This window comes from Nesoenas mayeri, assembly GCF_963082525.1.
Source record: "Nesoenas mayeri genome assembly, chromosome: 11".
NCBI classification, from domain to species: domain Eukaryota; kingdom Metazoa; phylum Chordata; class Aves; order Columbiformes; family Columbidae; genus Nesoenas; species Nesoenas mayeri.
In genome coordinates, this window is record NC_137563.1 from 4,979,201 (window position 1) to 5,120,782 (window position 141,582).

The 141,582-nt window shown below is 50.7% G+C and overlaps 7 protein-coding genes across 7 annotated transcripts; 4 read left to right on the forward strand and 3 right to left on the reverse strand.

The window, feature by feature from the left end:
• Positions 1-21,281: 21,281 nt before the first annotated feature.
• WDR93 (WD repeat domain 93) lies at positions 21,282-33,749 on the reverse strand (the record flags this gene model as incomplete). Its single annotated transcript, XM_080351205.1, has 17 exons — positions 21,282-21,493; positions 22,670-22,850; positions 22,980-23,136; positions 23,881-23,941; positions 24,646-24,862; positions 26,123-26,254; positions 27,097-27,137; positions 27,392-27,575; positions 28,187-28,274; positions 29,186-29,224; positions 29,722-29,845; positions 30,581-30,663; positions 30,905-30,969; positions 31,627-31,822; positions 32,628-32,907; positions 33,154-33,164; positions 33,531-33,749. The coding sequence occupies 17 exons, from the start codon at positions 33,747-33,749 to the stop codon at positions 21,376-21,378; spliced, it is 2,196 nt and encodes a 731-aa protein (XP_080207331.1). The 3' UTR covers positions 21,282-21,375.
• On the forward strand, positions 33,609-36,380 carry PEX11A (peroxisomal biogenesis factor 11 alpha; the record flags this gene model as incomplete). Its single annotated transcript, XM_080351117.1, has 3 exons — positions 33,609-33,803; positions 34,142-34,257; positions 35,815-36,380. The coding sequence occupies exons 1-3, from the start codon at positions 33,748-33,750 to the stop codon at positions 36,378-36,380; spliced, it is 738 nt and encodes a 245-aa protein (XP_080207243.1). The 5' UTR covers positions 33,609-33,747.
• Positions 36,381-42,742: 6,362 nt separating this feature from the next.
• On the forward strand, positions 42,743-47,065 carry PLIN1 (perilipin 1; the record flags this gene model as incomplete). Its single annotated transcript, XM_080351134.1, has 8 exons — positions 42,743-42,787; positions 43,317-43,515; positions 43,612-43,694; positions 44,024-44,276; positions 44,467-44,657; positions 45,203-45,355; positions 46,001-46,234; positions 46,697-47,065. The coding sequence occupies 8 exons, from the start codon at positions 42,743-42,745 to the stop codon at positions 47,063-47,065; spliced, it is 1,527 nt and encodes a 508-aa protein (XP_080207260.1).
• Positions 47,066-48,909: 1,844 nt separating this feature from the next.
• Positions 48,910-50,753, reverse strand: LOC308044443 (ras-related and estrogen-regulated growth inhibitor-like protein; the record flags this gene model as incomplete). The annotated part of the gene is made up of 4 exons (XM_080351171.1): positions 48,910-49,335; positions 49,648-49,724; positions 50,149-50,202; positions 50,600-50,753. 4 exons carry the CDS (start codon positions 50,751-50,753, stop codon positions 48,910-48,912), a joined length of 711 nt encoding a protein of 236 aa, XP_080207297.1.
• A 1,090-nt stretch (positions 50,754-51,843) lies between these two features.
• On the forward strand, positions 51,844-62,088 carry KIF7 (kinesin family member 7; the record flags this gene model as incomplete). The annotated part of the gene is made up of 18 exons (XM_080351240.1): positions 51,844-52,144; positions 53,388-53,588; positions 53,823-54,234; positions 54,822-55,353; positions 55,658-55,795; positions 55,932-56,159; positions 56,570-56,769; positions 57,021-57,127; positions 57,442-57,576; positions 57,906-58,108; positions 58,215-58,412; positions 58,631-58,756; positions 59,222-59,398; positions 59,519-59,734; positions 60,271-60,477; positions 60,868-61,066; positions 61,158-61,307; positions 61,712-62,088. 18 exons carry the CDS (start codon positions 51,844-51,846, stop codon positions 62,086-62,088), a joined length of 4,107 nt encoding a protein of 1,368 aa, XP_080207366.1.
• A 2,376-nt stretch (positions 62,089-64,464) lies between these two features.
• On the reverse strand, positions 64,465-81,894 carry TICRR (TOPBP1 interacting checkpoint and replication regulator; the record flags this gene model as incomplete). Its single annotated transcript, XM_080351266.1, has 22 exons — positions 64,465-64,852; positions 65,191-65,304; positions 66,640-68,917; positions 69,114-69,271; positions 69,991-70,146; positions 70,965-71,026; positions 71,540-71,630; positions 72,127-72,267; positions 72,955-73,027; positions 73,283-73,379; positions 73,914-74,156; positions 74,465-74,544; positions 74,717-74,810; positions 75,165-75,259; positions 76,019-76,167; positions 76,748-76,960; positions 77,590-77,732; positions 78,472-78,607; positions 79,140-79,377; positions 79,627-79,868; positions 80,443-80,728; positions 81,238-81,894. 22 exons carry the CDS (start codon positions 81,892-81,894, stop codon positions 64,734-64,736), a joined length of 5,865 nt encoding a protein of 1,954 aa, XP_080207392.1. The 3' UTR covers positions 64,465-64,733.
• Positions 81,895-88,073: 6,179 nt separating this feature from the next.
• RHCG (Rh family C glycoprotein) lies at positions 88,074-95,851 on the forward strand (the record flags this gene model as incomplete). Its single annotated transcript, XM_080351380.1, has 10 exons — positions 88,074-88,284; positions 91,592-91,778; positions 92,251-92,401; positions 92,560-92,707; positions 93,100-93,266; positions 93,940-94,077; positions 94,428-94,564; positions 95,106-95,230; positions 95,596-95,669; positions 95,786-95,851. The coding sequence occupies 10 exons, from the start codon at positions 88,074-88,076 to the stop codon at positions 95,849-95,851; spliced, it is 1,404 nt and encodes a 467-aa protein (XP_080207506.1).
• Positions 95,852-141,582: the final 45,731 nt, after the last annotated feature.

The window sequence follows — 141,582 nt, forward strand, 5'->3', positions numbered from 1 at the left end:
AGGGTGAGGCAATTTCCACAGAATAGGGCTTTAACAAATTCTACATAGCCAGCTGGAAAATTAAGAACTGTCTCTTTCTGATTTATTAAGATTGAAGTGGGCTTTATAAGTGTCTTCTCAACATGCCAGTGCTATCTAATCAATTTAAGATAAATTAAGGGTTTGATCAGCTTTTGTTCCACAAAAAATTGACTTGATGATTAGAGACAATACCCTGTGCATTATTTCATCCAGTGCAAGACAAAACCAACTGTAGCTTGCTATGAGTGGCCAATTTAGGGTGCTTGAGGCAACCTGACCCATTAAGCATCACTCCATACTAGTGCTAAGAATGACTGTAAAACATACTTGCTTTTCATTTGACTTTATGGGAGAACTGTAACAACCAGTGTTTAAATAGCTTTACACTGCAACATCTTGAAGTGTGGAGGGGCAGAATGGATCAGGCAAGCTCCAGCAACTCCATGCAGCTCTCCAAGGTCACAACAATGCCTCCTCCAAAGCCTTCCTGACCAGAGACAGAAATGCTTTCTGATTTTTCCTCTCAAAAAAAGACAACAGCACAGCCTTCAAGCAGTCAAGGGTAGTTAACAGTAGCAAAGCCCAGATCCACAAATTCCTGTGTCAGGTAAGCAACCATTTCCTAAATCAGGTAGATAAGAGGCTGGGAAGCCCACACCATCCTTCCCTCCAAACCTCTGCAGGGTCTGTAGAAATACCCCCACAAGGAGAGAAAAAGCATCACCATAGAAGCATCTTCCCAGCATCTACAGCATAATCAATCCTTCAATCTCTTACAACATAGGGCAGCCAGACACTAACTTTAACACAGCTGCTTTGACTTGCTATTGAGACATCAGAATTGCTGGACAGTATTGATAAATTTGGCCCAACATCCTTCACCCTCTCAGTTGCAAGAGGTGTTTCCCAAACACACATTACTGATGGCTGCAAGTCTCCTACCTGCCTGCAGAGATCCTGAAACAACTGTGTATTCATTTCAGGGAAATTATTGAAACAGGGACAGGAAAATATATAACCCACAGGAAAAAATAGTTTCTCTTTGAGTGTAACAGATTGCCACCGGGAAGATGACAACCTTTGTGTATTTGCTAATGGAACAAGCCAATGATATGACTGGGCCACAAGGACGGCTAATGAGTTTTTGCAATTATTACAGAAGGTCTGCTCAGGAGAAGCTGGAGAATTGTGTCATTGCTCAGGCAGTAGGGGATCTGAAAAACAGGACAAGCCCAGGCATCCCAAGTCAAGAAAGATCTAATTCAGACTGGAACAGGTACAAAGAACCGTAGATATTTAGTTAATCTCACAGAAGGAGATTTAAAATAGCTGATTTGGGTTTGCAAATGAAAGGCCAAGGGTATAATTACAGTCTTTGAATAGATCAGGGAGATGACTAGCATCAGACCCTGCCTATTTGTACACTGAGAACCCCCAAGAGCTGGAGTGATCCCTGTCTCCACCAACAAAATGTAAGACAAAAAGCAGTTTTGGCACATTTGGGGTTTTGCATGTAATTTCCAGCACAAACTCATTGGTTAGTTAAGTGTCTAAGCATCAGATGAGACAAGCCTAGAAGAGCTTTCTCATGGGGGAAAGGGAAAAATAGGCATCCCTAGTTAAAAGGCATCTCCTCATGTAGAGAGGGTGACACCGTGGCACAGCCAGCAGCAGCCTGGTCTGGACTTCATTTGCTTGTAGCTTTGACAACAATATCCACATAAGCATCATTTCACCTTTTCATTGGCAACCATCTTTCTCCTGGGAGGCCGTCTGAGCACATCTCAGCAGCAGCACTGGGATCCTTCCCTGAGCCAAGACACCCAGTTAAACTTTCAGCTACTTTCCTTTTTTCCTGACAGCAAGTTGTATAAAAGAACCAAAAGCCCCAATAGCATCTGCAAAACTGTTCAGATTTTTCAGTCGCCTCATCATTTAATATTTCCATAAAGCAATTACAAGTTTTTCAGAAGAGGAAGGGGGAGAAAGCAAGCTTAACATATTGAAAAATTAAAAATTTAGGGGCAGGATAAAGCTAATTGAATCTTATGTTGAATTATACAACTGCAGGAATGCCAGTGCAATTTTATTATTCATACATAGTCTAATAAAACCCTCAGGCCTTTAATTTGTCTCCACTCCAGTGCCATCCTGCATCGAGACAGGGTTTGGCCGTGGAGCAGAGGTCACACTCGCTAGAGAACACCACAAGCTGTAAACACAGCCAACTGGTTCCCCTATGGGACTGTCATCAGGATGCTCTTTTCTAAGGATAAGTCAGAGAAGCACAGCACCCGAGAGCTCATTTGCTTTCATGCTCTGTACAAGTGCTTTGCCGTTGAAAGTTGGCACAAAACCACACAAAGCACCACCACCCCCACCTCAAACGAGCTCACAGACATAATTCAGCAACTCCATCACCACCTGCTGCACTCAGAGGGATCCCAACAGCATGAACTCCGTCACTATTTTACAGGATATCCACCTGTTTTTTTAAAACACTCTGATTACATCACATCTCAGCTTCTCCAGACCTCCCATCTAGATTTTTGGGGGGAAGCAGGAGGTGGCATCACAGCACAAAGGAAAGCAGGCAGCACAATACAGGAAGGAAGTTTTTGGCCATAAAATGCTTCAGCTATCATTATTCTCAAAGGCTAAATCTTTATAAGGCCCTAGAGACACATAATTTCAATTTCCCATGCACTAGTGGGCAATGCAGAGGGGAAAAGGAGTACCCAGATGGAGTACTGATCCCTGCCAGTCACTTGCCCCTCTCAAACCATCAGACATGCCTAACTGGGCAGGGTATAACTTCCACAATGCATTTTAAGAAAATTTCAACTATAAAAAGGCAACAAGAAAATGAACGGCTGACTAAACTGTGGCAAAACTGACATGTTGCATGATTTTGAGGAATTATTTAATTTCCCTTATTGATACAAGCTATGCATTTGTAAGCAGCTCAGTGCCTCACCAGCCTCCTGCCAGACTCTGTCATCTTAGCTGGAAGATGAGAAACCACAAAGTTCAAGGTTACCACACCAGCAATCAGGCTTTAGGTCTGGAAATAATATAGACAAGTAAGCAAAATATCTCTCAGCCTCAGGGCATTCAAGATTCAGTTTCATCTAATAACGCCAGCCACGTGCTATACACCACAGTGCTCAGCAGCATCATGGGCAGAGCGAGGCACACGCTGATGCCTGTGACCACCCAGTACCAAAAGGTACCCTGGAGGGATCCATCCTGTCTTTGAAGGTAAGAACTGCATAAAGGGCATCTTTACAGCAAAGTTTTAACCTCCTCCAGGATGAAAAGGACCATCAGAGCTTCTCCTTCAGACTGCAGAAGGCAACGTGACTATACTATCCTGCTGCCTCTGCAGGGACATCCAGGGCAGCAACCTGTAGAGCTGCACTAAGTAGGTACATATGGTCAGGGACCACCTTCAAAACACAGCAATTTTAATTATTTTTGTTCCTGTGCTGGACACATGGCATTTCACCTTCTATTCCCACACTGTTCCTACCTAAAACTTGCTCTTTCTCCTCCTCACTTTAATATTTTAAGCTGCAATGGAGCTAGATTTTTTCTCTAAGTAAAAGTTCATAGCTAAACAAATATGTCCATGTAATAAAATGAAGGATTAAACAGCTAAAGCAGTGATGTTTTCAGGATTAATCTTACCTAAATAGTTTATTTCTTCATTTTGAATTATGAACCTCTTTTTACATAAATACTGATAGAGTTTATAGATCATTCCTGAAAGCAACGTTTGATTAAAAAACTCAGAAAAAAAAAACCACTCAGGGAAGAGAACTTGAGTCTTATTTAAAAGGCAGTTTTTGCTATCTACCAAAGAATCCACAGCAAGATGACAGATAGGTCACTTTTTTTGATAGTCCTCTTAGTCAAAATAAAACACTATCATAAGTGTTGTGCTACTTTCACTATTGTTGGATTAATATAAAATGAAACACTGTCAATACACATTTCCTTCAGAATATCAGAAGGCATAAGAAACCCCATGGCAGACAAGATGCAAGACTGATGAGCTGCAATCAGTATAAATTAGCACCTGCAAAGGATAAATCCAATACTCAAGAAAAAAAATATCTATTATGACTATCAGAAAATTCAGGTGCAACACGAACTTGAGGAAGTCACAAGATTGTTATTTACAGAAAGGCCTATTCAGCAACTGGAGCTTCACAAAAATCCAAGAAGCTGCCAATATCCACTGAGACACCATGGAGATGGGTGTAGACCAGCACAGCTGGGCAAACCCAGCTCCACCAAGCAAACTTGAACCTACATTTACAGACTCTTTTCTTAGCAGTGCTGTCTGCTGGCCCCTGGCACCCCAGATACCTTCCATCTGTAGTCTGACATGCAGACTTGCTCTGACCACCAGGCAGGACTGCCCATGCCCTGATTTCTCACAGCTATTTCCCATCTGCTTTGAAGACCACCTTGTCAGACCCTGCAATAGCCTTGGATAGCTTTAGTGTCTTTCTTTAACAATACAGCTAATGTGGAAAAGCCGGAAAGCTGGAAATGCTCTAACAGACCATGTAGATGAGAAAAGGGTCAAGGACAAGCACAGCCTAGTGTCACCAGGCACCCCAGCAGGTGACATAAGCTGAAGTTATTAATTTCATTTAGATCTCCAAGTTCTTACTACATCTGCACAATCTAGGTAGCAATCTTATCCAACAGCTCTTCCTTAACTAGGAGATTAGTACCATTAATTAGCAGCAGGCCTGAAGATCTCTCCTTTCCCTACTACCCCAGTTTCTCAGGCACATTGATAAATACTGAGTTTCCTCTTGCAGGGGGAGGGATCATATCTGCAAAGTGTTAATAGTCTAAAGCCACTTTCAAAATAGCTTGTACCAACTGATAAGTTTATCTCAGCATTTTAAAGACAGCAGCTCCAAACACATTTTCCCCCCAACCAAGTTATCAAGATTTATATCAGACTTGGGTTTTCTATTTCAGCTGCACTTGCCTGATTTTTCGGCATTCTGTAATCAAACCCCAAGAGGCCCACGACTCCTGTGCATGACATCATCTGCTTTCAAGATGTTCCTGTGTTATGAAATAAAGTAGTAACTGTGTCAGGCAATAAACAAGAAGAGAATATTTCATTAATACAAACGAAATTATTAAAACTTGGCAATTTATTTGGGAACATATAAGTGCTTTTGTTGGTAGGAGAATGCCATCCCCAGGTTTTTTTTAATCTTGGGATGCGCTGATGGATGGTGATACTTTGTGCTTTGCAGTGCTGTGCATTTACATCCACTTTGTTCCCTCAAGTGGGGCAGGCTTTCCAATGGATTGTCACCATTTAGTAATTACAAATATAAATGTCACTGCTGTCAAATAATATAATGCACCTCACACATCAGGACACAAGCTGTTTAAAAATCAAACTATTATAGTAAAGCCACCGCTGTGTGAATACGCCTTGATTAAATTCATACGCATTAATCATTTTTAATAAAAACTGAATTTTGTCAAGGCAGCAATGAACTTTCCAGAAGATGTAGGAGCGAAATGATGTTTCCAGAAAGCACTGTTCCTCCAGGCATTGCTTTAGCACTGGAGAACAGTTTGAGCATATAGCGTACAGCTGAAAAAAGCATTTTATAAAAGTGGCTTCCATATAGCAGTTCAATTCTGCAAAAGCCCTGAAAGCTGCAACTCTCAACATATGGCAACTGCTCACCTGAGCACAAGTGGAGCCCTCGCAATCAGTAGCGTTGCCTGCGTAAGCACAGTCCCTGCAAGCCAAGGCCAGGGTCCACGGTAATTGGTTTTACCACACTGTCAATCCCACCCCCAGGAAGAGGTTTCCCTGCCAGCCTGCTCAATGCCAAGACAGTTTCTATTTTCCACACTGTCAGTCTCAAATCCTATCAGATTTCAGGCTGTAGAAGATGGATTATCTCAGCAGCATTATGACGGATGCACTGCTGAGGATGTCCAGTTACTCAAAGAGAAAAGGGTAAATCTTTTCCCCTATGCCTTTCTATCCATGTCAGACCCATCTGCCATCCATTGCTGCCTTCATGTCTGTCACGCCTGGGAACTGCGACTCTACTGAAGGGTCTGCTGTATGCATTAATTAAACAGAAACACAGTTTGATGGAAGGATTCAGCTTCTTTATATTTTTAGAAGAGGGATACCCTGTGCAAACAAGCTATGATTATTTTCCCTATATATTACAGAAGTTATTCTGCATTGGGATCAAATTGTAGTCACAGAGCAGAGCAGCCACTCGGCAACATGATAGATTGCTGTATCAGTCACACCTGTGAACCTTATTTACAGAAGCACCACAAAAAAATATTTGAGCTGGCAGCTGTTCCATTTTGAGAGCAAATACAGCTAAAAATGTTTTCTATTCTGCAGAATTTATGACTTAAAAAAAAAAAGTGTGTGCAAAACACGTGCTTCTCCTCACAGTCCTTCAGCTCCTGCTCGCCTTTTTCAATAAAGAGCCTTAAAAGCATGAAGTATTTGCTAAAATACAGACAATGATGTTGATGGCATTGTTCAGTCTATTTATGAGAGTTCAACTCTGAGATTGAGAGCAGATAAAAGAGGAGAGAAATCTTGTTCAGCCCCAGATGCTGCTCAGCCTGCTACACATCCAGCCAAGCCAGAGGCTCTATTCTGAGTTTACACCACTGGAGCTGGGTTCCACCAGCATGGAGTTTGCCTGCACTTCAAACACTGGTTTCCCAGGTGAGAGAGAGCCTTGCCCAGTTTGAGGTGAGTGGAGACACTGGTGCCAGCCCAAACAACAGTGGCACAGGGGACAGCAGAAATCACCTTGGGACACAGCACAGCAGCTGCCCACTCCCTGGGTCAGACCAGTCCCAGATCCTAAATGTCTTACCTTCCTCACCACACTTCAAAATCCCAGGAGAGCTCAGACTCCCCACATAAATTGGGCATAGCCAGAGGTACAGTCCTGCTGATCCCCCCGGCTCTGAGCCCCATGCTGCTCCCTCCATCACCCCGGTACAGCTGCACATGCAGCTGCACAGCACAGCACACTGAGGAACTGATTTGGGCTAAAAATAGGGGCAACTCTTTTCAAAAAGTCTCTTAAATTTAGCTTCGGAAGATGCAGCAAAACTCTGCTTGAACTGAGGCTAGTCCGCTGGGATTGAGATGCCCCCTGGCAGGGAGCACCCATGGTAGCACCCTATGCTCCTGTCCAGAGATATGAGGTTTCTCTGTGCTGCCCTCATGCACATCACCATTGCACACCGCAGAATCCATGGTCCCCAGCAACACTGCAGTCCTCCCAGGGGCAGCCCCACACCAGATAACATTGCAATGCAGCTCTTCTGACCTGCCCCAAGGGTACCAAGTGGCCTCATCACATCATCTTAGCCAGCAGCAAAAGCCCCTAGATTTGGGGGTTTACTATTTTCAGCATGTGTTCCTGATCAGCTGAAACATGCATCCAGGCATTCCACAAAAGCCATCTCTCTGCAACCCACAAAGACAACCAGGCACATAAAATGCAAAGAAGGCACAATTTGTTATAAATGCAACAGCCGGAGTTCACAGCCCTTCCCCTTCCAGCTCACACCGTCCTCTCAGTTAAGCACATTAACCAGCTCTGCAGCCCAACCTCCTCTTCCTGATGTAGATGCATGTCAGAAGAGAAGTTGTGCCAGGACACAGACCACATTGCCACCTACCCACAGAGTCAGCACTGCACTTTATACCCACAAATCTTTCCCAGATGCTCATTACAAACTCTGGTCAACATTTGAGTTCCCTGGCACCAGCCAGAGCAGCTCTATTGAAAGCTGCTTGAACTGCAAGAGCTTGCACTGGCACAGCCCCCTCTACCCAAATGTGCTCCCTGAAAGACCAGGGAACTTCACCATGTTTAAGTAGATTTGCTTTCTCACTTGGTTTACCCAAGCAGAAGCCTTCTCCTGCTCCTCAGCATGCCACAACAAGAGATTGAGCCCCAAAGTAAAGCAGCCATTTCAAGCACAAGCAAAACAGGCTCTCCCCTGACCTTCATCCAGGCTCTTGAGAGCTCCTCTTCCCACAGCCATCATCTCATCTGCAAAAGCTCTTCACCTCATAATACTCCAACCTGAACTCCTCACCCACCACCAACCCTCTGAGGTGGGGAAGAGCCTTTTATAAATTCATGGCCCTTAACGTTTTTCAGGTGGTCTGCATTCAATGCACCAAAAAAAGAGAACTCGTCTTCTCCACCTGAAAGCTCCTACCCCAACCTCCTGGGTTGCCCAGGGAGGAAACGTGTGACTCTCATAATAAATCATTTGCGTTGCTTCATGGGAGAGAAAGAAGAGGCCAACCTAAAGGAAAAGGCTGACAGTGTCCAAATGTAAATATATATCATGGTTTGTTGTTATTCTTTTCTTTCTGGATGAAGAAACAAACTTTGTATGTGGTAGAAATATAAAGATGTTAGGGGATGTAGTCAGCAGCAAAGCACACATCTTCTAAAAAAATGCCCACATGCATACAAATATAATAAAATAATCCATGTCTCACCGTATTTCAGCATCAGTATGTCAGTGAGGTGTACATGCCACTGATGAAAAACCAGCGCTGGTGCTCCATTTGCAGAGCCAGGTCAGAGATGGAAGAACAACCTGGAGTTCACTTGCCCTCATAAATCACCAGCAAAATTGTCCTGTGTGGAGAATCCCCTCTGCAGCCAGGTGGGGGAGGCAGAATGAGCAAAGCTGGTGATCACCAGCCAGGCTGCAGTGGCCAGCAGGGCTGGTTGGCAGCCACGACCTGTCAGAATGTCATCTCCAACCATGGTGTCCTGGCTTGCCCTGTGCCTGTTTTCAACGTGCAGGGTTAAAGTACTTTGCATTAGTTTCAGACAAGACACCAGCTCCTCAGCAGTCTCTAACACTTCAGACCTGTCAGCAATTGCTGCTGGGGTGCGATGAGGCACCCCCTACTCTTGTCCTTGCATTATGAATAAAAGTCAGTCAAAGGGGACCTTATTGTGGACCATTGCAGAAACGATGCTCTGCAAAACATAGTTTTGCTCTGCACGTGCAAAACGTGAGCTCACTGAGATCTCACAGGTGTCACTTGCAGGTTTGGAGCCCCGAAATCCAGTGTGTCCCCAGCTCGGGGCAGCAGCAGGGGCTGAGAGCAGCATCCCTGCTGCAGCACCCCCGAGGCTGCTCTAACTTACACTGAGGTGGATGTGAATCCCAATTCTCACTCAATAGCAATCCAGAGAGCACAGCATCCTCCTCATCATCGTAACCCCTGTGCAAGAGCAGAAGGGGTGAGCACTGGAGCCTGTTTCTTTGCAGCTAGGAAAGGCACTTGCCCTGCTGGGAGGACTCTGGAAGGTAAAAAAGTCATTTTGCTGAAGTCATGGCCATATACAATACTTCAGTGATAACATAGCCCTGGAACCCATCTCCATAAACACCGGTGTTCTGATCTGAATCTGAAAATCTTTTAAAAACCTGTTCATACACCTTAATTATTTTAACCACTTAGCCATCATGTTCCAGTATTGATTTGAACACACACCAATTATTTAAGTCAATTGCCTATTAAAATTCATTTTTGGTGAAAGGTCAAACTTGCAAATTGAAACCAGATGCAGTAAATTATGCCTATCAGTACTGCGATTTGCACACAAGTTCATTGTTATGTTTCTCCAAAAGTGATTTCTCTTGTCGAATTTTGCTTTGTATGCCCATGTCACTATTACAAATCCTACTAATTAAGAGAGCTTTTTATTATTATTAACAGGTTTTAAATACTGCAATTTCAAATAGAGATATGTAAAAAGGCATTGGGGCTTAGCTACCTATAGCGTGCTGCTCCTGATGTTCAGAGAGAAAGGAAAAGGAACTAAGTTTGCAGCTGGATGTGCATTTTATTCAGTTACAGAGATCTAAGGAGCTTTAAGACTCCCTATTGAGTACAACAGCGATAAGTGGTACCCTCCTCCAAAGCTGCCAGCAACATCCTGGCTGCACACGCAGGACCGCATCACTCACACACTGCGGTGACTTCTGGGCAGCTGTTAATCCACTTGACGCCCATCAAGAGGAAAAGGCCACGGGAATGGCCTCTCCGTGTCACCTTGAAACTTCTGTCGGCTTCTGATGAAAGGCAGCAGAAGCACAGCAAACATCAAAGCAGCTTCAAAGTGGTTACGCTGCGCTCTCCCTTCACACCCAGAGCTGGGAAATCCCACCCTGGTTTGCGTCGGGTTGCCCTGGGGTAGCATCTGATTTTAAGGTCCTAGAAAAATAAAGGCCAGTTACTCATGGGTCGCTCTGCCACTGTTTGCACATCTTCCTTCAACACACCTGCTGCCCTTTGCATGTTTCTTTTATGAAAAGGATAAAAGTGGTTTGCACAGTAAAAAGGCACTGGCACAAGGTGGGAAACATGGTGTTTTTTCCCCAGGGTCTCAGAAGTGTTTTGTTTCCTTTGAGATTGACCCTGTAATCCTTCCCGAGGGAAAGATTAATTTTCTTCCCAACTGAAAATCATTTGAAAGGAAGAAGGCAGTTCCAGCAGGAATATGCTGGCATTCCCCCTGGGAAAACTGGAAACAAGCCAAAAAGGAAATCTTCATTTTAAAATGCCAACTTCAAATAGGACATCTGCATTTTTGCCCTCCAATAGCAGGCACAGTTTTTTTATTAAGATGTTTTGAAATAAGGTTGTGTTTTGGTGGAAGGAGGGGGTGGTTGATACTTCTGATTCATAGGAAAATCTGATCTCTGGCCATCTCTGAACATCTGAAAATGTTTTGAGCTCTCTGCAACACAGCCTACATTCTCGTTTCAGGGTGCTACAAGTTGCACAGTTCGAGTCAACAAATTTTAAGCATCTTATGTTCAGTTCATTATGTGTCTCCCAGCCCAGGGAATCGCTTCACTTGCACATTGCACCAATGCACACCAAGGCTGTACTTTAATTACAGCTACTTCCATAGTTCTTCCAAGTTTTTCTAATAGCTCTTCAAGACAATCGCCAGGGAAAAGTGGAACAGAAAAGCCAAGAGAAAGGAGCTGCTGTGGGTGCCAAGCACAGTCAGCGGTTCAGCAAGTACCCACAGACAAATGATCTTTTCTTCCAAAAAGTTAAACATTTCCTTTCTAAGGTTCTCATTACTTTCTAAAAAAAAATAAAAAATAAAATACATATATATATGTATTTCTTTTCAGTGGAGCTCCAGAGAATCTTTCCAATTTCCATATACTGTATTTGCTGAAGAAAGGAGCAGCCAGTCCCCAATGGGTCATGCCAGAAGCAAATGGGAGCATGTGGGTGTTTTATGTCGTGGGGAAGATGCATGGGTGAGTGTGACCCTCAGAGCTCTGTCCCAAAGTGAGTCCTTTGTCCTCTTATCTGTCACAATCGATTCATTTTTGTCTGCTGTTGAGCATGGCTGGGGTTTCTTGAGGCATTTGCAACAAGAGCAGGGGACACGTTGCCCAGGACACCACCTCCCCAGCTGTGGTCTCTGGAGGCCATGGCAAGAGGTGTGCAGGACCACAGCTTTTGGAGGTCCCCACTGGGGTTTGAAACCACTCCATTTGGCCAAATGAAACCATAGGAAGAATTAGTGCCTTGGAGTTACATAACCCAGGGTTTAAATCCCAAATTCCTATATCCTCTCTCCCTTCCTTCTTTAAAACAAGGGTGAGATAAATAACAGCCTAGACTCAGGCAGGATTCCACAGTCCATGTCAGAAAAGTGCCGCCTGTCTGAATGCGAATCGCAAAGGAGAGACATCTCAGAGCAACTTCCAAATGACCAACATTGAGGAGTTACAACAATTTGGCTGAGCTCATCCCATCGCCATTGTGAGATGGTCCCCAGGTAGGGAACACAGTTGATGTGAAACTGATGCTACACTTGATCTTAGCTGAAAGCCCATTAAAAAGAAATCAGAAGAGACTGGCTAAAAGCAATTTATGGGGTTACAAAATGATGTATTACATGCACCATGGCTCTAGGTTTGCAGTAATTTAGGCTGGTATTGATTGAGCAGAGACTGGGGCATATTCCACCACCTTTTTAATTTCAGTCTGATTTGCCCACTGCTTGCAGGTCAGCAGGCAATTTGATGAGACAAAAACAAACCAAGCATTAGAGCAGCCTAAATCACCCACTTTTAGAAGTACCTTGTAAATAACTTTTAAGGCTGAACAAGGAGAACAAAATGAAAGAGCTGGCTATTAAGGAAATCGAGACTGAAGTTTCAGGCTGAGAAAAAACGGTTTCACGGCATAGCTAAGAAGGAATATCACTTACACATACCATTGTTGCCTGCCTTTATTTTCCCAAACAAATAGGCTGTATTTTTCCTCATATTACAGTGCTAATTCTGATTCAATGTGAACTGATTAGATAGCAAAATAAAGCGAAAGTACACGAGGTTTCTTACAAAGGCCTCTAATCGTATCATTGCAGCAAGGGGATGGGTGATTTGGTGCTATTCCAGATTATTCAAACCATGTAATTGTGTAGGATTGTCTCTATGTTTCAACGAAAGGGACAGGATGTAAATCTGAGTGTAAATCTCCTATAAGGGTAAATCTGGGATGATTTTTCTCTTGGAGATAGCAATTACAGCACTAAGTGTACTAGCACATGGGAGGTGTTAGTTAATAGTCAAAACCCATCAGTACCTGAGGTGGGGAAATTGCCAATTGACTGACAATATGAAAGAAAATACAGGAGACGAAGCGCAGGCAGAGAAACTAGGAGGAAAAGGTCATTTAATTCTTTGTTATGCCCCTTTGAATCTGGGGTTGGAGTGGTACCCTCCTCGCAAAGCCGCATTAATGTGCGTGAAATCCCAGTTCTTTTCCCCTCTCCTACTTTCTACTTCTAGAAATCTGCCCCGGGTAACTTCTCAAACACATCCACAGTCTCACAGGGCGAGAGGGTGGAAGAGGGATGTGGTAAAAGGGGGAATTGCTTCAAACCAACGAGTATATCTGACTGCAAACCGCCTTCAGTGTCAGCTATGGCCCCGAGCTCACCTCTGCTGCCTTCGGGTATTGATCACCTGTAGGTCATAGGCAAAGGTCTATGTAAAGAAGATAAATTATGTAGCTTATACAAGCCGTCAAGTGTTGGATAGAAATGGATTTTCCAAGTTTACTGTGACTATCAAAAGCCTGAACTCTGATGTGCACAGGGAAAGAGAAACACACAAATCTCTGATTGGACTAATTAGCACTTTCCTCCAAGAAGACTTCTCTGATCTCCAATTGCATGTTCATTTCAGTCTTTTATTGTAGCACTTGTGAGGCTCTTTTCTACTTTCTGCAGGTAAAGGGAGGCATGACCTTATATTCTGTCACATGCAGATATGATGTCTAGATTTGCTGAAGCTTAGGAGGGAGCAGGAAAACTCTCTGTATTTACTCCAGACCAAGGAGTCACTGAGGACCCAGTTCTTCATTTCAGGTTACCAGGGTGTTTGATCGAATAGCATCCCAGGCAAGATGAATTCCCACAGTTTTGGCTCATAATAAAAATCAAGATGAATGGAGTGGGAGAGGATAACATCTGTTTCCATGGATGGGCCTGTGTAAGTGGTAACCTGCTCCCAGATACACATGTGTTGGGAAGGCCAGCCTAGCCAGGCTCTGATGGGCTCTCACAGCATGGAAACTGCAGGGCTCAGCTGCCAGACAACCCAATTACACCCTTCTAATAATCAGTTCTACAATAAAACGAAACGACCTGAGCATCTTGTTCCTTTGCTTCAACTCCAGCAGTCAAAGAACTCAAAAGTTATTGGCAGTTTTAATTAAAACTAGCTTTGAGATACAGAGCAACCTGTAATGGTTATGGCTCATCCTAGATAATATTGCAATAACCCTCTCTCATATTAAATATAGCAGTAATATTGTTCACCAGAGATGAGGACATTAGCACAAATAATCAGCCTCACTGTCATGGGGAGGGCACTGAAGCCAAGAGGGGGCCTAAAATGATCGCATAAAAGGCATTTGCTCCTGAAAAAGAGAATAACCTGGAGCTCCCTGCCCTCATCAGCATCCTTCCCAGAAGGCCCCTGAGTCTCCAGCAGATTTAGTGCAAAATTCCCTTCCTCTCTCAGCAACATGCTGTTGGTAGGAGGCAATTTCCAGGTTGCTGCCCCTGCCTGGGCACTGCCTGCATCAGACGCAGTCTCACTCACATCAGCCATTTGTCACCAGCACAGAGCTTCTGCGGGCACAACAACTGCAGATGTGTCCACAGTTTCAGCCCTGCTCAGCTTTTCTGACTCCAGACCCTTGCCTTGGCCCAAGGGGCTGCAGCAAACGCAGGGCTCAGCTCACGGTTTACCTAGAACTTAATGGTCAAGATTTCTTCTTCCTTCTTCACCTTGTGCCTCTAATTTGATAATAAAGACAGGTGAAAAAATGCTGGGTTTGTACTCAAGATCTGTAAACACCTTCACAGGATTGTTTTCAAACTTCATGGGGAAGCACTTAGGTTTCCGACAGATGATACATGCCTTATAGAATGATTAGATCCTGCTAACTTGAAATCCCTCACAAAATCAAATGCACTTCAGTGGCCATTCTGTTCAGGAACAGTTCATCCTTGAGAAAATATTATTGCTGAAATGCTATGTGGGTCTACAACTTAGAGCTGGAAGATACACTTAAATTCTCTAAAGAGGCTTTAGGAATTCATAACAGTGCTTGATCTACCTTTTGGGGAGGGAATATGTCTTTTTTGCACTGCAACAGCTGAAAGCATTAATTGGTTGACATTTTCACCAACAATTCATTATATTTTATTATGTGCCTTTTATGTGTCTGTTCTGTTGCCCCAGTGCCTTGCTAAATATTTCCTAGCTGCAGGATGGCATCTTGAAAAGGGGGAGAGTTGCTCTGTTCCCAAAGAATAAAAGCAAGTCAAAATTAAATGGGGAAACAACTATCACCACAATGATAATCAAACTGCAAACTGTTTTTCCTCTGGAAGCTCTGGAATGTGGCAACAAGACGCATGTTTTTCAGCAAAATAATTATGATATAATGAGGCTGCCCTAATGTGTTCAGTGAGAGACACTGTTTTTAAGACTCACTTAAATGGAAGTACAGAAGCAGAAGAGGTAGCCTAAATGATAGTTAGGCTCTGTATATTCTTCCCCAATCTGGAAGATTAGGATCAGTATGGTCAGAGAGAGACACAAGTGTAAAATCCAGATCTGGATGTCAGGCTTTCCCTCAAGAGGTAGAGAATGTACAGAGGGAAGTTTTTGATTAAGATTCATTTTGTAAAGGAAATGTGTAAGTCTTTATCTTTATCTGTTCACTCTAGTGCCAACAAGTAAATAACCTCAGCCTTTCTGATCCCTGAGGAATGATGATTTACAACACTGGTAATGTGCACTGGAAAAAAATACAACTTGTTCCTGAAAACCACTGATTAAAGTGATCATAGCAAGGCAAAATAACTCAGGGCTTCCTCCTTTTATCACTCATACCTGCTTTACCTCTTGTTACTCTTCTCAGCAGCACCTGCTTGGATTTAATCTGCAGGAAGGGTGCTTGTCCACAATACTGATCAACATAATTCAGCCTTTCCAAACATTTACCAGTGCCAAGGGACCTTCTGGTAATTATTTTGGCAGAAGTATTTTTAAGAAAATGAATTGCTAAAATATAGCATCCACAGAGACAGCGCCAGGAGAAAAGAGATGACAAAACTGTAGTATCCACTGCTGTGAAGGGCCGTTGAAAGAGAGGGAAGCACAACCTGGGAGATGTTCAGTCTTGTCTCATCCGCCATCACCACCTGGTCTCCACCAGGACTCTGTCATGGGGGGAATCCATAAAGAGCAAAAGCTACCAGTAATGGAACTGAATATTCAATTCCCATTTGGGCAATTACAAATCTTTTTCCTGGTCTGTCCCCCCTCTCCTGCTGCCTCTCTGCACTGCCCCAAGAATTGGGTGATACGCTTTTCTCATTTTCCTCTGCCACATTAGAACTATGTTGTAGCCTTCATGGAAAGAAAGGACCTGAGTGCAGAATGTATGGGGAAGGCTTCAGGAATGCAGACCATTTCACTTCTAGAAACTGAGAATCACAGGAAACTGGGCTTAGAAAGAACTTAAGAGTTTTCCCTACAGGAGTGAATCTCCCTGGTCAGGGCAAGGTCTATATGATGTCATTCCTGGCATATGTTTGAGGAGGTTTCCATCAATGGACACTGCATGACTCTCCAGAAAATCTACCCTAATGCTGCCTCCATGGCCAGCACAAATTTCTCCTCACACCTAACCAGAACGCACTGCTTTGCTCCACCATGGACACTGAGAACTGTTTAGTTTCCCTACATCTGCTTTGTACACATACATGGCTTGTAAGTCCTTCCACGCAAACCTTTTGCTGGTGAGCTCTTCCATCTCCCAAAGATCCAGCAAGGTCCAGTGACTGGATAATGGAATGTGGCCTATTCAGATTAGCAACAGGGTGTAAATTCAAACAACACAGGTATTTTAACAACTGGGACAATTTACCACAGGCTGTGCTGGCATGTATGACTGGCAGTTTAAAATTAGGATACCCGATATTTTTAAATTATCACTGTGTTTCAAAAAGGGATTAATTCAGAAGCATCCTCCAAGTGTTTACCCCGCATTACTGCACTATATTATCCTATAATTGGTTGTTAGGTCAGGATTGCAACCTGGCAGGTTCCTCTTCCTTGCCTAATTAGTATTTCTTCCTCATAGCTCAGTGCAGGACTTGTTTTCTCCCCACAGCTCTCCACCTCCCATGCACACCCACTCACAACACGCTCCTCTTCCCTCTCCCCCCGACAATGATCCAGCAGAACTGCCATTTGCTCAAGTGGTCTGACTCAAAGTTTCTAACAGAACGAGGTGTTCAGCCTGGCGAGCTCAAAGCAGTCAAAGTGTTTCACACTGGGCAGCCCAGGCCAATTTGCCATTCAGATCCTGTATGTTTTCCCTCCCGCCTCATCTGCAGCCCTGCAGTGACATGAGTCACTCACCTTTCCATCCTCTTTAAGCACAGACTTTCCTGGGGCTGAGCCAGCACATGGCACAGCACAGAGGTGTGACACGGGAAGACCTGGCCCTTATGGTGACAAATCCTCCTCTAGTGCACAACTAGCCTTCCCTAACCCCAGCAGTTGGCTTACACAGGGTGTAAGTTCTTCGTAGCATGAGCCCTGTCTGTCTTCAGCTGCATAAAGTGCCTGTGAATAGCTGAAACACAGCATCACCCCAGTCATCATGCAAATCTCTTTCTAGCACCCTCAGCCAACTTCCCCCTTTATTTTGGTCTCAAAAACACAGCCCTTTTCTCATCCCAGCCGATGGTTCTGCTCTCACAGAACCAGGTATGAGGGCCAGCTGAACCAGCCACTGTGAACGACCATATATCAGTATTGTATAACACCAGATCCTAGGCAGAGCAGTGCCAGAAAAACTGGACAACCGCAAACTGGAACAGAAAAAGAGACAAACTGGAAGGGGTTTGCAGAAATCTCAAATTAAACCAGACTGAGATGTCTGGCACAATGCATTAGGGAAGATTAAAAGAGTTAATCTGCATAGCTTGGCTGAACAGCGCAACTCGACAGCAATAGCCTGGATTCAAAGGAAGGCGAGAAACTGTTCCCTGGTACAGGGAACTGGCATAAGAGGTAATGAGGCGACACCAGTTTGGACAACAAGAGCAATTTGAGCAATTAGGAGCGGTTCACCTATGTCTAGATACAAATTTGTAAAGCAGGGAGGATGCTTGAGTTTCTGCAGCCCCTACACCCAAGTGTTTCCCTTCTTCCACAGCAAACAGACAAAGCACTTGCTGGAACTGCCCTGCTGCAGGCACCTCTGCATGCCCCACAGTGTCTTGCAGGGACATTATTTGCCCCAGACAGGACACAGATGTCTTTGCAGATTCCTCCTTAGGATGGCTTCAGGTTGTACATGGTGAGGCACCATTGGATGTATGGGTTGTTACATGAAAGCTGGCAGTATGGGTACAAGGAGTGCAGCTCCTGGAGCACACAATGCTCCAGCTCTTCTGAGGACTACAGTCCTTTAAACAGCGCAGACGTGGCTTACCCAAACAGCCCAAACCTTTGCTGGCCCTTGGGAGTGGGGGAATCTTATCAGATCAGCCTCTGATTTCCTCTCCTTCCACAGCACAAGCAAGTATGCAAAGAAGTAAGATGACATTTGGCGTCTTGCAGAGAACAGCAGATAATTTAGTGAGATTAAAGAACAGCCTCATCTCCCACAGAGAGCATCTCGGCAGGGCTGGGCAGAAACTGGCTCCGCTGGAAAAACGCTGCTCCAGCGCCTCTCTGTGGATCTGAGCTCCTCTTCTTCCCTCACAGTCCTCAATCCACCAAACAATTTTCTTCTTATTATTTATTTCATTTTATTTTTAATACAGAGCCAAATTGCTCCTGTTATAACCAGGCAGCACCTCTGAGTTCACTGAACTTGGCACTGAGCTAGGAGTTGGCCCAGCCAAAACTCTAACAGTTTCATCTTTTTGATGGTGATATTTATGATACCTCTTAAAGGCATTTCTATGGTTTCCAGCAGCAGAATAGCTCATATTGGCTCAGACCTTCAGCTGCCATGGGCTCAGAGTGACCAGGAGTGGAATAACAGCTGGCAAGGGCATTGTCTTTGGAACAAGCAAGCAGGTGTCCCTGGTCCTCTCTAGAACATGCTGTGGAGCTCAGCACACAGCTCCATCACCACCACACGTGTCAACACACTGAGCATACCAATTTTTCTGTATCCCTTCAAAGAAGCAGGAAACAAATGGTCCCCTGCTGAAGTCATGAGTAAAAACAAAGGCTCTTCATCAGCCTCCTGCAGATGCTTGTTGTTTTCCTTTCTCAGTGGAGCCTGCCAGCTCCTGGTTATCTTGGCCAAGCACATGATTAGGGTTTTAGAGCAAATTCAAGCTGCAAACAAACAAGCACATCTTGAGATGAATGCACACAAACTGGTGGCTGCAGAGTACTTCTGTTTAGCGCATCCTGTACTGCCTCTTCTTCTGATGCTAGGCAAGCCCTGCTCCTCTTCTGGATGGAAAGCAGATGGGGCAGGATTTAGGGAACAGATCCACAAGCCCTTTACATTTCCAAAAATAGCAAGAATTAGAGCCAGTGCTATTCGATGGGTCACACATAAATTGTGCTGGCTCTTTGCAGCATGGGAAGCAATTCAGGAATAGGAATTGCTGCCCTGAGTAATACCCTGGGCCCAGTTATGGCAGAAGGTCCATTGTTTCTTAAAGTACCATAGAAACAAAATAATTAAGTTGTCTCTGCTACCATAGCAAGAACAGAAGAATCAAGGATTGTTCCTTGTTCACCTCAGTGCTGAATCAGGTGGCTCAGCTTAAACAGGCATTGAAGGTGGTTTGAGCAAACCCACTTGACTTTGCACCGAAGCAGATGGCAAGTGCTCACACAACCCAGTAGCAATATCTGTGACAATCAGATGAGCTGCGAAGCTGTAGATGGTGGCAGATGGAAAATGACAGCACAAAAGGCTTTCCTATGGCCCTCAAAGCCCTTCACAAAGGTAACAAATAGGAAGGTTTAATTCAAATAGCTGTCCTTCTCCAACCAGGCATCTGAGACTGGAACAAGTGGAATGTTTTTCCCCTTTCCTACCTCCACAAAAGACTGGCTGACTTTATTTTCAGGGGATGAGCTGAGACCTCTCATCAAAACTCAGTCCCATGCAAAACAACTTGCTATGAGAAACTGAGTGTCTACATAGCTCTGTCTGTGCTGAATCCCTGGCACTCTGCATTGATGCTTTGTGGAATCTTTGAGGGAATCATGAGAGGGAGATTTGGAAAAAATACCACTCACCCATGCACACAGATCGGGTTGCTTGCTGGCAGATTTGTCACATTCTTTGTGGATTAGGCAGTCATCCTGGAAGCACAATCAGTTGTCAAAAGACTGTGGCTTTCCCATGGTTTTTATGCTTGAGAAAGCATGTATTTGCTATGCTTGAAAATGGGTGTTTTGTGTCACCTCCCCTAAAGCCCATCAAGTTCCAGCAGACCCCTGACTGCTTGAAGAGCAGCAAAGGTGCCCCATGCAAAATGCTGCTATGCTGTCAGCCCCTGACAGAGCAATCAAACCCTGCAGCTCATGTCTAGGTGCTGCTGGTCTGCCACAAGACTGTGGACCTGAAAATACTGACCGGTGAAAGACTGACCAGAGAGCCTGCATCACTTTTTGCCCCATCTCTTGAAGTATACAGGGCAAGCTACTAACTTAATACACTTCTGGAGTAAGAAACAAATATGTGGATGCTTGGCCTCGCATTGCCACTGCTAGTTCTGTGTCCTGTGCTGCCTGTAGGAGGGATGCTTGTTTTTGACAATGTGCTGGCCATGCTCCTGGCCTGTTTTTGGCTAAGCATAGCTCTGACTTCTCCAAAACCCCAGTTTCTGTCCTGCTCCTCAGTGACATTAATTCTTGGCTCTAACACCAGTTCTAGCCTGACCTTAACCCAGCGAGCTTGCCTGCACATTTGCAGACTTCAGTTTCTAAGCAATCTTATCCCAAAGCTGCCTGCTTTGAATTCAAAAGAAACAACTGGACTGTGGAACAGCCTAGGTCAGGCCCGATAACACTTTGCAGTGTCACTGCTGCTTGGCGCTGCTGTGCTCTGGAGGATGCCACCTTCATGGCTGATTTGCTGCCTGGTTTGAAAAGACCAGCTCTCTTGCTAAGCACAAGGATGCTGCTCTCTGCCCAGCTGGGTCAGAGAAGAGGAGGAAACACATGGGTGAGCCCCAGCAACACAAGGACAGAACATCAGAATCATAAAATGCCAGTCCTGTGAAGAGCAAGAGACATTTACTTGAGAAAACGCTTTATTAATGAGGGGCATTGTAACATACCACATTGCTCTGATGCTCCAGGTCTATGGAAGGACTCAGAGATCCAGCACAAATCCTTCGCTGAACCACACAGGCTTGCCACCTCGATGGGAAGCCTTTCCCACCCCAAGACTCCTCCATCAGCAATGTTTGTCTCTGAGGAGGAGAGGCTGAACCCTGCTGGAACAGGCTGAGGGAGAGGAGAAAGGCATGGCACAGAGCCTTGTGGCTCAGCAGTGGCAGACAGGCAGCTATTTCAGATAACAAACTGCCCCAGGCTGGCAAGCAGCAGGACAGATTTGAATAGACTCGCTGTCAAAATATCAGTGCTGGATCCTGGGTCTGCAGGATGGTGATAGTGCAGAGCCTGGTCCTCAGGATGCAAGGCTGACTACAGCTTCTTCTGTCCCTTTACCTTCTGTCTCTCTTTGTCCATGGCAGCTGCTTGTGCCTGCAGCCGACTCCAGTATTCAGGCAACAGTCCCCTGAGTCCTGGCAGGCTCTGCTGTCTAATGAGGGAAGAAAAGGTGGTTAAAACAATCCCAGCCATTCCCCTGATGCTCAGACAACCCTCCATAGCACCCTGGAGCTCACTACAAATTAAGCAGTTCAGACTTCGTGTCCAAAATCCTCAGTGATTCCCTCCTGTCACTCAGCACACTCCAGTTTACTGCTCTTGACAGCAACAACCTCTGTATTTCTCTTTGCCTTTTAGCTTCTGTTGACACAAGTCTCGCTGCAATTGTGTCTATTCCATTCTGGCTTGAGCTCTCAGTAACCAGGGAGTAAGATACCCCTGGAGGTGATGTCTCCCTGATTTTTCTGCTGTAAGGCAGACAAGAGTCTCCTCTCCTGCTTTATGAGAAGGAGGGACAGAACTGGTGGCTGATAACATACAATGAAACTTTTCTCCACTTAAATAGCTGCACAGCACCACAGGACTCACTCTGGAGACGAGACACGAGGGAAGGCTACCAGCAAATGTGTGCTGTAAGGTCAGACCAGCACCCACCTGTTCAACTCCAAACTGGAGAATTAAGGCATAGGGAAGAAAGAACAACAACAACAACAATATTGACATGGATCTGGCTCCAGGTTCCCAAAACAATTCGAGGAAAAGGTCACCCAATAAGAGATGTCACATTGCCATCTAGTGACGGCATGAACTCAATGCATCAGCTAAGCTCTGCAACAGGCCTGTGTGCTGGGAACCTTCTCAAACCCAGAAACATTCAACACTAATCTTTTTAAACATCAAATGAACCCCGGAATGGAGGGGAGGAGCAAGGTACAGAGAGATCCCAGCTCTGCCTGGCTATGGGGCCAGAAGGCAGAGGCAAGTACTTAAGTGAGGATTGTATTCCCTGACAAACTTGCACAATCTGTGTTGTACAAAGGCACATCAGAACCAGCAAGACCTCTCTACCTGGAATGACAAGCTTGCCCCAGGCATCCTGACTTACAGCTCTTAAGTTGTTCCAGGAAGGACAAGGGAGAGGAGGAAGGGTTCTGGGTCGCTCTCAGGAAACCAGCTCCTTCAACATCAACCTTACCCAGATGTAAATCTGTCACAGTACACAGAAGAACCCAGAAACTCCAGGGTGAAACCTTGCATGGACCTGAGAAACACCATAGCTGACAATAACAAAGGTGCACTTACCTATGGGGCAGAAGGAGAACCTTACCTCTCACGTAAGAAAATGTTACATCTCTCAACCCATGGCAGGTTCTGCATTGATCTGAGTGGCAAACTGGGTTCCTTTGGGAAAGCCTCCTTCAATGAGTAGGAGTTGAAATCAAAAATAAAGATTGTGCTGTGACTGGCTGTGCTCTCTGCCAATACACCTCTCTGCTGCTGCTTATGTCCTAGACAGAAAGGAGAACCATGGGCTAGTGCATCAGGAGTCATCCAATAAAAAGAACTATCAAGGATCAGCGCACAGCTGAATGCACCCAATGACCATGTACCTATGACCACTCCAAGGTGTTACCCACCTTGAAGCAGCAGGCACCAATTCATACTATTCACTGCGAACACTGGCTGCCAGGGAGATGCTACAGCATGAGAAGGTGGAGTACTGAAGCAGTAAACAATCTGTGATGTGGCAGTGTTCATCAGGGACACTGTGCCATTCCAGGAGAAGACCAGGGCCTGAAACAGCAAATTGACACTTAGAAATGGACATAAGAAAGGTGAAAGTATTTCCTGAAAGGACATGGAATGACATTGAGGACTTCACCTCTCCAACAATGGTGCTGTTTTCTTTGCCTGTTCAGTAGTCATAGGGCCACAGAAGATGAAGAATAGGCTGTGCAGGGAACTTGGACTGGAATTTCTGCAGGCTGGGATTGGGAAGGGCCAACAGTGCAGGTCAGAACTGAATTAGATCCAGAATTCTGCTCTAGAAAGCAGCTTTTACTCTTTTTTCTCACCATGCCTGAAAACTTTCTGAGGCCACCTGAAAGGTCTGGCTGGATTTGTGCTTGCAACTTCTCCTCACCATGATGCCCTCTCATATTTGACCCTGATGCCTGAAGCTTTGAGCCTGGACCTTCTCACCTTTGCAGATGGACCTGTCCATATGCAGAGGGCCTCCAGTGCCTCCCAACTCAGTGGTCAATTAGGGGACATGGATACAAGGGGATTCTGAGTAATATCATAGAAGAGAAATCCTTTGAGAGTTACCAGCTACATACAGGTCTGTAACTGGTGCAGGGAGTCCCCACGCTAAAAACAGTTGGAGGCTGGGAAAGGATGTGAAGGCAGCACCATATCTGATCACCCTGTTCTTTATCTTCCAGGCAGTGAGTTACAGTCATTACTGGAAACAGGATCCTAGGCCAGATGGACCTGTGTTCTCACCCAGTTCTTAAGAGAGCCGGCAGCAATACTCACTGCACTGGGAAACGCCAGGACAGGCACCACAGCACTGACAGCAAGATTCGGATCTTCAGGCCTGTAAAACAGATTCAGGCTTATGCCACTGTTTTACGTACCTGTCACGTACTGAGAGGCTGTAATAGTGACAATGGTCATTTGTGGCATGCAGGCTGGTGTCAAGTTCCAGCCAAGTACCTTCCCTATGGAGACTAAGCCTCTCTTCTCCTGAGATGGAATCCCCAAGGCCAGCCCCAGTGCATACCTGCCTAGGAACTATGTTGGACGTACAAACCCCCTGCCTGCCATGGAGAAATGAAACCACAGCCTTCAGAGCAGCAGCTTCCCCAAAGCTGACCCTTCTCCTCAAACCAAGGTGGCAAATGAACATAAAACTGATAGAAAGATGGCAAGAAATGCTTGTTCTGACTTCTATGGGGAAGTTATTCTGGCAAGGGCAGAAGAGAAGAAAGTTCCCCTGGGAACCTGGCAGTAACCAGGCTAGCTGAACATCAGCCCTGGGTCAGTGCTACAAGCACTTGTTCTCTAGTGCATAGAAGAACCCAGAAACACTCCTAATTCTGATATAACCATCGGATTTTAGCACTGGAACTAGCTCCTAGCAAAACCAGACTTGCTGCTGACAGCAGCAAAGCAGAGCTATCTGAGTAAAAGGAGCAGAAAGTTCTCTGCCCCACAGAAATCCGTGGCTCCCTGCTGGACCTGACCACTGTGCCACACAGTTGCTTTGGCTGGAGGAAGGTCTGTCAGAGTCTGGCTCACCTGTCCGCCAAGAGCGTGATGCTGGACTTCCCAGCCACGGGTGTTTTCACCAAGTAGAAAGAGCTGTCTGTACACAGCACTAGGAGCTGCACAATGGGACAGGCAGGGTCTGTACCAGGGCAAGGTGTCTCCTCACTGGCAGCTGCAGAACTCTGCAAGAAGTGGATGCTACGGATGAGACGTTCCTCTAGAATGGCAGTCACAGACAGTGGGTATCCTGGGGAGGCAGGAAAAAAAAATCCAACACAATAACCTAACGAAATTTAACAAGGGAAAGTGTAGAGTCCTGCATCCAAGCAGGAACAACCCCAGGTTCCAGTATAGGTTGGGAAATTACATAATAGAGAGCAGTGTAGGGGAAAGGGACCTGGGGGTCCTGGTGGACAGCAGGATGACCATGAGCCAGCACTGGGCCCTTGTGGCCAGGAAGGCCAATGGCATCCTGGGGTGTATTAGAAGGGGGGTGGTTAGTAGATCGAGAGAGGTTCTCCTTCCCTTCTACTCTGCCCTGGTGAGACCACATCTGGAATATTGCGTCCAGTTCTGGGCCCTTCAGTTCAAGAAGGACAGGGAACTGCTGGAGAGGGTCCAGCGTAGGGCAACAAAGATGATGAAGGGAGTGGAGCATCTACCTTATGAGGAAAGGCTGAGGGAGCTGAGTCTCTTTAGTTTGGAGAAGAGGAGACTGAGGGGTGACCTTATTAATGTTTATAAATATATAAAGGGTGAGTGCCACGAGGATGGAGCCAGGCTCTTCTTGGTGGCAAACAATGATAGGACAAGGGGTAATGGGATCAAGCTGGAACACAAGAGGTTCCACTTAAATTTGAGAAAAAACTTCTTCTCAGTGAGGGTGGCAGAGCCTGGCCCAGGCTGCCCAGGGGGGTTGTGGAGTCTCCTTCTCTGGAGATATTCAAAACCCGCCTGGACATGTTCCTGTGCGACCTCACCTGGGCGTTCCTGCTCCAGCAGGGGGATTGGACTAGATGATCTTTTGAGGTCCCTTCCAATCCCAAACATATTGTGATACTGTGAACAGTTGGGGAAGAAAAAGGAACAGGCAGTTTATCCAAGAAAAGCTTAGCTTGGACTGTGGGCTGCTCAGTAATCCTGATGTCAGTGATGGCAGCCTGGACTGTGATGCCACAGCAGCCTCAAAGATGACCCGAGTGTGCAGCAGCCAAGCAGTGACCGTCTCACAGCCTCAGGGCAGGACAAGCACCAGTACTCGCTGCAGTGGCTCACAGCCCCTGCATTGCTGTGCATGGGAAGGGTGCTGCCACGGCTAAGGCGGTCATGCTGCCTTGGCAACTTCTGGCCAAGCATCCCATGAAGAAGTGAGTCCTAACGATTTTCAGATTTGCTTGTAAACTCACTGCCGGTCCCTGTTCACACCAAGGCAGAATCTCAGACTCCTAGGGAAGGGAGCAATTTATTCACTGTGATCCCAATACACAGTCCCAAAGGGCAAACTCACCTAGGTGCGTATCCCAAATAGTTATTGTTGCATCTTCACATGCCAGTGCCAGGTACCCGGAGCAGGAGCTGACAGCTGAGCACACAATTGGAGCTGCACGTGGCCACACAACTTCAGGGTTTGGATCATAATCTAAACAGAAGGACACAGAGATAACTGTAAGAAGGTGCAGAGCATTCTCTTTCATGGTACCAGCTTCTAGTTTCCCAACAAAACATGCACCGTTCTCGGGCCTCCTGCCAGAGTGGCTTCACTAAAAATACTGCCAACCTGTGCAACATGGAGCCCTACAATCCAGCCTAACCCACAAGATACAGAGCCACTCTCCGTCCCATTCCTTATTTCCCTGAATCATGAAGATCTGGCTCAATGACAGCCACTGAACACTCCCACTCCCTACAGAGTACTCTGCTAGAGAAAACAAGACTTTCCTACCCACTTTATCCTTGAGTGGATGGTTAAGTAAGTAGAAACAGAGATTGTGGCTCCCATCCCAGTGCACACTGATGCCAGCTGGAACATCTGGTACAGAAAAGGCGACAACAAAAGAGAGAAGACTGAGGACAAAGAAAGGAACAATCCAGGACACCAAAACACCATTAGAAAACTCTCATTAGTACTCCTTCAGTCTCCCTGATGAGACTTATAGAAGCTCTGCTCACACAGAAATAAACTACAACAAACTCTCCCCTTGTCTGTTATTTTTACCTTACCTATGTGCCCCCTCATCTTTATTGATGTTGGGGGGCTCTGTGTTTTTGTTCGTTTGTTGGGTTTTTTTTAACTATGGAGCTAAGTTTGACTCCACGATGGTGACTGACAAGTCTCAGGGCTGACATTTTTATCCAGGCTTATATCCTTGGAGATGCAATTTATATAGTGAACCCAAGCCAGAGCCATTGGCTCTATCTGCAATACAATGTAATACAACAACATGCTTCATAGGTTAATGGCTTTTTGCCTGTTTGGATTACCTGGCTGTACTTTCATTTCTGGTTGCACTTGTAGGATCTGGCTAGGGAGAAGAAAATGAAAAGTAGCATGTCTGAAGAAAAAAAAATAAATAAAAAGGAAGTAAGAAATGTATATAAAATAAATGCCTTGATAAGTACACAGCACTGCAACAAGACTTGGAATGGTTCTATCCCCCTGCCCTGAAGCCTTGGGATGAAGGAAGCAAAGCTAAGACAGGCGCTTCCACCTACACTTGAAAAAGTACCCTGTGTTGAAGTCTCATGGGCTGAAATCCTGCTTGGTTCTCCCTCTCACCTGGGCATCTCCTCCTTGTTCTTTCTCTCACCCTCAGCCTCCAGACACTCTGGATAAGTGCTGCAGAAGATTCCTTCCCGCTGCTGCCACTGGGAGTCCTTGATTAGGTGGTTGTAGCCCAAGCCAAGCATGACACCATCATCCACTTTCTTCAAGGCATCCAAGGGGCTTTTAAAACTACTGCCTGGATTGGGAACACAAAGAGAAAAGGCACAGCCCTGGAGGAGCAAACACCTTGGAGTGCTCAGTGGCACTTTGACCATCCCTCCTTCACAGTGACATTGTCTTGCAGAGGGACAGACTGCATCTTCCTGGTAGAAGTATTTAAACACCAAGAATATATTCTGTGTGACTTCCCATATCACTAGCCCATCTTCCGGTATTTGAAGGTAGGGACTAGGAGCCAGCTCGCTTTGCCTTTCTGTGGCATTCTCCCTCACAGTGTGCCAGCATGAGGTCTCCTCCCTCCTCATCCTCAGCATTTTCTTATGAATCCGGGCCTCAGAGAGGTGAACTAGGGGTTCAACCTCTACCCTCTCTAGCGACAATGAAGCCAAGGGTGTACAACACCCACTTCAAGACACTCTGAAGTATTTTGTGCTAACAAAGGTGACATGCAAGCTGGTCAGCTAAGAAGCAACTTCCACTGCAGGATGACATAACTACAAAGACAGGTCAGGAAGGGACCAGGGAACACATATGGAAACTGCCTGACCTGTTCTGCAACCATAAAGGCCACAATTCCTTTGCTACATGAAGGGGGATGCAGGTTGCAAGCACAGAATCAGTCCTGACCTGTAACAGGTTTGGGTGGCTTCACTTTCAGCAGCAGCACTGGGAGACTCAGCTTTGCATCAGCTTTAGTTGCAGACACAGGAGACTCCTGCAACAGAAAAACATCACTCCAAGAACTATATTGTGCTGCTATGTTTTCACCTGTTCATGGGTATCAAACGCTTCCTAAAGTAAGTGTATGCAAAGCTTGGCTGCTGGTTGACGCTGCCTAGGAGATACTAGTTTTAGGCTCATTCTTTAGGCCAAAGCAAAGAAGCTTCAGGGACATCACTACTTTCTCAACAATATTACAAAGGATAACATGCCCAGACACCTCCTGTCTTTGTGCTCTAAATAACCTCTGCTTCTGATTCTGCTAATCTCTCTGAATTATTCTTGTTGCAGCACAGGCCTGGGTGGGGCACAGCAGGAAAAGAAATAAAAATTAAAAAAAAAGAAGAAAAGAAGAAACGGGACTAAAGGTTGCAGAGTGCTGCTCAATACAAGAACCAGATTTTACTTCAGAGAGCCAGGACAGAAGGAGGTCACGTAGATGCTTGGCTAGGAATGGAAAATCCTAACAGGGGACTAGCACCAGTGTGGCCCCACAGCCACCATCCCACCCACACATGTTGACACTTGGCTAAATAGAAAAGATCTGGCTAAATAATCAAGCATGTCCAAGAAGGAAGAGGCAAGAACTCGGGTAGTTTACATGGAATCAACAAAGAGCGAATGCCTGGGTGTTTGGTTTTGGCTTGGCCAAGTTAAGGGGCATGTTTGCCCTGAAGACAGGGCTGAGAAGCAGCTCCTGCTTAAATGGCCAGAAAAGTCTCTGCTGAGGGAGAAGGGTTATGAGACAGGTATCACAGAGAGCTGGCTGGAGGTGCTGGGCAGAGGGTGCCTGTATCTTGAGAGGTAAAATCTAGCAGGGGGAAAGCAATGTAGGAGAGGGCTAAGCACTGACTCAGCACTTAAAATTCCCCCTAACAGCTCAGGGCGTTCATTGAAGCCAGTTACCATCTCTGCAGAACCACCTCCACGCAGCTCCAGACTTTTCTGCCAAAAGAAGCAGAGATGGCAGTGGTTAGCGCCCTGCTCAGGGGGGTTCAGCCATGACCCCACCAGGCTCCTCTTTTAGACAATCTAACACACAAACCCTGGTTCAGGGCTCCCACTTCCTTCACCTTCCCCCAGTGACATCAGGGAGAAGCCCTGTGGGAATACCCTTGCATTGGGCCTCCTCAGATGGGGCAACACTGCTGGGAAAGGGGGTGCCAGTTTCAGGGAGCGGCAGGGGGAATGTTAGCCCTGGGGCCCAGGGAACCTCTCTGGAAAGTCTGTCTTGAGAGGGTAAACATGTCACAATAACAAAGAGGCCTTATGAAATGTGGGATGGGCAGCTGTAGAGACATATATTCCAGCCCCCTGGGCCAAGAGGCTTGTTCAGCCTGTATCTTGCTGTCGCTGTCTGCAGGAGCAAGGCGTGGGGAAAGACTTGTAGGCAAAAGGGTGTAAGAGAAAATAGCACAGTGGGAGATGGAACTAGTTTGTACCATAGATATGGTAGTTGACCTCCTCCTCCAGTGAGCCAGCCCCGCTGCAGCTCCTGAGCTCTTTTCCATCTCCTTCAGCCAGGAATCCTTAGGCAATCGGTAGATCTCCAGCCAAGCTTTTGTGCTGTCTGCATTGGGAAACCGCGTTGAGCAATTGGAGATGAGGAGAAAAGGTCTTTCAAGCAAGCAGCCTCTGTTATCTTATATCCTTAAAACAAGATCTGGATATTTTTTGGAATATAAAATCCTTGTGAACTCAATGCAGCCCACCTCTCCTCCCACTTTAGGCTTAATATGCTTGACTGACACTGACATCTCAGCCTCCAGCTGAAGTCCTTGAGGTCCCACATCCACCAAAGAAATGTCATAAAATGACTCAGTTAAAGAATTTGAGCTGTAGCCTCCGAGGTAAAGTAGAAAGTGACATAGTCTCTATGCTACATATCTCATTCTCAGCATATTTCCATGCAGGTTCCACCAAACATGGGTGCAGAAAACCTGCCAGCATCAAATGGGTTGACAAAGGCAGCTGCCATGAAACAGAAGAACATTGCAGCAAGGAGTTTGTTGTAGTGTTTTTAAAGACAGTCTCTATGCTGCTTGGCTTACACCTGCACAACAAATTAATCAGGTCTACATTTTTGCAGTGTAAAAGAGAGCTATAGCAAACCAGAGGAAGAATTGAGTTTGGTACTTCTGGAGAGAGAAAGCTGCATTTACTGAGCCTTCTGGGAGCTGGGAACAGCACTGACCAGTTCCAGACAGCTCATCCAGAACACATGGAGCATTTTAAAAGCATTGCTGCTGGCCCTTCTGCTGGAACACAACAGCCATCACCCAACACACCGTGTTCCCACACTTGCCTTGCAGCAGGAATCCTGCGTAATCACCTCCTGGGGACAGCACTACCTCCACACAAGTACTTCGCTTGCTGATATCCTCCTGAAAAGAACAACAGGCTGGTATCACAGCAAGATCACAAATTCAGAGAGCTCCATGGCCTTATATAGCTCACAACAGGGTGAAGCCCAGACAGATTATTGGGAGAACAATAATAAATATTGGGCAGCACTTCTGGAGTGCTGCTGCCCATGACAGAAATTCCTGAGGCTTATTAGTACACCTCATGATTGATTACTTACCACCTTGTGCCCAGCATCTTCAGAATTAGCTCTGTACTTACCACTTCATTTAGGATTTTAATGAGTCGGAAGCTTTCCTTGTGAAAGCAGAAGAGCCAGACAAGCCCTGGAATAGAAATACAAAAGTAACAGCAGTAGGAGAAAAGTTAACAGATAGTAGTGGTGCTTTTGGGAAATGGCTGTTACAACACGAGCAGGAGAGTGAACAGGACTACATTTTTTTCCTGGACTCAAGCAGGAATATCCCACTGCTTCCAGCACTAAACTTTTGCTGGCATCCTTATGCCAGCACCAGCATATGCTCAGTTTTACACAGAGATGGATAAACCAGTTTGAAAAGTATCTCCAGCAGAATTGAAAGGTTTCAGGTGAATCAACAAACTAACCTGTTTACCACAGGGCTGTGCGATGTTTCAGGTGCTGAAACAAAGCATGGGCAGGAGTTCATACCTAGCCATGGTACTTTCTGCCTGGTCCAAGGTGTTCTCAAAATTACTGCACTTCACTCTCAGCTCTGCACCTGCCTCTGCTGCTCTGGAGGGAACACCAAACCCACACCTGCTACTCATCACAAGGCCCTAAGACCATTCTTTCACCCTACAACCTGTAATTTAATGTCCTTTTATCAGGGCTTTCTAGGACACCTGTCAGCCATTCTAACGTTCCTCCTGATTTGCCACTCTTCCATAACGCAGCTGCCAACTCTGCATCTCCAGAGCACAGCCATTCCCTGCTAGGTCAAGGAAATCCACGTCACACTAACCCATTTCATCCACAGCAAGCAGGATGTGGTGCTCATTCTCCAAATCCAAGGCATGGATGGCACAAATCTCTGTCTTGGCTGTATCCCAAGCACAGACCTCCTCCCAGCTGAACACTGTGAAGGCAGCCAGACCCTCGGACAGACCAACAAAGATGTATTTTCCAGACACTGTCAGGCAATTGGCTCTTCCAGTTACCTACCAAGAAAGGGAAAACATGAGTGTATCCAGCTGCTTCCCCAGCACAGGACACATCAGCTATACTAGCAATATCCACCAACAGAAAAGGCTGATTTATTCTACAAGGGAAAAAAATTTTGCATGAGCTTTCATCACAAGAGCAGGGGAGGGGATCTCATCTCTGCCACAGAGATTGTTCTATGTTGGGAATGAGAAAGTCTGCTTCCACCTTCCCCTTCTGATAAACAGAAAGTGCTTTAAAGGCCAAGAACTCAGGAGCACTCGGTCCTCCCATGGCTAATGCAGAGCTGTGATGGGATGCTGAGCAGCTCCAGGCAACTGCAGAACCCCAGCAGACACCAGTGTACCCTCCTGGGTACCTCCATGTAACGCTGGGGAAGGCAGCACTGCCCTTCTGCTCACACTGCTCCCGTTAGGGTGTTCACATAACCCAGAGCTGGGTTTGCCCATCTATATGCTCCTGACTAATTAACTTCTCCTTGACAGACATGGGTGGAACAGCCTGAGAGGAAGGAGGTGAGTTCAGTACTGTTTAAATTCTGCTTCTGTCTTTTCAGAGAGGTGTCATAGATGGATGGGAAGCAGAACCTGTCAGACAAGCTTTGAAGCTGCAGCTTTTTCAAGTGAATCAGTGCGATGGTGGTGGATTCTGAAGAAGGGGATGTACAGAATAATGTAAAATCAATCGAGTGGATATTCTCTAGAAAAACTGCTGTGCTGCTTATATAATCATAGAATCATTTTGGTTGGAAGAGACCCACAGGATCATCAAACGCTATCTCTGCTGTGAGGAGCTCTGTACCTGGAATTCAGCTGTGGGAAAGCATTTTGTGGGCTGGACCTTTAGTTTCTCCGCTTCTCGGAGCATCTCCCTTTTCTCAATGATTTCCATAGCATTCTCAAAAACAAGCGTGACCAGTTTGTTGACCATCCTGAAGGGCTGAGGCAACGCATCACGCTGTCGATCGGGATCCTGCAGGAAGAAATCTTCCTCGTCATCCTTTAGCCAGTCCTTTTCAGATGGTGGAGGAATCTCCAGGGGATGCTTTGGGATTCGCGCAGCCATGGTCCTGCCCTTCCAGCTGCAGAACACACCCCAGATGCAGGAATCACGGTAGATGCAGAAGAACGAAGAATCGTGAGATATCTGCTTTCATGAGGTAACAAGTGAAAAGAAAAAGGTTAACGATTTCTAAAAGGGAGGGGTGGTACCTTTCAGAATAAATAGCCAGAGCAATTCTATTCTATATAGCTCATTCCTACTTGCTGCATTGCTTCTGTTACTCAGGGGTTTTGTCCTGCTCTGGGAATATCAGCCACAGAGATACCTATAGGCTGCCTACAGAAAAAGGGAGTGTAAAAACTTTGGCGTGAGTTTGTATAAGCACTTTAAAAATACTAGCTTGTTCTTCATTAAAAATGAATAAATAAATAAATAAATAAATGAATGAAAAAACAACACCTTACTCGACCTGGCTAAAATCCCAACAAATAATTTGCAAAGCAGGTGATTTCACTGGGAGTTACAAACTTCATTTCCAAGCCACCGGGTCGCTTTCTCAGCCTTCCCCACTGCGGCGGGGCCGGGGCAGCTCCCGGCGGACCCACCTCCGAGCAGAGCCGTGGGGTGGGATGAGATGGGACCGGGACCGGGACCAACCCGCTCCCCTCCGGCCTCCCCGGGCCGAACCGCCGCAGCCGCTACCTGCGGGTCCCAGGCGCCGCGGCCGGGGGAGCCTTTAGCGGGGACACCCGCCCGGTTGTTGACGGTCGCCGTGGCAACGGCGCGGGGCGGCGCGGCCCGGCCGGAACCGCGCACCGGAGCGGAGGGTTCCGCCGGCGGGGCGGGGCCTGGGCGGAGCGGGGCGGAGCGGCCGCGGTCCCCCCACACCTCCCGCCGCTGTCGCCCTTCCACCGCCGCCATGGAGGGCTTCGTGGACTTTACCAACCGCAGCCAGGGCCGCGATCAGCTGTTCCGGTGAGTGCGGGGGCCAAGCAGCCTCCCCGTGCTGGGCAGCGGCCCCTGAGTGCCGGCTCTTGGGGGTCCCCCGTGGGGCAATGAGTCCCTCTCGCAGCCCCCAGTCGCTTTAGGAACGCTGCCCGGGACCCCCGCGGGCACCAGCCGCACTCCGCTCGCTGCTCCCCGCGTCGCACGGCCTCGGCCGCCCCGGCTGCGCTTGTGCCCCTTCCACGGGTGTCACCGGCCCAGGCGCTGCCGGGGTGAACTTAAGGACACGCTGTCCCGCTGCTGCCGTTCCTGTGGACTGCCCATGTTTCACCCGTGTACCGTTTTCCTCTTCTGTTTTTGCATTGCAGAGCCACTCAGTGCACATGTATGTTGCTTAGCTATTTAATAGAGCATAAGGCTGATAAAGAGAAGCTGGTAATGAAACTCAAGAAGTTGGAATCTAGTGTGAGTTCTGGCCGGAAAAGTAAGTACCTGGTGTCTAGAGCGATGAGTCCTTCTTCACTTGCTCCTTGCAGCAGAACAGTTCCTGGCCTCACGTTTTCTGTGGTTAACTTACCTGAGCCACAAAACTTCTTTTAGTATATTCACAAAATTGTCAATGGACCTTGGCTTGCCAGGCTAGATAGGGACAAATAGACATTTATGGCTTCCTCAGCCTTCTCTCCTATCAGGCAATCTGAATTATTGCTGGGAAAATGAGAGAAATAAGTTAAGAGTCAGCTGTTGCTGCAGAGATCAAGTTGTCATCTCCACTGGGGGACAGACCACAAAGTCAGGACGCCAGGCTGGCTTGCTGTGCTCTCGTTAGTCTTTCCAGCTAATTGGTTGAGAGGGCCTAACGTTAAAGATCTTCATCCCAATAAAATCACCTCTGAAGGACCGTCCTTCAATATGGCTTTTTATATCCTACTTTGCATATTCATTTTCTTTAGCATTTATACTCTACTAAGTCATATACCCTTCCATACCCTTCTCCCAGTCTAACCATATGCATCACTTCATTCTGTGTCACAGCTGTGTCCATTGTGGCTACGCTGTTGCTGTGGTTGTATTGCTTACTTTCGGGTTGATCTTACACCTACTTATCAATTGCTCAATCCTGGAACAACTTCAATATATGAGGCAAAGATTCTAATTTAATGTGTTACCATGGGTTTGTTTTATTTTTCCAGTTAGCTCCTGAGCATGGTAATTTCTAGCACAGTGGCCAACTGGTTTATCAGCATAGACATAATTCTCTTGCTTCTGCTAAACGAATCTCTAATAGACATCAGGCCTAAATTCAGGACTCCTACAGTTCCACTAAGCTTGGCTGCTGCCAACATCTGTCACCGTGACAGTGCAGCAGGTTCTGGAAAGTATTTTGCATAATATTGTGTTAACATTCACAGGATGAAACCTAAACAGTGCAGCAGATTAAATCAGGCTTGCCATATATTATAGCTTGAAACAGAATATCCTGTTCCTTTTTGCAGGGGGCTACATGTACCTCTGACAGACTGATGGCTGAGGAGGGACTTGGGTCTCAGTGTGCTGGGCATGTGAATCACCAGCTCTCACAGAAGCTTAGCACAAATGTAACTCCTGGTTGCAGTGGGGTTAATGCAGTAACATCTGCTCTCCACAGAGTTAAGTGAAACCCAGTGTAGCGTAAAGCTGAAATTGGAGGCTCTGTTTGTGTCACTTTTTTGCTGACACGGACTCATTCAGGGCCATGGGTGACACTGGTCCAGAGGGCACCCACGTGCTGAGAGGAGAACAGCAGGAGAAGGCTCCACATCCTCGCTATTGACAAAATTCATGTGTAGGTCCTGGGCTGCTGCAGGACAGATCTTTACACCTTTCCTTGCTAATACAAGCTTCTCACACTGTGAGAAGAAAATGCTTGAACATACAAATGCCCAAAGCCTGCTAAGGTTTTGAAAAGTACATGTGGACAGTGACATGCCAAGTTGTCCTGCGTAGGGCTGTCTCTGTAGTAAACACCAAGCCACACTAACTTTTGTGGGGTTTCTTGCAGTGTTCAGACTGGGCAACATGGTACATGCCTTGGTAGCAGCCAGGAGAACTACACAGCTGCCAGATGTGTTTCCTCGCTTCTGCCTTACAGCCTCCAACCTGACCCGTGCCCTCTACTTCACCTGCGATGCGGTCCTGTGGCTGAAGAGCACCGGGCTCCAGCCTGACATCGATCAGCCAAAGTGGCAGAATTGGGCTACCAAGTGTTACTACTTTTCTGTCCTGTTGAATCTAGCCAGGGATGGGTATGAGATCTTCTGGAGGCTGGAAGAAGCTGCGCAAGAAGAAAAGATGAAGGAGAATTTCTTCTGCGACGAACAGGATCGGGAACTAAACTGTGTGAAATGTGATGGTTTGCACGGTTTTCTCCTCCTCCTCTTTCAGATACTGAGAAGGCATCCTCCTTTGCTGCTGGACTTGGTGAAGAACGTCTGTGATCTCTCAGGTCCTTTGGACACGCTAGGGATCTACAAGACCAACCCAGGAGTGATTGGTTTCTGTGGTGTCCTCTCCTCGCTGGTGGGGATCCTCACATTAGCAAGACCACACCTGAAGCTGAAACAGTGACATAAAAAGAGCTGCATAGTGTGCAGTGAGCCAGCAGCTTTGATCCTCTGATAGGTTTTTATCCTCCATACAGCACTTTCAAAATGAACATGTCTGACAGTAATCTCAAGGTTAATTTTGTGAATTCTACCCTTCCCTGTGTTTTTGCAGATGAGTTTGGTGCCATGACACACTCCTTAATGGAGCAGAGATGGAACAAGGCACAATAATATTTCACAAACAGAAACGAGACTTGGAACTTGCAAGATAAGGAAATATTGATGTTCCTATGTTTTAATACAGGGTTGTGAAATAGCTGCATAAGCAACTGTAATAGGTATATGACTCATAACTAATTGTATTTACACTGGAAAGCTGAAATTCACTAATCAAAGGTTCCTACAGTCAGATTTTCTATAGTGGGATCAGGCAGGTCAGGAGCTGTGGTTAAACTGGACTCAACAAGTATGAGTGTTTGATGGGTTTGGGTCGCTGGATCCTGTTATCTGTAGGCAGTGGCTTGAATGCAGTGTGATGATAAGTGGAGAGTGGTGTGACCTGACCTTCCAATGATCTCTGTAACCAGCACTGGTGACGCTGCACCTGTAGTCTAGTGAGTGCCAACTTGTGTCCCAGCAAATCAGCACTTTCCTCTTTTCCTTCAATAATGTGAGCCAAGGACTGTTTGCCACTCACTCTGACTTCTCCAGCAGGCCACGGCTGAGGGTTTTGGTGAAGGACAGAGTGTGGGAGAAGCTTGTCTGGGTGCTGATGATGCTGTGATTTGTAGGGAACTGGGTTTCCAAAGCTGTGAATCTGAAATCACTCGCAAGCACTACATTTCCCATCTCACACGCACCTTAACTCCCAAACCCCTGTGATGCCAAGTGCAACAATTTTCCCCTAATTGTATTGTGACAAGGAGCGTATTTTACTGTTATAATTTTATGTGAAATATTCCAGTGTAATAAGGAGCTTTGGAACCTGCAGTTAAAGAGAGAAGCCTGGCTCAGAGCTCACCAAGTCAGAAAAGCTGCAAGAGTGTGTTTCTAGTTGTGTAAGCTCTGGAGAGAAGGGAATGGAGTTGATCGTGATAATATCAGAATCCCCTGTGAGAAGAAAATAATTACTGGACTTGGGCATTCATGGTTTAGATTTTCTTATCTGGTCCTGCCTATCCTTCCCTCCCATGACCACAAGATTTCTTGTGTGTTCCCTCGCTGGCTGAATGGGTTCTACCATTTGAAAATGCCTTGTGTTTGCCCTGCAACTGCATTATTGCTCATCACTTACCTCGCTGGGAATGGTTGCCTGGCAGTGTAATCTAGCTTGAAGGAGAAATGCTGTGTCCAGCTGTTGAACAGTTACATGGCATGCAGTCTTTCTTGCTCCTGGACTTTGCAGAGTACCAGTTCTGACACTATCTGAGAAAAATTTGCACGTTATATGGGAGTTAAAATTGTCATTTTTCTTCATCACAGTTAGGGCTGTGTGTTCTGCTGCTTTCTGGTGCAAGGGCTCCATGTTTAATTTGTCAGGAGGTATGAGCAGAGACTACTCTAACCTTGACCAAGGTACTCTCTTATCATTTCTGATAGTGTCTGAAAACAAAAATAAGATAAAAGGTGCTGCTCTCCATTATTAAAAGGAGAAGGCTGTGGAACTGAGTAGGCACGGTAAGGCAGTGCCCCAGTTTACCTTCAGTCTTTGTGGTCAGGCTTGGAATTATTTCCAGTTTGAATCTGAACTGTTCGCCTGCCAGTGGAGTGTTTGAAAACAAGATGTTGCGGGGCAGGCTGATGAAGTGTGCTTGAAACCAGCAGCTCTTCTTTTTAATGCAGAAGTGAATACCATTAAAAGTAGAGCATGCTGGCAGTTCAGACTGTGGTGGAGCATCACATATGGGGTGTGTTGTCTTCAGGAACTTCATCTCCTCTTTAACAATGGAGTTGTTTTATTTCTTTACTCCATTTGCCTTCAAGCTCCTGGCAATGTGGGGCCCATCCCTCTCTTGGTCAGATTTGGTCATTATCCCTGTGTACACCTGTAAGGAAGGAACAGGAGTCTTGATGATGTGGCAGCAGAGGTTTGGCCACCATTTGTCTACAGAATTTCATCTAACGAAATGCATTTTTAATTCCTCTCAGGGATGCTCTCAGGTAAAAAATACTTCTTTCACTGTTTTGTGAGCTGATTTATCTTTTTCCCTTGTAGTTTGTAGGGAAAGGGAAATGCATTAACACACCGATGTGGCCTCTCGCCAGATACACCTCCCTATGCACTGCGGAGGGAGAAGGGTGTTTTTTACCCTTGTGCCAGGCAAACACTGTGCAAAGCCATGAGCCGGGCTTTGGTGTTTCTCCTGGTGTGGATTAACAAGTACAGACTTAACCTGGGAGATGGGGCAGTGAATTTTCACCCTGTCTCAGCCTTACCTGTCCCTTTCTACATGACTTGGGTTGGAGCATACAGGAGTAACCCTCTTTACTGGATGTTAAGCACTAATATTTGCCTTTGCTCCCCAGCTGGGGGCTAGCAATTTAACGTTCTGTAACGTAATGACTGAAGCCATAGAATCGTGATCAAATGGAGAAAATCCTTTTAGTGCCTTATTTGTTTTTTGTATCTGTTTCTAATACAGCGGTTGGAATACAGTTGTTTGAACAGAAGAAATAAACTGAGATGAGCGTGACACTGTGTCTGTCTGTGTAACTTAGAAGGTGGGAAAAAGAGATGCAGAAGGAGGAATCCTACCTCCCATCTCTGGCTTTTCTGAAGGGAGGAATGGAGTCAGGATAACCATTAAAACCAAGCTTACTGTTAGCTCTTATCCACTGCGGTAAGAGCCTTGCAAACTTGGAAGCTCCAAAATGTCAGTTCCTGAACAATACATAAAGCATTGCATTCAGCAATGATTTAGCAAGGGTTCCCTTCTGAATTGCTGGTCTCATGCACATTTTGTAATGGAAACAATTAACAGGAGAGCAGTCTGTGTGAGATATGCAAAGTAATCTTCTACTCTGCTTACAGCCAAGGCCTTCCTATGTTAATACCGTGCTTGGCATGATATTTGAAGAAGTGCATGAACCACTTGGGATTCCCAGGTGAGTGGCAAGAACAATCAAAGCTCTAAAAACCAACATCTCCAGGGAGGGACTGAATGAACCGGTTCTGCAGAGGAAAGGTGCCTGGGGGAGGGTGAGACGTCTCCCAGTGTCTAAAAGGTTGACTGCTGAGAGGAAGGCAATAAATTGGTTTCTAAATCCATCTGAGAGGTAATACTCTTATATTGCAGCAAAGGAGAATCAAGTTACACAAGCGACCTTTTTCAAACTGTAAGTAAAATAAAAGACTGAGTGGATTGCCGAGGAAGGCAGTCCTTAAAAAGAAACTGGACAGACATCTGCCAGCGGTGGTTTAGGGAGTGCTGATCCTGCCATAGGCCACAGAAATGAATTAGTTATCTCTTCAGCTCCCGCGCAGACCTGAGTGTGAAGGTACCTTGCAGGGCTTTGGAGATCTGGCTCATCCCCTCAGCGTGGTATATTAATAGCTATGGAGCAGAGTGCAGAGACAAGGGTGTAAAAGTGCTTCCCTGCACCCAGCTGACCCAGTGAGCTCTAGGTGTTGCCTGCAGAGACACAGAAAGTGTTTCTGGTGTGGGGTGGAGGCGGTGGTACCTTTGCACTGCAGAGCTGGGGGCTGGCACGGTCTTTGCCCCAGGGGAAAGCGGGGGGATGAGCAGAGGCGTCAGTAGGGCAAAGGCTCCCAGCTCCTGCCAAGGCAGAGGGAAGGTTGGCATGCCTCCTGCGTTTCAGCACAGCCAGCAGGGCTGTAAATAGTCTGAGTGCCAAGAGAGCAAAATTTAGAGCAGGCTGCTGCCCTTTGTCCTACTTTCTGGAGAGCAGTGACCCAGCCCAGGACATCCACATGCTGCTGTACCCAGCTAGCGAGGTGGGTCTGTGAGCTTTGCAGAGCTGGGGGCTGGAAGTGAACTCCAGGATTTGGGGGAGAAAAGGGGGTATTTTCCTCCTGTGTGCACCTTTCCCACATCCCTGGGATGTCTCCCACCTCCACATATGAGCAGCACAGCCAGGAGCGGGAGCCATGCAGACACATTGGGTGCACACCTCCACGTCCTGCATGGGGACATCAGGCAGTTGTGGGTGTTCAAGGACTCGGCTCTGCTGCTTGAGCCTCCCTGATGCTGACCTGCAGCCGAGGGTCTCCCTGCCTCATGCCGGGGGGTCCATGACACCAGCAGCCCTGTGCCAGCAGGCTGACTGCGTCCCTCCTCTGCCCCGATCCCCTCAGTCCTTTATCCTCTGACATTTGTCCTCTTGTCACTATGTTGTCCTCATCTCATCAGTGTGGCTCTTCCTTGTTCACTTGTGAGGCGACGTTTGGGGACCTGTGTCCTGTTTTGGCACCACCAGCAGAGGTGAGATCTTGACTAGAGTCCAGCAGAGGATTGTTAAGAGAGTAAGATGTTTAGCGGCACGGACCAGCACAGACTGGGGCACGAACTCTGCTCAGAAGTACACAGAGCAAGGCTAAGAGATGGTGAGCACAAATTGCAACAGAGGAAATTCCAGTCGGATGTAAGGAAAAGGTGGTTTACCTTGAGCATGGTTAGTGCTGGAGATGCACCCCAGAGAGGTAGGAATCTTTTCCTTGGAGATTTTTCAAGACTGGACAAGACCTTGAGCAGCCTGATCTGGCTTTGAGGGTAGCCCTGCTTTGAGCAAGAGTTGGATGTGGTGACATCCAGGTCACTTCCAGCCTGACTTTTTCCTCCATTTCTGTCTCCTCCAAATGCCTGGAGTTTTCCTAATACAGTGTGTATTCTGGCCCTCAGCTAAAAGGCTCCTCGCCAAAATCCTCAGTGAATTCTCATAGAAACTGCAGACCTGGCCAACCTCGATTATTGTATGCAGGATGTCTGCTCCTTGTGTTTAGCAAACTCTCCTGGGGAGAAACTCTGTTCCTGGTGTTGTGTTTCCCAATAGGATGGGATCCTGGTCTAGCACAGGGGATCACAGGAGCTACAGAAATGCAGGAAGGTTTTAATCTCTCAGGAAACCCTGCCTGACTCTTCACCTTCTCCCTGGCTGCCTGTGATCTGTTGCTTTCGAGGTGGTGATGTCCAAGGGCAGCTTCTTTTCATCTTCTCCTTGTGCAGAAGATTAAACCCTGGTGCATCCCAGCTCTGCCACAGCTTCTGGGCTCAGCAGGGCAAGACAATGAAGGGGAATTTCTGCCATCATCTGTTCCAAATTATGGTGGCTTCTTGGCCAGTTTCCACCACAACCCGCCAGCTCCCAAACCTGCGCAACTGGGAGGTGGGGCCTCGTGGTGGTAGTGGCCGAGGCACCAGGCATCGCTCACAGAGGACCTGGGCAAAGGGACAGTGCAGCCACCACCCTCTGCTCCTGCTCTGCTGGGGACAAGCTGCCCCTCGGTGAGTAGCCTGTCCCTACTGGGGCTCCGAGGACCAGAGGGATGTGACAGGCATCACCTGCTTTCTCTAAATCTCCCAAATTCCATCTGTGGCTAAGAAAAGGGTGTGTGTGCCAGGGCTGGGAGCTGGAGCTGTGCTTTCAGGTGTCACCCACCTGGGACTGCTGGAGACAGGTGTTCTGCGGCGCTCACATCCAGCTGGGACTGCACCGGGATGGGCAGGGGTGTTGTGAGCAGCAAAGTTGTGGGGAGGGGATGCACAGCACGGCTGGGCAGCTCACCCACAGCTCCTCTCTCAGCTCCTGTCCTGCCTTTGTAGCCTTTCTCATCCTGCGCCTCTCATCCTGCACCTCTCATCCTGCGCCTCTCATCCTGCGCCTCTCATCCTGCGCCTCTCATCCTGCGCCTCTCATCCTGCACTTGTCATCCTGCACCTCTCATCCTGCACCTCTCATCCTGCACCTCTCATCCTGCACTTGTCATCCTGCACCTCTCATCCTGCACTTTTCATCCTGCACCTCTCATCCTGCATCTCTTAGCCTGGCTCCCATGCACATCTATAGTATCCCGGTTACTCTGAGTTTGCTGTACAGCTCTGCCAGAGCTCTTTATCTTGCCTTGCACTGTAGCTCCTCCAAACTGTTAATAGATGCCTTTCAACTAATTCTTTGCATTTTTGGGTGTTAAGACACACTAGCAGGGGAGGGCTGTGTGGAGTCATTGGTTTTACAGCTTATCTGGTAAAAAGTCAAGCGTTAGGCAATGCCACATCCATTGCGCCCACAGGAGGTGTGTGTCTCAGCACAGCTCCCGGCCCCGACACGCTCAGGGGGGACAGGAGTGAGGGGGAAGGCTGAGCCCAGTGTTGCCTTTGCAGTGGAGGCTGCAGCTCCCAACTTTTCTTTGCAGGAGGACGTGTCACCATGACAGCAAAGCAGACTCAGTCTCTGCAGAATGGAAGTGCCAAGGTGGGTGTGGGGAGAGGGAGAGAGGGGAAGGCAGAGGTGTGCACAGGGGGCCAGGTAGCCTGTACAGGCTGTGGCTAGGGAATCCTTTTTGAGGTCTGTGTCCCTTTCTTGTCACAGTGGTGACAGGACAGAGTGCCACATAGGGAAAATGGACTTTGCTGGTCCCAGGCCAGGAGCAAGGACTGGGACAGATGGAAGAGGCAGCAAAGCAGGGTGGAAAGCCAGAGGGAGAAACTGGATGGTAGGGCTTGCAGGTTGGGAGTATTGAGGACCATCATTTCTCCAACACTGCCTGTGGTGTCCCTGCTTCTGCAAGTGGCAGCAGCCAGCCTGGTTGTCCATGGCTGTGCCATATGCAATGTAGCTGAGAGACCCTCAGTGAGGTTTGAGAAATGCCTTCCTCCTCCTCCAGCATGAGCTGAGGTCCTCTGTGGTCGCTGCAACACACCAAATGCCACCAGTGTGTGGGTGATGGAGTGTTCCTTGGGGAAGGGCTGTTGGCTGATCAATATCCATCTGCCATGTGCAGGAGAACGTGCTGCAGAGGGTCCTGCAGCTCCCGGTGGTGAGCTCGACCTGCGAAAGCCTCCAGCGGACCTACACCAGCACCAAGGAAGCCCACCCGCTCATGGCCTCAGTGTGCGAGGTCTATGAGCGGGGGGTGCAGGGTGCTGGTGCCTTGGCCATGTGGAGCGTGGAGCCCGTGGTGCGGAGGCTGGAGCCCCAGTGTAAGTCCACCCACCAAAGCCTCCCTTGGTGGGAGCCCCTGGCACAGCCCAGGAGCTCTTCTCACCAACCCACCTCCATGCTTTTGCCCAAGGCAGTTGCCGTGGCTAACAACCTGGCATGCCGGGGCTTAGACCACCTGGAGGAGAAGATCCCTGCCCTCCAGTACCCTGTCGACAAGGTAAATCACAGGTGGGACAGTCTGGGACACCCTGGCCCCTCTGCAGAGCCCACAGCACGTCTTCTCTGGGCTTGTTTCTGATGGTGATGGGCTGCTCAGGGAGAACAGTGTAGCACCTCCAAGCAGGAGCTCCTGCAATCCAGGGGATGGTTGGGGTGCTCCCAAATATAGGTCAGCAGCATCCTAGGACCATGCCTGCCAGCTAACTCCAGCCCCCTCTTGTGGCTGTCCGCTAGCATGGCCATGGCCGGTGTCCCCGTGGTCCCTCCAGTTGTCCCATTCTGTCCCAAGCACAGTGGCAGCCTTATTCTCCATCTCTTCACCCACAGCTCGCGTCCGAACTGAAGGACACCATCTCCTCCCCCCTCCAAAGTGCCAAAAGCACCATTGGCAACTCCGTGGATAAGATCAAGGAGCTGGCGGCGGAAGGCTACGAAGCCACCAAGAGCACCGTGGAAACAACAGCAAAGTACACGAGGAGGAACTCGGTGAGCCAGATGGCAGCTGCGGGGGTCGACACGGCGCTGGGAGGGCTGGAGAAGCTGGTGGAGTACCTGCTGCCAGAGGAGGATGAAGAAGCAGGTAGTCCTGACACCCAAATCCCATCTGAAGGTGTCTGGGGAGGGCTGGCCACATGTGGGGTGGCACCTCGCTCATGGGGTGTACATGGCAGGAGGAAGCCCCTGGATTTTGGCACAGGGCTGCTTAGGAGCGTCGTCCCACTGGGACATAATCCCCCACTGCTCTTCTGTCTGTGCTCTTCTGCCTTTAGATCAGAAGCCCAAAGAGAAGCGTGGGTCAGCGGCCAAGGTCTCCCAGCAGCAGCCCAGTGCTCCCAGCACCCTGGACCGCATAAGTACCCTGGTTAGCACCGCTTCCCATCGCGCTTACCAGCAAACCACCCACGGCCTCCAGCGAGCCAAAGCCAAAGGGCAGGAGCTGGCCATCTTGATCCCCATCGTGGTGAGTGATAAAACCTGCTCCCCCCAGGTCCCTGCTCCCTCCCTCTTTTGGGCCATTTTTGCTTTTGGATGAGATATTTCAGGGTCCTTGGAGCACACCTGAGAGCAGAGTGGTGGGCAATGCTGGTGTACCCGCTCAGCAGGACAAGCCGGGGCTGGCAGTTCCCGTGGCACATTCACACACAGCCTTGTACTGTGTTAGAAGGATGAGTTATTTTTAGCCATCTCCTGATATATATTGTTGATTTATGGCCTTACCATAACATCCTCCCTGAAGCAGAAAGCCACTCCGGGGGCCCAGAGCGAACGGGGAGAAGGAGCCACCTCTCCTCTCCCACCCAGCACTGTGGTGGGAACCCCGTCCCTGACCTGTGTCAAAATCCCAGAGCTCCCAGCTACCCTCAGGATTTCTTCCCACGTACAAAGAAGCTAACCCCTCTGCTCCCCGGGCACCCCAGGGCCCCTGTGAAACATCCAGGATGAGCAGGATGGGGCAGATGGGACATGCCAGCTCCCCCCAGCAGTGGCTTTTTGTTCCCCTCCCAGGGCAGCCTGGCCAAGCCGAGCATGCCCGAGGCGCCGCGGGGCCACGGTGATGGGGAGAGCACCAGGGCCGGCTGGATGAGCCGGCGGCAGAGCAAGGTGCAAGAGCAGAAGCAGGAGAAGGTGGGGAAGAAAGATGACAACCACTCGAAGGAGGTATGGAGAAAAAGGGGGGCAGTGAGCCAGGGGTGCCCCAAAGCATACTCCTGCCCACGCACCATGTTGGCATAGGGGATGTTCCACCACACCCTTGGGGACCGGGCTCCCATCCCTTCTGAATCTTGGAGGAGGTGAGGGGGGGTGGCAGGGGGAGTGTGCACAGCCCCATTCCCCGATCCCCCAAAACTGGGGGCTGTTGGCAGCCTCTGTGCCTGGCACGGTCACCCTGGCTTGTATATTCCAGACTCCTTTGCTGCTATGAGGTCTCAGCACTGCACACCCGGTGTAGCCCCTGAACACCCCTGAAAAATCCTCCCTCCATGGTCCCAGCAGCAAAAGGCGGTGGGAGCTGGCAGAGCTGGGAACTGTCCCCAGCAGCAGCTCCGTTGGGACATGGGGACAGGAAGCAGCAGGTCGGGGTTGCTGCCCTTCGCCTCTGTGTGCAGCGGAAGCGCAGCTGGGGATGGGGGTTCCCCTGGGGCCTGGGAGTGGGGCGGGATGGAAAAGGGGGACAGGGAGTGAGCCTGCTGCAAAGGGCCATGGTGGCTTTTGCAAGCAGCAAGCTGAAAGTGTTCAGGCTTTGGGTTGCAGAAGGGATGGGGAGCCCAGTGCCAGCCCTGTCCTGCTGGTGTCTCTCGGCAGGCAGAGGACAGCCCCGGGCTGGTGGGCAGCGTGGCTCATAACCTGCAAAGCGCCTGTGCCTCCGGCATCTCCAGTGTGAAGAAGGTCCCGGCTGTGGCCTGGGATGCAGCAGAGGGGTTGATCCTCTTCACCCCCCGCAGACTGTCCAAGGCCATGGAGACAGTGGATGCCCTTGGGGGCACCCTTGTCAGTGCCCCCAAGCATCTCCTGGGCACCCTGTACAGCTACGTGCCGGTGAGTTTGTCCCCAGCCAGGTCCCATCCATCTCCAACAAACCCCACTTTACCCAGCCTTCTCCCACAAGCCAGGTGGTGCCAGGAGGTACTAGAGCACAGAGATGTGGTGCTCGTGGGACACCTTAGTCCCATCCTCCTCCTGAGCATCCCCCAAGCCGTGACAAGTCCTCCCCATAGAGCTGGCAGGTCAGCCAGTGGTGGCACCTCCATAAGGTTCATGCCTAAGCTGAGATGCAACAACAAATTCCTGGGAGAGCAAAAGTTCAGGATGAGACCTTCCTTCCACACACTTTCCTTCCCCTCACCCCACTGCTTCCCCAGGACCATTTCTCCACTGCAGCTGCTCCAGAGTCCCTCCACTGGGGACCAGACTGGCTTGTCCTGCAGTCCCTGCAGTTTTAGGGGGGCTGTGCAGCAGAGGGAGAGCAGAGCCCAGCCGGGCACTCACCCCAGCCCTCAGCTCCGCAGGCAGTCGGTGAAGGAAGAGGAGGCAGCCGGTAGCAGCAAACCCAACCCGGAGACGGAGCAGAAGGAGGAGGACAGCAAGCCTGACAGCCCCTCCACCGAGGACAAATCCCAGATGAGGGGTGACTGGCGGATGTACCGTGGCCACCATCCCCTCTCCTTCCTGGGGCTCGAGGACCCCCTTTTCCTGCGGCACAACCTCTACCGCAGCTCAGCCTTCGAGCCCGAGTGCCCCCCGCGGAAATCCGCCTTCACCCCCTACAACAGGCGGGTGAGTGAGGGCTCCTACCGCTTCAGCCCGGAGGCCATGTACAGCCGGGCTTACTACACCAACCTCTACAGCCCGGCCTTCAAGAAGGACTGAGCCACGGGGAGGATGAGCACATCCCAGCTCCCCTCTAAGCCCCCCAGCACGCTTCGCTCGGGCCCCCACCAGCCGCCCACACGCACCCCTGTACCAGGACAGGAGCTCAAAGTGGTAGACGTGCCATGGGATGTCTTCTTCTGAAGCGCGTCGGGGCCAGGATGGGGGAATAAAGGCAGCCAAAAACCCTGTTGGTGGAAGGAGAAGGTAGAGGGTGGTGGGACCAGAAGTAACCAGAGAGGCAAAGGAGATGTGGAAAGAATGGTGAGACCAGAAAAAAGAAAAAGGGACCAACCAGGCCTGGTACTAGGCTATACTGGTCCCTCTTTAACAGATAGCCTGGACTTAGATGGGCTTCATGCTGAGAACAGTGCTGAGACAGAGAAGGGAGGACAGCAAAGCCACCAGACATCACCACAGCAAGCCTGGTTCCCTACCCTTCCTCCTTCCGTCCCTCCTCGCAAGGCCCATCCCTGGCCACAGATTGATCCCCCGCGGACGAGCTGAAGGTCCCCATCGAGCAGCAGGACTCACAAGTTGGAAAGCCCCGGGCACCCACCTCCAGCTCATGGTGGGATGGGTGGTGGGGTCAAGAAGAAGACCGGTGAGAACAAGTGGAGCTCCTGGAGCCCCTCTCTCCCACAGGACAGCCTGGCTTCCTGCAGCACCTTGTTGTAACTGCTGCAATAATAAATAAACTTTCCCAACCTGCCACTCACCTGGTCTGCTCGGCTGCTTTAAGACCAAAAGGATGGAGCAGGGCAAGACACCCAAACCAGGGCCAAGGGAGCGGGTATGGGAAACATATCCTCAGGTCGCTGCTGCTGCAGGGATGGTGGGGGCTTGTGCCAGCACAATACGTGTCTTTTCCCATGTTCTGAGTACAAATTCACAGCTGAAAGGAGCTGGGGACCTCCTGCCAAAGCTGATTTATTGCTTTTCCAGAACAGAGCAGAGAAATCACTGTCTGTACTGCACACACATGCCCAACATGCTGCTTTCCCAGGCAAATTAGGGGAAAGGTTTGGGAATAGGCAGCGAAAATCCTCCCAGCAGCACAAGGGTTCAGCGTTGAGCCTGGCGACCCCTTCCCCACCTCATCTCCTCCCTGGGGACGGGCAGCCCTGCAGAAGGAGCAGCTTGGGAAGGCGGACGGTGCAATCCCCATCCTGGGAACCAGCCACGCGCCTGGATTTTCCCAGGCAGGGCCCGTATGACACTTGCACAAAGGAAACTGCTGCAATCACTGAAAGGCTGTAGGCGAAAGAACCACCAGCAGGGCAGTTCAAAAGCAAAGTGGGTGGGATGGGAGGCGTCAGCCCTCACTGAGGTCCTCTAGGGTCAGCTGGTGCGGCTCCCTGGTGGAGAAACCCCCACCTTGCCAGCTCATGGGTGCTCCAGGGTTACCAGTGAGAAGACAGGAATAAGGATCCCAGGGTAGGAGCAGGGGGACAGGGAGCCAGGTGGCTGTGCAGAAGCAGCATGTCCTCCCTGCTCATTGACAACCCGGGCAGCTCCCACCAAAGGAGCTGGGGATGATGCTGCCTGGAGTAGTGGCAAAAATCACCTGGTGGTTTCCAGTGCTGGAGGATGGAAGGAAAACTCAGGAGGCAACTAAAAATCTGGTACAGCAAAGAGACTCTGTCCTATCGTGGAGCCAAGAGGAAGGCACTACAGTCCTCAGCTGCACTGGCTGTGTATGGCAGAAGACCAAGATCCTGATGTTAGGAGGACAACAAGGAACCCATTGTACTTATGGAAATGCACACCATCTCCATGGGCATCCAGGGAGCAGGCTTGGTCCAGCTGGTCACTGCAGAGAGAAGCAACACCCATGCCATAGCTCAGAGTGAATCCGTTCGCTTACGGGCAAACACAGCTGACATGGTCTTGACGATGCCACGAATCCCCGTCCCCTTTTTCAGTGCCAGTTTGGTGTCAGGGATGCGCTCAGCCAGTCCGTGGAAGACCATGAGGGCCCCATGATAAGCTTCAGCTGCAGAGACCTCGTAGAAACCACAGTCTAAAGAGAGGGCCAGGAGCCGACCCTCCTCGCTGGACACCACCCGTTGGTGGTGCAGGTCCCGTTTGTTGCCCACAATGACGATGGGCACCTTCTCCTGGCTCTGCCCCTCCTTGGCTGCCTTGATGAACTGGATTTTGAGGGGCAGGATGTTGAAGCTGGCGCGGTCGCAGATGCTGTAGACCAGGACAAAGCAGTCTGCCCACTGGATTCGCTTCTCCTCCGAGGAACCCTCCTCTGCCTGCTCCTGGGGATGGAGAAAAGGAAGGTCTTTTATCCAGCTCCCTCCTTTCACACCTGCCTGCTAGCACAGGACGCTGTGATCCTCAATCCAGGTTGACAACATTCCTGCTTCAGCCTTAACATCCTCAGTCAGAGGACCATGGGCTATGGTGGTTCTTGCTACCCTGTCAGCAAGGCTGCTGCAGGCAAGGATTTAGTTGTCTACAGATCACCTGAGAGTTTTGCCTGTGCCTATGGTTCCCCCATCATGCAACTTTTAGTAACCTCTTTTTTCTCCCCAGAGTGAAAACAAGGGATGGAAGAGGAGCCCTCTCACCTGGGAACTGGGGACATCCCAGATGTGAAAGAGAATCTCTCGGCCATCCACAGTCAGGTTGTGGCTGTAAATGAATTCTGCCAAGAAAATGAGAAAAACCATCATCTTCATGAATCCAGAAGAGAGCCCATTCAACCCAGGTCTTCTCATGGGGACAAACCTGTCATGTCCACCCTGGTAGACCATGCTCTACAAGGCAAGGTCTGCAGACTCTTTTCACACAGCAACACCCATGCAGCACATGGTGGCCTCCAGGGCTGTCACCACCACAGCGTGCAGTCTCCAGGCAGACTGGTGACACCAGCTGCGACCCAGGACCTTTTGCACCCCAAAGGGATGAGTCACTGAACAAATACAAACATTGAGCATCCCAGGAGCAAGCAAAGGCTCTGGAAAAAGGCAGGAAAGGATGGAAAGCAATGAAATCCTGCAGGCAGGAGCTGGCTGGCCTCCTGACCCCCGTCCCTAATGGGAACCACCTGGCCCTGGCCTGGCACTCACCCATGTCTCCGTACTCCCCGATAAAGCGCCGGGTGAGGAAACGCACAGTCAGAGCTGCAGAGAGGAGAATAAGCACCATCAGAATAACCCTAAACCTGAAAGATTTACATTTTTTAATCCAGAGCAGAGTCAGGCGCCATCCCCCTATTTAGTCCCTGTCTGCGAGCAGAGCAGAGGCGCAGCACCAACCAGAGCATCAGCAAACCACAGCTCAGCAGAAAATACCTTCCCCAGCCACTCGCCTGCTGCCTGCGAGGTTGTGCTGAGCTTCCCCACCTCGAATCACCATCCTACCCGAAAGCTCAGCCTCACCTCACCAGCTTGCTCCATGGGGCTGTTCTCTGCAGTTTGTTCTCCAAACACTGCTGCAGTTTTCAGCCTTTTTTGGGGGGGAAAAAACAGGTCTCCCTGCCTGGGAACCCCCTGCTCCTAGCCCACGGTCAGTTCTTACCTGATTTCCCTACATTGTCCGCTCCCATAACAAGGACATTTGCTTCCATCTTCAGGGTGGTGGGACCAGGCATCTCCATGAGGGCAGGGTGGTCAGGGGTGAAGCTGGCGCTGCGGCGCAGCGGGAGCCGCAGCCCCATGCCAAGCGCAGCCATGACTTGCCAGTGGTCCCAGCGGCGTGTGCGACTCCCTCCGCGCAGCCGAGGAGCCAGCACTTCCCACGGCACCCAGGGGACCCGCGAGGGCCATCCCCCTCCCCGCGGCTGCAGGGGCGGTGCAGAGGGAGCTGCAGGCAGCCGGATGAAAAACTCTGTTATCACTCAGATCATCCCAAATACACGGCAGTGCCCGGAGCAGGCCCCATCATCCCCCAGCGTGGTAGGCAGCCGGGAAGCACCAGTTGTCTGCACCAGCTGCTCTGCAAACCATATCCCAGGAGGCTGGCCACATCTTCACATCAGGAGCATTGTCCCTTGGCAGGGACACGCAGCCCCTTGTCCCTTCCCTGTGGCGACTGCAGGGCTGTCTGCGAGGGGTGGTGGAGCATCTCACGAGTGATGCAGTGTCATCTCACAAGGGATGGAGTGTCTCACAAGTGGTGGAGCGTTGTCTCACGAGTGATGTAGCATCGTGCAAGTGATGGAGTGTTGTCAAACAAGCGATGGAGCATCTCAAGAGAGACGGAGTGTGTCATTAGCAATGGAGCATTGTCTCACAAGTGATGGAGCATCTCAAGAGCAACGGAGCATTGTCTGACAAGCGATGGAGCATTCCACGAGTGATGGAGCGTTGTCACGAAAGTGAGGGAGAACCTCACAAGTGATGGAGTATCTCAAAAGCAACAGAGCGTTGTCTCGCAAGCGATGGAGCATCTCATGAGTGACGGAGTGTGCCATTAGTGACCAAGCGTTGCCTCACAAGTGATGGAGCAACAGAGCGTTGTCTGACAAGTGACGGAGAACCTCAAAAACGATGGAGCATGTCACTAGTGCCCGAGCGTTGTCTCACAAATGATGGAGCACCCCGGAGCAGCCCACCTCGTAACCCTCGCAGCCCACCCGTGCCCGCAGCCGCCACCTCACCCCCCCCGCTCACTCCCCCCGCTCCCTCCCGGGCTGTTTCCTTTCCGCTCCTCTCCCCTCCTCCTCTCCCCTCCTCTCCCCCTGCGCGGCGCCGTGCGGAGCCGCCTGACGCCATCGCTGCGCGCCGGGCCGGGCCCATCCCGCTGCCCGGGGCCGCCCCGCCATGGCGGCGGAGGGCGCGGCGGTGCGGGTGGCGGTGCGGGTGCGGCCGCTGCTGCCCCGGGAGGCGCTGCGGGGACACCGGCCCTGCCTGCGGGGCGACGCTGCCACCGGCGAGGTGGCGCTGGGCCGCCGCCGCTTCCGCTTCGCCGCCGTGCTGCCCGAGGCGGCGGGGCAGGCGGCCGTGTACCGGGCCTGCGTGCAGCCGCTGCTGCGGGCCTTCTTCCGCGGCATCAACGCCACCGTCTTCGCCTACGGGCAGACCGGCTCCGGCAAGACCTACACCATCGGGGAGGCCAGCGTCGGTGAGTCGCGGCACCGTGCCCGCCGGCGTCCCGGTCCCACCAGCATCCCGGTCCCACCAGCATCTCCACCCTCCCCTGCTCTCCTCAGCAACCCACCGCTGCCACATCACCACATCCCTTCGTTTTAAGACACCACCGTCCCAGCCATCGCTCCCAACTCAGCAGCCTCACCATTGCCACCATCCCCACCCATCTCACCAGCTTTGCTCTCTTCATCCAAACCAACAGCATCTCCATCACTTCCAGCATCACCATCCCAAATGCTCCTTCTACCCTGCCTTCCCTCTTGACCCTCCCAGCCCCCCCAGCCGAACCCCACCAACCCAACCACCACCCATCTCCATCCTGCCCACCCCAACAGCTTCTCCTCCCACCGCCCATACTGCTGTAACCACCCCCGCCCCGGACAACACCTTCTTTGAGATCACAGCAAGTAGGTTTTCTTTTCTGCCGCTGCAGAGAAGAGGTTCTGGAGGTGGTGGTGATCTTCCTAGGGCACCACTGCTGTCACCTGGCTGGCGTCTATCAGCTTTGTCCTGAAATAAGCCCTAAGGAGAGGGAGAACTGTGGGGTGGTATTCATGTTAGTTTATGTGAAGGAGAGAAGGAAAGAGGAAATGGTATTGTTGGTATCTTACCAGGATGTACTGTAAATGTTTTCGTCAGCCTTAGTTAACTGCACAATTTGTAAACATTAAATTGTTTCCGTACTTTCAGTTTACCTCTGTTTTCAGTTTCCCAGTTCAGGCTGTCATTGCATCACATTTGGGGATGGCCTTTTTATGTGGCTGTTGGACACAAAAGCAAAACCATTTACAATTCAGAAATTCAGACAGCAGAGTGCTGTGGCCAGATACAAGCAGGCTGCAAGCTCAAAACAAACAAACACAAACAAACAAAAACCCCACAACTTCTCAGAGCTGGGAGAGGTTGTGGAGTTGTGCTGGCTTCAAAGGACAGCGTGGTGTAGCTGCAGGTGTGCTGTTTGCTACCTGCTGAAATGCTAACATGCTTTTTCCTTCTTGAGGAAGGACTGGAAACAAGCAGCATTGCTGGAATCCAGCACAGCAGTGGGATAGGATTTGCTTAGAAACACTCAGGGGGATGTTTAATCCAGGCTGTGAGGCTGCTTCTGTCCAGCTGATGTGCACTCAAGCAGCCTCTTGCCCATGGCTCTGGCCCCAGCCAGCAAGGGCACCCCAGACATTCGCTGCCCCCCATGACCGCATGCATCTCTTTGGCAGCTTCCATCAATGAAGATGAGCAGGGCATCATCCCGCGAGCCATGGCCGAGACCTTCAGGCTCATTGATGAGAATGACCTGATCGACTACATGGTCCGAGTGTCCTATCTGGAAGTGTACAAGGAGGAGTTTCGGGACCTACTGCAGGTGGATACAGCTAGCAAAGACATCCAGATCCGTGAGGATGACAAGGGGAACATTGGTATGTGTGGCTTCTCACGAGACCCCTTTTCTCCCCACGCTAAGACCAGTGTTGGGCTGTTTGTTCCTGATGGCAGAGCCAGGTCTTCTCCCTCCATCCCTCCTCTGCAGCAGGTTGCTGTGCTTAGTCCTGTTCGGTGCTGAAAAGCTGGTCTGTGCGGGCAGGGTGATGGCACCAGGCTGTGCAGAGTATCTGCATCCTTGGGCACAGCCACAGCTCTGTTTGCTGTTGCAGTGCTCTGCGGTGTGAAGGAGGCAGAAGTAGAAGGTCTGGATGAGGTGCTGAGCCTGCTGGAGATGGGGAACACGGCCAAGCACACAGGAGCGACACACATCAACAGGCAGTCGAGCCGCTCGCACACCATCTTCACAGTGACTATGGAACAGCGGCGCGGGGCCGGCCGCCTGCTCCTCCACCACCCCCCTGCCTCCATCCCCGCCTCGGGCCAGGTCCTGGTTTCCAAGTTTCACTTTGTGGATCTGGCAGGCTCGGAGCGAATTGTGAAGACAGGAAACACAGGGGAGAGGCTGAAGGAGAGTATTCAGATCAACAGTGGTCTCCTGGCATTGGGCAACGTCATCAGTGCTTTGGGAGACCCTCGCAGGAAGAGCAGCCACATTCCCTACAGGGACTCCAAAATCACCAGGTACAGCTGGAACCGGGTCCCCCATGCTCTGTACATTTCACAGGCTCTTGGCCTAGCAGGAGGGAGGTGACAGGTGCTTCTCCCTGCTTTTCTCATGTCCAGCCTGCAAGGTTGGGTGGTGGCAAAGTCCTCAGGGTAGCTAAGAGGAGCTTGCAGGGCCGCTTGTCCCTTCTGCTTTCACAGAGCCGCTCTGTACACTTCCAGATAGGACACTCGGACCATGTCCTGACCCTTCCTGCCTGGCAGTGAATAAGAAAGGCTCCTAGTAGGCTTGTTTGATGGTCTGCAGTTAGTTTTTGGCTTGAGCAAGTGGCCTTTGCAATCTCCAACAGGTTCCCATGTAGCATGTGCCTAGCAGCGATCACAGAGCTAGCGCACTTCCAGCCTCAGGAGTTATGCAGATGACTTGCCATGGTCCAAACTATTACTCCTCTGCATAATCATTCTGCTCACTTTATTGGTGCTGAGCCATCCGCAGAGTGACAATATGCTTTTCCTTGGGTTTAACTTCTGAAAGAGGTTGGAAACCTTCTGGTTCCTGTATTGTATTATATTTTATCTATTTGAATTGCTGTGCTCTTCCCTAGGATCCTGAAAGACTCGCTGGGGGGGAATGCCCAGACCGTGATGATAGCCTGCGTTAGCCCATCCTCTGCTGACTTCGATGAAAGCCTCAATACTCTGAACTACGCCAGCCGGGCTCAAAACATCCAGAACAAAGCCGTGGTGAACTGCCGCAAGGAGACGGAGCACATCGAAGATCTTCACCGTCAGATAAAGAACCTGCAGAAGGCGCTGGAACAGCGGCACCGCTCCGAGACCCGTATCATCAACCGCGCGGCCACCGCCAAACACTGCGCACCCGACCCCACGGCTCGGCTGCTGGCCGAGTGTGCGCATTACCGGACCTGCACCGATGCCGCGTACCGACTGCTGATGGAGCTGCAGGAGGACAGTAACCTGACGGTGGAGCAGATCCTGCGGGTTAAGGAGTGGTTGTGCGCGGTGGAGAGCGAGAGGAGCGAGCTGACCTCGGCTGGGCTGGATAGCGGCATCGAGAGCACCTCAGCAGAAGACCAGAGCCCTGAGGCACAAGGCTCCAAGCTAGCAAAAGCCCAGGTAAGGGTTGGGGTGGTTTAGCTCCAAGGTGGGGTTCATCTGGTGGTCACTGAATGCAGCAGCCTCAGTACAGCCCAGTGGAAGGGTCAGGAGAGGAGAAGAAACCTGGCCAAGAGGCAGTGGGAGGCAGAATGTCATGATCCTCAGAGCAGGCAGGGAGAGCTGGATTCAGCTGTGGCAGAGAGATTTAATTCACAGGAAAAGTTTGGGTCTGCAGAGCTGCTGTGCCCTTGCGGAATCCAGCACGGGAAGAGAAAAAACAAGGTGAATGCTGATGCTGCCTCTCTTGTATTTTGGGGTGCAGGGGAACAGCGAGAAGGGGTGTGAGTCCATCAAAGACGAGCAGGTGGCCAAACTGCAGAGGCAAGTGGAGCGCCTGGAGGAGGAGAACCGGGATTTCCTGGCTGCCCTGGAAGATGCCATGGAGCAGTACAAGCTGCAGGTATTTCTGGGCTCTGCTCTCTTTGTAGGGACCTGTCCCACTCCTCCCCAGGAAAGCACAGCCCAGCTTTCAGGTTCCTCTGCAGCAAGTCCAGGATCCACATGTACAAAACCACATTTTTCTCGTTGCCTCCTAGAGTGACAAGCTACAGGAACAGCAGGATCAGATCTCAGAGCTGCACGTGCGCTTGGAGATGGCAATGCCCAACCTGTGTGTGCCAGAACTGCTGGAAAACCTTCACCTGGTGACTGCTGGCCAGAGACCTCACACGGCCCCACTGGATGCCACCCCATCCCACGGCCTCAGCGGAGTTCCCTCAGGGCTCCTTCCCACAGAGCAGGGTGGAAAAGCTCTTTGCAGGAAGGTGAGGGTGCAGGTCTGTGCCATTGAGGAGCTGCTGCCTTTTCAGATGCTCTCCACCACAGGAACTGCTTTTTTCCCCTGACTCTGAATGTGAAGCTTGCCAGGGGCATAGTTTAGAGGACTGTGCTCAGTGTTCACATCCAAAGAGATTCACAACTCCGGCAAAAACAGCCCAGCTTCAAAACTGAAGCTTTTACTTGGTTGTTACAGGCAGGTCTCAGATTTGATCAGCTTCTGAGCAGTAGAAGGCGAGAGGGCAGGCAGCTGGGTCTAGCAACACACCATTCCTCCTGAAAACATGTTCAACTCCATTGTGTTGCTTTTCTTTGTGTCTAGCAGTGGTAGCCACCTGCTTTTCCTAGCACCCGCTCTCATGCAGTGTGTTCCCTCTCTTTTGATCCTCTGCCCCAGCAGCTCGACAGCATCCCCTCCTTCCAGGAGGAGGACCCAGCCGGCTGGCACCCGAACCACACGCAGTGCCCAACCGGCAATCCAGAGATGAAAGACGCTGAGCTGAGGAGGGAGCTCAGCCAGGACCCGGAGAAGCCGGCAGAGCTGTCCTCGGGAGAGGAGGAGGAGTGGGAACAGAAACGGTCCCTGTCCCAGCGCCGGTGAGTTGAGACTGTCCCAGCACTGTGCAGTGCCCTGGCATTCGTGTGACCCAGCCCTCACATAGGATGTAGAAGCAAATGCTGTTTCTGGGGTTAGTAATTCTACCAAGACAGCCGCCTGCTTGCTGGGGAGCTAATTGCAATCTTTCCTGACCACAGTGACTGTTTCTATCTCCTGAAGCTTGTGGATGTCGCTGGAAACAGCTCTGGCAGTACCCAGACACTACTAATTAATTTGCTGCTTCTTCTAGAAACGGGATCCAAAGCTGGAGCAAGAAGGAGATCTGCAAGTTGAGCGAGGAGCTAAGTGGAGGCAATGTCCACTTGGTTCAGGAGGAGCAGCTGGAGCTGTCAAAAGGCAAGTGCCAGCTGTAGGTTATTGGACAGTCTTCCTAGGGCTGGTGGTGCTTTGTTGGGTACTGTTGATAGGAAGGCAGCGTGTCTCACCTGGATGAGCCCAGAGGACAAAAATGGAGCAGATGACAGTCTAGCAGCTGCTTTTCTTAAGGAGAAACTTGAGCCGCTGGGGCTCTGGCGAGAGCTGCGTGTTTTGGCGGAAGCTGCAGGTGACCCTCAGCAATGCTGTGCCAGACCTTGGCTACAGATCAGATTGTTCTTCTGTCACCTGGCTGCTAAGACAGGACCTTCCTCACCTGGGAATCTGTGTTGCAGAGGTCTGCAGGAGGCGGGAGCACCTGCCAGGGAAAGGTTCTGAGTGGAGGCTGGTGCAAGCACAGCAGAAGATCCGAGAGCTGGCGATCAACATCCGCATGAAGGAGGAGCTGATCACGGAGCTCATTAAGACAGGTGCAGAGCTGCTGGCAGAAACGTGCACCCATTCCCCATGAAATCTTCTAATTGGGGTGCTTTGTCTCTACTCCCATCCTCACCTTCCGTCCCTGCATTGCTTATGCTCAGTCCCTTCTCCTGTAGGCAGCAGAGCCCTGTTTCTCCATCCCTCCAGCTAAGACCCTTCCCATTGGTTTCTCCCTTCCCTGGAGCAGCTGAAGGAAGGGGAGCATTCAGTAGCGAAAAATAGTTGGGGAGAGAGAGAGAAGAAAGATCCGTCGCTTGGCAGGATCCTGCCTGCGAGGAAAGGGGCCTGGAGGTCACGGCACAGGGGGGATGTGTTGCAGGCAAGGATGCGCAGGCTTTGAACAGGCAATACTGCCAGAAGATCAGTGAGCTGGAGCAGGAGGCAGAACAGGTGCGGGCAGAGCTGAGCGACAGCCAGAAGCAGCTCCAGGAGCTGGAGAGCAAAGAGCTGTGCGACCCCGGGGAGAAGCGCAAGCTGCAGGAGTACCGCACGCGTGTGGCCGCCGCACAGAGCAAGGCACGGGTGAGTGGGAAGGGCTCTGTCTGCCGGGGGAGGTGGGCAGGGGCAGAGCTGGGAAACATCTCTGCAAAAGGCACCGAGCCCAAGGGCAGCTTTTGCCCTCCGGCAGGTTCTGTGCAAGAAGAAGCAGGCGACGGAGAGGCTGGTGTCACTCTCAGCCCAGAGCGAGAAGCGAGTGCAGGAGCTGGAGAGGAACATTCAGCTGATGCGGCGGCAGCAGGGCCAGCTGCAGCGCCGGCTGCGGGAGGAGAGCGAGCAGAAACGGCGGCTGGAGACGGAGGTGAATAAGAGGCAGCACCAAGTCAAGGTAGGAACAGGCAGGAGCAGTTGTGCTACCACCGTGTTTGTGAAGACAATGATGGGTGGGCTCTGCAAGCTGCTGGGCAGATGAGTAGCTCTGATGGGGTCTGTGATTGTCTTGGAGAGCATGGGGATGGAGAGAGGATTTTTTTGTAGGAGTATCCAAAGAACTAGCAGAGAACAGAAACTTCCTCTTGAGGCTCACAGCTACTCCTTCCCCTACAGGAACTGGAACTGAAGCACGAGCAGCACCAGAAAATCCTGCGCATCAAAACAGAGGAAATAGCAGCTTTCCAGAGGAAGCGGCGGAGCGGCAGCAACGGCTCCATGATCAGCCTGGAGCAGCAGCAGGTACAGGCAGAGCGAACCTGCCACTTCCTTCCAGTTCCAAGGGGATGGCTGTGTCAGAGTGCTGGTTGATGGGGAGGAAGCAGGAGCTTCAAGTTGAGATGGGACGTAGCCCATCCTGCCCTTGAGGAGGACAGTCCAGAATGTCACTTGTGTCTAGTAGCAGAGGACTTAGATCTTACATTACCCCAAGGACCAGGATTCTCTTCTAAATCCTATCATTGGTAGAGAAACTGTGAAATCTTGTCTATTACCAAAAGGGCAGTGAGAGATGCAGCCCCTACGGGCTCCTTGGTAGCTGTAGTTGTAGCTCAGCTCTGCCTCTCAGAGCAGCTGGAAGGATAAAACCAGTGTTAGCAGAGATGGACTCAAGACTTTCAACCCTCTTAGCTCCTTAGCCTAGCAGTCTTGGGCATTGTTGCTGCTGTCTGCATGCAAGCACATGACTTTTTCCTCTCCTTCCATCAGAAAATCGAGGAACAGAAGAAGTGGCTGGATACAGAGATGGATAAAGTTCTGGAGCAGCGCCGGGCCCTGGATGAGCTGGAAGATGAGCTGCGGAAGCGGGAAGCTATTGTGGCCAAAAAGGAAGCCCTGCTGCAGGAGAAGAATGGCCTGGAGAGCAAACGGCTGCGTTCCAGCCAGGTAGGACAAGAGGGTGACACCTCAACCCCTTGCTTGGTTTCCAGCAGAGGTGGGAGTAGAAAGGGACTGGGAGTCTGACTTGCCTTTGGAGCAGATCCCTTTGAGCATCTTCTGCTTCAGGCCCTGACAGATGACATAGTACGTGTGTCCAGCCGCCTGGAGCACCTGGAGAAGGAGCTGACCGAGAAGAACGGGCAGCTGCGTCACAGCAGCGCCCACGACCAGCAGCAGATCCGCCAGGAGATCAACAGCCTGCGCCAGGAGAAGGACCAGCTGCTCAAACAGAGGTTGGAACTCGACAACAAGCTGCGTCAGGGCACCCTGCTGTCCCCAGAGGTACCTTTCCTTGGGCTGGGCTCCTCTGTTTACAAGAGCAGAAAGTAGTAAGAAAGAAATACCTGAAAGGAGGTTGTAGGGAGATGGGTGTCTGTCTCATCTCCCAACAAGCGATAGGAGAGAGGAAATAGCCTCAAGTTGCATCAGGGGAGGTTTAGATTGGATGTTAGGAAAAATTTCCTCACCAAAAAGGTTGTCAGGCATTGGAACACCTGCCCAGGGAAGCGGTGGAATCACCATCCCTGAAGTCACTTAAAAGACATGTAGTAGTGGTGCTTAGGGACATGGCTTAGTGGTGGACTTGGCAGTGCTAGCTTAACGGTGGGACTTGATCTTAAAAGTCTTTTCCAACCTAAATGATTCTGTGATTCTAAGTAAAGACCTGAGCATGGGGTTGTTAGCAGATATTCCCCAACATCCCCAAACTGTGCATACCCACCTTCTTGCCAGTACTACTGAGGTGACAAGGGAGGTCAGGGCAAAGTGAGACAGAGCAAACCCTTTGCTCTCTAGTAACTGCAGCTCTGCCCTGGCAGGAAGAACGGATCTTGTTCCAGTTGGATGAGGCAATCGAGGCTCTGGATGCAGCCATCGAGTACAAGAACGAGTCCATCACATGCAGGCAACGAGTCCTGCGGGCCTCAGCCAGCCTGCTGTCCCAGTGTGAGATGAACCTCATGGCCAAGCTCAGCTACCTGTCCTCCTCCGAGACCCGAGCTCTGCTCTGCAAGTACTTTGACAAGGTGGGAGACAACTGCCTTCTGGGCTGGTGGGAGCTCTAGTATCTGGCCAAACTCTCATTTTCCTCAGTTTCAAGCTTTCTGCCTGCATCCTACTGTACTTTTACCCTGTAAAGTCAGGTCACAAAGCCACAGCACCATGATCCCTGCCTGTCCCCAACATCTGGGAGAGAAGCCTAACTAGTGAATAGGATGCATGGATCCCTGCAGTAGCTCTGCCACAGCAGTGCAGCCACATGTTGCTTTCCCTCTGCAAGGCACCTGTGACATCCCAGAACTACTAACCTTTGTACGCTGTACCCAAGAAAAGTAACTTGATCAGGCTCAGTGGTGTGCGAAAGCTTCCAGGCTCTGAAGGAGCTGAGATGTTTCTTGCTCTTGGGCCCTGGCCAGGTGGTGACGCTGCGAGAGGATCAGCACAGGCAGCACATTGCCTTCTCGGAGCTGGAGATGCAGCTGGAGGAGCAGCAGCAGCTGGTGTACTGGCTGGAGGCAGCTGTGGAACGCCAGCGCCTGGAGATGGACCGGCAGCTCACCCTGCAGCAGAAGGAGCACGAGCAGAACATACAGTTACTGCTTCAGCAGAGCCGTGGTAACCGCCCAGCTCCAAAACGGGCAGCAGTGGCACAGCTTTTGTCTTTCACAGGGCTCGCAGCTTGAAATGGCCTCGTTTTTCTTTGTAGAGCACATGGATGAGGGGCTAGCCAGCAGCAAGCTGCAGTACGAGGCGAGGATTCAGGTGCTGGAGAAGGAGCTGAGCCGTTACATGTGGGCAAACCAGGAGCTGAACCAGAGGCTGAGTAACATGAACCTCCATCCCGGACAGACCAAAGGTGAGAGGAAAAGCAGGCTGGGGCTTTGCTGATCCTACTGAATTAAAAGGAGTTTAAATTCCTTTCCCTGGCAGCAAGAGCCTGGAGCAGAGTAAGGAGTGGTGTTGGACTTTGTTGGCCTTGAACAAGTGCTCCACAGGCACTGATTTTGATGAGAAGATTAGATATCTTGATGCTCATAGAATAGTTTGGAAGGGACCTTCAAAGCTTATCTAGTCCAACCCCCTATAATGAACAGGGACATCTTCACCCAGATCATGTTGCTCAGAGCCCCGTCCAGCCTGGCCTTAAATGTTCCCAGGGATGGGGCATGCAGCACCACTTTGGGTAACCTGTGCCAGTGTTCTACCACTCTCATTGTGAAATATTCTTCCTCATCTCACTGTACCCCAAATCTTTCCCAGTAGGCATGGAAAGAAGCATTCATGGGGCTGGGGACAGAGCTCCCCCCGCGCTCAGGACCTGCGAGGAGCCCAGCCTTGGGGAACAGCCTGTGCCCATGGAAGAAAGCCCTCGGGTGAGGGACGAGAGCAGGGACCTGGTGCACGCGCCTTTACCATCGACGTGGCGGCGTTCGTCCCTGCCCAACGACAGCCCCGCGGACCTTCGGCAGAGGGATGCCGAGCACTTGCCGAGAGCGGGGCAGCCCCTGGAGGTGCACCCACCGCGGAGCCTGGCTCCTGCCACCAAGCCCCGGCGAGAGCTGCGCAGAGCCAGCCTGAGCGTCACCCCAGTGCCTTACCACCCAGCAATGATCGACGTGAGGAAAAACCCAGTCTAATCGCAGGCTTAGCGCTTACCTGGCACAGGGCAGGGAGTAGCAGATAGTAATTACATGAGTTTAAGAGCCTTTGTGCCCCATAAGCCAGCCTGGCTACAAACTTGATACGTTTCAGAGGCCTGAGGAAGAAAATTACATTAATTTTCATCATAAGAGAAATAACTATCAGGGTACAGTGCCCACGTTGCTGCCAGTCTACACAGTTGCTGACTGGACACCTTTGCTCCTGCACCCTCAGCAGCATCAACACTGGGTAGTGGGAGATACCTCCCACCCTGGCCTCTAGACACTAAAAACCTGTTTACAGTTTGGAAACCCCTTGCCACAGGGCTTGCTCAGCCCTAGCAGCCTTGGAGACAGATGCTCTGCAGTCCTGCAGAACTTGTACATAGATTTTTGTAGTAACTTTGTGGGTTTTTTACATTTTTACTGTAACTTTTCTAATAAAGCAGAGTTTTTTTATGAAGCAGTCACTTATCAGAGGCTGTAGTCATTTACTCTTGGTATGTAGAAAGGGGTTATATTTAAACCTCACTGCATAGGAACTTGGCTACTGTCACAGTGTTGCCTTAATGTTTAAGTAACTGCTTTTTAAGTATTTACAGAGCTGGTAGGCTTCCTACATTGAAGTTTTCTTATTCTTGGGAAAACTTCTGGTCTGGATATAGGGGAGGTTAAATAAAATCCTGCAGCTTAACACTGACACCATCCACCTTGGGATGTGGGACATAAGTTTATTTCTAGCAGAGCTAAAAACAAAAGCCCAGCTCCCTGCTTTAAGAACAAGGGGAGAAAGCAGCTTGGCTACCTGACCCCCAAAAACAAGCCACTGCTTCAGTCTGAAATCACAAGGAGCACAGCTACCACAAGTACCATTTGAGGAATAACATACACCAAATTGAAAGCTGCCACTGATGTAGGAACTACCTGATCATCCTCTTACACACTTGATGTTGCCTGTAGGTGTGTAGCTTTGAGGGAGGACATTGCTGAGGGCTCTGGGTGTGGCTGAGCTGAACAAGATTTAAGTTCAGAGCCTTTATTTTCTGCTGCTAAAAAAAGTTCTTCAGCAAAAACAAGAATAATCCATGCTACTTGGAAAGTAAGTAGTAGTGTTGGAGCTCCACGCTTGTGTATCAATCCACATTTGTGAAGCAGGTGTCACCTCTCCCACGAGCAAAACAGGTTTGGGGTGGAAGGGACCTTAACAATCATCTAGTCCAACCCGCCATGCCATGGGCAGGGACACCTTCCACTAGAACAGGTTACTCAAAGCCCCATCCAGCCTGGCCTTGAACACTCCCAGGGATGGGGCAGCCACAGCTGCTCTGGGGAGCCTGTTCCAGGGCCTCACCACCCTCATGGAGAAGAATTTCTTCCTAATATCTAATGTAAACCTCCCCTCTTTTCAGTTTAAAGCCATTACCCCTTGTTGTGTCACTATGTACTGCTATAGACACTACTCCTCCTCTCTTGGCAGAGGGAGAGTCAGCCTTCCTACAATAAATAGCATTGCCAGGAAATAAATTTCATTCAATACCATGTAACAAATTTGTGCATTGCTGTGCCTGTTTTCAGGATGACCTCACACCATCCTCACAGCTCTGCTTCCTGTGCATTTGCTGGGCACAGCGGGGTGACATCCCTCATACCCTGCTGCGCACAGATTGCTGTCCTAAAGGAAAAACCCAGCCCTTCCAAGATAACACACAATTTTAGCCCCTTGGAGGCTGCATCCCAGGCACTGAGTCACAGCTCCTGCTGCCTTCATGAGGTTAGAATGCAAGCACATTTCCCAGGCTACTAAGTCACTGTTCAAGCAGTGACTCAGTTTGGTAATCTTTGAACTGTCATCTCCAGTTATTCCATCAAGTTTCACCTCTTGAGGAAGTTTACCCAGCTTGTCCTCTCTGGCTCATTGCAAGTTTGCAAGAAAGCACAAAGTTAATCCATCAGCTTCTGCTTACCCATAAGTGGCCAAGAACAGATACATCAAACCATTCATGACCTACAGCAGAAGACTCAAACTCCTCTCCTTCAACTAAGTTGTCTTTCCCACCTCTGTAGTCTTTTGGCATTTAAGTATTTTTGAGTAATTTACTCATCCAGAATTTATCTGCTAGTTGTTTTCCCACTAAGCTGCAGCAAATTGCATGCAACTGAGCAAGGGATCCAGTTAGTATCAGGATGAGATGCACAGCAGGAACACTCAGCTTGTTTTGTACATCCTTGTTCTAATCCTTCTTCCTGCATCCCAAAGCCCTCACCCATGATTTGGGTTCAAGACAGATTTCTCATTAAGTGACACAATGAAAATTCAGTTTATTTTATACAAAAACTGTGGAAAAGTGACAATTGTCCCTCTTTACCTAGCAGAATTGAACCTTCACTGCAGAACTCTGCTATCATATGCAGGAGAAGTACCAGAAAGACTGAGATAGGCTTTGAACATATGGAGAGGTGCTGCAATTGAGGTTAAAAACAAACCCTTTTAGAGTTGTCCTTATTTCCACTGTCAGAGGCTTGCATCCAGTCTCCTACCAACACAAGACAGCTCCAGTCCAGCAAACATAAGGTCCTGGTTAAAAAGAATGTTGTACAGCTGAGATAATGCAAAGTTTTCCATGTTGTTCTGTCTCCAAACTTCAGCTGAGCAGCTTTTTCCGTGAGTAAGTCCTGCTAAGGGGATGCTTCCTGGAAGCCATGATGTGGAATGGAGACAGCTCCCGGTCAGCAGTACTTTGGAAGGCATCGGTTTCCTCTTCTACAAAACAGAAAGAATAAATTAAGCCACAGTTTGCTAAAGTTTACTGGTGACTCCAATAAGCAAGATACCAACTGGAAACAACAAGAACAATAACTTCCTACTCAGCTGTTTTCTTCATTGCTACCTCCCCACCCTTCCAAACTTCCCAATTCACAGCAAGTTTCTTGGAAGCGTGTGAGATGGGGACACTGCACATAGAAGTGGCAGATACAGCCACGGGCTCTCTACACAAAGACCAATCCCTAGCACACTATGCCTTTGTTCTCATTTAGCGGGAGGCAAGTGGAGTGGAAAACTGGTCTGTTCGAGCCTTTTCTTCCAGCACAGGTGGTTACCTTGAAGACGCTTTCTCCGAGATGGTGGTGTCTGTCCCTGGCACAGCAACGGGGACTGGGTCAGCGCTAGAAGGCTGTTAGCAGAGAGCGTGCTCTTCAGTGGTGGAGTCGAGCCTGGAAAAGCACAGTGAGATGCTGCAGCAAACTGACAATACACAGCCTTTATTCTAGTTTGAAACTTCCATCAGTACAAGTGATACTTTGAGTTTATCTGAATCAAAATCTAGGCTGGCATAGTGGGTTTCTGGCATCAGGAAAGGCAAACGACACTCTGGATTTAGCTCTTAGAGCTAGTCTTTTAGGTGGTTTTGTAGAAAAACACTTCACTCGTTAAACTTACTCTTCAGTTACCTTATGCGTCCTGGAAGGAAACTGTTGTTACAACTGTGATTGTCTCTTACACAAAAAGAAGCTCTGTGGGTACAGAAATCTCTTACAGGTCCAGCTTAAGGCTAAATACTGCTATTATTCCATGTCCCGAATGCAGATTAATGGTGCTTTAAAGTTTGTCCATTTTTCTCAGTGATACCTGTTGGATGAGTAAGACATTGCCTCTATATACAAACCTTTCCTTTCGAGAGGAAACAGACACTGAGGCTTAGCTTCAGGGCACGCAATGACTATAGAACAACATCTGCCATAGTCCCCCATAACTTCCATTATTTCTGGAACAATTCTAGATTAAATATTTGCAATTCACAAGGCCTTGATTACAGAGCTGAGAGAGCCTGTTTCACCAAGGTCAGCTGAATCATCTGTTCCCACAGCAAAAGCAAATAGGTAGTTTAAAGTTAAATACCTACTGCCACAACATCACTGCTAGCAAGGCAAAAATTTCTGATACCTGCTTTCAATGGCCCCACCCCCACAAGCAGATGGGGCACCAATAAATACCAACATCCCCAGGACTAACCCCCCCAAAGGCTCCAGCCTATATTGCAGCAGGTTTACACTGAAGAGAGTTAACTTCAGTGCTGCATGCTGGGCAGAAATAGCTGGCAGCATCACCAAAAACCCAAATAAATCACCTGGTCTGATTTCAACATGTATTGCAATAGAAGAGCTATCACTTCCCTAAGTCACAGTTCACATTCAGTACACTGTAGTGACCTTACACCACCTTTATTCAACTTGAGTCATCACCATTTACAAGACAGCAGGTAGATGTAATTGTGACCCTCCCTCCTCAAGTTCTGCAAATTTTGCTTTTGCTTCCTCCAGCCTCCTACTTTTTCATATTTCTCTGATCTCTCTCACATCATTAATACTCCATTGATGAACTCCTCATATCTAATCTGCCTCTCCACATAATTAACTTCTACGTCAATTAAAACCTACTCACCTCCTCCATCTCATTCTCCTTCAGAAAAGTTTTTTCTTGTTTTTGTCTACCACACATTTTTAACCTCTTCTGATTTCAATGGTGTGTCATTCATGACACTTAATTACCTGACAAAAGGAAGACATCGTCATCCCCTCCACAACTGTGCTGCTCAGGAGTTATAAGCGCACATGCTCCTGGTTTCTCAGGAGGTACAGAGTCCATTCTTGATTTGCTTCTGCTGCTTTCATCCGTGGAAAAGCCAGTGAGATCCAAGTTGCACCTATCAGTGCAAGATCTCTTGGGATCACGGTTCTCCTCCTTCTCTGGTGACAGGTAAGTCAAGACTCTCTTCCGAGATTTCAAGCCAAAAGCTCCCATGGCAAAATCCTCAACAGCCCTCAAATCAGAGTCACTAGGAGATGCCTGATCCTGGAGCCTGTAAATCCCTTCCAGTCCAAATTCCCCAAGAGTATTTGTCACTTTGCTGCTGCAGTGCTCCAAGATCTTCACTTCTTCTCTGCCTGTGGACATTCTCTTCTGTTCATCAGCATTCTTCTCGGTTTGACCACAGCTAGCGTTAGCAGTCCTGCTTGCTGCTCTCTTTCTCCGAGGCCAATCATTGATGGCATCAGGAGTAGTCTTTCCCTTCTGCTTGGGAGAAGGTGTCCAGGGAACTCCTGCTTCCAAGGGGGACGGGGAGGTGGTGTTAGAAGCGCAGCTTGTTGGGGTATACGACTGGCATATGTAGGTCTGTCCTCCGCCTTTCCCAGGTGTACTGTGGAAAGAGCGAAAGCAGGACGGTGAAACACAGGCAGCTGCTGGTTTTCCTGGGTGCTTGCTACACCAGGTCATAGCAAGATCACCAAAGGGGCTTTCTCCTCCCTTGGGTTTGCTGGCACTTGTTTCAGGTTGAACTTCCAACGATGAGCAAGAGCCAATTTTCTTAATGCGAAGCTTGGGCAGGCCTGAAGCTTGCATTTCAAGTTCGACTTCGTAAGTGGGTGGACTAACCAAAGGTGGTTTGCAACGACTTTTAGGAGCAGAGAACTTGTCTATAAGTTGAGGATTTCCCATCCGTGCTGCAGCCTCCCTCTGTCTCCTGTCTGCAGTACAGCGTAAAGAATAGGCAGAAGCAGGTTTTGGCACAGGGGGTGAAGTATTCAGGGCAAATCTGGAGTGCCTCTTAAGACTTGGAGCCTTCAGCCCCACATATTCTTCTCTCAGCAGGGTTCCTGGTTCCAAGTCATCACTAACTGTTTGAGAACCCCTTTGGAAGGACGCACAGGTGCTTGCACTGGAGTTCCCCTCTGTAATCAATTGCTCACACTCTATCTCAGCATTCTGTGCATGGACTTGCCCTCCAGCAGGCTTGGGAGACAACTGCTTTTCCAAGTTTTCCAAGTCCTCTCTTGGAGAAGACTTTTGAGATGCCATATCCATCTGTTTATTCTTCTCCAATACAGCAGCATTTTCAGTGACTTGGGACTGACAAAGCTGGAGGCTTTCTACGCAAGAGTTACCAACACTATAACAATGATTCTCCTTATTCTTTGAAGGTGTTACACATGCAAGTGTGAGGTTCTCTCCTCCAGAATTTGGTTCACATTTGGCCTCCTTGGATGCGTGAAGCAGGGATCTCCGTGAAGTGCCAGTAATAACTGGAGATTTTTGAAGAGATGGTTCCCAATCAGACTCCATAGCCTGCACATGGGAAGGAGAGCAGATTGCCACAGCATTTGTGGGACTTTGACAGAGAGGAGGACTGAAGAAAGGCTCCAGCCTCACAGCAAGCGGCGACACTTCCACACTCGGTGGGCTGGTATATAATTTTGAACCTGGATCTTCAGGTTTCCTGAGAGTACTTTTAGTTGCTCGAGGTAATGAATCTGACTGCACTTGAGTTTCCTTTGGGAGGATTTGCCTCCGAGTACCAACTGGAGATGCTAATTTTGAGAAGTATCTCAAGGAACGCCTTGGGGTTTGCTGCTCTGCAAAACATCTTTCCTGGACAGCAGAGGAGGGAGAGGCAGCTGGATTTGAATCTGTCAGAGGTAACAATGAGGCCCTGAGCACTGTGAGCCCTTCAAGTTCTGGTACTTGTAAACCAGTCTCTTTGCAAGGAGGGGAAAGTCTTCCTGCTGGAGAACAATCCTTAGAAGTTCCTTGCAGCAAGTGAACCCTCTTATTTTCACTTAACACAGATGGTGACTTGACCCTTTGTACAGGGTGAGAGAAGTACTTTCCCAAACACTTCACTGCAGTCTGCTTAGCAGCTGGGCTTCTGCGAGGAGTCTTCTCCAGCTTCTGTGGGGTCCTGTGGAGAATGCGAGGTGACCTCCTCGGTAGCTTACTGGCAGAATTTGGTAGCTTTTGGGCAAATTTATGAGGAGTTTTTCTAGGAGTCTGAAGAGGGAGAGAAATAAATTAAAGAACCGTGCTTGTTCTTTCCAGAGGTATTACATACCCTTCTTGCAATTTACTTCTCAATATTCAAAACACAGAAACCATTTGATTGGACTTAACAGAAATGCTAAATTTAAGATGCATAGAATTCACTAAACTTGAACAGAAAAAGAAGATGGGAAGAGAGTGTTTCTACCTGACATGCGGTCAGCTCCTCTAAGTGTAAGGAATCTCTTCTTGTTCTCCTCCTTCCAGGTGAAGGCTTCGCTGCAGGACTACACATGTCAATGACTGCACCAAAGAAAAACCTCTTGGGAGTCTGGACAGTGGGGCGCTCTGAATGCTGTTTAATGCCTGTAAAGTAGAACAGTATTATTCAACTAACAGTAAGTAACCTGCCATGAACAATTGTTTCAATCACTTCAGATGTATGGACAAGTAGTGTACAAAGCCTATAGCCCTAGCATGTTCTTTTCTAGCCAAATGTTAAAGCTTCACCAGAATTACTGTTATTTCCCCAATATGAAACTAATATCCATCTGTAGAAAGAGTGCTCTAGTAGGACAAAAAGTACAAAATAGCTCAGCCTCTTATTCTTTTTATAGCTTGTAGCTTAAAGTTCTGGTTCATGACTAAGGATTCTAGTAAGTACAATATAAAGAACTAAATGTCACCATTTCTAGCTGATAATTCTACTGAGACAGCCAACAAAGAAGATCTCATCAGTCACTGCTTTATACTGCCACAGAGTAGACTGAAAGTAAGCTTTGGGGTTTCTGTCCCATATTTTACAAGGATTTCACTGCATTTAAGGAATGCAGACTGACAATCAGTGGTATTCCATTAGATGGGCCCGACTCCGTTAAGTTGGCAGTGTATCATCATAGAAATTAGCCTTACCTTACCATCCTCCAAATTCAGATTCCCAATTCAAAAAATAATTACTGGCGATGAATTTTTGTCTACAGAAGATATTGCATGATAGCTCTTGGCCTCTTACAGTCTCTTGTAGAGACTAATCAAATCAGCTTTTCAGATCAGCAATATCAGCCTGCTCAGATCCCATTCAGTACCTTTGACATCCTGCAGCATACAGCTCTCCCCTTCTTGTCCCTGATGGACTCGCTGTGAATTTCGTGAGCTGGGCTGTGTAGTGGAATTGAGAACACCAGAACAGGTCCTATTCAAAGACAGCTGTTTGATGCGTGGGCTTCTTCTCAAACCTACTTCTGAAAAGGTAAAGACATTTGAAACTGAGCCTTCTTTCTCCCTCAGCAACGGGGAGATCTTCAGGAACAGCTCCTAACTGAAAAGAACACACTCTACTGAACTTCCAGATGCCTAACTGTCTTGTGAAGGGAGGCAAGTGTGTGAAGAAGAAAGCTTCAGCTTTCTTGGGGTTTGGAGTATTAATGGATACAAATCTTCCAACTCATTATGCCCCCTCCTCTAAGTCATGATTACTCTCACCTCTCTCTGGCAATTACATAGAAAGGAATGCTAGAAAAGCCATGTTCAACTCAAATTACATCCAGGTTAAATGATCAATTCCTTCTCCTGTCTCTTTTTACTAGCGATTTTATCTGTTTGCCAAACCATGCTTTTTTCTACTTCCTTCCTGGGGAAAAGAGACAGCAGTAGTCAATATAACATGGAGACACTCCACAGAGCCCAGCAGCTGTCTGTTACAGTCAAAACTAGAGCAGTGTTAGGGTCACAGCACAGCATGTTGAAGTTACATTTAAAAAATCACCTTGCACCCACTGGTTTGACAGTAATGATAGGAGCTCAGAATCTTGTTCACCTTTAAAGTTCTTCATGCATTTTCATTTAAGAGTTAAATCTACCTTTCTTAACTTAACAACTGTACAAGGTTGTCAAAGCCACAAGCAGCAAGTGGTTCTGTCAGAGGAGGCTTTGCCCCACCAACAGAATAGTGCAATACTTTTGTACTGACCATTCACAAATTGCCTAAATTGAAGCACGGTCATCTTACAAGCTACAACACAGCAAAACCACCTTTAATCAGAAGAAAAAGAGTGCTTACCGTTTATGGTCTTCTCTGGAGATTCTTCTACAACGCCAGTGTCACAACCTGGATCAGAAGACCTTGAGAAACAGCAGACATTTTGGACTTTACATACTGGTCACATTTACAAAAACCGAATTTGCCACATAGACTGAAAAGCAGTGGTCTGTTCTACAACATATTGCTTTTTTTGGCTACTCTAAGTGATCAGTAAGCAATTTGCCTACTATTAAAAAATGGTTGAGTATGGGAAACCGTCTAGCTGTATAGGTAATGGTTCCACATGAAGGTAAATGCTAAATTTCAGCCTGGAATTAACAAAACACAGCTCAGGCCTTTCCTTCAAAGGCCCTTGAAACAGCAACTGACCCTGAACAAAAGTTAGCTGCAGGAATTAAAGCACGCTGACTTACACAATGAAGCAAGCAGTATTTCTCCTCACTCAGACAACAGAAATTAGCATCCATTGGTTCTCTTGCTGACATAGGTGAGGATGACACTTTGACCACAAAAAGATACCTGGTTCTTGTGCTCACAGCCATTAATTATATACCAAATATTTATTTAAATCAAGAAAGAAATCGCTCACTCACCGGCCTTTGATCTGCTTATGTAGTAGTCTCCTGGAGACCTGCTTATGTAGTGGTGTTTCTGCAACTCTCTTGGTCAGTAACTTCCGATGATCTAAAAATCAAGCAAGAGCTACAACATCACACAGTTATAAAGCAGTCAGGACAAATAAATAAATACAGTGTTGTACAGGCTTCAGTTTAAGAATGACAGCCAATACAGAATCATTGTGTAGTCTCCCAGCATTCATAAGTGACCATTTCAGAGCCCAGTGTCTACTTTTCCTTCTCAATCCCTCAATATCATTAATAGCACTGACTTTGTGTCAGACATAATTAACTTACAAAGATAAATTTCTTTCTTCATCTTCCATTCACAGATTCTTTTTTAACCAAGCACTTAACATGAGTTTTCTTTATGAGGTGCAGATTTCAGTAAAAAATAGGTTTCAGTTTTAATATCTTATTCATCCTACAACCACCACAGCAATCATCTGAAATATTTTCTTCATTAAAAAAGTATAATTGTTGCATAGAACTGAAGATGCAAGAATAGGAACTTTAGCAAAAGATCATCCACAACAATCCTGCGTGTGCAAGTCATGCCCTACCTTTAGTGCCTTCATCAGTGCATTTGTATCTTAGGCCTTCCACAGCAGACACTGACTGGCTTCTAGGCATCTTCTTCATTGACCTTTTGGATGGTGAAAGCAGCTCTTCATTGAAGAGGTTCCTCCTTACTTTTGTAACCTCTGTGAGGCAAGAAAAAGCAATAAATGATCATATTAAAAGGAAAAAAAAGAAGAAATCACTGGAAGATTATTTTTTTTCTGGCCACTGGGGATGGGAATATCACATACCAACATAGAAAAACAACTTTTTAGAGGCCACAAAGCATTGAAAAGTTGTTTTTCTGCTACTGGAAATGTCATCCTCTAAATCCATCCTGGACTTCTTACAAATTGGCATTCTTTGCATTATCTCAGCAATAAGCTACAAGCAGATGCCATAGCAGAAAAAGCAGCTAGTCAGTGTCCTAGATGGAGCAACATTAAGTGAGCTACAAAAATCTCAAGCAACATATTGGTTCAGAGAACACATGTGAGATTTCATTTTAAGTATCTTGCAGAGAAATATCCTGTTTCCAGATATGAGTCCACTCTTGTCCTTGCTTTCAGGACAGAGAAGGTAGAAATAATTGCAAGATTCAAGGACGAACAGAAAAGTTTTCCTCTCAGAACACAGGATTTAAGTTTTTTCTGTGTGAGCACACACAGAATAGAGATGATTTTTTGCTCAAAGTTTCTGCAGAATTCAGCAAAACTTCCTTTTGATTTCCAGCATGCTTCAGCATAATTTCATCACAGCTCACTAAAATTTACAGGGAGAACATGTGCTGAAGACACACCTTTCCATGGAAAAGCTAGAAGTCAATATACCTTGCACTGCTTCTTTCTGCAACAAAGGCATCTGTTGGGACTTCTCCATGGCAAGGTAAGAACGCAAGCTCTCCTGAAACAAAAAAGAAATTAGCCGCACTGGTAATTTAATGTTACAGTTAACTATTATGAATATTAACTGTAAGCTCTGAACCATACACACATTGTTTCAATTTCTCCTTCAAAACTACTTTTATCTCTGTACAGCTGATACAGGACATACATACTAAGTGAATACAGCACAAGAGTTTCTGCACTCAAGTGTCACTTCACAGCTTTGCTGCACCCCACAGAAGCAATTCACACACAATCCTCCTGCAAGTTTTACCTTTCTGCTGGGATTCTTGGCTATCTTGGGAATCTCAATTTGACGCAAGTTCTGTGGTGCTTCTGTCATGCTCCTGTGTCTGGCTAATACATTATTCCTTTAGAAAGCAGACAAAGATTAAGTTAAAATAAAGTCAGAAGCATCGTTATCAACCTAATAACAATTCAACTTAGGCTTGACTCTAGACATAGGAAGTCTTTACCTAAATTCGCATTGCAAATTGCAATGGTACCTCAGTTAAGTTACAACACTGAAAAATTTTTTGTGATATAAACAGCAATACCTAACTTTAGAGTTGGTATTAAAACTCATTTCACAATTTGTTAAAACATATGCAGGATCCCCAGCATAAAGGTCTACAGTATGTTCCTTTTCTTCTCACGGAAGACACAAACTCTACTTATGCATAAGATACACATACAGAATGAAGATTACACTTTCATATAGTCAACAATGGCAAGTTCAAATGAAAAATGGAAGCCCTTAATATTTCTCTCAGGCTTGCAGAACTGTCAGCAGGTGCCAGCTTGTCCCAACCAGTTATCCAGCAACAGAAACAATTACTGAGCTATAGTTTAGACAATTCCTCAGCCCAGGCTGCAACAAGCTGTCTCCCATTCGGAATTATTACCTTCTTTTTTTGGCAGAGCGGGTGCGCAGCTCCTCAAGCTGATCACTCTCAGTGCCTACACAAACAGCACCAGGAGTTAAGACAGATGATAAAGACGGTGGAAGGCCTGGAGATTTGCTATCCAGAGTCAGAGAGTCATCACTGAAGAAGTCCGAAGGCAGAACAGATGCCAGCTTTGAGGGTATTTGTGTACCGAGACCATAGTAAATATCTCCAAGGGTCTTGGGTATAAAGTTCATATACCTAGAGCAGAGAGAACCAACATCAAATGCAATCACCCACAAAGCTGTCAATGTTCCAATCTTGAGGTCTGAATGAAAAGTTTTTCTCTAGTGTCAATTAAAAAAACCCCCACAACTGAAAATCAACTTTTTTCATGAGTTTACTTCCTCATCTACTTTTTCTTTGATGAAGATACAAGCACAAGAAGAGCATATCTCAACTGAAAGTTATAAAGATGCAGTAAATGAAAGCTGTAGATTGCTGTTTACTCAGCTATCCAACCAAAACCACCGTACCCAGTAAGACTTAAACCACCCTAAAGAACTTACAATTCTAATATTTCTTCTAGAAATTTTGTAAGATACCCTGGGTCTTCAGTCAGACATAAAATTCGCAGCATATCTGTCATCTGGAAAAGAAAGCCAGGTGGGAAAGTGGATTAAGCTGGTGACAGCTGCAACACCCGATTTTTGTTTTAGCAAGGAATATAAAACGGTTACAGTAAAAATTAGTGGAAAACTCCAGGTTCAAGGTCTGCATTTCTAGGACCATTCGGAAACACAACCTGATCCATAATTTACCTCTTCTAACAGCTGCTCCATTTCATCAGCGTTGCTTTGCAGTGAAGGGCACTGAAGACATAACTCAAGGCGCAAAAATACCTGAAGTCGGCACCTAAGAAAACAAATAGTCATTCACTGCCTTTTTTCTGGTGGAATCAGCATGTTTACTGCAGAAGGTATACTCAAAAAAGCAATGGGAGGGGAAGTGGTTCCTTTTGACAGTATAATTTGTTTGGCATTTAATTCTGGTGGCACAGTAGATGCCTCATTTCAGATATAGACTGCAATGCTTATCACACAGCCTGTGTATATTTGCATTTAATGGATGTTTTTACTGTGACCAGATATTCTCCTTGGAATATTTACCCCATGTAAATAGTGTTCCACTTGTACAAAAAAGCCACCACTAAAAACTGCTAACCAACTCTATAGTGTCTCAGAAGCTGAAGTAAATAGTGTCTCATACTCTCTGACTTTGGCCTCCTTCTGTGAACTGTGCTGTTGTCTGAGCGCTTTGCTGGTCTTCAGGAGATGGTTTCTGACTCTTTCCACACAGGCCACCTGCAGAGAAACAGAATTACAGCAAAAACTTTAAGTCTGTTCCCTGTCTGCAGGACACAGGTTTTCCCCCCACCTCCTATCTTGACCCTTTTTTTCTTTCTTCTCCTTCAAGGAAAAGAATTATCTCTTTCTTTCAGAAGCAAAGTTACAATGACACCAGACATAGAACTTAAGAGCTTGAAATCGCAAAGAGCGTCACTTGCAGCTTCAGGCCACCTTCTGTGGATTTATATATGGATATATAACTATGGATTTGTCTTCCCACAGTATTTTTTTCAGTTGTTCACAAGTTTATCGATTTTGGTTTCAGTGAGTTACAATCTTTAACACTGTTTATACACTTAAAGTAAAACATACTTTGAACTATATTTATCTTTCCTGGAGAAGTAGCAGGTCTAGATTTATTATGTAAAGCAAAACCAGAAGATGCACCTTTTGTAAAATATGGTTTGGAATATTTTTTTTAAATACTGTCTTTAAGTAAGTGAAATTAGAATTTCAGAATGAAGTCAACATAAAGATGTTACAATCTTTAGCAAAGATCTAAACTGATAACTTAACTGGATTTCCTTACATTCTTGGCAACTACCCTTTTTCACTATTGAGTTGGCACAGGTAGAAGTAGCTAGTTGGTTATGGTTTTGACTACATGTAACTGCCCCTAAAAACTTCATGTAAGATGAAAAAAGGGTAGTGTAGAATAGCAAAAAACATGAATTTCCAGATCAGTAACAACCCCGCCCACATGCTCTTACTTACCTCTTTCTCATTGGCATCTTGTACTTTCAAGAACTTTTTAATGGCCATGATCATGTTCTGGGCACACACAGATGAAATATCTCCCTCAGCAACAGCCTTCTGGTAGCTTGCAATTAAGTGGGACTGCAGTTCCTCCTCAGTTTTGAAGTCTGCAAGGGAAGTGGTCTAAAGTTAACTAAACACCCATTCACCACACCTTACTGATAAAACACTCATTGCAGCAGAATCTCATAGATTTTCTCCAAAGAGGCATCCAAGACCACAGAACACCAAAAGAAGCAGTCCAAGGTTCAGACCCATGACAAATAATAAGCTTAGTTCCAAGTAGATCAGCAAGCTTTCAGATTACTGTAGCAGTCAAGAAAATCACTTAACTTCTGTGTAATTAATAAATAGGACTACGTTTCCAGTTATACCTTGATGGGTGTTTCCCTCTACTTCTTTTGGTTAAAAAAAAAAAAAGGGAAAGACAGTTCCTTATTGCTTTTTTCAGATGGAGACAAGGCAGGAAACTAACCCTGGGAGCAGTTGTAACACTAGGTTGTGAATATTTATAGAAACCAAAACTGGGAGAGAGAAAAAATAACCACACTCCATGCCAAGCTGAAGATGCAGAAACACAAGCACTGATCTGCTCCCTAGCACCTAATACTCCATTATCATCCTTCCCTCTCCCTTCCATAAAAACCCCGTATGACCTACTAATGTATCAGGACTGGTAACACACACCTATTGATATTTTAAGTGCCTTTTCCTTTTCTTCCACCTTTTCATCCAATCTTTTTGCTGAAAGCTTCTGTGGAAGCTTCTCATTCACTGCTAGTGACACGCCATCAGGGTGAAACTTCTGAGCTTTTACATTCAGTCTTGCTACGTTGAGCATCTGGAGGGATCTGGACATGGTCTTCATCTTCTGCCTGACTGGAGTTCGGGGAATTCCACCTGCAACACCACAAAAAGGGAGTTCTGCCATCAGACACACTGGGGCAGGAACTCTACCGAAGGTAGAGCATAATACTGAATTCTGTGTTGCTGTCAAATGAGATTAGCAACCTTCTAGTGGAAAACATGGCCCAGAAGGTTTGTATTTCTCCACAAAAATAACTGTAGAGGCAGCTGCTTCTCTAAGTAAAAATCAGGTAAAAACTCTTGCTCTGTGTAAGTGCTTATATAGGTATAATGAGAATTTACATATCCAAGACACAATCTTATGACACAGAAATAGCTGAAAGAGCAAGACTTAGGGATACATAAGGTCAGCATATATGCAACTATAGTTAGTGTACTGAAAATGCAATGATTAAGTTCTTCTAGAAGGAAGTGTTTCCTTTCTCCAAATTAGAACAAAGTTGAGAGGTTGCAATATTTACTAGTAGTTGGGAGTGGTCCCTGTTTCAACATCTAGTGAAACTGCAAAGCTCCGCATGCTGCTTTTTAACAGTTTTGTCAGTTGCTGCACAGCTTTGAATTAGAGTACAGACCTCTAGGGTTCAGGCATTAAGAAGGCCTGCTGAGAAGTATTTGTCATCTTTAATCACCAACATGCACATGTGATCCTGAAGTATACATACGTCTTTTCTTGTTATTTCCTGGTCCAGTTGCAGCAGATGTTTCGCTGAATTTTCTCTGGTACAGCTCAGATAGACTCTCAGAGAATTCAACTTCCAATTGGTCTGTGTCATCCTTCCCATTAGCACAAGGAACCTGCAGCAGTCTATATAAAAGAGTCATTTAGTAGTTATCAAAAAAATGGGAGTGGGAGGCATGTCCCTTGTTCTCAGTGTGCAGAAACCAGGTTTTTCTAGGTACCAGCCCACAGTAATGTAGTGCAAGCAACACATGCTAGTACTCTTCCAATGCCTGCTCCCCAAAACTCTTACTTAAAAGACACAAAAAAATCCAAACCACCCTTTTATAAGGGTCACATCAAGTTGGAAACAAGCATAACAAGGGTTGCCTGATGTACAGTGGATATGCCACAAAACTACACGAGCAACTTTGGGCTAAGGTATCATATCCTGCATTAGGCTCTTTATTTTTTTTGCTTCACTCAGCAAGCTCTTTGAAGAAAAGCGGGCTTCATTCCTAATAAATACCAATTGCGACAATACAACCACTGTCTTCAGCATCTTGAAGTGCATCTTATCGAGCCATAATATGGTGAAGTCTGGCATTCCCCCAAGTAGTTTTGGTCATTTTAAGTCACCTCCACAACTCCTGAAACTGTCAAGATCTTAATGCATGCAAACTGCTACCCAAGAAGCCTGTTCCCAGTTCCTTTTGTCAAATACGCCAAGACACAATGAAGCAAGAGCACACAGTAAACTCAGTACAGAAATACAAGCACTAAGAGAAACATTTAGTTCTAGAACTCCAAGCAACACTACAGCTATACTCCCTTAACAGGAAGCAGAAATCCCTGGTTATTACTCAGATGTGTTTCAGAAAAATACCTGAATGACTCCATCAGATCCGAGGTTGCTCCACAAGCATTCGATGCAGGATACCATGCCTCAAGCACTGAGGGATGCCAGCCATCTGTATGGGACAGCTCCCGTTGGACCCACTCTGGCACAGGAGTTTCTTCTCCTGTGAGCAGACACACACAAAAAAAGTTAGAAGGAAACTAAATGAAGTGGCAGAAGGTCCCAGCCTGCAGAGACTCTAAAGAAGGGGTTTCCAAACCTTTGCTCCTGGGGGGGACAATTTAATAGCCAATATAACAGGTTGGCAGGCTCATGAGAAGATTCACTCTAATATAAAACAGGTGAACTAAAGGCACACACAGCCCTGCAGCCACACACAAAGGCTTTACTGGCCAGGGGTGGCCTATGGGACACATTTTAGGAAACCTCATTCTAGAAACTTATCCCCAAGCACAAGCACCTGTGCTTTATCTACAAGCTAACGGGAACTAATTCTCTGTCAATAAAACAGAAAGGTAGACCAGGGCAGATTTCTGCATCATATCACAAGGCCTGAGCCACAAAAGGCAAGACAAGTAAGTCCCAAAAATGAGAGACACTCATTGAAGAAATTACTTTAGATTTCTCCATTCCAAATCATATCTAGGGATGATCATAAGATGGTAAGTTTTGCATTTCCTGATACCTACCCATACCAGCCAGAGAATCTTCCACCGATGTGTTAATTTTACTCAATACGCTATTCACAATCTCTGGGAGGTGAAGAGCAGAGTCTTGGGAAGAGTTCTCCACTACAGTTCCTGCAAGGCTGCACCGCTGAACTTCAGCAGTCTTCTCAGGACCAAGTATAGTCAGAACCGCAGCACACTCAGAAAGTGGTGATAAAACAGCAGTGCAGGGGCACCAAGTTTTAGATGGAGATACTTCAGCAACCTACATTTTTTTTAAAAAAGAGGAAAGTTTACATTTTCTAGAAATGCAGAGACCTAAGGAGTACAGATACTTTACAAACACCTTATAGACTGACATGCTCTCCTAAAGAACGTTCTGAATTTAACTCCGAATGACTTGCAGTGCAACAAATACCACTATTATTGTCTTCACAACATGATACACTGTCACCTCTTTGATTGCAGCTCATTTCAGAACAAATACTAGTTTAAGGCAAAGAGAAAGAGTTACCATGTGCAGTTCTTCAGTCACTAGACTCTTCAACAGCCGATGAAACAGTGACCTGTTACCTTCTGCCTGCTCAGCCCGTGAGTTCTGCAATATCCAGCTCTCGGTGAGAAAGGGGCCAGCCTGCATCAAGCTCCAACCTGTCAAGCTACCTTTCAGAAAAATATGTACTGGAGAATGCAGTTGTCTTTGGCTCATGGCTAGGGGTTCCAGGATCACAGCACAGCTTTCCTGCTTCTTTCCTCCTGTGCAAGTATAAGATAAAGGAAAAGTCCTGAAGCAAGTAAAATGGGGTTTTCACATAGATGAAGAGACTTCAATAAAAAAAAAGATTTGAGATTAAACTGCAAACAGCTCTACAGTAAGTGTACTGCAGAACAAATATCCTCAAAAAGGAGCTGAGTGCACAAGGGGACAACTAAAGAGAGCCAACGCACACTGCATGTTGCTTTAAAGCTAATCTCTTTTCTTTTAAAGGGGCTTTTTATTTGCATTCTTAGTTCAGCTAAACTGAAGCCAAGACAAAGCATGTATAAGAGTGTACAGCTACATAAAATGAGACCAGCAAAGAGCTCTTCATACACCCAAACTTCTGGAAGCACAGAAAACTGAAGAAACAATCAGAAATATGGGTTAATAACTCTCATATCAGAGGAACTGAAGCACATGCAGGACTTTTTTTTTTTTTTTAGACTTAGGCTCTTCAATATCTTAAGTTACTTCTACACATACTGTTCACAAGGGAAACTCATCAAGGATCCTGCATGAAAGATGACAGTTATTACTATGCACACCTAATTTATTTTTTTTTTTAATTACCAGGCATGCTGAAAATCAATGTTCCTTCTTGCTGGGGGAATACTGCTTGAAATACAGACGGCTTTGAGAACAAGCAGTTCAAAGTTGCATCCAACGGCAGGAGCATGGTCCAAGGCACAGTCTGAGGCACTGGGCAACTTAAGTCTCCAAGAAAACCACGAGCAAGATCTGCCCTGTGGTGACTCAAACATTGCACTAAGGTTTCAGATGGCAAAATGGTGCCACCCATCTGACGGATCAGTTCAAACATTGTCCAGTATCCAACATGATCTGGGGATTCAATCAGCTGAAATAAAATAAGAGAGGTCTCAAGTTAATGCTGGCAGTGAGATAACTTATATTTGAGCAGAGATTGCATGCTTATAAAAAAACTGGCATAGGAAATGCAGACAGAGCAGCTTAACACAGTGCTTTCCATGTGTTTTTATGGAGTTTATTAACCATATCAGAATCTAATAAAGAAAATACTATTCCCACTGAATTAAGAGGTAGCCAATATTTTCGAGCATGTGTCTAGACACCTGAATTGTCAGGCTGCCATTTGCAATTCTGAATAGCTTTAACTCCCACCTAACTCAAAGCACAAGACAACTCATTAATAAACACTGTACAGCTTCTCAATTGCTGATATATCTCCATCTCCATGGGGAGAATTACCATTCCAGTTTTCAGTCTCTTGCTGAACAAGATTGCGTGACAGTAACCAAACACCTTCCCCTACCACCCCAGGGACCACAGCACAAAGCTGCCGTATAGAAGATGGCCACTGAAACCAGAGCAGTATAATCTCATTACCTGAGACCACTCAGCAGTGTCCACCCAGAACAGCGTGATTTTCTGGTCCACGATCAGCTCCTGGACACTCTTGGGCAGGAGTTTCTCTGCCAGCTCCTGCACCGTGGGAGGGTCACAAGGGGAGGAAGGGGCGTCGCTCCCAGACACGAACCGCCGCAGCTCCCTCCGCGAGTGCGGACAGGGGGAGAAGAGGAAGACAGCGTTCACAAAGCCCTCGGGAGGGGGCTGGCTCTCGGGGGGCTCGCCCGTGGCCAGGCCCGTCCCCCGGTTCCTGCGGAGCGGCTTGGCGGGGGACGCGATCTCCGGGCGGTCCCACTGGAAGTCGAGGAGCGTCTCCTTGAGGCCATTGTGGGTGAGGGCGGCGCGGGGAGCCGGCCCGGGCAGGACGGCGGCGGGTCCTCGCGCCCCGAAGCGCTCCGCCAGCTCCTCCTCGAAGCGGGCCCAGGCGCGGGGCCCCGGCGAGCGGAAGCCGCCGCCCCGCGAGGCCCCACCGCGGCCCCCGAGCGAGTCGAAGAACCTGAAGGCCCAGCGGAGGCGGGGCAGGCCGAAGCGGCAGCCCAGGTAGTTGAGGAGCCGCAGGGCGCCGCGCTGGAGCCGCGCCCGCCGGCCCGGGCTGGCCGTGTCCAGCAGGAACACCACGCTGTGGGAGCACGCCATGGCCGCCTCAGCGCAGCCCAACGGCCGCGGGCCCGTCAGAGCGCGGCCGCCGCCATCGCCCCGGATCACTTCTGGCGCCCTCGCCTCGCGCGTCCTCATTGGCCGCCGCCAAGCGCCCGCCCCCTCCATTCCTCGCTCCTCATTGGGCCGCGGCGGATAGGCTGTGTGGTGCGCCTGCGCAATGCGGCGCCCGCGCTGGCGGTGGGCGGGGGAGGGAAGGGAGAAGTGGCGCCAGCCGTTCGAGCCGTGCTCTCCGCTGATTGGCCAGCCGTGACGTGCGTGCGGAGCAGCGCGGCATTCCATTGGCGGGTGTCCGTGACGAAAGCAGAGGGCGAAGCCGGCGCTCGGAGCGAGCCGATTGGCAGCTGCCGCCAATTTAAAATTTAAAGCCGTCGGGGCGCGCGTAGTGGTGATGACGTTATTTCTGTCCTCTCCCCTCATTGGGCCTTAGGGCGGTGACGCCACGATGATGTCAGTGCTCTTGGGGCACGCCCGGCCGTGCGGTGTCAGCAGGCGGGGCGCGGATGGGTCCCACGGGGAGGAGGGAGCCCCGCAGATCAGAGCCGCCCCCTGTCCGCACCCTCCGCAGAGCCCGGCAGCCCCAGCCCAAACCAGTGTCACCGGCAGCCAGCCGTATTTACGGAGCAACAAAGGCAAGCGGGCAGCACAGCACCTGTTTGGCTTTGTTGGTGACTGCAAACGCAAGTGGGGTTAATGAGCCGGAACGAGGAGCTGATCCACTCGGGTGCTCAGGAGAAACCTGCCACCAAGAGCAAGGGAAGGACACCAGGTCTCCCCGGCTGAAAGGGTGGCTGGCAGCCTGGGGAGCCTTGGGTCCCTCCTTCTGGCTGGGAGTCGTTCTTGAGCTGGTGAGACATCCTGTGCTGCCTGGCAATAAATCACTCGCCCGCACAAGCCCTGAAGAGCCAACCCTGTCATGCTCCCACTGCCGTTGCCCAGCACTGGTGTCCACCCCAGCAGCTTGCTGAGGACACTTAGCAGAGTGCGACCAAAATCTGCCTTATCACAGTCCACCTGGGACCAGAAACAAACTCAGGGCACTGGGTAGTTTCCCAGCCAAGCTTGGCAGCTCCCGACCCAGGAATTGCCACCAGCTGCTCAAACCCCTTCTCCTTTCCTGCCCACTCCAGTGTATTTGCTCTTGAAGTCCATCCAGCTCCCGGCAAAGCCACCAAAGGTGTTTGCTGAGCCCCAGTGACCTGTGTGTTTCCCCCCTACAGTCATGCCTCTGCTTCTCATGCTGCCCCGCGCTTGCGCTGCTCACAGAGACATTCGCCCTCTTCGCCTGCTCCCCAAGGACACAGGCTCCTCTCTCAAACAGAGCCCTTGGACAATCATTTACTTGCTGATAAATGCAGTTTCTCTGGAGGAAGGAGAAGACACAAGAAAAAGCAATTTATAAATTGCGCTCACATTTGGTTGGCACTTTGACTGAGACAGGGTTTTTTAACTTAAAAAAGTCTTGCTTTATTTTGACCTTTTTCTAACATTTCTCTCTGAGTGATATTTAAAGGTGAGGGCTGAAAAGGGGGCTGAGAAAACCCAGACCTACACGAACTGTTTGATCTCCCACCGTACCACCACTCTGTCCCACCCTGGTGGAAAGTTTATTTGCTGTTCTGCTGAGCCAGCAATTAAAAAAAGGCTTTGTTTTGGCTTGTCTCAGGTGATTTACTGTCAGGACACTCCTCGAAGACCTGCACAAGGAACGAGTCACCTCTGATACTGGGCAACACCCAGAGACTCCCTTGTGCTGCATGGAGCCTTCTGACCCCCCCAATGTCATCATCCTCCAGTGCCCATGTGCCCAAAGGTTAATGGTAGTGGCTGCTGCCTATTTGCCCACTAATTCTGGAAGAGCAAGTCAAGCTGGGGAAAGGGCTCCTTGGTGGATCTCCAGGCTGTTTTCTGAGAAGGGAGAGAGCTGCTGGAGGGGAAGGGGGCAAGCTGAAAGGGTTGGCTGTGCTTCTTGGATGTTAAAGTTCTCGGAGGTGGCTTTGGCCTGGGTGTAGCATGATGTGGGATGTCACTGGTGCCTCCTGGGGAGGCAACTTCCCAGTTTCCTGTCTTAACAGAAGAGAAATTCATCTGTTTCCCTTCTAGGCTAGACCATGTGAGCTCTGGGGCAAATCCAGCCAGTAACAAGGATTGTTGCCCGCTGTATGCGGGCTGGCCCAGCCTCACATCCCTGCTCTGGAGAAGTTCTGGAATTGCCTGGTTTCACCCAGTTCTCCTCACTCCAGTGAATCCTTGGAGCTGCCAGGAGATAAAGGAGGGAAAGGCAAGGGTGAACAGGCGGGGCTGTCAGGCCAGTGCCTGCAACGCTGCAGACGGTGGAGATGGTGCTTCCAGCTCTGCCCTTCCCCAGCACCTCCAGACCTCTGGGGTCCTCGGCTTTGGGGTCACCTCTCAGAGCCGGTACAGTGCCTTGGCCCCAGTGTTGGCTGCAATAAGATCTACCAAGACGGTTCACAGTGAGCCAAGGAGCCCCTGTCTTGTCCTCTCCAGAGTGAAGCTGCCCTGAGCCCTCCAGGCAAGAGAGAGGGATTTCTGTGCACTTAAGATTTTGGTTTTACATCTCTCGAGTATTTTTAGTGCTTGTAAAAGTGAAAAACTGAGAGAGACCCAACTGAGACCAGTACTGTATAACCCTCACACAGAGCCTTCCCAGGGCAACTGAGACCTGAGTGCTGCCAGCCTGGTCCCACATCTCCAGGGCAGGAGGGCAAATGTACCTGCTCCTCTTCCCCCAGCATCATCCCAATGATTTTCTGGGGAAACCTTGCTGCTCTTACAGGTGCTGGACATGATGTACCAAATCCAGTGGTAGACCAGGCAAGTGTTGCTACCAACCCACATTGTGCTGCCTCACACTGGTGTGGAGTTTCCAAATGGGCTTTTAAGCAGGTTGGCGTTTGTGACTGGAGCACGGTGAAATCTGCCCGGTGCGTCCCATCACGCAGTTAGGTATCTGGTAGGATGGACACAAAGGATTTGGTGTAGCCCACTGCAGGAAGCACTCTGCCTGCATTGCTGGCAGCCTTGTCAGCCTTTCCAGCATTACTCTGGTCCTGCAAAGGAGCCTGGAGAGAATCTGGTCCTTTAACAGTTCTCACGGTGTGGCAGCCAGCGAAGCATGCCCGGCTGGATGGGACTGCAGTGGCAAAGGACTGATCTGCAGGGCGATAAGAAGGGTCAGCACTAAGTGGTGCAGCAAGGTGAGACTATCAGGCCAGCCAAAAAGCTATTAGCCTTTGTCCTCAGCCTCCAGACGCCAGGGAGAGGGGCCAGGGACAGCAGGTGGGACAGAGCTGCTGCCTCCTGGGCTCTGCAAGGACTTCACAGGCTGCTTTTCCGGGGATACTGCAATTTCAGTGAAACCTTGGCTTGGAAATCCCTGCAGATTGGTTTCTTCTGCTAAAAGGGTGATCACAGAGCATAATTGTGGGTGGCTACACTACTAGGTCATAGCAAGTTCCCCTGCGATACAAAATGCTCCTCTGTGCCTCCATGTTCTCTTTCACAGAGTCACAGAATGTCAGGGATTGGAAGGGACCTGGAAAGCTCATTCAGTGCAATCTCTCCATGGAGCAGGAACACACAGATGAGGTTACACAGGAAGGTGTCCAGGTGGGTTTGAATGTCTGCAGAGAAGGAGACTCCACAAGCCCCTGGGCAGTCTGGGCCAGGCTCTGCCACCCTCACTGAGAAGAAGTTTCTTCTCAAATTTAAGTGGAACCTCTTGTGTTCCAATTTGAACCCATTACCCCTTGTCCTACTGTTGGTTGTCACAGAGAAGAGCCTGGCTTCAGCCTCGTGACACTCACCCTTTATATATTTGTAAACATTAGTAAGGTTACCTCTCAGTCTCCTCTTTTCCAAGCTAAAGAGACCCAGCTCCCTCAGCCTTTCCTCATAAGGAAGATGCTCCACTCAAGGTGTCTAAGAGCTGCTGTAAGGTCTGGCTGAAGACTTATCCTACCATGTAGGCAGCAGAACATGCAACTATCAACAGTGCTTCTAGTGATTAGGGCTCAGGTATTATTTAGGGATTTCAGCTTCTTTCTAGCTGGAAATCTCTTCTTTCCTGGTGCACACAGCTGAGAACACCCCGCAGGGACCATGTGTCATGTGAGACCCAAAATCACAGCGGGTGGGTCCTGAGCAGCATCACTCAAGGGAGTGCCCATCCTCAGGACAGCAACAACATCCATTTGTTTTAGATGTCCCCACCAAGTGACCCTGGCCCAGCCAAAGCCGGCTGAAGCTCTGCTCGTGCAATGTAAAGGGCTGGGCAGATGGAGCTCCCTTCTCCTTAGCACCAGCATGGATGGGAGGGGAACGGTGATGGTCTGGACCCTTGGAAAGACAAGCGTAGCATTGTTTTGTGGTCCTGACCTCCCAGTGCTCCCCCAGGGCTGCAGGAAGGAGCCTGCACGCCAATGTTCTCCCATGGTTGGCATTCACTCGCTGTCAGTGTTCATTTGCTCTCTTACTCCCAGCTGACCCTCCCTGGTGTGTCTGGATCACTGGCTGGTTCCTCTGCCATACAGAAGTGCTCCTGAGCTGCATCTCCCTGGCTCTTCCCAAAACTGCTTCTGCCCTGCTGCCTGCACAGGGCTCAAATAAGGTTGAAGAAGGATTTTGTGTGGCCTTCAGTCTCTTCAAGATCATCCACAACATTTTTCTACCATCTGTCATTTTGAGAAGAATGCAAACAAGAAAAAAAAAACAAAAACAAAAACAAAAACAAATCATTGCCTAATCAACACAGAAATCAGTGTTGCTTGCTCAGCCTGCAGGCCACAATTAGATGCCATCAGCAAATTTAGGCAGCTTGCCTGGGCTGCAGTCTTTCATCCCTTGAAGACTGACAGGCATCTCTGGGATCTGCAGGCAGAGGAAGGAGCTGGGACCCACTTGGAGGTCTCAGCTGGCTCTTTGGGGAACGAGCACACAGTTCAAAACCATGGGAAGAAAGGAACACTGTGTTTATTAACTAAAGGAAGCCCCATAGCAGAGGAGGGGACATTTAGGCTGCAGCTCTGAGGTCTCCTGCACCATCTCCAGCACCATCTCAGAGAACTGCCCTGGTTCACACAGTCCCAGCCTGGCTCGTCTCGATGGAAGGGTGCAGTGGGTAAATCATTCTGGGAGATGATGGATCACGTGTCACTTCTGTATCCCGATAGACACATGGCAGCCTTGTCTATGCATGTGTATACAACCTGAGTGTCTGATTTGAAGCACGTATCTTCCTTCTGCGACTGTCCCATACCAGGACCTGCACCCAGTGACTCCGGCTGCCTTGGCAGGGATGTGGGGAGGCCCCACAGCTCACCCTGTTTGCTCTGGGTCAGAGACGGCTGCTCTGAGGAGGGTGTGGGCAGACCCATGCTACAGCAGGGCTGTGTCCCCCCATCTCCACACCCAGGACAGAAACTCTTAGGAGGAAACGGGCCCCGGTGACAGTTTGGTGTTGCCCAAGAGGCTCTGGGATTTGCCGTGCATGGGGTGGCAAGCTTGTTGCCACATACCTCCACCCTGGCTTGCACGGTGTGGTCGACTGTCCAGGTGCAGGCTGCAAAGCGGGGAGCAGGACAGTCTCACCCCAAGGCAAAGAGTCACCTGGGGCTGCTCCCTTGTGACCTGTGGGACATGGGCAGGGGGACAGCTGAGAGCTGGAGCAAGGAGGACCCTGCCTTCCTGCTCAGTGCCGGCTGGGGAAGGGTGCTTGCAGAGCCAGGGGGTGTGAGGGGAGCACCCAGTGCGGGAAGGGAGGGTGCTGGGCATGGTGGTGGTCAGGGTGCTCCTGCAAGGGCAAGGGAAGGGGTGTGGGGCCAGGCAGAGCAGGGGGCAGGACAGCCAGGCTCCACTCCCCGCTCCCACTGGCCTCCACATCTTCTTGTCCCCAGGGAGGCAGAGCTCAGAGGAGCTCAGAGGAGCTCAGGGGGGGAAAGACCTGTCCCTCCTCCCAGGGAGAAAGGAGGGCAAGAGGAGCAAACCTGCCAAAGTCCTGAGCTCTGAAATGTGATCCTACTGCAGGCACCTCCCTGGGCCCCACCTCGCTCTCTCCAACCTATATATGTCACCTGCTTTGGCCGGGTGTGAGGGACACGGGCTCACACAGTCTGCCAGGACCCCAGGGATCCCTGCGGATGGAGCGGCCGAGGCACCAGGGGATGGCGAAGAACACGTACATGCGCTGGCGGCTGCCGCTCGTGTGCCTCCTCTGGGAGGTGGCCATGATCGTCCTCTTCGGGGTCTTTGTGCGCTTCAGCCCCGAAGCCGACGCACACTGGGAGGAAGAGAAGGGAAATAGAAACCTGACCAGTGACATAGAGAATGATTTCTACTTCAGATATCCGTGTGAGTACTTGTGAAGCCTAGTCCTGGTGCTGGCTGGTCCCCATCCCATCCCATCCCATCCCATCCCATCCCATCCCATCCCATCCCATCGCTTGTCAGAGGTGACTTCTCCACCCATTGCTGGAAAATCAGGCTCTTGCCTTAAGGCTGATTTGGCGCACACCAGAGAGCAAGAGAAAACCTCATGACCCTCCAGTGCTCTTGGGGCTCTGTCAGCAGGGCACTGTGACACCAGTACGTGATGGCTTTTTTTCCAGAAATAGAGCTGACGTGTTCCCAGCACCCTGCAAGTTTCAGCTTGCTGCCCCCTTCCTCAGCTCTGGATCAGAGCAAGCTTTTCTGTGCATGCAGAGGAACGGCTGTCGAGATCCTGTGACATCTTCCTCCCCTTCCTACGTCCTCCCCCTCACTAGTAAATTATCCTTTAGCTACTGGCATTTCGCTGCCGGAGCCCTCCTAACCTGCCAGCTTCCCAGGGCTCTTGGATCACTGCATTGTATTGCCAAGGGGATTATTCAGGTGGTTAAAGCTCTTCTGGCCAGGCCGTGCCTTTGGCCAGCTTTGATCTCCAGGGCTGGTCATCTTTGCGAGCGGTTGGAAACAGGCTGCTTCTGCAGGCAATTGTTTCCAAGGAAGCAACAGGCCTGAGTCATGCATCTATTTAGAACATTTCCATTAAAAACACCTGCTAAATCAAAGGAGCTATAGAAACCTGTAGCTGCTGAGGATTAGCTAGTTCAGAAAAGGATTTGCTTACAGAAACCTGCTGCTCAGCCAGCCTGTGAGATAGTCTATGGCCATGGCTGCCCTGGGCTGACCCTTGAGATGTGCCCTTGGGACTAGCACCACACAGATTGAGGGCTGCTCTTGTCACTGATGTGCTGGGAGGACAGCAAGGTCCAAGAAAGAACCTTCAGGAGCTAAGGACATGACATCTCTTCTGTACTCGTATCCCACCCCTGCTCCGCAGCGCAAAATATTCCCCTGCAAATGGCTGCATGGATTCGCGTAACTAAATCAACCTAAGATCAACTTCTTAGCTCAGTTTAGCTTTGAATATGTTTCTGTTTCGGATCTGAGGAAGGGCTCGTGTGCCCAAAAGCACAGATGGTTTTTCTCCATTATCTAATCAGAAATATTCTCTCTCTGCAAAGAGGGACAAACACGGCAGGGTGACCAAATGCTGGCATTGTGATCCCTGTGTCCATCCAGCATGCAGAAAGACAGTGGGATGGTTGAACACTCAAGGATCATTCGTATTAACGTTTCTGTGACTGCTGTTGTCCATAGGACGGGTCTGCAATGGCAGTGGGATAGGAGTGACAAACTGACAGCTCCTCCAAGCCCAGAGCTGACTGGGAAGGCAGGAGAGGGAAGCCTGTACATGGTTGTGTCAGTGGTGTCCATTGCCAGGTCCAGTCTGTGTGACAATTCCTTCTCATTTTGAATCACACAGTGATGTTCCCTAATGGGTCACTCAGCGACTCTCTAGGGAAAATAAGTGAGATTATCCAGCACAGGTAGTGTTCCCAAAGCCTAGACACTGCCTCTTGATAGTGACAGCAATTGTCCTCCAACAAAAGCAAGGTTACAAATCCTTTAGGGCATGGCAGCACTTGAGCGGCCTCTGAACAATGCCAACACTATTCTTCCCAAGAGAAAACAAATGCAAGAGTTAGAATAATGCTTTAGACTGGGTGCAGTTTGAAGAAAGACCTGCTCTTCCTCCTGGCTTTGTACAGGTCTAACACACAGTGGGGATCCTCTGGGTTTTCAGGGGGCACACAGTCTGCAGCTGTAACTCGGAGCTCTGTATTTCTGCTTTCAGGATGAAAGTGGGAATATATAATGCAAATGGCAGCAGATAATTCTAGCTGTGTTTTGTGCTGCTTACATTGGAGAAGAGAGGCTGGGAGAATAAATACAGCTGCAGAAGGACAGTCTGTGGGATTGTATGGTAAAATCAGAGTTAGGAAGACTGCTTCTTAGGACATGCATTTGAAGCAGATCTTGTCTCCTTCCATTTTTAACAAGTGATTTCATAGGCATGGAAGGCATTTTTAATTTTTAAAAACAAGCATATTAACCTGTCTGCGACATGGCACTACATTGCTGGAGCCCATCCAAATGCTTGTCCTTAAACAAGTTTCAAGATCTTGTAAAGCACCAAAGGACAAAAGCCAAGGCTTCTGCAGAACTACATCTCACCCAGATCCTCACCCAGCCCATAGTGGAAGCAGCAGACACAGCCCCACTGTCACTGCAGGAGCAGATCAGGGGCTGCTGGGTTTCAGCACAGGTTCAGGGTAGAGCAGATTCTCAGTCACTGAATTTCCTTTGCCCTGAGCTTATGCCTTCTCTGAGGTGCACAGACACTGCTGGTTACAGAGGCTGTAATGGTTTGTGTGCTGCATAATGCAGAACTTGCTGCCGTAGCTCCATCAACGCTGTGTTTGTCTGTTCTACAGAGTGGGTTTGCTGGTGAGTCTCCCAGCAGGGGAACCCAACCTTGGGTCTCCTGCATTTTTCATGGGCAGAGTGGCCTCCAGAGTGGGGGTTTGTGTGGTTCAATTTGTAAGTATATGGTGTTTCAGCTCAATTAATTGCAAAGTGATGCTTATCTGGTAGAAATGTGCAGCATTAAAAAGTACAGCAGGTTTACTGCACTGAGAAGTTCTTTCAAGAGGCTCAAGCAGGTTTGGTTTCCCCCGGGGAAGGGCATCTGAGGGGCTTGAGGTAACAGGTCTGAGCATTTGTGGGAAGAACTGGGTCTCTGTGGTTTAAACACTCAAAATCTCACAAGGCGGGATCCTGGTCACAAGGGTATTTTGCCACTGATTTCAGTGGCATTTAAAAAGCTATTTGTAAACTTCCCTTCTTGCTCTGAGCCATCACTTGGACCCTGCATTGGATGGACTTGCCCACAATGAGCACTCGTGTCTTTTTAACAAGACTTCACTTTTTATTTTACATGACATCTGCTGAGTTTTTTACAGAAGGGGAAAAAAACAATCTGAATAGGAAAATGTTATCTTTTGTACACTCCATTGTTTCCGGTCTTCTCTTGCATGCAGCTTTTAATAGACATTTTTACTTTCAAGACTGAGCCTTTTAACCAAAAGCCAGTTTCCAAAAGCTGAGCTATTCTCAGACTTAGAAATGTGGGGACATGGGGCAAACACACAATTTCTCTTGAATTTCCTCCCTGCTGCCACCGATGTGATTAGTTTCCTTTCACCATTGACTTCAAACAGCACTTGCAGCCCTGCCTTCCCCACCGAGCTGATGGTCCCTTCTCTCTGCACAGCCTTCCAGGATGTCCACGTGATGATCTTTGTGGGCTTTGGGTTCCTCATGGTGTTCCTCAAGCGTTATGGATTTGGAGCCGTGGGATTCAATTTCCTCCTCGCCGCCTTTGGGATCCAGTGGGCTCTCCTGATGCAAGGCTGGTTCCACTCCTTCGAGAACGGGAAAATCCTCATTGGAGTGGAGAAGTAAGGAAGAGACGGGCTCTGGGATGCCACCTCTTGACCAGCCAGTGGAAGAGCTGGGACAGGAGCAGCTGGCAGCACCTGTGCCTTTGTTACCTGCAAATGAGTCTCTAAAATGTTGTCTTCCCTCCATATATCTCCACTTGTTTTCCACCTTTGAGCCCAAAGGTACTTGCTGTTGTGCTGGTACTGCTCAAAGGGAAATGTGAGATGAGTGTCATCCCTTAGTCCCAAGCCAAGTGCCATGGATGCCAGAGCTGAAAACATACATAATCCACATTATTCAAATAATTTGTGGGAAAGCACCTGTCCTGGGCAGTGTGTCAGAATGGGAGGAAGGTCTGTGGGAGATCCAGGGCTGGCTCTAAATCACCTGTTTGTCTTCAGGTGCAATCTCTAGAGCTCGGGGTGGGTGAGGGTGAGTTACAGAAGAGTATTCCCTCATTAACCACATTTATCCTTCCCCTTTTTCCAGCCTGATCAATGCTGATTTCTGTGTGGGCTCTGTGTGCATTGCCTTTGGGGCCATCCTGGGCAAAACCAGCCCCATACAGCTCCTTGTCATGACTTTGTTTCAAGTCACACTCTTCGCAGTGAATGAGTACATCCTCCTCAACCTCCTTCATGTAAGGCTTTATGCAGCATTTTTGTCCCTCTCTCCCCATGACTGAGTGCAGGCTGGATGAATGGGTGGGCAGATGAGTTGGACATGATGCAAACCAGACCTCAGCTCCAAAACAAGTGACAACTGCAGAAGCAAACCTCTCTTTTCCCATGGCTGCAGGTTAAGGACGCTGGTGGCTCCATGACCATTCACACCTTTGGAGCTTATTTTGGCCTCATGGTGACACGTATCCTGTACAGACCCAACCTGGAGCAGAGTAAGGACAAGCAGGGCTCCGTGTACCAATCTGACCTCTTCGCTATGATCGGTGAGTCAGCCCCTGCCTCAGGGGCACTGGTACATGCAGACCACTTGCCTGCAGAGGGCTGGTCCCTCCTTTGTCCCTGGGAAAACCAAACTGAAACCAGGATGTGGCGCTGAGAAGCTCTGTGTCCCAGTCTTCCACCTCTCAGAGCTCCTCAGCTCCTTTCATCAGTAGCTGGCCTGAGATAGCATCTTTGAAGACAAGGATGCATTTTGGTTCCCCCTCTCTTCCAGCCCCTCCTGATGCTCCCATCATGGGTTGTGCTGCTCCAGGGCAGCAGGACCGTGGGATTTAATTTCCCCCTGTGCAGAAAGATATTATTTAGAGTGTTTTTCACCCCTTGAATTATCTCTTTTCCCTTTCTCTTCTTTGTCACCTCCTCTCCATCCCACCAGGTACCCTGTATCTATGGATGTACTGGCCCAGTTTTAACTCGGCAATTTCTGAGCATGGGGATGCCCAGCACCGGGCTGCCATTAACACCTACTGCTCGCTGGCTGCTTGTGTCCTCACCACAGTGGCCTTCTCCAGCATGCTGCAGAAGAAAGGCAAGCTTGACATGGTAAGCTGGGAGCAGAGCCGTGCACTGCACAGGGGATGTATAATGAGGTTGACTGAGGGTTCAGTAAGCAAGTGGTCCTTGTCCTTTGCTGAACAAATACTGGGTTTCAGGGCACGATGATGCAACCAGCCTCCAGCCAGAAACCCAGAGGCTGCATTGAACAAGCAGATGGGGAGTGAGTCCTGCAGTGCCTGAGGTGCAGGGTGATGTCCTGCACATGGTGGACCTCAGTCACAGCAGGGACTGGACTTGCCCAGATTGCTACTGATGGGCATGTTGCAGAGCCACATTTGGCTGAGCAGGGACTGCGCGGCAGCTCGTGAGCAATCGGGGGGCTGACTTGTACGTGTTATGTGTGTGGGTGACATGTCTCTGTGACAGCAGAGCTTGCATGACACATGGGTGAGACAATTTCCATCTCATCACAACTCCCCATCCAGATTTGTGGATGCAAAGAATGTGTGTGGTACGGGGAGTGGGAGTCTATGTGCACCTGTGCTACAGACAGAGGCTGCCTGTTCTTCTCTTGTTTTTCACCAACAAGCAGGAAAATGGGCCCCGATATTTCCTCTGGAAACATTTTCAGAGCTGATTCTCCCGCTTTGCCTTTTGTACCATCCCTGAGCAATTGCAATCTCCCTGAGATGCCAACACAGGGTGTTTTTTTCTACAGGTCCACATCCAGAACGCAACGCTGGCGGGCGGTGTGGCCGTGGGCACCAGCGCGGAGATGATGCTGACTCCATACGGCTCCCTCATTGTTGGGTTCATCTGTGGCATCGTGTCCACAGTGGGATATGTCTACCTCACAGTGAGTGCTGCTCTAGAGGTCTGGAGCCCTGGTCCTGCTAAGGAGACCAGAAATTGATTGACTTCCCTTTAAGGGTTCCTACTTTCCATCATCTACGTAGATGCACTTCTGACTTCATTTACAGCCCCAAAATGTTCAGGAAGGTTCAGTCTCCCAACAGGACAGTGCTTGGAGGACATGTTGTTATTTTATCTTCAGTTTGGCCCACATATTTGTCTAAAAGCCCTTGGCTCTTTAATGGGACACAATATAACCCTTCTCTGTGTATTCCAGACCCCTATGGAATAAATTAATCCTTTTCCAGGGCTGTGCTCATCTCCCTGATCGCTCTCTACCTCCTTTCTTCTCAGCCTTTTTTGGAGTCCAGGTTGCACATCCAGGACACGTGTGGCATCCACAATCTCCATGCCATGCCGGGCCTTATTGGGGGCATTGTGGGGGCCATCACTGCAGCTGCAGCCGCAAAGGAGGTATACGGAGAGGAAGGGTAAGACATCTTGAAACTCTTCCATGAAAATAGATTTTACCTGGGGTTCCTTGGGCTGGGAGCAAGGAGTGATTAACAGCCCTTGTTAATTGTCCAGAGTTGCACCTTTCCCCCTAAAAAACATGGGGGTGCACTGACTGTGTAAGGCTTACTGAAGTGTAAAAGACTCATCTCTTGCAGACTCTGGTGGCCTCAGAAAGTGAGCCACAACCCTTCTGCTTGGCATTATTCTGGGGAATAGTGGGTGTGGAAGTGTTCCTCCTTCACTCCTGCACAGTTTTTTGGGGGTCAGGTAGGGCTTGGATGTCTGAAAGACAAACGAAATGTTTATTTTTTGGGATAGTCCTAGATAAAGCTTTGCCAGGGGCCAGATGAGAAGGAATTATCCAGTTTTTTGTGTCAGTGCGACACTCTCCTGGTCCATTGCAGAAGAGGGATGGGGCGAGGGAGGAGGCCCCAAGGGAGCAGGGCAACATGGCTCCTCTGGAGCTGGAGAAGGTCTCCTGCTGGGAGCAATCCTCACCATTTCTGCCTTTGGCAGGTTCATTAAGGCATTTGACTTCACCGGCCCATACAAGACGCGGACACCCAGCGTCCAAGGAGGGTTCCAGGCAGCTGGCATTTTTGTGTCCGTGCTGATGGCTTTAGCTGGAGGAGCCCTTGTGGGTAAGCAGGAGGGGAACACGGAGACGGGAGGGTTGAATCCAGCCTGTTGCTAAAATGGAGGTGTCCACATACTGCTGCCTATGGCTGGATGTGTCCTGCCTGTTTGCATGGCGAGGGCTGCAGCCCCTGGCTTGCTCCCGTTTGGATGCTGTGTAACAGGACACCCCAAAGCTCATGGGAACAGGGGAAACCAGGGAGCAAGCTCAAATGGGTTTGGAGAAAAGTGGAGATGGGCACCAAGCACCGTGTCAGCGTGCGTTTGTCCCTTTTGTTGCCGGGACGGGTGGACTCTTGCCATCCGCTCCCTGCCTACATCCCATGCGCATTATGGTCCCCTGCCCACCGCGCTGCCCGGCTGCTTCCAGGGGCCATCCTGAAGCTACCCATCTGGGGCGACCCCGCCGACGAGAACTGCTTCGAGGACGACGTTTACTGGGAGGTGAGGCGGGGGCGGCGCGGGTCGAGGTTTGCGGTCGCGGCCGGGAGCGGGGCGGAGGGGGCGGAGGGCACAAGGTGGCGCTGTCGCCCCGCGGCGCTCAGGGGGCTCTGCCGCAGGTGCCGGAGGACGAGGAGAGCGACGTGTACCACATGCACAACCCCGACAAGCCCGCCTCACCCTGAGCCGCCCGCCGCCCCCCGACAAGGGCTCTGCCTCCTCGGGATGCGGGGCGGCTTGGCTGCCCCCACCGCAGGACCCCGGGCCCCCCTTCTTGGGGGCGAAGGCTCGTTTGCTCCCCGTGAGGATGAAGCGCCCAGCTCTGCCCTTCTCTACAGTTTTTGTAACGAACTGCTATCAATCAAATAAAACCACGTTCTTCTTTGCAGAGCTGTGCTCCTTTGTGTGAGTAGTGGAGCGGGACGGGATGTCACTCAGAGCCGCAGTGGCACAGGGCACCTACTGGCAGAGATCTTGGCTGGTGGGGGTAAAGCAGAGGCTCTGGAACACCCCCTGTGCCCAGGGACCAAAGTGGATGCACAAGCAATGGCGATGGGGAGGAGACACTTGGCTCAGGACCTGGCACCTTAAAATACAGCAGCCAGAGGTAGCAGCCAGGCTGTCCATGGCGGGGACGGAGCCTGTTTGGGACGCACCGGCTGGGCTGCTGTGGCTCTTTTGGAGGGGGATGTCACGCTGCCATCCAAGGGTCAGCTTTGCCTCTGGCTACACTTTTACATGCCTCCACCATCACCTTCTCAGCTGCTCTACTGAGTCCCCCACCAGTTCCTCAGGAACCTTGTTTGCCTGTACGTCACAGGCTGGCAAGACCCTTTCCTCTTCTTAGATCTCAGCCATTTCTTCCAGTGTCATCAAGCTGCTGCTTCCATTTAGCAGGGTTATCCTGATGGGCAGAGCGCAAAGCCAGAGCACAGCCCCTGGCTCTTAGCCAGACCATGAGGTTTCAGCCAGAGTTGGAGGAGACAGGAATGAAAATCAGACCTAAAACCCACATATTTTCCAGGATGATATGATACAAGGCACAGGAGAAGAAAAGCCGGGGAGGGGGTGGGTGGGAAGGAGGTAGGAGGGCTGATAGGTCTCATCACCGCGTCTAGCTGTAATTCTCACACCTGAGGGGGGGAGTCAAAAGTAGCTATTCACATCCCCTTGGGATATGACACCCTCATTTTCCATGCTGGGTAAAGACAAAAACCCTTTACAACATGTTTCTGGAATTTGTCAGCGGCTGCCAGCAGCAGCATATTAATTAAATGTCGGCAAAGATGGAAGTAAGAGGCTCCGCTCTAATTGGACACTTTGCTTGGTGGAGCTGAAAAACATTGTGACAGAGGAGGAGGCGCCAAAACACTGTGTTCCCCCACCATAGCATGGGGACGGGGACAGCCAGGCGCAGGAGATGCTCTCTTCTGAACCGGCATTACCTCTGGCCTGAGACAACCTCGCCATCGAAAAAATAAGAGTAACAAAACAAGAAAAGGCCTAAAATCCTCCAGAGGCACAGGAGGATGTGTCTCAAGCACAGCAGCAGCATAAGATGTAAGGAAAGGGTTTGTTGGCTAAGGGGAAATTCAGAAATACCGTGGTATATTGTGCATCCTGTTATGATGGCAAAGGAGATGTCTGATGGGTTAGAAATGGTCTCCAGAGAATGATCCTTGCAGAGGTTGAGTGTATGTTGAGCTGCTCCCTTTCCCCAGGGCAGGGTTTGGAAAATGGGGGGCAGTTCCTCATTTCCCTGTACTGGGATATGCTGAAGGAAGATCTCCCAGCCTCTTTGCGGTGGGGAAAGGATGTTAACAACCATTTTCTGTTCACAGCTTCATCCACAGACCCTGTCAGAAACCATCACAGGGACATTTCCTGACAGGCGCTGTAGACAATCTCATTTCAAAAGCCAAGTCCTAAACTTTTTGCCCCGAGTCTTCAAAACCACCTGCAAGCAGAGGCAGACCTCTTGGACACTGCATTTCCTACTGCCTCACTGGACTGCTGCTCTTCTGTCCCACCTATTTAAGCCTCTGCCCATGTCCCAGACAAGCCAGCATCCAGCCATGCCAGCCCCTGGGGACGCAGTGTCCCACCATGGGGAGACAGTGTCCAGCCCCTGTGGCCTCTGATCTTTCCTCCCAGCAGCTTGCAAAGGGGCCATGGGGATCAGTAACAGCAGAGACTGAGCAACTTGTGTTGCTTTAGCGAGGTGGCCAGCCCGAATCTCTGGTGCGGTCTGTGAGCACTGGGAGATGGTCCTACCCCACGTGCTGGCAGAAGGAGCCTCAACCCCGCTCCCCACTCTTCCAGGCTCTGCCTCCTCCTCGTGGGAAGACACCTAAATTGCCCAGGCTGCTGGGCAGCGAAGCATTTTATTGCCCATGCTCTTGTAGGGCTTAGTCTGGTCTCAGTACCTAAATCACTCGCTGGGACTGCCCTTGCAGTTTTAATTCCCTGGCACACAATGCCGCGGTCGGGCTGGCGTGTTTGAAGTGCGGTCGCGGCCCCAGCGGTGGACAGAGGGTTTCTCAACAGGGGAGCACGGGAAGCAAAGGATTGGGCTGCTCCGGCAGGCGGGAGGACGTGTGAGAAAGGGGCTGTCGATACCCGTGGGGATTAGGTGGTACAAATTGGCTGGGAAGCACCGGAGGCATTGACCAGAGTTATCCTGGGGCAGGTTCCCATGGGGGGGCTGGCTGAAACAACCCGCTTTTAAGGAGGCTGGAAGGCCCAGTCTGGCTGCTAATCCCTTGGGATCTATGGGACACAGAGCAGAAAAGAGGTTAAAAAATAAAAAAGGAAAATCTCATGTAAAGGTGGTGGTTTGCCCAAAGGAGGTTAGAGAGAGTGGGACAGGGAAGAGCATCATTTAATCCTGCTTTTAATAGGTAGGTGGTAGGTTTTGCTCACATCTCTACTCCTGCAAGTTGCTGTAGAGATTTTGGGGAAAGGTCTTTGCTTGTCTCTGCCATCTTCTACCCCTGGCAGGGACCCCAACACCTCTGCAAAGGGTCCCCATCTGCAGGCCTGTCTGACAGAAGGGGGGCTGTGTGCTTGTGTCTGCATCCATGTGTGTGTTGATGTGTGTGGGTGCAGGTACATGGTGCAAGCTCCAAATTTGGGCTGAAATGGGCTCCTTGCACGGTGAGGCACCAGCTATGGCAGGTCTCCCACTGGTGATGTGCCCACACATATGCATTCAGCCTTCTTAACCAGACAGAACTGGTGCATTGAAAACCGCATTGTCCACATTACCAGTGGTGCTGGTGTGCCCTCACACACGCGTGCCAGCCTGCCAGCTGCTGCACCACTGTGCACATCCATTTACCTTTGCAGTGCACCCCCATTTACCTTTGCTGTGCATCCATCTACTTTGCTGTGCACATACACCCACCTTTACTGTGCACGTCCATCTACCTCTGCTGTGCATCCATCTACGTTTGCTGTGCGCATCTCTGCGCTGCTGTGAGCGTGTGCGTGTAGGACCCGGCGTGTCCATGCCTGCGTGAGCACGGCTCCAGCCCCTTCTGAAGGAGCGCTGTAAATTGTAATCAGATTAGGGCAGCCGGTCGCTTAGGGCCCTTGAAAAGGGCATACGTCCCCTCATCAGTACGCAGCATTGAGTTCCACAAAGGGTCTAAGTAACTCGGCAGGGGTCGGGCCCTCTGGAGCGCAGGGGAGGGGGCTCGCCTTTCTTTTCTCCCTGTCCCTTGTAATTATGTCAATTTGCTAGCCAAATTGTTTGCTTGAGTGGACAGTGGGGACTTGCCCCCCTTCCCGCCTCCCCCCACCCCTAACCCCATTCATGTGCTAATGTGGGAAGGAGCTTGGCCTCCTGACTTCGGGGGGTGGCCGTTTACGAGTTAAGCTCCTGGCATGGACCAGGAGCCCCCCATTTATGTGCCCACGGATGCTTTGGGTTTGCAGCCCAGCTGAACGGGGCATTCCTGTTTGCTTTAGCCCATGGTGGGATGTGCAATGCTCAGCCAGCCCGAGCCAGCCCTGTTTCATTCCAGCCAGCCCTCACCTGCACCGTATCCCCGCTTGGGCCACCGCATGCCCAGGGCCAGGAGCTGTGCCCCGCCGTGCAGCGCCTTTTTCGGCACACCTCCCTACCCACGCACCTCCCAGCATTTGCATATATTCTGCCCTCAAATCCTTGTCAAGGGGAGCTCCTTATTGCCTGTATAGATCACAGGGTGTTAGTTAAGGGGCTTCTTTGTATTGCCTCAGACAGCTGGGGTCATCAAAAGTCCTGCAGTGGGAAGGAGAGACAGGAGAAGGGGGGAAGCTCTGACAATACGGACTGAAGGATTAAAGGAGCATATAAAGTTCCTATTGAGTGAGACAAGAGGCTGTTCACTCCCAAGATTGACAGCGACCAGGAGGCGATTCCTAACACAATGTCCAATTAATTCTCTACCCTCTTCACTGCCGTCTCCTCCCTCCCTCCTCTCCTGGGCTGGAGCATGAGCAGGGAAGGGCTGAAGCTAAGATCCTCAAGAAGGCAATTAATTACTCCTGAGTAAGAGAAGCCTGCCAGGGTGCAGGCCAGTCCCCAGGTTTGCTGGGCATCTGTGCCCCTGTCATGGGCTTTCATCAACTTGAGCCACTTCGGGGTAGTTTTCCCTTCCATCACAGGCAAAGCTGTCCCATCGAGGGTCCGTCTCCACGGCAGGTCCTGCACCATAATCACGGTTAATGTTGAGCCTACAAGAGGCAGATTTAGAGCTAAATCCAGGCTAGCAGCGGCATGCAGCAGGGCAAGGCAGCGGCAGCAAGAGAGGTAGGGAGCAGGGTAAGGTGCCTGGAAAAGATGCATGGGCATGCAGAGCATTTGGGGAGAAGCAGAGCAGCATGTGCCAGGCCTGGGGATCAGGTCTGTGCAGTGGCAATGGGTAAAGCAGCTCCATCTACCCTGGTTTTACAGGGAGAAGTGGGCTTCTGGCCATAAGGACGTATTGCCACTGTCCCCTGGGCTGGCTGCCCACACTGGCTCAAGTGCTGGACATAGCAGGACACGTAGGAGGTATTTGTGAGTGTGCTTCTACCTCCCCTGCTAATGGGCATCTCTTTAATATACCCCCTTGTACAGGAGCAGGATCTGGGCCACCATGTGAAATTCCTGTAAACCACCGAGTCAAGTGGAATTGTCTGATCTGCTTTTTCCTTTGCACACATCTCATCCCAGAGAGACGGATTAACCAGGAAAAAAGCACCTTTCTCCGAGCTGGCCACCTTGTCATTGGCACAATGCCAAGGCTCCCAGATGTGGGTGGCAAATGCCCTTCCACAGTGACAAACCTCTCAAAACCACCTGGTTCGGGAGAAAAAAACATGCAACTGGGAGGGCCCGGCTCTCACCACAGGTGACACTTTGGTCAGCCCATCTCGTCCATTCATCATTGCTCAGTGCCAGCCTCTTCCCCTCCATCTCCCCTGCCCATGGCACAGAGGATGCCACCAGGCCACGCTGGCATGGGGTGGGAGCCCGGTCCTGCCCATGCCGCGCACACCACTAGCAGGGGATGCCATGGGGATGCTGACACAGGGCTGCCAGTAGCTCGATGTCTCCTGCCCGCTCCCTCCCGCCGCACACGCTCCCAGTGAAGTTGTTTGAAAGTCTTCCGGCAGTTTTCGCGGCCAGGAATAACAGATTAGCCATGATCTGATCAGCCCAGTATCTAAGCTGTATTCTCCCTGCTGACAAGTATTTGAAAGAGGGGAGGGGCCACTTTCAGCCCAACGATGAATCTTTCACTGACAAGAAAAGACCCTTTTTGCTCCCGCCAGCCGCTGGCTGCTCCGTGCCCTGTTGCTAAGTGAGACCCGGGGCTGACGCTTGCACGCAGCCGGTTTCAGCAGAGCCCTCGGGTTAGCAGGATCAGGAGATTCACACCAGACATCTTGGTTTTGGGGGGGGGGGTGTTTCTTTTCTCACCCACCTTTGACTGGCAGATAACAGCTCGCCAGTGAGACCCGGGATGGCCCTGCTGAGGTGGCTTATCCTGGGAGGAAAGGGAAGGTGCAGAAGCATTTTGAGGGTGGGTTGGAGTTGGGGGTTCAGCTCTAAATTTTTGGGGTTTACTGCCTTGCACAAGGGTGTCCCTAGCCAAGCTGCAGAAGAGCAACCCACCCCCCTGCATACTCACAGCCCTCGTGTACCACTGAGTTGGGATGTAGCAAGACCTTGGCCTTGGAGGATGCTTGGTGCCGGTAGCTTAAAAAAAATCCTGGCTTGACTTCATGCAGGGGTGGCTCTGGGCTTGACCTTGCAAGGCAACATGTGGCAGAGGAAAAGGGAGGATTATCTCCAGGCTTGGGCCAGCTTCCTGGTCCCCGCAACCTCACAACCTCTCTCCCAGCCGGGGCCAACCACCCTGCAAGAAAGAAGGGAAATCGCTAAAACAAAGGCTTTCCAGGCTATTTCTGGAGCTGCCAGCATGAGGTGCCCTCGCCTAAGACATGGTACTCACGTCTCTCTCCTCTCTCGCAAGGCAGCAGTGCAGGCAGGGCTGCAGGCTGCCAGACCCTGGGCTGGCACCTTCCCAGTGCCCTGCCTGCCCTCCCTTGCAGGCAGGACACTGTGCAGGGAGGCTGGAGGCTCTCCTTTGTGCGTAGAAACCTCCAGGGACTCTTTAGAGCCACTGTCGAACCTCCCTTGCAGCCCCAAGCAAAGACACCCCTTGGTATTACGGATGCACAGCGGCTTTGTGCTCAGCCCAGTGCAAGAAATCCGCCCTCTGCACAGCTGTAGGAAGCCTGGAGAAACCCCTTGTCCCTACCTCAGCCTGGGAAGACTTTCTCGACCTCAGACTCCTGTGAGCCCTTAATCTCAAGACAGGCAGGGGTGACCGGGGCTCATTGCACTGACACGCAGGAGGACTGTGCAAGAGTCCTGTGGGGAGGCTGTTTCCCTTTCCACAGGAATGGGGAATCACTCCAGCATGGCACTGCAAGTTGCGTCCTCCCCACGGCCATGCCCTGCACCCGGTTGCTGCAAAAAGCCCCAGGGAAAGATGCTAGAGGGGCTGCAAAAGTAACTGCTTTGGGCAGCATAAAAAGGAAAGAAACCCTGAGCCTTCAGGTTAGAAACACAAAAGACCAGATCCGTGGCTGCGATACAGCTCTTTCCTGTAGCTTTAGCAGCACAAAGCAGCTGAAAAACTGGCTTCTCTAGTGAGCTGAGCTCTTCTCCAGTTTGGGGAGTCCCGCGGTAGCCAAAGGAGCAGTGTCAGTGCCAATGCCATGGCCACCTTCAGCTCCATGGACAGCAACAGGGCATTTCCAGTGCCCCAAGGTAGACTGAAGTCACAGTATCACAGTATCACAGTATCACAGTATGTTTGGGATTGGAAGGGACCTCAAAAGATCATCTAGTCCAATCCCCCTGCTGGAGCAGGAACGCCCAGGTGAGGTTGCACAGGAACACATCCAGGCGGGTTTTGAATGTCTCCAGAGAAGGAGACTCCACAACCTCCCTGGGCAGCCTGTAGTCACATCAGAGGCATGATGGCTTTCTCCAGTCTTCCCAAGAAGACTACATTTGGCATTCTGGGGAAGGTGGTGTGACAGTGCAGGTGTTCTATCAGTTTGTGCTCACCATGGATAGCAGCGGCTACGCAGGTTTCTTGCCACACTTGTCAGTGGGCACCCACCCCAAATAAATCCTTCCCAGACAGCAGCTTCTCAAGGGCATGTTCAAATCTCTCTAGACTTGAGCCAGCAAAGCACAGGCGAGACCTGCTGACCTCTGAGCTGTGTCTCGCAGTCCCGCCCATCCAACTAACTCTCTGTCATCCTTTTTTCCCAGCTGTTGGCCACCCCAGCAGTGACAAGCTCCCGGCTTTGGGACCTTACCACTCCTCTGGTAGTTCAGGTCAGATTTCTCACTTGTTTTGAGTGATTCTGCTAGCCATGAGACATATCCTTTGCTGCACGGACAGATCTCCTGCCTGGCTGTGCAGCAAGGAATGGCCTGTGCAGAGGGGCAATGGGAGAGCACAACCTTCATCCTCTCCTGGGGAGGCCAAAGGACTTGTGACAGGCATCTCAAAGCTTCCTGGCCCAATTCTTGTTTAAATCTGCAAATAGCCTCTGCTCCTCTTGGATAAACTGCCCTGCTTATTCACTTTAACATTTGCAATACCATGACCCAATGCTCACACAATGGTCATGAAGACCCATGTTTGACTGTCCCCAACCTTCACATCATTATGGCGCTGACCAGGTTTCTAGGAGCTTCATGTGCTACAAACAGCAAGTCAGTGTCAAAATGAAATGCTCCAGACTTTATTCCTTTTGCCTCAGTTGTTTCTACTGGTTTTGCCTCCAAAACTTGGCTTCACCTCCAAACCTTGGCTTCACCTCCAAACCTTGGCTTCGCCTTGACTTGTGCTTGACAGATGCTGGAAGGTGCTTTGTGGGCGAGAGCACCAGCTCCCCATTCAACTTCACTTTTCCCCAGGGAATCCTGAACCACTAAAACCATTTTACCCTTTAACTCTGGGTAGTCTCTACATTGAAAATGCTCTATAAAATCCTCCTCTGGGAAGGACGTGGTCTGCAGAAAGAGGCCTGACTGCCCTCCTGATGGTCTGATCACCCACAGGAGAGCACAGGGGTCCTTCCCCAGCCCAGGGCTGGGCGGCACCATGTCTTCTCAAGAAAGAAAGGAAAATTTGCCTTCGAGGACTAGTCAGTAAAACCTGATCTGAGAATTCATGTCCCCGTGCTGAAATAAACCATTGTGCAGCAAAGAATAGTACACAATGTAAGCACTCAGGAAAGAAGAAAATAATTTTATCCTGATTTCTAGTGTCTTCCTGACTTGCGAGCACCCTCCCATACTCACACATGTCAGCAGAACACAGCAGAGATATATTTATATGAAAATCTGGCTGTCTCCACAGCTATCTATAGCATTTCTGCACCCTCAGCTCCATCCTATGGCTATGTGTTTAGTTTGGTTCCAGCACCTGGAACATCCCAGTGCAAATGGACAGTATCAACACCCCGTGTCCAAAAGGGACTGAAATAAAGAGCTGTTGTGCAATCAGACCAGCAGCTTGGATGGGTTGGGGGGCACATGGGGAGCCTCAAGCATTGCAGCATCCTTTCCTGGGGTACCGCTGATGGGGAAGGGGGTCCCCCCATGGGCCTCTCTGCAAACGAGGGCCCCCGCTCAGAAAGAAGTGGCAGCACATCAGTATGCAGAAGTGGTCGCTGCTCGCCAATAAATTAGCATAAACCACTCTAGGAGGTAAATAGACATACAAGGCGCCAGTGTGTGCAGCGTGGGCTGCGGCTTTGTCTCAACCCCACTATTGTCACTGCCCCTGCTGCACACTGACCGAGTGGGGCCAGTGTGGTGGGCTCCTACACTTTTGACTGCTGGATAAAAGGGGGGAATATAAAGAGAGGGGAGAACTTTTTTTCGTGTTTTTTTAATAAGTCCAGACGAAGTTACAGACGTCTGTTAAACGTCAATTACAGCTGAATAAAGACGTCTGCTCGAAGCTTAGTTATGGCTCCTTTCAGCCACCGAGATTTTTCCAGGGCTGGCCCGGGATGCCTTCAGCAACCTAATTTGGAGATTGTAACTCTATAAACAAGCTCTGGCATTAATCAAGGCTGGTGAAAATGCAAATGATGGTGTGGAAGGGGCTCAGGGACAGGACAGGGTCCTGTGCCTTGCAACTCAGGGCAGGGTGTAGAAAGAGGGAAGCGAAGAGGAAGAAGAAAGGGGCCATGCAGAGGAGCGGGGATCCATAAATAGAGAGCTTGGTGGGGTTTGCTGACTCTCCTCCAGGTGCTCTGGGAATCTGGTCCCATCAGGACCGCTCTGTACCCACCTCCACTTCCCACCAGTTAACCCTTGTGGTGCTCCTGGATGTATAAGCCAGGAGCATGGCCATTCTATGGCTGGTTGCTGAGGTTTTCCCAGCAAGATGAGGTCAAAACACCATCAAACCAGGCATTTAACACCTTAAAATCCTGGATGATCACTGGTTGTTTTGGCGAATCCAGACTGTATAAGAGGCGTTGTCAGAGGAGTCTGGGGACTGCAGGAAGTCACCCCTTTGTGAGGGCAGCTCATGTCCCCTGATGCTTGTTACGTAGCTGTTGATATTGTCTCCATTTTGTCATGGGAAAAAGGTCTCTGAGCTCCAGCTGTGGGGGCAATGAAGTCCCAGGTCAATGTTTTCCATGCCATCAAAAAGCCATCCTGCTGACCATGAACACCAGAGCACTCTTCAGCTGGGACAAAGTACCTACTGACCTTCTTCCCTCTTGGATACATCCATGTTGAGAGGAGGGAAGTGGAGGGCTGGAGCTCCTCTTGGCCTCATCAGCAATATTGTCTTGTGTCCTGGGATGCTCTGGCTGGCTGATGTCAGTACCTGCTGAAGGAGAACAATGTCCTCTCCTCCAGCCACATCATAGCTAGACATTACAACTCAGAATATAGGAATAAGCCTGAAAATCAGAGTGGAAACAGTGCTGATGCTGAGGGCTAACAGTGTCTTGCTTGTAGTACAGAGGAGACTCTCTCCTGGCTCCCCTGACCCATGGAGCATCCTTCCCGTGCTCTGCCCCGGTGCTCAGCACTGTGCCATGCACTGCGCAGTGACTGCAGGATGGATGGTCCAGAGGAGCTCAAATCTCTCTTCCTTCCCTAGATCTTCTGGGAATATTTGTGGTTTTTTGGAAACATTTGAGAAAACAGGTGCAGTCCAGGAGCACTTTAGAGATAGAAGTAACACAGGAGCCTGCTTCCCGTTCCCACCACCTCTAGAAAGCATTTTCTCCTCTCATTTCCACTCTATGGGAAGCATCCTCTCCCCATCCTACCCTCTCTTTTTCTCTCCTTTGTCATTCCCTTTCCCCCATCTCACACGGTTACACATTTTCTTGTCTCCTCTCTATTTCCATATCAGAAAAATCAGACTGACAGAGAGATACAAGACACTCAGATACAGAAACTCCAGTGACCCCTTTCTCTGGTTTCTTGGAGAAACTCTGTGCTGAATTCAATAAACCTGGGGTACCAGGGTTCTCCTTGGCCCGTGCAGATGGGGCCTGGGTTCCTGGCCACCTTGCGGACCTGCCATGGGACTGATTTGAGGCAGTGACAAAAAGGGTGATTTATTGCAGAGAATTGAAACAGAGACACACATCCCAGGCCCTTCCCTATCAGATGGTGATCAGGAGGGAACCTGCCCTTCCCAAGTCATCAGTCTGACACTGCTGGGGACTGAAACCAGGTGCATTTTCTGCTGGCTGACTTCCATCCACTCATAGCTTCATTGCAATGGGCTGAAAAAACAACTGCATGCTTCTAGAAAACACCTGAAGGATCCCCTCCAACCTGGAGAGGATTTACAGGAAGCATTTAGGCCAAAGGAGCTTCTTTTGGTTATGGCTTCTACACAGCTGAGCATTTTTCCTGCTGCAGCATCCTGAGAAACCCATAGTTGGTCCCAGGGAAGTGTGAGGGAGGGAGGTGACGTGCCGAGGCTGCGGCGAACCCCTTGCAGGGGGGTGGCACGTGTTCACGGGTGTCTTTTGCAGGATTTGATTTTCGACAATGAGATGTGGTGCAGGGGAAAGCCAAGAGGAGGACAGGAAGGTGAGCTGCAAACACTGGCGCAGGCAGAGACACAAAGCACCAGTCCTCAAACAGGCTGGCTTTTATGGACTTGGATCACCGGTTCTCTGCAGCCCTTGGCTGATGTTAACATTAACCCTGTGTTATATTCTTTCACCTGCAAAGAGGGGGACAGGCAGCCTTTTGGGAAGCTGAGAGCACTTCCAAGGAAAAGAAGGTCAGACCTTGTGGTGAGGAAGTCTCGCTGAGCCCAGAAGCCAAGAGACAGCAGAAAAAGAAGGGATGGAGGTGGGGAGGAGGATGGAGATGAGGGGTTTCAAAAGGGGGGATGTGAATCAGGGCATGGAGCCAGCCTGGCAGACAACGCCCAGGGCTTCCCGAAACAAAAAAATAAAAAAACAACAAAAAACGGAGGATGGGGTGGACCAGCGACAGCTGGAAGATTTAATTGCTCCTCTCCACAGACTTGCTCGGCTCCCTCCCTCTCAGATCTGCATTTCAATATGAGAGCAGCAGTAAGTGGGATGCCGCTGGAAGGGGTTAGAATGATTAATCATTTAAAAAGCAAGATCTTAATTACAGGGTGCAATTTTTGCTATTTAAGGAGTCCATTAGTTTCCAGAAAGGAAAAAAAAATATATATATATATATATATATGTATATATATATTGCTGGTTATTCTCCTTTTGAAGAAAATGGGAGAGGGGGGACCAGGGGGCCACAGCACCCAGGCTGGTGTGGCAAGGGCGTTGGTGTGCGAGGATGGCGAGGGGGAGGTGGTGTCATTTGTTCCCTGAGTGATATTTTTGAAGGGTGCTGGCTGCGAGTGCTCGCCACGCTCATCCACGCGTTGGCACAATCTGTGCTGGAGCAGGCAGACGGCTTCTGCTCAGCCTCCCCCGGCACGGCTCCTCCTCCCCGGGGGCAAGGGGAGGATTCGGCCGCTGTCAGCACCGCTGACCCCTCGGCCGAAATAGCTCCCAAAGGGCATATCGGGGAGTAATTGCCGTGATAACAGCTTGTCTGCTGGGAGCTGGGTTGAGACACACAACTCGTCTTGCCCATGGCTGGGGCAGCTCTGGCCATGCTGGGGGTGCAGAGCGTCATGGGCCGCAATGCCACCCCTGACTGGGGACACAGGGCATCGGGACACAAGGGGACAGTGGCTCAAATGATGCCCACGATGCCACGGCGGCTGCGGGTTCGGCCCCGTCTCACCCTGCGCCGCAGCCTGGAAGGAGGTGACGGGGGTTAATCGCCCACCGCCTCCCCTCTGACCCCTCTGTGGGTTTTTCTCTTGTATGGTCATTTAGCCGTCCCCTGACACAAAAGGGAGCGATTAAACACAGCTCAGGCCCTTCATGCTTTAGTGGATTAATTTGATGATCCCCCACGGATTAAAGGTCTCGACAGGATCAGCGGGAGCAGCGGGGCAGACCCCGGCGGGAGGAGGCCAGTGATAGTCCCGGGCAAGCCCCAGCCCACAGCAATCCCGCTCTCAGGGGACCTCGCCGTGTCACCTCGCCGTGTCAGGGTTCAAGGCATCGGAAGCTTGTCTAAATTACACATCCCTAAGCCCTCCTGCTTGCTTCACCAAACACCCGAAGGACAGGGGGTCCCTGTCACCCCGCTCGCTCCAGCAACAGGAGCAGAGTCCATCCCTGATGCACCCAGCAATGGCAAACGGGGTGAACATGACCAGCTGCTCCAGAGGGAAGGGGAAGATGGTGACTTTGGGGGGCTGCACCACAGCGAAGGGGGGTGCGGTTGCCCTCCCCAGGCCTGCGGGAAGCAGAGATTGCATCTGCCTTTAATTACTCCCTCTCTGCATATCAGATGCTTGTGCACCTTCTGCACATGAATGCTGATTAATTGCAGGGTTAGGCTCCAAGGCAGGCCGGACCACATTATTTCTGATGTTTGCTCTTTTCACGAAGAGAATAAATGCCATGAATCCACAGTAATCAGTGGCTTTTAGCTTGTCACTCTTATGACACTCTTTACTTAGACCAGGAAATGGCAAATGTGGTGGAAATAAGAACTTTATTATCTCTTCTTTTTTTTTTTTCCCTCTCCCAAAAGGGAGGTGTGTGTTGAGGAGGGGGAAGAAGGTAGTGGGGGCATCTCGCGGCATGGGAGAAGGAGAAAGCGGCTCCATTTTCCCTGCACCCGCCAAGCCGTGCTTCACCCTCTTCGGTGAGGAAGAGAAGAAAAGCAGCAGCATCTTCTTTGTGGAAGGAGGCCAGTGTGGTACATCAGGCTGTCCTGCAGCAGTGGTGACACTCTGGAGATGGCATAACTGGAGGACAGGAAGGTCTCTGCCACCTTCCGTAGTGCCCGTGGCCTTGCCTGAAATATCGAGCGTGGGCATCCTCCATACCAAGGATAGACGTCCCTGCATTGCTGCATCCAGCCTTGGCAACGCTGCACAGCCTAACCCAAGGAGAGGAACAAGGCTGAGGGGGACACCCAGAAGTGTCCTGAGTGTCCTGGCAGGGCTGGTCACTAGGGGAGGAACAACAGCACCCACAGCATCTCCCATCCCTCATCCCTCGCCTTCCCTTGCCAGCAAGCCCCGCTCTCCTCCCGGTCGAGCCCCATCGGCTCAGGTGGGAAACCCTTTCACCGCCTCCCTCAATGCCCTGCTACCGATCTCATTGCCGCCGCTTAGCTCAGTGCGAGGGCAGCCCCTCTGCTTTTCAGCGGCGAACATCTGGTGTGCCGCGGGCGGCTGCCCACCGGCTGCCTCCAGCCCCCTCCCCACGTGGCCGGGGATGCCCGTAAATAGGCAGCCCTGGAGCCCCCGACCACAGCCCCGCTCAGGTGAGCACCCGTTCCTGGGGATGGGGATGTAATTAAGGTTAATCAGAGGGCCTGGGGGTCAGGGCAGTGGTGGGGAGACCCAGTGAGCCTAATGGCGGCCGTAATTAGGCAGCTGTGGAGAAGCGGTTAATGAAGACCGCAATGTTAATAAAGCTCTTCCTGAGCAGCCTTCTGGCCCGGGTAATTGAGGGATTTGCAAGTGCCATCTCCCCCTTAACCCTGTAATGAGCAGACCCGTGGCGGCCCATGTTAACCCTTCCGTGGACAGAGACAGTGGCAGCGAGGCCGTCGGCCTCTCTGTGGGGACATGGCAGCAGTTTTGGGGTGGTGGGAGGTGGGTTTGAGCGTCTCCCCTTGCAACCAGGTCCCCGGGGCTCCCTCTGCCCCGTGGATTCCCCAGGAGCCCTTTGAGCCATGCTCAAAGCGGCTGGCAGAGACTTTTCTCACAGATGCTGTGGTTTCCCACGCCTGCCTCGACATTATGCAATTCCCCCCCCTCACCAAGCCCTTGCCGCCCCCCCCAGCCCCACCACCCACCAGCGTCGGGATGTCATCATCAGCCCAGGCCCTGGGAACCCACATTGTTAGCTTAGTAAATAGAGAAATCCCCACTCAAGCATTGCAAATGAGGGCAGAGGGGGAGCCGGGGAACCGCGCCGGCCACGGCGGGCCGCAGGGTCTCTCCCCTCTCTCTCTCTCTTTGAGTTGTCAGATGAATTCAGTGGTTAACAAAGAGCAAGGGAGGGAGCTGAGCTGCCGTCGCAGCTGGGCAGGGCGGTAAGAGGACGCAGGACTGCAATGCCACTGCTCTGACAAGCATCTCCGTCCCTGCAATACCTGCTGCAGGTGGGCAGTAGCCCTGCGTACACCCATGGCTATGCCTGCTATGTACCCAAGCATCAGCAACTCCACACCCCGAGGTTCATACTGCAACAGGGGGTGATGTTTTGGAGGGCAAGGCAGCCAGGGGAAAGGCTGAGAGAGGCTGGGGTCGCACCCCATCCTCGCTTGGCTTTGCTGCTACGGCTTGTACCTGCATGGCTGTGGTTCCCCGGGAAGTCCTGGGGACCCTCCATCCTCAAATGCTTGTGAGCATCCTGAAAGTGTCAGTAAGGAAGTGACACAGATCAAAAGATAAAGAAACTCTTTTATTTTCATCTAAAATAGAAAACAAACACAAAAAGGACGCTTTTACAGAGTGGTAGTTCCGCTTTTCTGAATGGGGCATGGAAATCACGTAGTGAATGGAGCACCCAGTGCCCAGTGCCAGCTCTGACAGTGCTGATGCTATTTGGGCTGTATTACAGCAAAGCGATGGGATCCTTACCCCAGCATAAGCAGGAGCAATTGATATTGTAGTCAGGCAGTCAGAGCTGCTCAGATCCTGCACTGGAAGTGAACCCCACACTCCAGCCCATTTTATGAAGTTCAAACGGTGCCTGTCCCCACTCTGACATGGGTGCCAGTCCCTGTGCCTGTTCCCAGGCAGGAACAGCGTGGCAGGGAACACCATCTCTGGGACTTTCCAGGGCAGCATGTGGTGCTGCAGCCTCAGGCTCACTCGCACTCTGACCCGTCCTCAAATCTCTCTGGCTGTCCTCAGGTCAACCCTCTCTCATCAGACTTGCTGCTGGTTTTACTGGGAGGGTTGAAAGGAGCCAAAAACTGCTCCTCTGAGACAAACCCAAAGAAGGGCTGGATGTTCTTCCTGCCCTGCACATGTGGAGGGATGTCAAAGAAGATGAGGAGAGAGCAGCTTGGAGCAGTGCTTTTATTTGGGAAGGAGGTGAAGAAGAAACCTCTTTCTGCAACCCTGCAATCTGGGGACCCAAATGCTCTGGGCGCTTTGTACCCATACCAGACGGGCAACCATGCTGTGGGGTCAGGCAAGTTCCAGGGATCTTCCAGCCACACAGCTATCCACCTTGAGAAATAGGTGGTGGCTCAACCTGCATCCCTCCATGACTCCATCCCTTCATCCCTCCACCCTCCACCCCTTCATCTCTCCACCCCTTCATCCCTCCACCTCTTCATCCCATCATCCCTCCACCCTTTCAGCCCTTCATCCCTCCATCCCTCCATCCCTCCAACCCTTCCCTGTCCCACAGGCTGACCCTGCAGGGACACCCCCAGCCCAGAGGTGCGATACATCAGTTCCTGCAGCACCTGCTCCTGGCCCAGCACACCGCAGTGTCACTGCGCTAGGAGCCGCAAATGAACTGTATTTTAAGGTGGCTTTTTTCTTTTTCTCGAGGAGAGCAAATTCCTGTTAAATCACAGATAAATAAAAAGGAGAAAAAGGCTTGAGAGTGGTCTCCAATAGCTGGTGGCTGCTGGCATTGAGCATCACCAAAACAACCTGGAAACAAACATATCCTCTCACCAATTATTAACCAGCAAACCTGCTTTGGCAGATCCCACATGGAATAAAATGTGTAGATTTTTCATGAGAAGGTTTATTTATTTTTTTTTCTCCATGCTCCATAAACCGCATTTACCCAGTCACATATGAAATACATTTATCCAGTTTCTTTAAAACAAATAAAATAACCTCTCCTCTCCATCTGGCCCCTCTCTCTGCTCCTTTCTAGCCTGGTCTGCTTCTCTATTCCTCGCAATATGGAACATGACAGGGTATTTTCAATGCTATTTTTGTCCATTGTGTCATAGCTTATATTTAAAATAGCATTTAAATCTGCCAAGTAGTGCGGTGTTTTAAACTGCTGTCAGACTGAATTTCTCCTCCTACATACCGCAGATTTCAGCTACGACTTAAAGACAGCTGAGGGAAGCTTTTGAGGAGGGGGGAGGTGGAAGTGCTTGGGGACCAGATATTGTCTGCAGGTACGAGGAGACGGATGCTCGAGGGGCTGGAGGGAGGACACAACCCCAAAGAAAACCAGAGAAGGTGCATATGGGAGTGAAACCACCTTCCCAAAGGAAGTTCTCAATCAGTACAAAAGGGTGAAATAGTAGGACCAGGGTCTGCACCCATCAGCTGTGGAAACCAGGGGGTCCCTGGTCTGAAGGCAAAATGAGAGACCTCAGCCAAGTAGCATTTGATCTGCATTCGCCTCGCAGTCCCCAAAGAGGAGTTGATTGAGCCTCTAGTGAGAGCAGCCTGAAGTGAGAGGGTGGGCTTGTGCTGCCTTGTTTGCATTGGGGTTTGTTCTCCCTTTCTTCATCATTTATTTTTGGGGACATAGCTGACATCTGGTAAGCCCCAGGGTGAAGTTGTATAGTCATGGTCCATGGTCATCACCCAGGAAAGGGCCTGTTCCCCATCCTTACACTTGTGGGGCTCTAGAAATCTGCTGGTCCCTTCCTTCACTACCATTAATAAACATCACAACCATCCCTGGAAGAGCTGTCTCAGTTGCAATCAAGTTAGAAACGTCAGCCTAAGCTGTCCCAAATCCTCAGCCAGTTCAAATCTCCATGACGTCTCTGAAGGCATCTCCCGCTGGAGGAGGTGCTCCAGAAATGGGTTTTCTCTCCCATCTGAACCCAAACTGCCTTTGGTTCATATGTTCAATGTTCAGGCCTTTACTAGAGCAATCGTATTCCTTGGGTAACTGGTTCCCTTCAAGTGTCCCCCTCTACCCATTGTCACACCCCAGCAGCATGATGGGTCCTGAGCAGCATCTCCCAGTCTCTCCCCCTTTGCTTGATTCTACCCCTGCGAGCATCCTCCCTTGCACATCTGTGTGGTAAGGAGACATGCCATGCCACCATGCTCCCGGTCACCGGCACATGAACCGCACAGGGATGCCCAGGCTGTTGTCCTTGTCACCGCAGCTGCTGCCTCCCTCCTTTCCCTGCAGCCGTCCTGGGCACAGCACCCTCACACAGGCTCATTTCTTGCTCCATCTCTGCTGGTGTCTCACCCTCTCCTGGGACACGTGTGCCTGCCGTTGATATCTCCTGCCCATCCTCTTCTGTCAACACTGCCTGAGGAAGGGACAGATTTAATTTTTAGCACCGTGTCCTCTATGTCAATAACTCCCGCTCATCCTCTCCTGGGCTGCAGGGCTATCTGCTCACCCATCTCCTCCCTTTGCTTGGCCGGCAGCTTTCTCCTGCCTCTCCACTCTCTTCCCTTCACCATTTTCTCTTCTGCCTGGAGTTTTCCATCACTCAGCCGTGTTCCCAAAGGGAGAGGTGACCATTCCCGCAACTCCTTGCTGTTTCACCCGGTGCCACATCCTTGGCACAGCCCTGTGCCAGCCTCAAAACCAGCTCTGTCACCCCTGGACTGGACAGCAGAGGTGTCACATTACACCCCACAGCTCTCTGGGCTGAGACAGGACCAGCATTGGGATTTCTCCCTTTGGGATCACCTTGTGCCTCTGGGTGGGTCCCATTCCCCAGCTCAGTTTGGGACAGGGTGATGCACCATGAGGGGGAGTGCCTGGTTGCATTTGATTATTTTTTCCCCAAAAAGGCAAGGCTGGGGAAGGGGTACGGCCGGCTCTGTGATTGCATCGCGGTGTGTTAATCAGCTGCATTAAAATTCCGAGACAGCTCCTGCCAAAGTGGCTGCGCGCCATGCAAGGTGGCTGGGAAACGCCGGGAGCCGTGACAGGCAGGCGCGCGAGCAGACAAAGAGCTCGCTCTGTCACTCCGGGTCTGCTCCGGGAGGAGAAAAACCAACACAACACATACAGACACACACACCCCCACCCGCCACGCTGCCACGCAGCCCCACGCTGCCCGGCCACGCGGGTGCCACCAGCGAGCACTCAGCAAGCGTGGACCTGCTGGTGAGCTTGTCGGCATCCCAGCACTGACCCAGAGGGGTGTCTGGGCTGGCTGGGCATCCCAGCTGACCCCCCAGGGCATCCACAGGGATGGGTGGTGCCCACCACAGGGGAGCGGGATGTCATGGCAATGGGAACCACTCATTGTTCAGCCCTTGGCATCCTCTCCCTGCCTGCTTGGGGTTTGTGTGCCCCCATGGGGCTGCGAGGCCCCAGGACAAGGGTCCCCCCAGGGCTTGTGTCCCCCTCCGAAGCCCCTGCCAGCTGTAGTAATGCATTTTGCCACAGGGTGCCACTATGGCAAAGCTGTAAGGTCGGCCGGGCCCTGCAGCCCTGTTGTATAAGCGATACCTGGCGTTTCCCACGTTAGCTGTGGTTTTCTTGTTCCTCTCTCATCTCCCCCCTCGCCCCCCGCAAGAAAACTGCAGAAAGAACACCCCAAATATTCTTCTGAAGAGGGTGGTGTTTCCAGGCGGTCCTTGCACCACATGGCAGAGGAGGGTATGCTGTATTCCTCTCTGGGATGTCCTGAGAGTGACACGGGGGACAGTGGGGACCAACATGTCACCAGAGCGATGGCATTGCTCTGTCCCTGCTGGAGCTGGCAGGGAGGAGAGATCCCGAAGGCTCTGCGGGACCATGTGCCACGCCAGCAAGTGAGGGGGATGCTGCGTAACCCAGGGATCCAGGAACAACCTGCTAACCCTGCTCCTCTCCTGTATTTGGGGTGCTGAGGACGTAGGTCCCCACAAAGAGGGTCTGGCTCCGTTGCTGGGGGGCACACAAGGGGACTGGTGAGGCTGCAGCTGGAGCCTTAGAGGTGACACCCATAGCTGCTCACTCGATCCAGCCTTTCCCCAAGGATGGATCCAGCCAGCCCCATCCTCCCACAGCCAGGCCTGTGAACTGCCTGCAGGAAAGACGATGCTGCAGCTGAGCACCCCATCCCATCCCACCCTATCCCATCCCGTCCTGTCCCATCCCATCCCGTCCCATCCCATCCCATCTCAGGGAGACACTGCTGTAGGAGCGAGCAGGTTGGGTCCCACACCCTGAGTTTCTCATTCCCCTGGCACCCTCCAACCCCATCCCAGCCTCTCCCCAAAGGCGAGGATGTGCTCCGGGGCGGCTCAGCCCTGCGCCCACGGCACCGTCCCAGCAGCCTCATTCTGCACCCACGTGAGGATGGCTCAGCCTAGGAAGCCAAACCAACACGAGCTGTGCAGGATCAGGCCATAAACATGAGATATTTTAGGGTGAAAAGTGCTTGGCAAATGGCAGGCGGCGGGATTCTGCATGCTGCATCCACCGCAAGCGGAGAGAGAAAGAAGATTCGCTAATAAAGTCTGGCTGAAATGACACAGTATAATCAGTGTTTACCTGGGAGTTTACATACGGTTTGTTGTAATTATAGTTTCGATTCCTGCTTTTTTATTTTTTTTTTATTTTTTTTTTCCAACATCTATTTTTCAATCAGTAAAAGTAAATACTATTTTCAGCCCAATGTAATTCTTCCACTCCCGTGGCCACAAACACAGCGAGGAGAGCGATTCCATTTGCGCACTGTGCAATTGAGCAGAGAGAGGAGCCCGGCGGCTGCGGGGCATCAGCAAAGCCACAGCCGAGCGGGGACCTGGGGACATGGGGACAAGTCTCCTCTCCCCGCCGTGAGTCCCCTGGGACCTCCACCCCACCCAGTGGGGCTACCTTTGCCAGTAAAAATCAGCATCAGGCCCAGACGCTGCTTCCCATCGTGTCAGCATCGTTAAAACCCTAAAGCTGCCTGGTCGGAGGCAGCGGGGAAGGGATAAGAGCCGTTCGGTGCAGCATCATTTATTTCTGGGCTGGCAAAGCTTTTTCCAGCTTGGGGATTGAGCTGGCACTAAAAAACACCACAATTCTGCAGATTATCTTTTTTCCCCTCTGTTTTTATGGGTGTGATTTATAACAAATGAAGGATGCCAGTATCAGGTCCCCTTCTTCACCCCAGTATTGTCACACACATGCTGATTAAAATCTCTCATTCCCTGCTAGTTCCTCCCTGTCCATCCTGCTGCTTTGGGGACAAACTTAGACACCTCACTTCCAGCCCACACCTCCATAAATTGATGTTCTGGAGCCGTGGGTTTTAAGCCAATATTGGTTGTTAATTTGATATGCACATACATTATAAACAAAACAGTATATTTAGTTATGTGATGCTCCTAAATCCTTATAAAAAATAATCGGGACCCCTCTCTCAAGGAGGAATTGGGCATTACTAGGATGCAGGATAAAATCCAGCGTCCTGGAGACACACAGAGGGTTTCTGCCTCGGCCACTCTGGTTCAATATTTGCCAGTTACAGCCCTAAATCGGGCACCATTTGAACCTGGTGCCAAGGCAGACCCGCTGCCTGGGGTGCGGGAGGGGAAATGGGGTGATGCTGTTGAGAAGGGGACCCCCCCACCCAGGGGACCTCAGCCCCCAGGGGAATCAAGCAGAGGCCAGCAGCCCTGTCTGCACCCCATGACACCCCACCAGCCTCACCATCCTTATTTTGGGGTTAAAAAACAGGCGATGAGAATGTTTCTTCCAGAACCACGTCTTTGGCTTCTGCTCTCCAACACACCCAGCTCCCTGCCAGGGGAATTATTATTTTGTTTAGCATCCCCAAAAATGGCTGTTTTCTCCTCGGATGCACACGCCACCTCCCTGAATGTCTTAGGGACCGAAGGGGAATATTTCAGCCAGGATTTTCGGAGGGACCCCTGGTCCTCCATGCCCCGGTGTGGCGGGGTGGAGCTGGAGCCATAGCTGGTGCCGGGAGTGGAGCAGCCCCGCAGCAGCCGGGGCTCCCCGGGCATTTGAATTTGGGCTGCACCGATCAGTGCCCGTCCCAAAGCACCGGCGGCTTTGGCCAATGCATTCCGAGGGGGCTTAGTTTGGAGTTTCCTAAGATAAGAGGAAGGAAGATGAATATTGGCTGGGTGGGGAGAAGCATCCCTCTCCCACTGCTGCCTAACGCTGAAAAGAAAATTGAAACCAAGCACTTGGAAAAAAAAAATTAAAAATAAAATAAAATTAAAAAAAATAAAAATTAAAAATAAAAATAAAATAAAATAAAATAAAATAATAAAATAAAATAAAATAAAAGTAATATTTTTTCTCTCACTTTCACAAAACAAACAAACCAACCTCTTCTCACCAATACCAAGCACAAATGTATTTTCTTACCATATTTCTTAAAAGCCTTCCCCACTCAACATTTTTCCCCCCAAATTAAGAATGAGCTGGTTTAAACTCTCATCCAAAATATTTGCCACGAGGAACAGAGATATTGGAAACGTCTCCAGGGTTGGATTTCAATTCTCCCTTTCAGGCTTTTATCTTTTCAATCCAAATTTCACTGACAATAATCCAATTTTGATTGACATTAAAATTATTTATTGTCACCTTGTAGCTGTTTAATAAACTGTGAGTGCTTTATTTTTTGGTTTATAAATACCGTATCTTTACTACCTTGGTGCTTAATTCAAGGAAAGGAACCGCTTCTGATGGCAAGCAGTAACAGTCTTAAACCAGACAAGATGTAAAAATGCCTTTTTACACACAAGACGCTGAGGAAAGAGCTGGTTCCACCTTTTTACTAATTTATATATTTTAAATCACTCTGGTTTGTAAAATTTCAGTTTGTTTTCTAATGGTAAAATATGCTCCTGTGAGCTACGTGTAAGACGAAGAGGTTTTTAATCTCCATCCAGATACAGAACAATTAATTTGTCAGCAGCATTTAAAAAAATCAGGAAAACAATTCAGAACACTTTCATGATCCTGATTTGAGAGATTTCTCACCATTGAGGGAGCGAGTTCATCCAAAAAAAAAAGACAAACCCCAAACCACAAAGCTCAGAGACATCCATTTCAGAGTGCCATTAAAATCTGGGTCACGCTGCAAATTGTTTTGTTTCTTTTTTTTTTTTTTTTAATTTATTTTTTAATTTCCACAAATTACTAAAACTTAAAGGAACCATCAGCCCTTTTTACTATTTAAAAAGAGAAAAAAAAAAAGGAGACAAGATTAAAAATAACATTGAAAACTGTAGCTGTTTTTAGAATAAACCAAAAGCAGTCCCTCCACACCTCGGCAGAAATATTTCCCTGGGTGGAAGATCTCGAGTCTGGGTCCCACAAAGAAACACCCTTTGCTGGGAGGGCTCTGCCTTTTTGCCCAGGGTGCTGGGGGGGATAAGGGGATGCTGGTGCCCAGGGGATGCGCGGGGGCTGCACAATTTCTAGCTCCTGCCTGCAGCGGGCAAAGGAGAGTGTGTGTCTGATGCCCTTAAAGCCCTTTTTGGGGGCAGCCTGGGGTGAGAGATACTTTTCCTGTTGGCAGACAGAGATCTCTGCCAAGGGAGGGTGGGTTTGCGATGGGTACCCATGACAGAGCAAGCCCGGGTGGGGGTACCAGGGTGGGCTTATGGGAGCGGGAAGGGATACAGGGCAAGGCGGGGAGCAAGGATGCTCTGGCACGGCTCAGCCCTGGGCACCCCCCGCACCTGCTCCCCCATGCACAGCCCCGCTGCCAGCCCTCCCCGCCATGCATCCCCCCCAAACCTACCCCAAAGCCCACATCTGTGTCTCACATCTCCACAGGTTTGGCCCCTGCTCTGTTATTGGTGCTACTGTTTGGGGGTGGCATTATGATACCATGGGAGAGCTTTGGGGAAAGGCCTTTCACATGGGGACATGGGGTGACTTTTAGGACACGGACCTTCACCCAGTGCTGAAGGGACGATGGGGCTGCCCAGGGTCTCCCCACTTAATGCCGGTGCAGCCTCTCCCAGCAGCCGCATTTGTTTACAGGCTGAATTTGTATTAAAACGGTTCATTATTTTCCTGACTGGCAGGTTTCCAGTGTCCGTGCTAGTTAATAATTGCAACCAATTAAACCTTCACAAAATATGCATTGCGGGGATGGGGGGGACACAACACGCGAGGATTTCTTGCAAGCCCATGAGTGGCTCGTTCCGCTGCAGAGGAGCTGCACGATGGGGTTGGGGACACAATGTGGCACCACTGCCAGACACGGGGACCTCCTAGGGACAGGGTGGCTTAGCCTCCTTGGATAGGGGTGCTTGCAGAGCTGGTGCTGCAAAAGGGTTTTGTCCTCTTACAGCAGCAAAATCTGCAGCTGGTGGGGGAAACACCAGCAGGATCCATCCCAGCCCTTCAGATTCGCTGCCCCCTTGGTCTTGCAGGTCCCAACCTGCCCACACACCCTGGGGATGGATGTCTGCAGGGTGGGAAGGCAGGACTTGTGCTCAGACGAGGTATCGCCCTGACTCCGGGCATCCCTCCACAGCTGTGAGGAGGTTTCTTTTCAAAGAGCAGCTCTCTCTTTTCCTGCCTTTCCACTTGTTCCCTTCCACCGCTGGAACACCCTCAGCTTCTGCAGGCCGGCAGAGCATTACCTCCAAATCCCACCCCGATCCCCCTTCGACCCCAGCCTAGATGAACCCAGGAATAAAACATTTATCAGTGCTAAAATACAAGCAAACCTCCATGGTGCAAAACCCACACAGGGCCGACTCTGCCCAGCTCGTTCCACCTGTGTCCTTGGGTGCCTTTTGCAAGCCATGAGGACACGAGCACATTTCTCGACCACCGCTTGAAAAGCAGCCAAAGAACAGGAATAAAGAGACATTATTCAGCGAGCTCTTGTCCAGCTCTTTGAAGCTGGGAAGCTCGGCACAAGGGCTGGGTGTGCAGGCTGTGGCTATGGGAAGGCTGAGGGGGATGTTTCTTGGATGCTAAAATCAATCAGAGAGATGCGGGAGTGGGAGCGTGTTTGTGGGGAGGACAGCTGACAGGGAACCGACGCCTTTCAGAAAGGCAAATAATCGCAGCCTAGGTTAGGTCTTCTGTCGAGAGAATAATTGTGTTTCTAAAGGCCCTGATATGATGAGCGGCACTGCTTTGAAATCAAAATAAATACATAAATAAATCAGGGATCTTGGACTGATTAAGGCAATTGCTTCCCTTGCTTTTGCAACCCCTTTGGGTCCCGGTTCCCAGAGCCAATTACATATTTTAAAAGTTTCTCTCTGAAAAAGAAGAAAAAAAAAAAAAGACTTGCAACTCTAAAATAAAGTTTCTTTGTGGTTGCCTAATGAACAGCAAGGGACGGGGCAGTTTACAGCTTATTAATTGGTTTTAAATGGCTCAAGCTCTGTCTCAGAGCATCTTTATGAGCTGGTCACAATGTGGCTGTGCTGTCCCAGCTGCCTCACACGGGGTCAGGGCATGCTGGGCACCGCCAGCCCCGGCTCCTTTGTTGGGGCAAGCGGCCAGACCGCCTCCCCTGTGGCCTCTCCTCCTCCTCCACCCCATAGTCAGCCCTACAAAACCCCCTGGACCCACTGAGCTCCTGTCCAGTGTGACTGTAGCTGGCAGGAGAGGAGCCAGGGAGATGCTGAGGATGCTCAGCCATTACTTTTCCAAATATATGCACAATTTCTCCAGCTCTCTGCTCTCTCTTGCATGACTACAGGGAAGATTTGCTTTGCTACACACTCCTCGCTTTGCACCCCACCTTGGCACACTGCAAAAACCTCCTTGCCAGCCAAGCCCCAGCTTATTTTTAGGCTCCGCATGGCTACAACATATGAGAGCTCAGCAGCCAGCACAAGCCCAGGGGCTGCCCGAGCATCACTGGTCACATCACACCCAACATGAGCGTGCACCTTCAGGCACTGAGCAGGTGGAGAAAAGGCATCAGTCTCCACCCAAAAAACACCCAGAGGGTTTAATTCAGCGAACAGTTTCCTTGCCATGAGGATGGGAGAAATAATCTTTCCCCCAGCCCAGGGAGGTGCAGAAACCTCACCCCTAAGGGGAGATAGAGCTCCAGATGTGGGCCTCCTGGGATGGCTTTTCCCCATAAACATGTGTTATCGACAGCAGAAATTATGTCAGATTGGGTTTGGGATGTAAGAAAATGCTGGTGATTATTGACATTTTCCAGAGTTGATTCCAGACCTATTCTTGGGCTTGAACGCGTTGCATGTGTCATCTTCAATGAACAGGTTTAAGCTTTAATTCAGAAAATAGCATAACGGTTATAATACTATATAAGGTTTTATCCTGGCTGCACACACGGGATTATATATGTATCTGTTTGTGGGTGTGGATGTGTGTGTAGGGATGCAATGAGACAAAAAACTCAATCTGGATCTGGTGGGGAGAAAGAGCCACACAAGCAGCCCTAAGAAGCGGCTGGTTCCTTTTGGTACCAATTTGGTTTCTTTTCTACCAGCTGCAAAGTTGTCTGAATAAACATGTTATCGTTTGGACCTATCTATAGATAAACAGGCGGCAATGTTTTAGGGCAGGTATATGTCTGGGGGTGTATTCACCAGCTGTTGAATACTGGAGATGGGCTGGTGCGTGACAAGATGCCAGACGCTTTTCAGCACATCAAATCTGCATCTCAGCACTTTTCATGGCATGGAAAGGAAACAGTAATTAAGTGACAGGACTTCCACCGCTTCCGTGCCGGAGTCGCTTTGCATCCCTTCCAGCCTGGTGCATGTGGCACATCCTGCCACGCCAAGTGCAGCCTCACCCCTTTTTAAACACAATTCTGATTGTGTTTTTTTAATGCTAACAGATAATTATTCAGCAGAAAGAGCGTTTCCCTCATTCTGTGATTTTCCCAGTAACACCTTGCTGGTTATTTCTATTGGTCTCTGCCCAGCTCTACTGGTTTTATGAAATGGCCTGGAATAACATTGGGAATAGCAACATGTGGGAAGGAGGAGGAAGGTTTTAACTGCATGGGGTCTTCCATCTCCAGCTCTGTTTCTATGGATATCTGAATGGAGTTTATATTTATTGCTCCTGTTTGAGCCTTGTGTGCAACTTTGGAGGAGGAGGCCACGAGCAGAACCGCCCTGTCAGAGCTGCTGGCTCTGCTGAACCCTGGCCCCTTCAGTTCAGCAGTGAGAGCATCACCCCAATGGGCAACATCAGTCTCATCCTTTCTCCCAAGCCAAAATCTCACTGCAAGGGGGGAAACAGAATAAATACTTGGACTAGAGCTCAGCACAGCAGCAAACACTGTGTCCGACAGGGAAGTGGCCCTCTCTACAACCCCAGCCAGAGATGTCAGGGCAGGAGCGTCACTCTAAGTCCCTGGTCCCTCCTGCAGCTTCCCTGTAAATGGCCAAATTTGCTGGGAGCAAGGGATTTTCCATCTGTCACATTGTCCTTTGCTGTCAGGAGAGGCTCTGGAGCAGCCCTGGCTCTGGGGGGAGCATTCCAGGGTGCCAGAGCAGGTAGGAGTGGAGAGGTGAGTCTGTGACTCAGCCTGGCCCCAGCACAACGGCTCCCAGAGCATTACTATGATGGCTCCATCATTAATTGATCAATCACAGGATGACAGTTAATTAAGTAGAAAATAAAGCTGCTCTGCCCAGCCTGGCATTAGTAGGCAGTGCCATTAAGATTCTGGAGTACAAGGGGGGAAATGAAGAAACAAAGGCACAGCTGGAGGAATAACCCTATTGCTGGTGGTTGGGGGTGGCAGCCTGGCACAGTGCCCCCTGGGACATGATGTGCAGGCAGCCCCTGCACAGTGGCAATGGCCAGTTCTTGGCTTCTTCTCCCCTTCCCCAGAAGCCAGATCCCACCCTCTGCCCCCCAGGAATATCCCCTGTCATCTATGTGGCCCCTTCCTCATCGGTCCAGCACAACTGCCCAGGCACTGGCCATGGGACCCTCACTAGCCTTTGGATCCACAAAGGGGATTTTCCTTTCCATTCCATTTTCCCATTTCCCAGTCCTAACCCACAGCCAGGGTGGGGAAAGAGAGAAAGCCAGAATCCCTTCCCTTGCTCCCCTCTACCTCGTGTGCCAGGGATTGTCTTGATATGAAAAATTATGGTTTTTGTTAAAAACTATTACTAATGAGGCGTCTTTCCTGCCCTTAATTGTTGCCAAGGCGATGACCCCAGCCAGCCATCTTTAATTAACTTAGACTAGATCTCCTGAAATGAGTTCCTCGGGTAAATTGCTCACCGCGGCTTTCAGGCACGGAGCCATGTTTGCCAAGGCCACCCGCTCCGGCGTGCCGCCACAGCCACCGGCAAAGGTGATGGCACAGACCAGCGTTCCCCCCTTTGCCTCCCCCTGCCACCACCAGCCCAGCTAACCCTGAAGCCAATTGGTAGAAACTCAAAGCAATTTAGGGATAGGGATGAAGGAGCGACTGATGCTTGACCACAGGGAATGGGTTGAATGCGGATTTCTCCATAAAATGGGAATTCACCTTGGCTGCTGGCTTCTCCCAGGACCGGAGCATCACAGGGGCCACGGGACCGGCCGCGCTGCGGCTGGCGCCTCTCCAAGCAAAAATCACATTTCCTGCCTGACAGATAACGCCGGTCAAGAGAATGCCAGGACGATTCCTGAAAATGCCATAATTGTTTTAATCTGATGGCGGATAAAAGATAATGATGCTAACAATATTTAAACGTAATTATAGTTTCCTGCGGCTGTTGGGCTCTCTGAATCCTCTCCACTCAAGTGGCTTTGTTTACAAGCGGCTTCAATAAGGCAGGGCCCATTTTCCTATTCTATCGCCTTCACACCTGCACCTCCAGTAAGGCGGGGGCTAGATGTGTGCCAAGGGGATGGCTCTGCAGCCCCCCCAGGCCCTCCTGTCCTTGGTCCACCATGCCCCATCCTCTGTCTCCTGGGATGTGATGCTTGCCATGGAGAAGGGGCTGGGGTGGTGGTGTTTGGACCCTGGCAGCAGCCAGACCGAGGATCTGTTTAGGGACAGGTGATAAGAGTAAATCCCCCCTGCAGTGGGATGGGGAAGGCATATGGTGGCTGGTTTATACTGGTCACCTGTGACAAACCCCAGCCCACAAACCCCATCTTCAGCTCCACTCTGAGGTGAAGTCTCCAACATTGATATAAAACAACGAAGCAGGACAAAGGGACTTTTCAAAAATGATTTGCTGACAGCAAACAAATAAAAAGCCCCAAAGGTGGATGTCTAGGGGCTCGGCATCTGCAGCAGAAGAAAACGGAGGAAGAAGAAAATGGGATGAATCCCCCTGCACTGCAGACTGCCAACATGATCTTAAAGATATTCCCCCAAAATAAGTTTTCTTTCCAGGGGGCTGGATGACTGAAGGCCCAGATAACAGTAGGAGAGCTTGCAAAACAGCTCAGTTGAGTGAACGAAAACAAGTAGTGAGAAAAGACAGGATTTAGGCAAGGCTTTTAGAAGAACCTAAATATGAAATGGCTATTTCAGTAGCTGGAGTTTAGCCTCCTGCGTGAGTCAGTCTTTGTAAATAGGAATGGAGGATAGCCAACTTCCCCAAAAGGGCTCTACAGGGGGTCCGGAAAACCACAACGTCCCGAGTTTAATGGGGAAAACAGATAGAAATGGTAACAAAGAATTGGGAGAAACAGCAATAAACCTGATTGTTTGGTAAATAAGGCTGAGCCTGTTGCTGAGAAGTGAAGTTTGAAAAGCAGCTGGGGAATGAATAACCAGTGAAGAGTTAGGAGACAAAGTGGCGTAACAAACCCAGGAGGTTCCCAGCACAGAGGGGTCATTGCTGGAGCCCCTGCGGCAGGCGGGAAGTGTTGGGGAGGAAGGAGGAAGCAGCGATGGGACGGTATCAACTGCTGCTCCAACACAATGAAACCTGGCACTGTATAGAGGGGTTTAGAAGGGTCTCACTGTGCTGACAAACTTGGCCTTAAAATGAGGGAAGAATTCAGTGTTGAGCACAGAGCAAACAAATCCATTGCCTACACGGCCATGAAACAGCTACATCCAAGGAGGATGAGAACTTTGAGCCATGGATATGACTTTGGAAAGATAAGCTCAGTCACTGGCAGTGGGCATGAGGTGCACAGCGAGTCAGAATGCCTTGGGATAGACCAGAGGAGAGGGCAGGGATCTGTTCACTCTGTGCCATGCAGGTCCCTGCTTCCACATGGGGATCTCACAGGGTTGGGGAGGCAGCAGGAAAGGACAAGGAGCCAGTCTGGAGGTGTGCAATAGCTGCCATCTGAGTAGGACTCCAGCCTGCAGAAAGAGAGGACCAAGGAACAGAAGAGGGAGGACTGTGAGAGTGTGAATAGTAGGGAGAAGGTAAATGGTCACTTACTACTCACTGCTTGAAGAGGCAAAGGGCATTGGATGCACCAGCTGAACACCCAGCACAGGGAGCTGCTTGGACAGTCACCTGGGGGGCTGCAGGGACTGAAAGTTTGGAGGGGTTGGAAAAGTAATTGGGAAATCAAGAGGAGAGAGGTGCCTGGCTGCTGGAAGGGCTGGGAGCCAGCCAGATAGTGAGTAAGGGCAGGCAGGAGGGCACATCCCTCCTGGACACTGTCCTGAACCCCGTCCTGGACTGGGACACCTCTGTGGAGTGGGTGGCTCCGCCCTGGAGCTGCCATGGGTTCGGGGTGACCCAATGTCCTCTGCTCATCTCCAGAGCATCTCTGATCCCCAGAGCCAGGGATATACCTCGGAAGGGAACCTCTTTTCTACAGCACCGGGGCGAGACCCACTCCTCCCTCCCAAAATGCGCTTCCAGGTTTCCCCATAAACCTGCCGGAAGGAATCTCACCAATCACCCCGTGTCCCCGGGGAAATCCACGCGAGACAGTCAGGGACAGCTCTTTCCACACCACACATCACAACGGTGCTTGCCCACCCTGCTCGCCCACGCAGGACAGAGTCCTGGATGGGAGGCGGGGGCTTTACCAGGGAAGCCCGGTCCCTGTTCTTCCCGACCTCGCAGCCCGCGGCCACTCGTGGCCGGAATGGTGCGTCTCCAGGGGCTTGGCGCAGCCCCGATGGGGCGCGTTGACATCTGTAACCAACACGCCGGCTCCGGCAAAGGCAGGGCTGCCCGGCCAGGCGGAAAATTAACACTGACATTGAGTTTAATTAAACAAAACAACCAGGCTGCGAGCTGGAGCGGGGACGTGGCGGCAGCTGGAGGAGCCGGGCTGGGCGCGGTTTGGGAGCGACACCCGCCGCCGCCCCGCCGGGACGAGCCCCGGCCCCGGCAGGAGCCACGCCGAGGCCCGGGAGGCCGAGGCCGGCTGGGGCTCCCGGCTTTCCCGCAGACTTTGCCGTCCACGGCTGGGAAACATCATCTTCCCTCTCCGTTTTGCCCGTCGCTTTGCAAAAAAACACACGGTGCGCTGCACGGCGAGGAAGGCCCACCCGTGTCCCTGCCCCGGCGTGAAGCCGGGGGGCTGCCCGGCGAGGTGCGGTGCAAGAGGGAAGCGAGAGGCTCTCCCGGGGGCGGATTTCGTTGAAGGAGTTTTGGGAAATGCTGCTCCGGCGAACCTGGGCGCCGAGGAGACCGACTCACACCTACCCAGCCAGCGGCTCCAGCTCCGCTTCCCCCGCCCCAACCCCGAATAAAAGACTTGGGAAGGGCACGATCCGGGCAGGGAAACCCCGGGGGAGCATCTCCGGGGCAGGCGCTCCCTCAGTAGCACCAGTGGTGCTTGTACTTGTCATACCCGGGAAGCGGAGCGCCGGGCAGAGCAGGCAGCGGGGAACTCCTGCCCGGCGGGCCGTGGTTTTGTGCTGAACGGGACGGGAACCACTCGGCTCCGACACTCTGCCGGCGAGGCAGAGCCGCCCTGCCCACCGCCCACTGCCGCCCGCACTGCAATCCCTCCGCGGAACGGCTGAAAATAGCGCGCAGCCCCGCGCAATCCGAGCCGGGGGCAGCCTCCTCCAGCCCCCGGGCAGCCGCAGCGTTGGTGCCCGGCGTTTAGGGTCAGGCGATCGCCGCTGTTTCTGTCTGACCGCCCCTCCCAGCCCTCTGTTCCCGCCCGGCGCTCTCTCCAGCATCAAGGACACCACTTCCATCCAGTCCGTTGCGCCCAGTTCCTGGAGGCGAGGGGTGATCCCTCTGCCGCCGGTTTCATCCTCCTTTTTCTCGTCTGTAGCTTTGGGGCTTTTAGTCTGGTCATTTTATTTTATTTCTTCTTTTTTTTTTTCCTTTTTTTTTTTTGGGGGGGAGGGCGTGAAATGTCGGCTTTGAAGGATATTTGTAATAACATAACCAGCAAAATGAATGTCATATTTTTGCTCCAATGAATTGGATTTCCTGAAATATTGTCTCCGTAATGATGCCTTTAGGCTTCTCTGGATTAGATAACTCTCCAACCACATCAAGAAGGCTAATTATCCCAAAGCCACTTTCCCCGCATTTCCACATCTATTTTATATATCTATGGATATACACACGATGTTCTCCCGAAATACCAGGGGCTGCCGCTCCGCAGGGACACGCATCGGGCGGGGAAGGGGGGACGGCGGCCTCCCGCGCCCATCACCGTGGTGTCCCCCCGCCTTGGCGGGCAGAGCAGCGCTGGGAGGCGGCGGGGGGTGAGGGGGGGAGCCCCGTCGAGCAGCCGTGACGCCATCAATCCCGACGTTCCTGCCAACCAATCCGCAAGGCCCGGTCGCATGTCGTCATACCACACTGACCAATGAGGGACGAGCGGCGCGGCCCCGGCGGGATCCCCTCGACGGCTCGAGGAGCACGTGGGGCGGGAGGGGACCCCCCCCCCCAGCTCCGTCGGGCACCGCGGGGCCGCATCCCCCTGCGTGGGGGGGAACAGGGCTGGGACAGCGCCAGGGTTGCGGTTGGGTCACGCTGCCCCCATGATCACGCGAGACCCTCGCAGGGGAGTGGAGGGCTAAAGGTGCGCGGGGCAGAGTCCCAAACAAGAGGCGAGGGCTTGCCCCAACCACACTGAAAGCCCAGCACTTCGATAGCCGGGGGGGGTGCGGGCAAAGCCGCCCCTGCACAGGCGCGGGCGGGGCCACGGTGGCCCACGCGTGAGTGCCGCCGCCGCTACCCGTCGTCCCCCCCCGCCCCGCCCCGCACCTCAGCCCGGCGCGGCTTTTCTGTCCCGGCTCTTTGCTTGGGCCGTGGAGTTTGTACTTCGGGATTATTCATCTCCTGCAAGTTTTTTGTTAGGCGGCCCTGAAAGGCCTCAAAGGCTGGGAACACCATTCTAATTACGGGGAAGCACAGCTTATTTAGAAGATAAAAAGAGACTTGTAGTCTCATAACAGCTTCTTATATCCGTCAAATAAGGATCTCTAATGACGGGGTGAGAGCCAGTGAATGCCTAAAACAAACTAAAAAAAAGGAGCGAAAATAAAGCAGCCAGGGGCTTAAGATATATTAAATTACCCTGATTAGGAATTTAGGCAGTGGCTCGAGTCTGCTGGAGAGGCTGGTGAGGAGGGGGACGGAAAGTGCTGCTATTCATTTCTGGGGAGAAGGGTCAGTAGGTCGGAGGAGTTCACAGGGCCTGGCTCTATTCTTATGCTAACAGAGAATACAAGCGCTGGCCTGGAAAATAGAAATGAATTTGCAATAATCCGAGCCCCTCTGTTTGCAAGGCGAGCAGCTCTATAGCTAATTGCAGCCCGGCCTCCCCTGCCTCATTGCGGACAGTTGTAACGATGCATGGGAGATTAGAGCCCGAGGGGTTGGGGTGTGGGGGGGTTAAGCTGTCTCCCCGCTCCCTTCCCTCTGTTCGACAGTGAAATATTCTGGGGCAGGCGCTGGTGTTTTGGCTGGCTCTGCGCGCAGGGAGCCGGGCCAGCCAACTTCTTGAACTTCTCCGGAGCCGCGCAGGGGAGCGAGCCGCCGGGCAGCGCGGTGTGCCGGGGGGAAGAGGAGGGGTCGGCTCTCCGCGGCCCCGGGGCCGGGGTAATGGGGGGAGGCAGCAATGGTCCAGGAGAGGGGGAACCCCCATTGAGCTGCCGATGACAAGCAGTAAATCGGGGAAGAATAGCGCATGGAAATGCGCCGTCGAGGCCGCTCGCCAGCCCTACAGCTGCCGCCCCTTCTCTCTGCCATCCAAGCCACCGGCTCCCCGGCGGGAGGCCTGTCTCCAGCCCCGCACCCCTGCGACTCCTACTCCGCACCCGAGAGGTCCCACCCCTCACCTGATGGGTCCTTCCTGCACCCCGCGGGCTCCCGCCACCTCCCACCCGGGGTCCGCCCCGTCGGCGGCTCGGCGGGCGCAGCGGCCGCAGGAGGTTTCAGGACCCTGGACAGGGGCGGGGCCGCCGTCGGGGCGCGGTTCCGCCGGGTCCCCGCGCGTCCCCTGGCCACGTCCCGCCGCGCCGAGGGGGGGTTTCCTCCCCAGGAGAGACCGATCCTGGTCCCTCTCCCCCTTTTCCATCGGCTACCGGGCTGAGATCAAACCCCGCAGGGGTCGCTGAGCAGCGGAGCCATGCTGTGGGCACGGACCACGGTTTGGCAGCAGGTCGGAACCCATCCCAAAGCAAATGCACCCGCCTGTGCGAGGAAATCGTGTATGGGGGACGAAAATGCAGCTGAAGAGCTGTTTTAATGAATATTGAGCGGCTCGGCCAGCCTTCGCCGCCCTCGCCAGCATGCGGGGTTGCTCCTGGTCCTGCGGACCGTGATGACGGCGAAACGGGGTGGCAAAGCTCCGGGATCGCCTTGCCCGGTCCCAGCGAAAAAAAAGCCGGCCTTGCTGCCAGAAAAACAGCCCTCTTTCGTTAACCGCCGCTTCCCCCTCCTCCTCGCCTGCAACTGGCCCCAAAGCCGGAACCAGAGGTGCTCCCGGTGACGGTTGTGCTTGGGGCCGGCGGCACAAGGCGGTACCAGCCCCGCACCCAGAGACTGGAACCAGCTCCACAGAGCCGGGACGGATCCCGCGCCCCATATCGCCCTTGCAATAATTCTGCCAAGCGCTGAAAACTTTGCGCTTCAGCCCTGGGATGTCCCTGCCGCCTAGATCCCACCGGCCGCCCGCAGTAGTCGGACACAGGGGGATGGAGGGCAGGTCCCGTGGCTGGTGCGAGCCGGGGCCGCCTCAATGGCCGCAGGTCTCATAGTCTCCATAAATCGCTTTTTCCTACTCTGTAAATTTTCTCACTCGAGACTGAAATTAAAAGGATGATTCCCGTAAGTGGTGCACGCCGGACAGATTCATCGGCGTTGTCTGTGCCACGGTGTTTCTCCCGGACCCTGCACCTAATATTTTGTCGTTTTTAAAGGCAGAACCTCCGGATTTTACCCATTGGGCTGTTACGCAGCGCTGCCTAAGCTTAAAAAAAATTAGATATTTCAAGTACATTTAAAAAAATAAAAATCCACACACATTTAAAAAAACAAAGCAAAACAAAAACTACGGTGTTTCGAATATTCAATTGTAAATTGAGTCGCTGAAAAAAGAAGCAGCATTAATTGTAATAGTAATCTATTAACTGGATTTGGGAAGATTTTTCAGCAGAAATAATTCATTACGGGACTGCTCCGTGAATTTTCGCTATCCCTAGGAAACACAGGGGAAGGCTATACACGAGATTTAAAAAATTGTTTTGGAAAACAAATTCGCCGGTGCTTTTCTCTTCCCTGCTGTGGGACACAGCGACGAGCCAGTGCGATTTTTTTTCTCAACGCCCCACGCAGTTTGAGTTTTCCCCTCCCCAAAATAACGCCCGATCCGGCCACGGCGTCTCCTCCCCGTCCTGTCCTTCCCGACCAGAAATAAACCGCCGAGGCGGAGAAAAACAGGTTTCTTTGCTAGAATAAAATCGGGTTTGTTAGCAAGGAAAAAAAAAATCTCGTATTTCTTTGCAAGAATAAAAAAGTGGGTTTCTTTGCATGAATAAAATTCGGGTTTATTTACAGGAATAAAAAGCGCGTTTATTTACAGGAATAAAAAGCGGGTTTATTTACAGGAATAAACAGCGGGTTTCTTTGCGAGAACGGGGACCCGCTGCTTTGGGAGCTGTAGTACGAAGGGTTGTGCTGTGGTTCGGGGAAGGCACGAAAAGGGGGTGATTTCGCTGCTGACTGCCCTCTAAATGGGGTTCACTCCCCAGCAGGTCTCCCCGGGCTGCAGAGCGGCCGCTGCGGGGTCCGCCGGGGCCCTCACCCAAACCGGCACCCGGGGCTGCTCGGGCGCTTCCCCCGCTCCCCACGTCTCACCAAAGCCGTGCGGGGATTTTGGGTGGGAGAAAGTACCCGGGAAGTGCCCTCCCCATCCGCGGAGGGTGGATTCTCCCCTCGGATGCTTTTTCCTCGCCCCGCGGCCCGTGGCAGGCTGCTTCGCCTGCCTTTCTCGCAGGGACGGCAGAGCTGCTCCCCCTTCAACGAAAACCCGGGGGGTGATGGCAGGACCCCTGTGGTTCCCCCCCTCACCGCACGGCGGCCGGCGGGGAGGGGAAGCCTGGCAGAGGGGGTCCCCCCGACTCGGCAGCGGGGAGGGGGGGGCGGCCTTCTCCGCACCCCCCGGCCGTGGGTGCGGTGTTCAGGGGTGCACCCGACGGATGCCCGAGGAATGGGTACAGCCGGTTTGTGCGGACACACCCGAGTCGGGTACACACACGCGTGTGCGGGGACACACACAGATCTCCTATACACACCTCCAGGTCGGATACCCGCCGAGTTGCACACCCGCCCGAGTGGGTACACGCGTAGGGGGCGAGGGGGATGCGACACGCGTGTGTGGACACTCAGGAGTCGGTACATGCAGAGGTCGTGGACACACCCGTGTCTCCACACGTATGCGGGCATCAGATACACACCCGTCGTCTGCAAATGCACCCCCGCCGCTCCCCGTCTCCGGGAGCTTCGGAGACCCCCCAAGCCAGGCCGTGCTTCCCCCCCTGCACTTCGTCTCCCCAAATTCACCAGCTTTCTCTCCCCACTGCCCCCACCCCACGCAACTGAAGCCGGCGGCGGAGCGGGGCTGCAAGAGGCGGTGGCGGCGCAACGGTAAGGACCACCCACCCGCTCTCTTCCCCTGCACAAGGTGAAAGAACACAGAAATAGGTGAAAACACAGAAATAGACCCAAAAGAACGCTGCCCGAGGTTTGGCTTTATTTATTCCTGCCTGTCCCCGTGCCCTTCAGCCCCGGGCCGGGCTGGACGAGCCGGGTACCTGGCGGGGCAGCCCCGGTGGCAGCTCCGCGGGCCGAGGGGGTGCAGGGGAGGTGACGAGGGTCCCACTGCCCGCGGCGGGGGGCCTTGGGAGCCGCAGGTGCTGCTTGCGGGAGACACCAGCAATGGCTGTTTGGGTGTTGCATTAAAGCACGCTGCAGTGCGCACACAGGCGGCCCCTCCCCCCTCAATCTGCCTGTATGCTAATGACATGCAAAGCGACTCATTTGCATGTTTATCTCTGTCAATGGGCAAGCGTGGCGGGCGAGGTAATACGTTTCCCACCGTGGCATGGAGGCCTCTCCCCACCCCGCGCCCCTCACCGCCCGCCGGGCCGGGGAGGGCAGATCGCACCTCTGTCCCCACCGCCCAGCCCTGGCACGACGGCAGGCACTGCCACAAAATGGCTGCCGGGGGGGGCCTTGCCCGACCGCCCACCTCTGCCCCCCCAGTAGCCCCTGGCCCGCCCGCGCCCCCTCCCTTCAAACACAGAGCCGGATTTTGTGTTTAGCAGCCAATCGGGGGCTAAGCACCCTTCCCCCCCCTCCCTCCTTCTCCCCCACCATCCCTCCATTTTCACCCTGTATTCCTCCTTCTCCCTCTCCATCCTTCCTTCACCAACCTCCATCCCTCTTTATCCCACCTCTATCCGTCCTTTTCCACCCTCCATCCCTTCTTCTCCACCCGCCACCCGCCCTTTCCTCCATCCGTCCTTCCTTCTCTTCCATCTCTCCATCCCAGCTCCAACTCTTCTCTCCTCCATCCCTCCTTTTCCATCCTCCATCCCTCCTTCTCCCCCAATCCATCCTGCCTTCCCCACGCCCAGAGCCAAATACTCGATTCCTCACTTTTTCCACAAGCGGAGGTATTTCTGATCTCCCACCGACCGGGAGAAAAGTCTCCTCCCTGCTTCCGAGGGGTCCGACGCCGACCTGGCCGCTGAGACCCCGGCAATTCGTGACCACCGTGGGTCCTCCAGCACCACACGTGGCTCCCGGTGGGTGCAGAGCCCCGGGTGGGTGTCTCGGAGGGGCTCGGCCCTCGGTTCTTCTGTGGAGCGGTGTGGAGGGTGTCCACCGTCACCAGTGATGAGAAGCAACCGTGTGCACACTCGCACATGTGGGCCCATGGATAGGACGGACACTGGAGGCAGTGGTACCGGTGTGGGATTTTAAAATAGCCACTCCCCAAAATATAATAGTAATAATAATAATAATAATAATAACAACAATAATAATACAAAGCGGCCTCTCCCACTGCCCCGAGGTGCACCCACACCGCTATTTTTAAACATGCCCGTTAGAGCTCAAGGTTCTGTACTGGGGAGGGGGTCAGGGGCCCCCGCAACCTGAGCAGGGATGCGGCGACCCCACCACACCCTCGACAGGGACACGGTGGAAACCCCGGGGGACGGCGCACGGCACTAATGCAATACAGTGATACATACATTCCATACTATATATAAAACACGTATATGATACGTTACGCTGTAATTTATGACGCCGTGCTATACTACCGGCTGCCGCAGGACGCGGTGCAGGGTGGCGGCGCGGCACCCGGGGCGCGGTCCCCGCGGTGTCCCCGGGTCGCAGCATCCCCGAAGGACCGGACTGCTGCTGCCCCCGCATCTCACCCCTTCTCAACCTCTTATCCTCTTGGTTTTTTTTTTTCCCTTCTCCCAAATCTTGCTCCCCTTCGCCAGGCAAGGTGCTTTTTCTGCCTCCGTCCCTTATCTCTAGTTTAACCGCGAGATTGTGAGAGGAAGGTTTATTCCCTTTCCTTCACCCGAAATTCACTCAGAAAAAAATAAAATTATCCGAAACCCCAAATCTGCCAGTTTGTGCCCGAGGCCTCCGCGCAGACACAGCCCACCAGACCCCCCGTGACCCGGCCAGTTTATCCCAGCACTGCCCAGCCGCAGGTGCTGGGAGGGGATTTATTGGCGAGTCAGCCAGCCCTCCTGAGCATCCTATGGCTTCCCCAACCCCATGTATCGCACCTATGGAGAGGGGCGTGTGCCCTCAGCAGGGATGCTGCTGTTGCTTCCCCCGGTGGGGGATTTGCCCCTGAAGCCCCCTGCCCCCCCTCCCTGTCCCGGGGGACAGCGGGCCCGGCGGTGTCGGTCCCCGGGAGCCTTAGGGGTGCCGGCCCGCCGGGTCCTCCCCGGCCGGCTCCCGGGTGGGTGTTCCCCTCCAAAGAGGGGCGGAGAGAGGCAGGCCGGGGCAGAGGCAAGTTTGGGAAGGCCCCCCTCCCCTGGCTTTCCGACTGTTCCCGCCAAGGCAGAGTTCCCCCCCGCACGCCTGCTGGGGGGGGTCCGCACCCCCGGGGGAGGCCGGTTCGGGGCTCCGCATCAGCGTGCCCGGGGCAGAGCTGGTCTGGCGGGAGGATGCGGGATCCCCTGCAGAGAGACCTTCCCCGTCACCCCCTAAAACCTGCCGTGCCATCGCGCTCCGCAGCAGAGGCAGTCCCCCAAAAGCAAATGGGGGAACTCTTCCCTTACCTGAGAGTTGGCCCGGGGGAGCCCCGGAGAGGGAGGGTGCTGGATCCGGCCATGTCCCGCAGCAGAAACTTCCTCCGACCTGGGCCGGTGCGGGGGAACTGGGCTGCGCCGGGGGGACCCCGCGGCCGGGGAGAGCCGCACACCCCGGGCCGTGTTTATATGTAGAAAGAAGGGTAATTTGAATGCTTATACCAAGAACCGGGGTTGTTAAGTTTGCAGGCAGGCAGCTAAACGGTGCCAAGTGCGGGCAGAGAGGGAGGGGGGGTGCGGGGGGGGGGAGGCTGGGGGTGTGTAAGAAATAAAGAGCAATTGTCAGAGGCGAACAAAAGGCGGGGATAGAAAGGAGCTGGGAATCCCGGGGCAGAGCCCCTCGGCGTGGACTTGAACTTGGGCTTCGACACCGTCTGCCAGGCGGAGAGCGGCTCCGGGTCGGGCGAGCCGGGGAGCAGGGGGGGGTGACAACAGTCTCAGTGGCAGAGAGAAGGGGCATTACCCCCCCCAAACACCCATCTTGGCGGGGCGGGGAGGGTGTCCGCTTTTCTTTAGGATGCGAGTGATCCGGGGGATAACCCAGACGGACTGAGACCCGACGGATTCAGCGCACCTCCCGATGAGGAGGGGGGCGGCGGCGGGGGGACCCCGTCGGGGCTGGCCGGGGCCAGACGGCCGGGGGGGCCGCCCGGTTCTCACAGTCTGCGCCCGAGCCTGGATTCTCTGCACGTCCCGGCCGGTTCCCCCTTTGCTGCTATTCAGCACTTAATTGAACATTAATGGCAGCTGGGGATGAGGTCATTGGAGCCGGCTTTTCTCACACATTTTTCATGCAAATCCGCTAAACTCTAAACAAATTTGAATAAAACCCCCTTTGTGAGGGCCCTCCATGGTGTTTTTCCACGGGCCGCTCCGCCTGTCTCCGCACACTTCATCCGGGGAGGGGGGAGATGTGCCGCGCCGGGGGGATCGGCGGGGAGATGAGGGGATGTGGGGGGGTCCCTGCTTGGGCCTGGAGCACCAGGCAGAGCTGTGTGTAACACCCAGAGAAGCTGTGTCCTCTGCGGGGCTCCCAAATCCAAAGATCCCCACCAAGTAGGATGCACATTGCACAAGCAGAGCCTTGCGCTGCGCCATCATCTCCCTCTGCGTCCCCCACATAGCACCAGGTCCCCCAATAATATCCATTAGCAACACCTGTTTCCCTGTAACATCTCGATAGCACCACTCTGTCCCCAGTAACATCAGTCCCCATGCGAGTAACACTGATCCTCCACAGTAATACCAGCCCACCAAGCAGTCTCAATTTCCCCAGCAACCCCAACCTCTCCCAGTCCCACCAGTGCCCCCAGCACCCCTTGCTGCACCGGGCAGTCAAGTCCCATTGCCTCTCCATAAGGTGTTTTTCAGGTGCTGGTGGCCGCACAGGATAACGGCACGCAGAGCCCTTGGCCCCCCTGCTCCGCGCCTCCGCAGCCCCCGCAAGCCCCCATTAGCATCCCTGCACACCCGGCCCCCTGCCCAGCCTTGAACTTGGCCATGCCGGGCTGCGCTCCTTCTGCCTGCCTGGGCTCGCACAATGCCGGCCTTGACCCATTGTTTGCTTTTTTTTGGATTTCAGCTGGGAAAGCGGCTACCTCGCGCAGCCTGCCCCGAGCACGCCGGGAGCCGGGCACAATGGGGAACCCTGCTCTGCAGGCAGAAGGGCTCCAAATCATTTGAGAGACATATTCATTATATTCTTTCACGGGGGTCTGTTTGCATTGGGTTTAGCAGTTACTTCCCAGACGGGGTTCAGACCAAATAAAGATCATTTAGCGGCAAGGGATTCGCTTGGGCTTTGAGGGAAATGTGCCTGATGTGGGGCATGGCGCAGCCCGGTTGCTTGGCTTTCAGCTGCTCCTGCTTCTCTGTTGATTTGCCTGAGTTTATTTTGTGCCCGTTACCTTCTCCGTCGCGAGAGTGCACCAAATCACACAGCTCACTTTTGCAAAAGGGAGAGTTTATTTTCAACAGTGCATGGGGTGGGGGGTGGATTTTAATGGGAGAGAATTACAGCCAGTATGTTTCTCTTACAGGAACAGAGAGGGTGCAATAAAACAGCAGCAGCGTTGCCTGGCCTGAGCAGACTCATAGTCCTCTGGGCCCCGAGCACAGCACCATCGGGACGGCTGTGCTCTTGCACCTCTGCGCACTCAGGGATGAAGAATGGCGAGGGCTGAGCTCTGCTCCATGAGCAAAGCCCAGCGCTAAAAGCTCCCTCCAACCTTCGTGCATCCAGTATTTTGCCAAGCAAGATGGTGGCTTGCTCAAGTCTCTCTGCCTAAGCACTGTGGTCCTGCTCTGGGGTATTCAGGGCACTGAAGACAATGCACAGGAGTGATGCGGGATGATCCCCTGGCTCCCCGTGCTGCTCTGACTCCCTCCCCATGGCTGAACCAGCATGGTGCAGAAACCCTCTGTGTCCAGGAGCCAAAGCCGCCTCCTTCCTGGGACCATCGGAGAAGCAGGTCGGGACCCTCCTGAAGAAATGCGGAGATGTCAGATGGCAAGTCCAGACAGGTGGTAGCCAACTGCAAGAAGGAACTCCCAGACTTGAAAAGTCCCTTCTCCACTCCTTGGGATCTAGGAAGAAAACAAAACAAAAAAAAAGGAGCAGTTACGATCTCCAGCAGGGAAACGGTCCAGCAGGACTCAGCTGAGAACAGCCCAACTTGGCTCACTGATGGAGCAAAGCTCCAGACTTCTTTCCCTTCTCACCACGTTTCCCACAGCTCCCGGACACCTTCCCCCATTCCCCATGCCAAAGTCCCAGTCTACAAAACACTGAGCTTCCCGTGCATCTGCCCCAATTCCCTACCTCTGGCTGCCCCACGCACTGCCAGCCAGGGGAGGGCTTGCTGCTTGTCCTTCCTCCCTAGGCTTTGGGGCATGGGATTACTGTGCATGTCAGAGCCACTAAAGGCACAGCCCTCTGATGTTTTAATCTTCGTGTTAACTTTCCCTGCCCTCGGCGCCCTTGGCTGGCTGGAGAAAGTGATACCAAGCCACCGAGATGCAGCCGAAGCTGTGACGTTCAGTGAAAGTCCCATTCTCGGCTTTCCCCGCACCTCCTGGGGTTTGCCCCACACATCCTGCACCTTGCAGCACATTCTCCTTCCTTTTCCCTGATTTTTTTCAAATTTCCTTTGCACTTTCCCCACGGCGAGTGCAGATCCCCTAGCACAGCCTCCAAACCCAGTCCCATCCCTTTGCCATCATCCCTTTGCTCTGCTTATAAACTGTTATTCTGGAAGGAGTAAAGACTAATATAACTAATTCTTGAATACACTAGGATCCAGACAGCAAAAGGAACCATCAGCTGGCTAATTTATTCTTTTTATTGCACCAAATTGTAATTTTATAAAATATTGCAAATTTTATAAAATATTTGCAAGCCCATTTTAAGAGATAAATCTTCTGTGTGGCTCTCTAATGAGCCGCCCTGGGAGCAGCCGGCATGTGATCTGCTGTAGGTCGCACCACGACGTTCCTGGGCTGCAACTGGATGAACCACTGTAACTCTTTGAACTGTGCAAATACTCTACACTCTGGGGTCCAGGCTGAAATTTTCATGGGTATTTTCTCTCTCTCTTAAAAATAGATCTTCTGTAACCCCTTTATTGCAATATTCATGAAGCACTTGATGGGAATCCGAGGAAAATCCCTTCCCTTTTGCAACTTTGAAGCAAGCCTAAAACTTAAGAGAGGCAGAAGCCAAACTCACCCCGTCTGGATGGGTATTGGGAAGGACCACAACATGTCTCTAGAGAATTAGCGTGCCAAGAGGACAGACTCCACACTGGTGTGTGTGTAGGAAAACCCAGGCTGTAAGAAGCCAAGGCTCAGCACTGCTTTATCCTCCATTAGAAGTCACCCCCAATGTCCCTCCAAGGCTGGCAAGGATGTTGAGATCAGGTTAGATGGGATCTGAATGGCGGTGGCTGCTTTCCCAAGCCCAGGAGAGGAGGAGGCTGAACCCTTGTGTTTGCCATGGAAGACCCTTGTGGGGTAGAGACCCCTGCCCTGGGCAAGCTGAGCTTTTTGTGACCTACAGAGAAACTCATCTATGGTGCAGACAGAGAGGATGCTCATTGGTATGAGACATCGGTCCGCCCTGGAAATGATGCCCTGCCTGCCTGGTGGGTTTGCACCTTCCAGCACTTGGTTACTGGGGGCACGGGGGCCTGGACTGACGCAGATGACTTGCCATAAGCTTCAGGAAAGCCCAAGCCTCCCGCACGCACTTTCTCCGTAGGCAGAGTTCAGTCTAGCGTTGCGGGTGCCTGCAAAAATAGGGCTGTGCCAGGTCCCGATCCCAGCCCAAACCCTGCACAGGGAAAGCATCCTCCAACGTAGCAAGTGGATTCATTATCCCTCTCTTTTTTAAAAACTATGCATAAACAATTGCAATTACAGCTCCGATTCTTTCCCAGCACTTGCTCCTGTGCCTCTCTGTGCCCTTACAAAGCCAGTGCTGAGGTTTATACACTGTCAGACTGCCCCGCCACAACTATTCTGGGCAGCAAGAAGGGGAAAAAAACCCCTCAAATGATGGCAAATGGATGCAGGACACTCTGCCTAATCAGATTCCTATCCTCTGTTGAGGCTGGGAAGGAGGGACCCTGCTCCTCCCCTGCCCTCAGCCCAGCCTCCGCTTCACCAGCTCACATGGAGAAACTTTCTGGACAATTTAATCTCGCCAGGGTGTTACTTAGAAAAACCTTTTTCACTGTCCATTTTTTTTCCCCCCTCCCTTCCTTCCCTCCTCCCCACCCCCCTTTTTTTTTTCTTCGCTCCCAGCCTTGATTGAATTTTGCAAGCCCCTTATATCTTTCTTTTTTTGTAGGGATGCACGCTGCTTATGCAAATACCAGCCTTTCATACCACCTCCCTGGCTCAAGCCCTCCAACTTGAATGTGACCAAAAGCTGTGCTCTCCCCTGCTAACTCCTTAGCACAATTACACCTCCATTCTGCTCTAGGGGCCCGGGGAGGGGGTGAGAAAAAAATCATTTTTAGTTAATAACACGTGCTGTTTGCTTTGGATAATTACAAGGGAGCTTCAGCTTCTAAGAACTATGAAATATTCTGTTCGGCGGGGCGGGGGGAAGGCTCCATGTTACGCCTACGCTGCGAGTTTTATCTCCGGGTGGAGATGCTCACATGGCCTCTCAAGGTTCCCTCCATCTCGTGCTCGTCCTGTGCACCTGGGCAAGCATTTACACTTCCTACGGAGGAACTTCTCGGCGCTTTGGGCTATGGGAGAGAGGAGAAGGCGGCTGACATTTTTCTTATCTCAAGTTACAATTTCCTGCAAGCATCAAGATAATAAAACATCAGCGATGGGCAAGCTGAGCAAAATGAATGCGTCGGCTGGCTCTCCCACAGCAGCACGGGGAGGACCGGGGAGAAAGGACACCCGAGGGATGAAGCCGCTCCGCCGGCTCTCGTTTGCATCGTGGCCCTGCCGTTATTGTCCTCCCGCCTTGTCTGCTGGGGAAGTTTATGTGGAGGGCTTTTGCCGGGGCGAGGAGGAGGAGGGGAGTTTTCCCCAAAAGCACCCAGGAATCTGTCAAAAGAAGGACAGAAAAGAGAAGAAGAAGAAGAAGGGAGACAGAGAGTGGGAACGTCAAGGACCCCTGACTAATGAATAGCAAGTTTGCCCTTGAACCTCCCTGGGCTTTGCCATTCCCAGGCTCCAAACAAGGGCTGATGCATGCTTGGGCCCAGCTGCAGGGGGACCGGGCTATGGTTCATCTCAGACACTTTGACAGCCCGGGCCTTTTCCCCGCATAGCTCAGACTCGCCTAACTACTCCCCTGGCAACAGCTCAGTGCAGGAACCTGCGCTGAGGCCCTGCCTGCTGCATACAGAAGTGTGAGGAGGTGGAGGAGGAGGAGGGGAGCGGCTGGGAGAAATTAGCTGGAGACTGGCTTAACCCATCAAATGCTGGGCAGGCGTCACCAGCCTCGGCCACCCTTTGCTTGGTCCTCGGCTTGGCTGGCTGGGTGCTGGCTGGCAAGGATGGGTGGTGGAGCAGGAGAGGGTCAGATGTGCTGAGTTGCTGGGTATCTCACATCCGTGACCTGCTGCTTCATCAGGACCCAGCACCTTGGACCTGGTGAGGCTGAAGGTGCTGGTGGTGCCAGGGATGTAGGAGGGAGCCAAAATAGCTGCATGGAAAAGGCCACCG